The 121,896-nt window shown below is 43.1% G+C and overlaps 6 protein-coding genes across 6 annotated transcripts in view; 2 read left to right on the forward strand and 4 right to left on the reverse strand.

Annotated features, from left to right (window-relative positions):
- Positions 1–17,739, reverse strand: part of LOC106586343 (inactive phospholipase C-like protein 1) — a 142,833-nt gene extending 125,094 nt beyond the window's left edge. Inside the window, exon 1 of the mRNA XM_014173528.3 lies at positions 16,632–17,739. Within this exon, the coding sequence (XP_014029003.3) occupies positions 16,632–16,808 (177 nt within the window). The 5' untranslated portion in view covers positions 16,809–17,739. The remainder of the gene's footprint in view (positions 1–16,631) is intronic.
- Positions 17,740–46,511: 28,772 nt separating this feature from the next.
- On the forward strand, positions 46,512–76,860 carry LOC106586367 (raftlin-2). Its single transcript, XM_014173563.3, has 8 exons — positions 46,512–47,179; positions 64,363–64,543; positions 65,548–65,840; positions 66,431–66,649; positions 71,860–71,966; positions 72,308–72,411; positions 72,538–72,616; positions 75,081–76,860. Exons 1-8 carry the CDS (start codon positions 47,041–47,043, stop codon positions 75,288–75,290), a joined length of 1,332 nt encoding a protein of 443 aa, XP_014029038.1. The 5' UTR covers positions 46,512–47,040; the 3' UTR covers positions 75,291–76,860.
- A 934-nt stretch (positions 76,861–77,794) lies between these two features.
- On the reverse strand, positions 77,795–87,060 carry mob4 (MOB family member 4, phocein). Its single transcript, XM_014173567.3, has 7 exons — positions 86,940–87,060; positions 80,059–80,121; positions 79,682–79,782; positions 79,360–79,489; positions 79,172–79,251; positions 78,982–79,093; positions 77,795–78,346 (listed from the first exon to the last, which is right to left on the reverse strand). The coding sequence occupies exons 1-7, from the start codon at positions 86,997–86,999 to the stop codon at positions 78,215–78,217; spliced, it is 678 nt and encodes a 225-aa protein (XP_014029042.1). The 5' UTR covers positions 87,000–87,060; the 3' UTR covers positions 77,795–78,214.
- A 340-nt stretch (positions 87,061–87,400) lies between these two features.
- Positions 87,401–91,386, reverse strand: LOC145850161 (10 kDa heat shock protein, mitochondrial). Its single transcript, XM_014173568.3, has 4 exons — positions 91,106–91,386; positions 88,039–88,194; positions 87,735–87,824; positions 87,401–87,606 (listed from the first exon to the last, which is right to left on the reverse strand). The coding sequence occupies exons 1-4, from the start codon at positions 91,106–91,108 to the stop codon at positions 87,556–87,558; spliced, it is 300 nt and encodes a 99-aa protein (XP_014029043.1). The 5' UTR covers positions 91,109–91,386; the 3' UTR covers positions 87,401–87,555.
- Positions 91,387–91,637: 251 nt separating this feature from the next.
- LOC106586369 (60 kDa heat shock protein, mitochondrial) lies at positions 91,638–99,389 on the forward strand. Its single transcript, XM_014173566.3, has 10 exons — positions 91,638–91,781; positions 93,377–93,552; positions 93,830–94,165; positions 94,345–94,534; positions 94,724–94,892; positions 96,199–96,298; positions 96,775–97,020; positions 97,549–97,723; positions 97,868–98,046; positions 98,573–99,389. Exons 2-10 carry the CDS (start codon positions 93,379–93,381, stop codon positions 98,726–98,728), a joined length of 1,725 nt encoding a protein of 574 aa, XP_014029041.1. The 5' UTR covers positions 91,638–91,781; positions 93,377–93,378; the 3' UTR covers positions 98,729–99,389.
- Positions 99,390–107,457: 8,068 nt separating this feature from the next.
- LOC106586371 (coenzyme Q-binding protein COQ10 homolog B, mitochondrial) lies at positions 107,458–121,582 on the reverse strand. The gene is made up of 5 exons (XM_014173570.3): positions 121,437–121,582; positions 109,428–109,583; positions 108,532–108,724; positions 108,140–108,241; positions 107,458–107,891 (listed from the first exon to the last, which is right to left on the reverse strand). Exons 1-5 carry the CDS (start codon positions 121,532–121,534, stop codon positions 107,724–107,726), a joined length of 717 nt encoding a protein of 238 aa, XP_014029045.1. The 5' UTR covers positions 121,535–121,582; the 3' UTR covers positions 107,458–107,723.
- Between the last annotated feature and the right edge of the window lie 314 nt (positions 121,583–121,896).

Consider the following 121,896-nt stretch of genomic DNA (forward strand, 5'->3'; position numbering starts at 1 on the left):
ATTAGTTACGTTTTGAGCTAGTCTGTATTAAAATAGATACGTACATTTTATATATGATATAATAATTAATAACAGATTGCATTAACGCACCCCTCCTCCCGTCGCCTCAAGATGAATGGTTTGGATCACTCTAAAGCTTTGCTTCATTCCAGCGTCACTGTTTTGGTTCAGTACAGTTAGAAAGCACTAGTTGCTCCACTGGTGTTTAAAATGAAAAAGCACCTGCAAAATACAATTGTGTATCTATTTTGATGTGCTGTTGTTACATTTGTATCGTTGTTTCAATGCACTCGGGGTGTTGTTACATATCATTTGAGCGCAGCGCAGCGCAGCGCACCAAAAGCAAGTTCATTGTCATTTCACTTTGCCTGTAAGAACAATGATGAGCACGAGCATGTCTGATTAGGCTTTGCTGTAGCGCAGACTCTGAGTAGCCTTCCATTAGCCTACCAAAGGTTGCACCTTTGCATAAAACTGCATGTCCGGAAGCTCGCGGGCTGTCAATGAGCAGCTCACAAGTAGATACAAAACAATAATCAGTAGACCTATTATTACATAATTTTATCTGTTAAATATTTTTTCTCCCCAATTTGTTTACAGTCTTTTAACACAATTCTGCATTTTTGTCATCTATTTTCCACACATCAATCAGTTAAATCACATTGTTAAAATGTTTAATTCTGTTACAAAGGTAACGGTCCTGGTTGAGCTCCATATTCAAGTGCACTGTGGCCGCTTCGCTGTTACAATGTAGCCGAGCTGTGTCTGTATGTGCCTATGCACAAAATGAAAAAGCACAGGATATCTGTACCTCGATAAAAACAGATCTGCTTGGCTTGGTAAGTAAGTATATGCTGCTGAGGCAAGTTCATTAAAAAAAAATCATGATGACACTGTGACAGCGCACCCAAAAAAAAGGCACAAAAAAAAGGTCATGTCAGAGGAAAAGCGGAATGGTCAAGAAATGTGCTCAAATCAAATCAAATAACATTTTATTGGCCACATACACATATTTAGCAAAGTTATTGCGGGTGTAGCGAAATGATCCAATAGTGCAGTAATATCTAACAATTTACAACAAAACACACAAATCTAAAAGTAAAATAATGGAATTATGAAATATACACACTACAGTGCAACAGTTTGGGGTCACTTAGTAATGTCCTTGTTTTCCATGAAAACATACATGAAATGAGTTGCAAAATGAATAGGAAATATAGTCAAGACATTGACAAGGTTATAATAGAAATAATAATTGTGTCCTTCAAACTTTGCTTTCATCAAAGAATCCTCCATTTGCAGCAATTACAGCCTTGCAGACCTTTGGCATTCTAGTTGTCAATTTGTTGAGGTAATCTGAAGAGATTCCACCCCATGCTTCCTGAAGCACCTCCCACAAGTTTGATTGGCTTGATGGGCACTTCTTATGTACAATACGGTCAAGCTGCTCCCACAACAGCTCAATAGGGTTGAGATCCAGTGACTGTGCTGGCCACTCCATTATAGACAGAATTCCAGCTGACTGTTTCTTCCCTAAATAGTTCTTGCATAGTTTGGAGCTGTGCTTTGGGTCATTGTCCTGTTGTAGGAGGAAATTGGCTCCAATAAAGCGTCCGTCCACAGGGTATGGCATGGCGTTGCAAAATGGAGTGATAGCCTTCCTTCTTCAAGATCCCTTTTACCCTGTACAAATATCCCACTTTACCACCTCCAAAGCACCCCCAGACCATCACATTGCCTCCACTATGCTTGACAGATGGCGTCAAGCACTCCTCCAGCATCTTTTCATTTTTTCTGCATCTCACGAATGTTGTTCTTTGTGATCCGAACTCCTCAAACTTAGATTAGTCTGTTCATAACACTTTTTTCCAATCTTCCTCTGTCCAGTGTCTGTGTTCTTTTGCCCATCTTAATCTTTTATTTTTATTGGCCAGTCTGAGATATGGCTTTTTCTTTGCAACTCTGCCTAGAAGGCAGCATCCCGGAGTCGCCTCTTCACTGTTGACGTTGAGACTGGTGTTTTGCGAGTACTATTTAATGAAGCTGCCAGTTGAGGACTTGTGAGGCATCTGTTTCTCACTCTAGACACTCTAATGTACTTTTCCTCTTGCTCAGTTGTGCACCGGGGCCTCCCACTCCTCTTTCTATTCTGGTTAGAGCCAGTTTGCGCTGTTCTGTGAAGGGAGTAGTACACAGCGTTGTATGAGAGCTTCAGTTTCTTGGCAATTTCTCGCATGGAATAGCCTTCATTTCTCAGAACAAGAATAGACTGACGAGTTTCAGAAGAAAGTTCTTTGTTTCTGGCCATTTTGAGCCTGTAATCGAACCCACAAATGCTGACGCTCCAGATACTCAACTAGTCTAAAGAAAGTCCGTTTTATTGCTTCTTTAATCAATACAACAGTTTAAAGCTGTGCTACCATAATTGCAAAAGGGTTTTCTAATGATCAATTAGACTTTTAAAATGACAAACTTGGATTATAAGACTCCTGAACATCTAGTCAAATGGCTACCCAGACAATTTGCATTAGTAGTGTAAATATTAGGATGAGCAATGTCTGAGCGGCATTGACTAAAATACAGTAGAATAGAATACAGTATATACATATGAGATGAGTAAAGCAGATGTAAACAACATTATTAAAGTGACTAGTGTTTCATTATTAAAGTGGCCAGTGATTCCATGTCTATGTATATAGGGCAGCAGCCTCTAAGGTGCAGGTTTGAGTAACCGGGTGGTAGCCGGCTAGTGATGGCTATTTAACAGTCTGATGGCCTTGAGAAAGAAGCTGTTTTTCAGTTTCTCGGTCCCAACTTTGATGCACCTGCAAGGGAAACCTTGCCTTCTGGATGATAGCGGGGTGAGCAGGCCGTGGCTCCGGTGGTTGATGTCCATGATGACCTTTTTGGCCTTCCTGTGACATCCGGTGCTGTAGGTGTCCTGGAGGGCAGGCATTGTGCCCCCGGTGATGCGTTGGGCAGACCGTACCACCCTCTGGAGAGCCCTGTGGTTGCTGTACCAGACGGTGATGCAGCCCGACAGGATGCTCTCAATTGTCTATCTATAAAAGTTTGAGAGGGTCTTAGGTGACAAGCCACATTTCTTCAGCCTCCTGAGGTTGAAGAGGCGCTATTGCACCTTCTTCACTACACGGTCTGTGTGGGTGGATCATTTCAGATCGTCAGTGATGTGCACGCCGAGGAACTTGAAGCTTTCCACCTTCTCCACTGCGGTCCAGCCTATGTGTATAGGGGCGTGCTCCCTCTGCTGTTTCCTGAAGTCCACGAATAGCTCCTTCGTTTTGTTGACGTTAAGGGAAGAGTTATTTTCCTGGCACCACACTCCCAGAGCCCTCACCTTCTCCCTGTAGGCTGTCTCGTCATTGTTGGTAATCAGGCCTACTATGGTTGTGTCGTCTGCAAACTTGATGATTGAGTTGGAGGCGTGTGTGGCCACACAGTCATGGGTGAACAGGGAGTACAGGAGGGGGCTGAGTACACACCCTTGTGGGGCCTCTGTGTTGAGGATAAGTGAAGTGGAGGTGTTGTTTCCTACCTTCACCACCTGGGGGCGGCCCGTCAAGAAGTCCAGGACCCAGTTGCACAGGGCGCAGTTCAGACCCAGGGCCCCGAGCTTGATGATGAGCTTGGAGGGTAAAATGGTGTTGAAGGCTGAGCTATAGTGAATGAGCAGAATTCTTACATAGTTATTCCTCTTGTCCAGATGGGATAGGGCAGTGTGCAGTGTGAAGGCAATTGCATCATCTGTGGATCTATTGGGGCGGTAAGCAAATTGAAGTGGGTCTAGGGTGTAAGGTAAGGTAGTATCATGTCACAAGGCGAGACCCAGATGCAGACACAGGACGCAGATGGTTGGAGTCTTACAATATTTATTAATCCAATAGGGTAAGGCAAGAGAATGGTCATGGACAGGCAAAAGGGTCAAAACCAGTTCAGAGTCCAAAAGGTACCGAAGGGCAGGCAGAATCAAGGTCAGAGCAGGCAGGATGATCAGGCAGGCGGGAAAGTAGTCCAGAGTAAGGCAGGGGTCAAAACTGGGGAGACTATGAAAAAGAGAATAGCAAAAGGAGTAAGGGAAAAACACACTGATTGACTTGACTAACATACAAGACGAACTGGCACAGAGAGACAGGAAACACAGGGACAAATACACTGGGGAAATAAGCGACACCTGGAGGTGGTGGAGACAATCACAGGAACAGGTGAAACAGATCAGGGCGTGACAGGTAGAGGTGATATGATCCTTAACTTCTTATGGCTCAAATCCTGATTTGACAACATCCGGTGAAATGGCAGAGCGCCCAATTAAAAAAAAAAGGAAATATTTAACTTTCATACATTCACAAGTGCAATACACCAAATTAAAGCTGAACTTCTTGTTAATCTAGCCACCATGTCAGATTTCAAAAAGGCTTTATGGCGAAAGCAAACCATGCTATTATCTGAGGACAGCACCCCATCAAACAAACACAATCATATTTCATCCCGCCAGGCGCAACACAAAACTCAGAAATAACGATATAATTCATGCCCTACCTTTGACGAGCTTCTTCTGTTGGCACTCCAATATGTCCCATAAACATCACAAATGGTCCTTTTGTTCAATTCATTCCGTCGTTATATATCCAAAATGTCCATTTATTTGGCGCGTTTGATCCAGAAAAACACCGGTTCCAACTCGTGCAACATGACTACAAAATATCTCATAAGTTACCTGTAATCTTTGTCCAAACATTTCAAACAACTTTCCTAATACCACTTTAGGTATTTTTTTATGTAAATAATCGATACAATTTAAGACGGGATAAACTGCGTTCAATACCGGAGGAAAACAAAGTGGAGCATGCTTTTCAGGTCACGCGCCTCTATCAAACAGTACACTGGCCCCCAAGCCATAAGAAGTTAATTAACTAGTCTCTCAAAGCACTTCATGATGACAGAAGTTAGCGCTACGGGGCGATAGACATTCACTTCAGTTAACTTTGCTTTCTTGGGTACAGGAACAATGGTGGACAGGCAAGTGGGGACAGCAAGTGGGGACAGCAGACTGGGATAGGGAGAGATTGAATATGTCCGTAAACACTCCAGCCAGCTGGTCTGTGCATGCTCTGAGGATGTGGCTAGGGATGCCGTCTGGGCCGACAACCTTGGGAGGGTTAACATGCTTAAATGTCTTACTCACATTGCCCACGGAGAAGGAGAGCCCACAGTCCTTGGTAGTGGGCCGCATCGGTGGCACTGTGTTATCCTCAAAGCGGGCGAAGAAGGTGTTTAGCTTGTCTGAGAGCAAGACGTCGGTGTCCGTGACGTGGCTGGTTTTCCCTTTGTAGTCTGTGATTGTCTGTAGACACTGCCACATACGTCTCGTGTCTGAGCCGTTGAATTGCGACTCCACTTTGTCTCTATACTGACGTTTTGCTTGTTTGATTGCCTTACGGAGGGAATAACTACACTGTTTGTATTTGACCATATTCCCAGTCACCTTGACTTAGTTAAATGCGGTGGTTTGAGCGTTCAGTTTAGCGCGAATGGTGCCATCTATCCACGGTTTCTGGTTTGGGTAGGTTTTAATAGTCACAGTGGGAACAACATCCCTTATACACTTCCTGATGAACTCAGTCACTGTGTCCGTGTATACGTCAATGTTATTATCCGAGGCTACCCAGAGCAAATCCCAGTCTGCGTGATCAAAGCAATCTTGAAGCATGGTTTCCGATTGGTCAGACCAGCGTTGAATAAACATTAGCATGGGTACTTCCAGCTGAGACTACACTTTTGTTATTCCTCATACTTTTCATGATTATTCTGTTTCTTCACGATTTGCTGTAAAATATCTAGCCTACTCACTGTGGTGTGTTGTTTAAAAGGCCACTATTAAACATATTTTATAGCAGCCTAGTCCTGTATCTGCAGGCTACAGATTTGTTCAAATGTATTATCTCTCATCTTAAAATGGCAAGGTTCTAAAGGTAGGCTACAGTAGAAAGAGTTTCTTTCAAAATGTGTGGTTTTAAGAACCAAAATGCAATTACATTCTGTATGCAGACAGTGCTGTTCTTTGTTTCTATTCATCAAATTAGGCCTACACAATAACAAAATATGCAGGCTCTAGCCTACTAGCAGATTTCTTTGGTATAAAGTAGATCTTATGAAAGAAAATGTTAGGGACACCTGCTCTCGCCAAACCTTTCAAATATGACCCATATTACCGGGGCTACAGTTTATTATTTTTATTGCAAATTCTGCGCTGCAATTTATGGACATATATAGCCCATTTAAATGCAAAACTCCAGTTTGTATTTTCAAGTTGACAGTTCTTGTTCAATGCCCTCCAAGATAGCACTGCCATATTGAGAAAGAAAATTGTTACTACATTATTGTGATCGAATTATATGTGACAAAACAGCTTGGCTTTTTCTTAAGCTAGCAAGTACAAAATACAAATTATTATTGGGTAAAACAATATTATTCCTCCCATTTTCGATTTGATTTCCTCATTGTCATGCGTTATCCTGGACACATTCTAAACAGCTTGGCCTGTCAATCAATCACAGCGGTGGGATTGTCAGGGAAGAAGGCGGGATGTTTGTGAGTCTCAGGGTTGGTAGGATTTAAGACCTGTCAATTAATTATTGGGGGTGTCGATTTTTGGGGAAGGGAGTAGATAGTAATCTAGTCATTAAAACAGTTTTTTGAATAGAATTTATTTTGTCAAAATCTAAGAAAAATAGTTTAGTGCATGTGTGTGTGTGTGTGTGTGTGTGTGTGTGTGTGTGCCAAAGAACATTTTGGAGTGAGAAGAGAAGAATGGCACCCTTTCTTTCCAGAGTCAATTCTCCATGTTAAGAAACAGGGTAGAATTGCGGGAAAATGGTTTTAAAAATCATGGAAACACGTGCCTGGTAGAGATATGATTCAGAAAGTAACGCACACATTGTTTGACAAAGTGACCGAAATAAAATTATCCAATTTGAAAAAGTAACATGTTACTTTACTATGTTACTCATAAAAGTATTCTGATTACGTACACTGGTGTTCGTGCGTGTGTGTGTGCGTGCGTGAGTCCACCCTGTTCACCCCTAACGGGGCCAACCATCCCATGGCCCTCCAGTTTCCTGTAGGCTCTGCTGTATTGACCTAAAGGTGTTGAAGCAGGCCCAAATCAGCCTTATTTCTAACCCTTCTGCAGTCTGCTCCACCCTGAGGTAAAACACCATGCACTAGTGAGCAAACACACATGCACACACAAGCCCACAAGCACGCACACACATACAGACTGCACCATTCACAGCCCTTCCTTTACTGTGTAAATCTCTCTCTCAGTTTATCGCTTTCTTACACTGTTTATCTCTCTCTACGTCCTCTCTGCACATCCGTCTATACTTTTCCTCTTTCCTCCCCTTTCGACATTTCAGTCACATTCTCTACCGTTGCACTTCGTTTTGTACAACATGTCCAAACACACTTAGTCTCTCTCTCTCTCTACGTCTGTCTGTCTGTCTGTTCTGTCTGTCTGTTCTGTCTGTCTGTCTGTCTGTCTGTTCTGTCTGTTCTGTCTGTCTGTTCTGTCTGTCTGTCTGTCTGTCTGTCTGTCTGTCTGTTCTGTCTGTCTGTTCTGTCTGTCTGTTCTGTCTGTCTGTCTGTTCTGTCTGTCTGTTCTGTCTGTCTGTTCTGTCTGTCTGTCTGTTCTGTCTGTTCTGTCTGTTCGTCTGTCTGTCTGTCTGTCTGTCTGTCTGTCTGTCTGTCTGTCTGTCTGTCTGTCTGTCTGTCTGTCTGTCTGTCTGTCTGTCTGTCTGTCTGTCTGTCTGTCTGTTCTGTCTGTTCTGTCTGTCTGTCTGTCTGTCTGTCTGTCTGTCTGTCTGTCTGTCTGTCTGTCTGTTCTGTCTGTTCTATCTGTCTGTCTGTCTGTCTGTCTGTCTGTCTGTCTGTCTGTCTGTCTGTCTGTCTGTCTGTCTGTCTGGTTGGTTGAAGCTCCTTTTCTGTCATGACCCTGACAAAACACTCACAATAACAGCTATTCAGAAGAGTAAACTAGGTAACAGAGAGAACGAGAGAGAGAAAGGGAGAAACTCAACAACATCATCTGCAGAGACGGTATTACTAAACAGGAAGCAGCGTGCAGATAGGGCTCGCCCTCCTCCCCCTTATCTCTCTTCCCCTCCTCTCTTTCTCTCTCCCTCCTCTGTCTCTCCCCGTCTCCACCTCTCTCTCTCTCTCTCTCTCTGCTTATCCTGGCTACTCATGTCAACACAAACACCCAACAGCTCAACTGAAAGGGAGTCTAGGCAGATCAAGGTAAACTGGTGAAGGTATAAAGCCAATTAGTACGGAAATAGTTTGGTGGCAGTCCTGACTCGTACCGTGTGATACTGTATGCTAAAAGTGTCAGGGATAAAGCGTCTTTCATAGATGGCAAAAGCAGCTGTCACAGGGCAATATGTCTTAGTTTCTATTTGATTCAGGCCGATTCCTCAAGGCAACCACATATACATACACACACTGACACACAGCCTCATGATGAGCAGTTCCAGGGGTGCTGTGGTACCAGTAGGAGGATAACACTGAGGGACAGAGGCTCCAGTGTCTCCCCTACACACACACACGCAAACACACACACACACACACACACACACTAACATACGGCATGCCCCTCCTGCAGAGAATAGCTACACACATGCACTCCGATAAACACACACTCACACATACACACACACTCATTATGTTTGACAAGTGTACATTGTAAACAAATCATTGTCTAGTGCAGGGCTGCAGAGCAGGGGAGATAGGGGGATAGGGGGAAATAGAAGCCCCAGGACAGCAACACAATTAGACCCAACCAGTGGTGGAAAAAGTACCCAATTGTCATACTTGAGTAAAAGTATAGATATTTGTGTTTAGTGAGTCTGCAAGACCACAGGCAGTAGGGATGACCATGTGTTCTCTTGATAATTGCGTGAATTTCACAATTTTCCTGTCCTGCTAAGCATTCAAAATGTAACGAGTACTTTGGGTTGTCAGGAAAAATAAGTACAATATTTTCTTTAGGAATGTAGTGAAGTAAAAGTTGTCGAAAATATACATAGTAAAGTAAAGTACAGATACTCCAAAAAACTACTTAAGTAGTACTTTAAAGTATTTGTACTTAAGGACTGTACACCCTTGGAACCAACCAAATCATGAGAAAACAAAAAAATAATTAATAATAACAAAAAGACTGAGCAAACTAGAATGTTATTTGGTCCTAAACAGAGAGTACAGAGTGGCAGAACACCTGACCACTGTGACTGACCCAAAATTAAGGAAATCTTTGACTATGTACAGACTTAGTGAACATAGCCTTGCTATTGAGAATGGCAGTCGAAGGCAGACTTGGCTCTCAAGAAAAGACAGGCTATGTGGACACTGCCCACAAAATGAGTAAGAAACTGAGCTGCACCTCCTAACCTCCTGCCAAATATATGACCATATTAGAGACACATATTTCCCTCTACACAGAACCACAAAGAATTCGAAATCAAACCCAATTTTGATAAACTCCCATATCTACTGGGTGAAATACCAGTGTGCAATCACAGCAGCAAGATTTGTGACCTGTTGCCAAAAGAAAAGGGTAAGTGAAGAACAAACACCATTGTAAACCTATATTTATGTTTATTTATTTTCCCTTTTGTAATTTAACTATTTGCACAAGACTGTATATAGACATAATATGACATTTGAAATGTCTTTATTATTTTGGAACTTTTTTTAAGTGTAATGTTTACTGTTAATCTTTTAATGTTTATTGTTTTTGTTTATTATCTATTTGACTTTCTTTGGCAATGTAAACATATGTTTCCATGACAATAAAACCCCTTAAATTAAAATTGAGAGACTAAGAGAGATAGAGAGAGAGAGAGAAACAGTGGGACAGAGCGATACATAGAGAGAGAAACAGCGAGAGAGTTAAAGGTGAGATACTCCTGTGCCTGAATCGAAGCCCAGCCAGTTCAGCAGCCGATGTCAAACAAAAACAATGTTTGCCGGATCAATTAGTGGGTGCGGCCAACACACCTGAACACACTTAACAAGATAGAGGATCTAGAGAGTCTGTTGATGCTGAGAATGGAATGTATATGTTTTTAAATAACATTCTTAGAACGTTCTTTGAATGTTACTAATGTTTTCTTGTGGTTTTTACTAAGAAGAAAAAAAGTATGTTCTGAGAACATGACTTTAAATAGAACCATGAGGAAACGTTATGCTGAGGTACTGAAATTCCTACAGAAGAACGTTGTTTCTTAACGTTCTCGGAACTATTTGAGAACATTCCCAATGTCAAACCAGTTGGATGACGTTCCTAGAGCATTATCATTTTTTTTTTAAATGTAACCATGTTTGAACTTTTAGGAAACGTTCTGTTAAAGTAATGAAATACCAAGAAAATAATGTTCCTTAAATATGCTGAGAATGTTCCAAAGCCAAGCAACTTTCCTGCACCATTCCCAGAAAGTTGTGGGAAGGTATGAAAAATAATCCTTGGACAACCACGCTATCACCAAGCTCTAAGAAACATTTGGTTCTCAGAACATTATGTGCTAGCTGGGGTCTACACAGAGTTTGGGAGGGCAAGGCAGAAACAAGAGGCATTATAATAATCCAGATTACTTTGATCCAAGACTGACTCGCAGGCCAGGCAGCGGAAGACACAGAGAACACGAAAGAATCGATTATTCCTTAATATACTTTCGTTGTCCCAGTCCATCCACACACACACACACACACACACACACACACACACACACACACACACACACACACACACACACACACACACACACACACACACACACACACACACACACACACACACACACACACACACAGGGTGAGAGCATTTCTATATGCTTTTCCAGGGCAACAAGATGAAATCCTCCCTTAATAGATACATCTGTCTGTTTGCTGAAGCATTTTAGTGTGAGTGGCATTTCCCCAAGGGCAGAGTGTGTGTAGTGGATCATAGTGTATTTCAGACAGCCCAGTCAGTCCAATTGGTAAGGTCACAATATTGAACATGTTGCATATTTATCTTCTTCTGTTGTGGATGTTTCTAGGCACCTGGTACTATGGTCATTAGTGAAATAGCAGACAGAGACACAGTGTGACCAGTGTAGCCAGCTAGTGTAACTTTCTGGTCATCTAGTGCCTGATCATGTGACTGACTGACTTTTGTTGTTCTATTTTTCCTTCTACAGTGAGAGAGTGACAGGAAGTTTAAGGTGTAGTACCTCTGAACAGAACACTACCTTTGCACAGACCCCAGCTAGCACATTTGGTTCTTTGGAAGTTGTGGGAACGTCCATTTTTTGTTTCCCATTGGAACAAAGCCATAATTTCCTGACCGGTAAAACGTAAAAGTTTGTTAAACATTCTGAGACCGGAAGTGAACATTTCACCTGTTCTGGGCACGTTAATTTTTATGTTGCAGGGAGGTTCTGAGAACGTTTTACTAGGGTTCCCTGAACATTTTCCTGGGAGGTTTTATTAATGTTCTAAGAACGGAAATTATGGGTTATTTGAAGGTAATTAAATAATGTTTCGAGAGCATTCTCTAAATGTTGTGAATGTTTTGAACAAAATGTAAAGGTTATTTAGAGGTTTTTGAATAACTTAAAACTTTCACTGAATGTTTCAATAAGACTTTTAATAACAATGGTAGCTTATTTTGGGTTAACTATGTTGAACTCCAAGCACAGATAGGACACATGAAAATTAATTTCATTAATTTATGCAAACACATTTCTTTTTTTTTGTGGCATGGCATCAGTGAGATTTCAAACAGACCCCATTTCAAAAGGGTAGCCAATTAGTGGGCACGGCCAACACACCTGAACAAGATCGAAGATAGAGTTTTGTTGATGCTGAGAACAGAATGTACTGTAGGTTTTAATTAAGAGTCAATTGGCGCATCCCCATCAAAATCCGTCAATTTAAGCTAGAGATATCTGTTTTTTGCATGGGCTGCGTCTCAATCCACCGCATCTGCCTATGTCGGCCTTCTGCATCGACGGTAGAAGGTGGCTGAGCTACAGCGGTGTTTGTCAGACCATGTGACGTCCCGAAAATCAATGTTCTCAAGAAAACGTCTGTAGCATCCGAACGGTTTGGCCTACAAACTAATATGACCACTCAATTTCAACATTGCAAATAAAAACATTTTAACTTGGTGGAAAAGGAAAACCTACATACTGCTTTATGTATTCGTGTAGAGGGATTATAAAACTCTAGCATTAGATCAACTGGGTGGGCGGCTTTTATGAGCGCTGGAGTAAATGGTGAGTGAATGGTAACCACGTGGCTCTTCACTATACCAGACAGCACATTTGGTTCCTTGGAAGTTGTGGGAACGTACATTTTTGGTTTCCCATTGGTTCTAGGAATGAAACCAGAAGTTTCCTGACCAGTAAAACAGAAACATTTTTAAACGTTCTGAGGACGGAAGTGATCATTTCTCCTGTTCTGGGAACATTCATCTTTAGATTGCAGGGAGGTTCTGAGAACACCTTACTATGTTTCCCTGAAATGGTTCCCTATGGAAAGATGCGATTCTCATAAACACAGTGGTGTTCTCCGTTTTGCTCTACAACCTCCACAAGTGTCAAGGAACTTGTCTGAAGGTTAAAAAAAAAGTATGGATGTAGATTTGTGCCCCGCCAAAAAATGGGTTGAATACGTGTCCAAAAAACAAAAATATTTCCTGAGCTTTCTTATCTCCTACCACGAGGAACCATGAGGAACCCTGCAGAAAACATTATGCTGAAGTACTGAAATTCCTGCAGAAGAATGTCGTTTCTTAACGTTCTCGGGAACAATTTGGGAACATTACTTACTGCAAAATAGGGGAGGGTTGTCAAACTTTTTTGGGGGGGAGGGTTGTGTGATTTTTTTATTGTGAATAGGGGCATTTTTTCCCTGGTTTACATTTGTTCTTTTGCAGGTTTTACCACAGAATTTCTTCCATCCTAGCCAAATGTCCTCATCTGCTTGCATGCACCTCCCCTATATGTTTTGGTTCTTCCCTTATGCACTACGCTTTTCCGCCCGTTAACGTTTACTATATCACAGGTCAATATAGTCTACCAGTCTGTCTATCCTGCCCTCTATCCACCATTCATAGTGACAATAGGGCTAGGTGGTTTGTTTGTCCAGATCTGCAATAGGCTAACTAGCAATCATACCACATATGAAGTCATTCAAAGCTGCATACATTTTAAATGTGAATCCACAAGAACAAATAGGAATAGGTGATATAGGCAGCAGAGAGGCCAGGTGCAGCATTGCGCATGAAAGAACAGTGAAGACAAAAAGCTCCCATAATTATCTTGTTTAGGGGCAATACAATTAGCCTACCTAGACTAGTCTACAACACCACAATGCAATGAATAACTGTATTAATGTTCTCAAGTGAGTACTCTAGGCTGCAGTGAAAATGGCATTTGAATAACAGCGCCCAAGCCCTGTGAATTGAATGTTTCATTCCATTTGGATCAGTTGTGGGTCTACTCTCGACAGTTTATATGGTCTAGAATGGCACAGTAGCAGGCCAGTCTGGCTGTATTTTTACTTCTGATACTGAGATGCTCTGCCTGTTGCAGATCATCGTTATTCAGGAAAGCTTAACACGCTCTGCCTCCTCTCCAATCCAAGCGGCTATTCCTTACGCACCTAGAACCTAACGCTTCAATATAGCCTAACTTTTAAAATGTGTTACATTCTATATGTGGCATAATCACAACCAGTCAGAACGTTTTAATTTGATTAGGCTACTTCAAATGTATGCTGTAAGCATGCGCACGTTCGTCCAAAATATAATTCCAGCATCCTCAACATGGCCTGACAGTAACCTGGTTTCCATCCAACCTTAGTAAAGTACTTGGGATAAAAAATGTCACGACATCTTGGGAAAGCATGCAGTTTATTAAGCTACACATGAAATATATTATGATGAACTTCACAGGGTGGTGAAAGTGCACGGTGATGAGCTTGATGCTCCTTTCCATTAAATGTCGAGGGTCTTATTCTGGTGACATGATGATCGGTGCTTGGCTGCCGTTTGACAAATAAAATGATCTTGCACTTTTATCCATAATAATCTCATTATATAGTAGGCTATACCTGCACTGTATCTGCGAGCTGTTGGCTAGCGCGCACATGCCAATACCAGTGGTCACATTCGCTATACTAAGGCCTGGAGTTTAAAATGCGGTGGAAACCCATTTAACTTGAATTTTGTATTCGATAAATGGGAATTTAACTACAAAATAAATGTTTATGTGCAGTACGTATTTACTCACAGAGTTGTATCCGCAACAAGTCAATTTGATGGAAACACAAATGATGGGAAAATGCGCATATTGTTTTTATGCAGATTTTAGAATATTCGCATGGAAATCTGGCGCCAATTGTATGGAAACATATAGACACCCTAAAGACTCTGGAAAGTGCGCTAGTCCAGTTTCACTGTGATTATGTCTGTACATCATGGTTCACCAGCAGCCCTAAACATCTAAAGAATAAGCTACAGACCAGCCAAAACAAGCTTGTAAGAATTGTAAACTCCCCTCTCATACTCATCTGGAGGTCGTCTGTTTTTTTTACTAGCATTTTTTGGTCTGTAATGTATCTGTATCTCTGTCATTGTATATGTATTCATGTAAAAATAGGGACCACAATGGAAGTAAATCCCAGACTTTACTGTGCAATCCCGGGTCACTTTTAAAAATCTTTGTAGTGTGTGTATATACGTAAGTATTTTGTCTTTTTCACTGACAAATAAAATCAACTAATCAATCTAAACTGGCCATTTGATGAATGGAATGAGACATCTGAATGACATTCAGAGATTGTCAAGCCAGGCCTTCAATACTGGGTAGACCGACAAGGCAAGGAGGGATCTATTTTCTGTTTGTCCAGATTGACATAATCTATGTATATTGGTGCTGAAAATGCAAACCATGATATTGAAGTCCCGGAAGTCGGTATGCTTTGTTTTTTGGTTGTGTGGTGCATAGGCACAGAAACCTGTTGGTGGAAAATGTGTTGCTTATATTTTATATAATTATACATATGTCATCAAAATGTTTAAAACCACATGTCCCCCTAGCTGATCATTGTCTGCAGACGGCTCTGATCCTAGTGTAAACAAACATTTGAAACAAATTGTTATTTGTGGTCGTAAACATTATTTTGAGTTAATTCTATGTGCAATTTATTTTACAAGGAGAGGGTCATGTGAAAATATTTGAAATGTTGGGGAGGGGGGTGCATGTTTTGGGGGTGACACCTTGAGTTGAGTGTACTGGTTTCCCTAAACAACCAAGTCCAGTTGATTAGCCAGGTTCCTATCCTAATTCCCCATCCTTCCTTGTCTCCCTCCCACCCTCCCTCCCTCTGTTCCCTTCCCTCCATGCCTGTCACTGACATCCCTCTCATCCTCTCCGCTCCTCTCTCCATCTGTCCATCACTCGTGACACTTCCTGCCAATAGGACAGAGAGAGGTTTCTGTTGGCACAGTCAACACATCAGTGCCTCTCAGCTGGGAGGTACACACACACAGACAAACTGGAGTATGGAGCCTCCCTATAAAGAAGACACACTAACATAACAGAAATTCTACAATTTAGCAAGGTTCCTCCACTATAATTCCACTATGGATAAAGTGTGCGTAATGGCACGGATTAGGCACAGGTTTGCCATGTGAATACGAATGTGTGATGCACTGTGTGGACCTGAACTGAGATTACCAGGCGCATGGCATGGAATGCGCGATGTTGTTTGGAGTAGGTGTTGTTCAGAGTTGGTGCTGGCGGAGTCATAGATTGAATGAACAATGTGTAGCCCATATTCTTTGGCGCATAGTAGGCTATATTCCGTGCTTAAACACAGTTAAAATCACAACGATACCACATGGTAGTAGTAGTAGTTAATTTGAGTGCGTACTGAGTGAGTAAAATATACTGTGCATGACTGAAGTGAGTGACACCTGCTGTTGCCTACATTGTATATCCAAAGAGACCAATAGTCCTAGGCTACGTCATTTCAGTTTCAGAACACTATTATAGCCCATCGCACCCTGCACGTTTCTCTCCTTAAAAAAAATAGATAACGTTCTTAGAAGTCCTCAACAATTGTCATCCAGTGTGAGGTACTAAGTCTGAGAACCAAATTGAGACCATCTCTGAAAAGTAGCATACATGGCATTTGTCTGATGCTTGTTCGCACGCTAATGTAATCACAACCCTCTGTAGCTTATTCTACTTCTATTAAATATTGACAGTCCTTTATCCGGCGGCTCCATGTCGAGTGTCTGTTGCAGAGATATTAGAAGAAGATGAATACAAGTAATGAATATTGCAATGGGAGGCTCCAGTGCGTCTATTAGGCCTGGCCTATGGTTTTTCAATATACAGCCTGGGTATTTGGTTTTCTTTGGGTGAACTATGGTAAACAATTGGCTCAGGAAAAGGCATGCGCTTGTGTTAGACAGGTCTGTTAACCGAAATCGGTCAGATAGATTTGCCAGTGTCATCACATGTAGCCTCAACAATCACCTCAATAAACTAATCTCTTACCTTGATGATGCTGCTCCTGCGGGGGGCTGCCCTCACTGCCTCCAGGACGATGGTGTCGTTGTCCTGGCCGGGGAGGATAACTCCGCTCCGCCGCCCCGTCCTGGACACTCTCGGCGGGATGATCTCAGGAGCTCCATCATCGCACAGACCGTCCCCATAACGCTCTTGCTCCGACATCTTCTCAACAGAAGCCCAAGTTCAAGTTGCAGGTTAGGAAATCACAAAATATTACGTATTGCCTCGGGGTAAGTCTGCGTTGGTCGTTGGTTGTTTATGGGTGCCATTTATTTACAGAAGTTCCCGGGTATTGAGGGGTCTGCTGCGCCTTTCCAAAAACATTAAATCACGGAACTGGACTCCAGCTCATTTGGCCTCGGGCGTTTCCGTTAGTCCGTTAGAGCGTCCCCGGTCCGGCAGTCGGGTAGGTTAATTACTTAAATGTCCTTAATTACGCAGAAAGTCCATCACATCCAGTCTCATGTTCGCTTTCCCGTGTCCACAAAGTCGACCTGACTTGTATAGCCTACTATCTGGTATAGAATCAAAGGATTGGGTGGGGAACACCCACTATAGACCGTCGGAAATGTACCCTGTTGGGAAATCAAAACACCACTGACACGCGCAGACTTAAATGTAAATTGATTTTGATAACGGGTTTACCCAAAAAATACTATGCATTCCTGAGGGACGTGTTCTTCGTGCAACAAGTCCGATCAGTTTCACAGATTGGCAGCAGTAGCCCTACCTCTCCATGAAAGAAAGCGCTGTCCTGGATGCTTCCAACAAAGCTTTTTCACACACAATGATAGGTGAACATTGGGAAGAGGAAACTTCGCAATAAAAATGGTTAAAAACAACAAACCTATTTAGGTGTAGGTTACCCAAAGCAGCTTACTCAGTCTACCTTACCATCACCGACACAGTTACCAAAGTGCAAGGCAGTAAACTTTACGCTGTGATATATGGTGTTCTGTTAGGGAGAACAATACTTATTTATATTACATAGTTCCGTACATTGACTGAGATCTCAAAGTACTCTAAACTGCTAATCGCTTATAGTCAGTCTGCAACAGCCGATGTTGACGAGAATGAGGAACACAACTGACAGTTACACCGCCTCTACTCCTCCCCACCTCTCTGCCCCTGCCCTCCCTCCTATCCTAGAAATCATGATTGACGCGTCATGCGACCAATACGCACAGGTATTTGGCACTCGTAGCGCCAAAACACACGCAGTTAACTTACCAAAATTCGTGGATGGGTGGAGTCAGAACTCGCGGCCTCTGGAATGCCTCACATGTTGGAAACGTTCCAGATGTTCTTGTGGCGAGGAGAGGGCTAGGAACAGCAGAGTCCAGGAAAAGCAAGGAGGGACTCACTAGAGCAGGGTCCCTCAACTGGCGGCCCGCTGAATTTGGCTCACGGGTGTTTCTATTTATTTATTGTTGGACATAAAGGACTGTAAAAACACCAGCAAATCAGCTCCAAGTGATTTTCGTTTTGGAAATCTTTTCAAAGTATTCCCACATATAATAGAGAGATAGGCATATACACATTTAACCCATAAGAGACTAAGCCCTGTCTAAGCGGGGGTCTACTAAGCTACACTACATGACCAAAAGTATGTGGAAGCCTGCTCGTTGAACATCACACTCCAAAATCAGGGGCATTAATTTGGAGTTGGTCCCCCTTTTCTGCATTAACAGCCTCCACTCTTTTGGGAAGACTTTCCACTAGATGTTGGAACATTGCTGCAGGGACTTGCTTCCATTCAGCCACAAGAGCATTAGTGAGGTCGGGAAATTATTTTGGGCGATTATTAAGCCTGGCTCGCAGTCGGCGTTCCAATTCATCGCAAAGGTGTTTGATGGAGTTGAGGTCAGGGCTCTGTGTAGGCCAGTCAAGTTCTTCCACAACGATCTCAACAAACCATTTCTGAATGGACCTCGCTTTGTGCACGGGGGCATTGTCATGCTGAAACAGGAAAGAGCCTTCCCCAAACTGTTGCCACAAAGTTGGAAGCACAGAATTGTCTAGAATGTCATTGTATGCTGTAGAGTTAAGATTTCCCTTCACTGGAACTAAGGATTCTAGCCCGAACCATGAAAAACAGCACCAGACCATTATTCCTCCTCCCCCAAACCTTACAGTTGGCATTATGCATTGGGGCAGGTAGAGTTCTCCTGGCATCCGCCAAACCCAGATTCATCTGTCGGACTGCCAGGTGGTGAAGCGTGACTCATCACTCCAGAGAACGCGTTTCCACTGCTCCAGAGTCCAATGGTGGCAAACTTAACACCTCTCCAGCCGATGCTTGGCATTGCACATGGTGATCTTAGGCTTGTGTGGGGCTGCTTGGCCATGAAAACCCATTTCATGAAGCTCCCGACGAACAGTTATTGTGCTGACATTGCTTCCAGAGGCCGTTTGGAACTCGGAAGTGAATGTTACAACCGAGGACAGACGCTTTAGTAATTAGCGGTCCCGTTCTGTGTGGCCTACCACTTCGCGGCTGAGCTGTTGTTGCTCCTAGACGTTTGGTTTTATACAGTACCAGTCAAAAGTTTGGACACACCTACTCATTCATGAGTTTTTCTTTATTTTTACTATTTTCTATATTGTAGAATAATAGTGAAGACATCAAAAAACTATGAAATAACATATATGGAATCATGTAGTAACCAAAAAAGTGTTAAACAAATCAAAATATATTTGATATTTTAGATTCTTCAAATAGCCACCCTTTGCCTTGATGACAGATTTGCACACTCTTGGCATTCTCTCAAACAGCTTCACGGGGAATGCTTTTCCAACAGTCTTGAAGGAGTTCCTACATATGCTGAACACTTGTTGGCTGCTTTTCCTTCACTCTGCGGTCCAACTCATTCCAAACCATCTCAATTGGGTTGAGGTCGGGTGATGGTGTAGGCCAAGTCATCTGATGTAGCACTCCATCACTCTCCTTCTTGGTCAAATAACCATTACACACCCTGGAGGTGTGTTGGGTAATTGTCCTGTTGAAAAACAAATGATAGTCCCACTAAGCGCAAACCAGATGGGATGGTGTATCGCTGCAGAATGCTGTGGTAGCCATGCTGGTTAAGTGTGCCTTGAATTCTAAATAAATCACAGACAGTGTCACCAGCAAAGCACCCCCATACCATCACCCCTCCTTCTCCATGCTTCATGGTGGGAACCACACATGCGGAGATCATCCGTTCACCTACTCTGCATCTCACAAAGACACGGCGGTTGGAACCAAAAATCTCAACTTTGGACTAATCAGACCAAAGGAAAGATTTCCACTGGTCTAATGGCCTTTGCTCGTGTTTCTTGGCCCAAGCAAGTCTCTTCTTCTTAATGGTGCCCTTTAGTAGTGTTTTTTTTGCAGCAATTCGACCATGAAGGACTGATTCATGCAGTCTCCTCTGAACAGTTGATGTTGAGATGTGTCTGTTACTTGAACTCCGTGAAGCATTTATTCGGTCTGCAATCTGAGGTGTAGTTAACTCTAATTAACTTATCCTCTGCAGTAGAGGTAACTCTAGGTCTTCCATTCCTGTGGCGGTCCTCATGAGAGCAAGTTTCATCATAGCGCTTGGTGGTTTTTGTGACTGTACTTGAAGAAACTTTCAAAGTTCTTGACATTTTCTGGATTGACTGACCTTCATGTCTTAAAGTAATGATTAACTGTCATTTCTCTTTTCTTATTGGAGCTGTTCTTGCCATAATATGGACTTGGTCTTCTAACAAATAGGGCCATCTTCTGTATACCACCCCTACCTTGTCAAAACACAACTGATTGGCTCAAACACATTAAGAAGGAAAGAAATTCCACAAATTAACTTTTAACATGGCACACCTGTTAATTGAAATGCATTCCAGGTGACTATCTCATGAAGCTGGTTGAGAGAATGCCACGAGTGTTCTTTGAAAGACAGGGTCCTGAAAAAGGGACGTTTCTTTTTTTGCTGAGTTTATATATATCTATTTTTACGTGTATTTAACCCCTTATTTTTGGCACCAAACACAGTCTCCATATATACTTCCATACATTTTTTCAACTGGTACCAGGGACCTTCAGATGAGTCTTGTGAGGCCTGTGGGCATCCTAGAGCAAACCAACATTTCCGTGAGAGTCTCACCTTTGCACCAAGGGGTCATATTAGTTGGCAGATTGGCTGTACCAACTTCAGACTAGTCCCTAGACGCTTGCGGGGATCATAGAGCAAAATGGAGAACACCATCATATTTGTGAGAGTCTCATCGTTCCATAGAGGGGTCATAATAGTTCGGCCACTACAGACGATTTTGTGTGAAGACTGATTTTCAGGCTGTCTTAGTCTGAAAAACATCGCTTTAGCTCTGTCACCTTTCACCGCAGATGCGGAAGTTTTGAGATGCATCCAATGCAAAAAATAACTGATAACTCGATCTTAAACTGACAGCTTTTTGTAGGGATTTTTTTATTATGCTAATTAGATTTCCGCAGTGGCGTGGACATCAACCTTAAGGGGTGACCTAATGTTTTGAATTATTATGTTTTAGTCCATTGTTATTTCTGTTTGTGCTTCTTGCTGTCAATTTGCAGTCTACAAATTAGGCTACTTGTAATTATGTTCCAGCCCCCTGACCATCCATCTGCTCAAGAAAAAATCATCCCGCGGCTGAATCTAACTGACGATCCTTGCACTAGATGGACACATCAAACTTTCTAGCATCCTGGCAATCTTGGAACAGATTGCCTCAAGGTGCAGCAACAGAACAAAGTGACAGTTTGGCGCAGGGAAACCAGTTTAGTTCCCTTCGGTATGAAGTTCATTCCCAGGACCAGTGCATTTAGATGTTTAGCTATTTAGAAGTATTGTTATGATAGCGAATAACAATCATCCCCTGAAAATTGGCAGGCTGTGTAGACCTATTGTTGAAATGATGCCAGTTATAATTTTTTTTTTTACATTTTAGTCATTTTAGCAGACACTCTTATCCAGAGTGACTTACAGTAGTGAATGCATACATTTCATACATTTTGTTCCCGAACTGGTCCCCCGTGGGAATCGAACCCACAACCCTGGCGTTGCAAACACCATGCTCTACCAACTGAGCCACATGATAACAGCAAGTGTGTAAAAGCAATCCAAGAGTCCCGTGTCCTCAGTTGGTAGAGCATGGTGTTTGCAATGCCAGGGTTGTGGCTTCGATTCCCACGGGGGACCAGTATGAAAAGAAAAAAAAATGTATGAAATGTATGCATTCACTACTGTAAGTCGCTCTGGATAAGAGCGTCTGCTAAATGACTAAAATGTAAATGTAAGAGCTTTTTAAAGTTTGATTGGCAATCTCTAATTAAGTGGAGCCTTATCACTGTAATTAAAAATATGTATCCTATATCCTTCCTCTAAACCTCTCAAACTCAACTCTGTACCTCAAAGCCAGTTCCACTGTCTTTCTTTCATTGTTGCCCTCTAATCAAGGACTGATTTAGACCTGGGACACCAGATGGGTGCAATTAATTATCAGGTAGAACAGAAAACCAGCAGCCTCCGGACCTCGTAGGGTAAAAGTTAAATACCCCTGCTCTTAGCTATGCAATTACTAATGTAATTAAAACATAGTTAATTGTGTTTCATGTATTTAACTTTTAAATGATTAAGAGGGTTTGCTTATCATCCACCAGCCAGCCGCTCACTTATGGCCAAGGGGGATAGTATATTCCTATCTGACACAATTCTCAATTATGGGCCTCTTGCTTCCCTCTACAGTTTATACAATGCACTGCAAAAACAAATTCAATGAATTAATTGTATAGGCCTATAGGCTACAGTCATTTAGGCATATTTCTATTCTTTGTATTTTAAATGGAGAGCTAAAATTGAACTGAGCATCATAGATGAAAGAAATAGGCTACAGACCTACGCCTATTGGTCTCTCATTGACACCCATGTGCCAAATTAGTCTTGAGAAATAATGTCATAGCCGCAGGAAGTAGGAGTGCTGAGGGTGCTGCAGCACCCCCTGATAAATTATTTGTATTTGTTTCATTTTTTCACAAAAGTTGTGCACTGGACCTTTGCTACTCATATATGAGTGGAAGGGCTGTCCCCGTGAAAAAAGGTCCGTAGCGGTCTAAGGCACTGTCCCATCTCTCTCTAGCACGCATGCTGACCCTAACCCAGTTGTACAGTGTTTCCTCCGACAGATTGGTGCGGCTGGCTTCTGGGTTAAGCGAGCAGTGTGTCAAGAAGCAGTGCGGCTTGGCATGGTCGTGTTTCTTTTTTGTGAAGAAGAAGGATGGAAGTTTACGCCCGTGCATTGACTATAGAGGTCTCAATCAAATCACGGTGAAGTACAGTTACCCACTACCTCTTATCGCCACGGCGATTGAGTCAATGCATGGGGGCGCTTCTTCACGAAACTGGATCTCAGGAGTGCGTATAACCTGGTGCGTATCCGGGAGGGAGACGAGTGGAAGACACCGTTCAGTACCACCTCAGGGCATTATGAGTACCTCGTCATGCCGTACGGGTTGATGAATACTCCATCAGATTTCCAATCCTTTGTAGACAAAATTTTCAGGGACCTGCACGGGCAGGGTGTAGTGGTGTATATCGATGACATTCTGGTTTACTCTGCTACACGCGCCGAGCATGTGTCCTTGGTGCGCAAGATAATTGGACGACTGTTGGAGCATGACCTGTACGTCAAGGCTGAAAAATGTCTGTTCTTTCAGCAAGCCATCTCCTTCCTAGGGTATCGCATTTCCACATCAGGGGTGGAGATGGAGAGTGACCGCATTGCAGTCGTGCGTAATTGGCCAACTCCCACCACGGTAAAGGAGGTGCAGCGATTGTTAAGGTTTGTCAATTACTACCAGAGATTTATCCAGGGTTTTGGCCAGGTTGCTGCGCCCATTACCTCACTGCTGAAGGGGGGTCCTGTAAGGTTGCGGTGGTCGGCTGAGGCGGACAGGGCTTTTGGGAAACTAAGAGCTCTGTTTACTTCGGCTCCAGTGCTGGCCATCCAGATCCCTCTTTGGCATTCATAGTGGAGGTGGAGGCTGGGATAGGAACCGTGCTCTCACAGCACTCGGGCACGCCACCTAAACTCCGCCCCTGTGCTTTCTTCTCGAAGAAGCTCAGCCCAGCGGAGCTTAACTATGATGTGGGGGACCGAGAGTTGTTGGCTGTGGTTAAAGCGTTGAAAGCGTGGAGACATTGGCTTGAGGGGGCTAAACACCCTTTTTCTCATCTGGACTGACCACCGCAACCTGGAGTACATCCGGGAAGCGAGGAGACTGAATCCTCGTCAGGCAAGGTGGGCCATGTTCTTTACCCGTTTTGTGTTTACCCTATCCTACAGACCAGGTTCCCAGAATAAGAAGGCAGACGTACTGTCCCGGCTGTATTGCACAGAGGAGCGGCCCATGGATCAGACTCCCATACTTCCGGCCTCCTGCCTGGTAGCGCCGGTCATGTGGGATCTGGATGTGGACATTGAGCAGGCGTTGCATACAGAGCCCACTCCCCTCCAGTGTCCCGTTGGGCGTGTGTACATTCCGTCTGCCCACACGTCTCCCTCCTCTGGTCATCCGGGGATCGGTCGGACGGTGTGCTGTCTGACTGGGAAGTACTGGTGGCCGACTTTGGCTAAGGATGTGAGTGTTTATATCTCCTCTTGCTCGGTGTGTGCCCAGTGTAAGACTCCGAGACACCTGCCCAGAGGTAAGTTACATCCCTTACCCGTTCCACAACGACCTTGGTCACATCTGTCAGTGGATTTCCTAACGGATCTTCCTCCCTCACAGGGAAATACCACGATCCTGGTCGTTGTGGATCGTTTTTCTTGTCAACTCCTCCCTTGTCAAGTCCTGTCAACTCCTCCCTCTGCCTGGTCTCCCTACAGCCCTACAGAGGAGGCGGAGGCCCTGTTTACACACGTCTTCCGGCACTACGGAGTGCCTGAGGATATAGTGTTGGATCGGGGTCCCCAGTTCACGTCGAGAGTTTGGAAGGCGTTCATGGAACGTCTGGGGCTCTCAATTAGCCTTACCTCAGGTTTTCACCCTGAGAGTAACGGGCAGGTAGAGAGAGTCAACCAAGATGTGGGCAGGTTTCTGCTGTCCTATTGCCAGGACCGGCCGGGGGAGTTGGCAGCGTTTGTGCCCTGGGCCGAGATGGCACAGAACTCGCTTCGCCACTCCTCCACTAACCTCTCCCCCTGATGCCACTCCTCCACTAACCTCTCCCCCTGATGCCACGGTGCCAGCCGGTTCTGGCACCGTGGCATCAGGGTCGGACCGAGACTCCTGCGGTGGACGACTGGTTTAGGCACACGGAGGAGACATGGGAGGCTGCCCATGTCCATCTCTAGCAAGCCGCGCGTCGCCAGAAAGCCAGCGCGGACGATCACCGCAGTGAGACCCCGGTGTTCGCCCCGGGGGACCAGGTCTGGCTCTCGACCCGTAACCTGCCCCTCCGCCTGCCCTGCCGGAAGCTGGATCCGCGGTTTGTGGGGCCATTTAAAGTCCTGAGGAGGGTGAACGAGGTATGTTATAGATTACAGCTTCCCTCTGATTATCGTATTAACCCCTCATTCCATGTGTCTCTCCTCAGGCCGGTGGTGGCTGGTCTGCTCCAGGAATCTGAGGTGCGGGAGGTCCCTCCGCCCCCTTTGGACATCAAGGGGGCCCCGGTGTACATCGTTCGTTCCATCCTGGATTCGAGGCGTCGGGCAGGGGGCCTTCAGTACCTCATGGAGTGTATTAAATTGTTTTTTCCCTCATCAATTTACACACAATACCTGATAATGGCAAAGCAAAAACCGTTTTTTTTTACATTTTTGCAAATGTATAACACTCAAACACTCAGTCATCAGCACTATCTGCACTGCCTCTATTCAAATGACTCTCTCCTAACACACACGCCATATGTTGCTGCTACTATTTATTTATTTTTATCCTGCTGCTCAGCCACTTTACCCCTGATTGTATGCATATTATCAGGAATCAAGGTAAAACCCAAGTGCAGTAACAATGTTTATTGTAACCACAGGGGCAGGCAAACGACAGGTAAAGGCAGGCAGGGGTCAATAATCCAGAGCAGAGGCCAAGGTACAGGACGGCAGGCAGGCTCAGGGTCAGGTCAGGCAGTGGTTGGTAATGCAGAGGTGGAGCAAAGGTACAGGAAGGCAGGCAGGCTCAGGGTCAGAGACAGGCAAAGGTCAAAAACCAGGAGGACGAGAAAAAGAGAGACTAGGGAAAAACAGGAGCTGAGACAAAACGCTGGTAGGCTTGAACAAACAAGACAAGACAGACAGAAAACACAGGTATAAATACACAGGGGATAATGGGGAAGATGGGCGACACCTGGAGGGGGTGGAGACAAGCACAGGGACAGGTGAAACAGATCAGAGCGTGACACATAACTACCTCATCTATCACTGATATTGTTTTTGATATTATTCTTGTACATACTGTATATTATTTTATTTATATTGACACTATCTATTTCTGATATTGCTACTATGCAAGTAACCATATGGCTGTACCGTTTACACCTTCTGTAGAGACCCATCCACTTGGCAATATGTGGCTGGGGGTTATAACATTACTTTCACATGACCCATCAATTTAGACAAGTGTGTCTGGGTAAGCGTCATCTAATATTTATTAAATATTTGTATCTGGACACTGTTTACCTGGACATTTTCCTTATGGTAGGCTACTACTTTGACCAGTTTTAGTCTTAATCTTTACTACACTATTCACTGTTTAGCAAATGACCTGACATGTGAATCCTTAAAGAGATGGATGGGGCTGGCTTAAGAGAGTGTGAACAATGCTGAATGGATGTAGACACAGGAGAGCTCTCTAGTAGGTACCAAAACATTCAAAGGCCATTTTCTCAAAAGTGAGTTTACAAGTTTATTAACTTTCAAAGCAGAATTACTTTCCCATTGTTCCTCAAATGCAGTGTATGATATACCATTTTGTAGCTCTGAAACTCTCTACTTTTATCCAATGTAAAAAACACAATTGCTAATTTTGCAATATAAGACCGATTTGAGCCAGTCGGTTACATATATTAAAAACAGCTGAATCTGTGAAATTGATTTATCCCATATTTTGCCGTTGCATGAGGCTTGGTGCTCACGGAATCAGAAGGCCATTAAACAAACACTCAAACAGGCAACAGAAACATTTGCTGCATTGTTCTCAATCCCAATATGCTGGTTAATTTTGCTATTGTGCACACAGCAACATAGGGAAAGGCGCCAATTCTACGGCGCACTGAAGATTATGTTTGAGAACCACGGACAGTGACCGTATCCAACATGGGAGAAAGCGCATTTGTTATAAAATAATATTAGATCTATTAGTGTTGCACCATTATTTTTACCTAATATAATCATATAAGTTACAATTTCTTAGAGTGATGGACTATGCCATCCCCTTGGCCTACGCAATGGATTAATCCACTGAGACAGGCGGGATTCAGACAGGTGTGTCTTATGCACCATGAAAAAAATATAAATAAATTGCGACTGCTCGACTAAAGAAATCTCGGTCGACCAACAGCCTATCGACCAAACAATCAACCAGTCGACTAAATAGGGTCAGCCCTAATGAGCAGACAAAAATGTAGCGCAGGGAGAAAAATGATGCACTCCCCCATTCAGCACCCCACCCGTAAACATCTTCTCGCGGCCATGGTTAGTGCCCCTTTTGTTGAGGTGGAATAGTTTGCAGGTAAGTGTGATACCACGAAAACAAGCAACACTCAAACATGACAGAGAGTAAACAAGGAGAATTAATCTCCAAAAGAAAACGCGACTCCTCAACGGATACAGACAACTTATGCTTTTCACCACAGGGACTGGTAAGAGTGGAAAGCGATCTGTTAATGTCGATAAATGATAAACTGGGCATACTTGAATTAGTGAGTAAAGATATAAAGGAGTTGAAGACGAGCCTCGAAATGAGTGACGAAAAGCTGTGACAATGGAGAAGGAAACAAACAAGCTAAAAGGGACAGGCAATATGATAGAAACAGACATTAATGAACTTAAAAAGGAGAACATCTTTCTAAGAGAAGCGTTACTTGACATACAGACTCGGTCTATGAGAGAAAATCTAGTACTTACTGGTATTCAAGAAAGAGAAGTTCCTGAAAGATTAGTGAATGAATTATTTCTTACAGCGCTTCAAATCCCACTCGATGCTGTCGATAAAATCCAACTTGAACGTGTACACCGTTTCGGACAATGAGGACAGAGATATGAGAGTCCAATCGTTGCCAAATGTGTGTTCTTTAAGGATAAAGTAATGGTTAAAAGCCTGGGTAAAAGACTTGTTGGCACAAAAATGGACATGAATGATCAGTTACTGAGGGAGATTGCGTACAGAACTTTGCACAGTTCTGCAATCTTCAAGGAGAATAAATTAAAAGGGAAGTGTGTAGCTCTCGTAGTCGATAAACTGTAAATTGACAACCAAATGTTCCGAGACACAAAGACGACTCCAGCTCACATAGAGGAGTCAAATAATGGAACACCAAATACTAGCAGTGAAGAGGCGACTCCGGGATGCTGGCCTTCTAGGCAGAGTTCCTCTGTCCAGTGTCTGTGTTCTTTTGCCCATCTTAATCTTTTATTTTTATTGGCCAATCTGAGATATGTATTTTTCTTTGCAACTCTGCCTAGAAGGCCAGCATCCCGGAGTTGACTCTTCACAGTTGACGTTGAGACTGGTGTTTTGCGGGTACTATTTAATGAAGCTGCCAGTTGAGGACTTGTGAGGCATCTGTTTCTCAAACTAGACACTCAACTAGTCCTCTAGCTCAGTGGTGCACCGGGGCTCCCACTCCTCTTTCTATTCTGGTTAGGGCCAGTTTGCGCTGTTCTTTTCTAGACTGATGCGTTTCAGAATAAGGTTTGTTGTTTCTGGCCATTTTGAGCCTGTAATCGAACCCACAAATGCTGATGCTCCAGATACTCAACTAGTCTAAAGAAGGCGAGTTTTATTGCTTCTTTAATCAGGACAACTGTTTTCAGCTGTGCTAACATAATTGCAAAAAGGGTTTTCTAATGACCAATTAGCCTTTTAAAATGATAAACTTGGATTAGCTAACACAACGTGCCATTGGAACACAGGAGTGAGGGTTGCTGATAATGGGCCTCTGTATGTCTATTTAGATATTCCATACAAATCTGCCATTTCCAGCTACAATAGTAATTTAAAACATTAACAATGTCAACACTGTATTTCTGATCAATTTGATGTTATTTTAATGGACAAAAAATGTGCTTTTCTTTAAAAAACAAGGACATTTCAAAGTGACCCCAAACCTTTGAATGGTAGTGTAAATGTCTGGAACATTTCAATTTTGGAGAATCTCTTATAAAGTGGGTTAAAGTCATGTATAGTAATCCTAGGTGTAAAATAGTAAATAGTGGCTACTAGAAAGTTTTAAACTGTCAAGAGGAGTAAAACAAGGTTGTCCACTATCGGCATATCTATTTATTATGGCCATCGAAATGTTAGCTATTAAAATCAGATGCAACAATAATATCATGGGGTTAGAAATCCAGGGCTTAAAAACAAAGGTGTCATTGTACGCTGATGATTCATGTTTTCTTTTAAATCCACATCCTCTAACCTCTCTGGATTACAACCAAATTATTTACATTTACATTTAAGTCATTTAGCAGACGCTCTTATCCAGAGCGACTTACAAACTGGTGCATTCACCTTATGATATCCAGTGGAACAACCACTTTACAATAGTGCATCTAAAATGATAAGTGTACTAAATTACGTATTGGATCACTGAACGTATTGGATCACTAAAAATTATAACTTTTACATTACTGTGAAAGTTTACCAATAAAATGGTCTGATGGTGATGTGGACATATGCAGTATACTGTACATATCCAGATAAAAATGGAATGATCTCAAACCAATACATTTTAATGGAAAGTTAGCAAAAATAGATACGATCTTGCTACCATGGAAAGGAAAATACCTCTATTTGTGGAAAAATCACCCTGATTAGCTCTTTAGTCATATCCCAGTTTACCTATTTACTTATGGTCTTGCCTACACCTAGCAACCTGTTTTTTCAATTATATGAGAAAAAAATATTCAATTTTATTTGGAACAGCAAGCCAGACAAAATGAAACGGGCCTATTTATATAATTAATATAAATTCGGAGGGCAGACATTCTTAAATATGAAGGCATTAGACATTTCACTAAAGGCTTCAGTCATATAAAAGTTATGCTTAAATCCGAATTGGTTCTCTATCAAATTAGTAATAATGTCTCACCCAATGTTCAAGAAAGCCCTTTTGCCCTTTATTCAGATTACAACCTCGCACTTTCAGTTTTTTGAAAAGGAAATCATCTCCCAAATATCGCTATTTTTAAAACAAGCCATAGAAAGTTGGTTGGAATTTCAATTTAATCCACCAGAAAAAACAGAACAAATAATACAGCAAATATTGTGGTTAAACTCAAAAATACTGATAGATTAAAAAAACTTTTGATACCTTTTTAGAAAAAAAGGTATAATCTTTGTAAATGATATCATAAATAGGACTGGTGGAGTTACAGTATGTCACACATGCAGCTAACCAAAATATATGGAAATGTCTGCTCTACCCAAAATTACAACCAACTAATTGCAGCATTACCGCAAAAATGGAAGAGGAAAGTGGAATCAGGAAAGAGTAGGGAACTTGTCTGTCGGCCCTGCATTAATAACCATAATTGGTTAAAGAAAATTGTGATCAATAAAAAAGTATACCAGTTTCATTTAAGGACCAAAAAATTGACAGCTGTGCCATATAGATTGCAAAATAGTTGGGAAGAGATTTTCAACGTACCGATTCCATGGAACGTGGTTTATGAACTGATACGCAAAACGACACCGGATTCAAAACGTAGAATTTTTCGATTTAAATTATTATACAAAATTCTTGCAACCAATAGAATGTTATATATATATGGGAGATACAACCTTCCCAGCAATACAGATTTTCTACATTGTGGAATAATAGTGAAGACATCAAAACTATGAAATAACACATATGGAATCATGTAGTAACAAAAAAGTGTTAAACAAATCAAAATATATTTCATATTTGAGATTCATCAAAGTAGCCACCCTTTGCCTTGATGACAGCTTTGCACATTCTTGGTATTATCTCAACCAGCTTCATGAGGTAGTCACCTGGAATGCATTTCAATTAACAGGTGTGCATTGTTAAAAGTTAATTTGTGGAATTTCTTTCCTTCTTAATGTGTTTGAGCCAATCAGTTGTGTTTTGACAAGTTAGGGGTGGTATATAGAAGATAGCCCTATTTGGTAAAATACCAAGTCCATATTATGGCAAGAATAGCTCAAATAAGCAAAGAGAAACGACAGTCCATCATTACTTTAAGACATGAAGGTCAGTCAATCTGGAAAATGTCAAGCACTTTGAAAGTTTCTTCAAGTGCAGTCGCAAAAACCATCAAGCGCTATGATGAAACTGGCTCTCATGAGGACCGCCACAGGAAAGGAAGACGCAGGGTTACCTGCAGAGGATAAGTTCATTAGAGTTACCTGCACCTCAGATTGCATCCCAAATAAATACTTCACGGAGTTCAAGTAACAGACACATCTCAACATCAACTGTTCAGAGCAGACTTCGTGAATCAGGCCTTCATGGTCGAATTGCTGCGAAGAGACCACTACTAAAGGACACCAATAATAAGAAGAGACTTGCTTGGGCCAAGAAACACGAGCAATGGACATTAAACCAGTGGAAATCTGTCCTTTAGTCTGATGAGTCCAAAGTTGAGATTTTTGGTTCCAACCGCCGTGTCTTTGTGAGACACAGAGTAGGTGAATGGATGATCTCCGCATGTGTGGTTCCCACCGTGAAGCATGAAGGAGGAGGTGTGATGGTGTGGGGGTGCTTTGCTGGTGACACTGTCTATGATTTATTTAGAATTCAAGACATACTTAACCAGCATGGCTACCACAGCATTCTGCAGCGATACGCCATCCCATTTGGTTTGCGCTTAGTGGGACTCTCGTTTGTTTTTCAACAAGACAATGACCCAACACACCTCCAGGCTTTGTAATGGCTATTTGACCAAGAAGGAGAGAGATGGAGTGCTGCATCAGATGACCTGGCCTTCACAATCACCCGACCTCAACCCAATTGAGATGGTTTGGGATGAGTTGGACCGCAGAGTGAAGGAAAAGCAGCCAACAAGTGCTCAGCATATGTGGGAACTCCTTCAAGATTGTTGGAAAAGCATTCCAGGTGAAGCTGGTTGAGAGAATGCCAAGAGTGTGCAAAGCAGTCATCAATGCAAAGGGTGGTTACTTTGAAGAATCTCAAAAATAACATGTATTTTGATTTGTTTAACACTTTTTTGGTTTCTACATGATCCTATATGTGTTATTTCATAGTTTTGATGTCTTGACTATTATTCTACAATGTAGAAAATAGTAAAAATAAAGAAAAACCCTGGAATGAGTAGGTGTGTCCAAACTTTTGACTGGTACAGTATGTATATATGTATATTGCAAAATATATATATATATTTTTTTATTTCACCTTTATTTAACCAGGTAGGCCAGTTGAGAACAAGTTCTCATTTACAACTGCAACCTGGCCAAGATAAAGCAAAACAGTGCGACACAAACAACCACAAACATACAGTCAATAACACACTAGAAAAAGTCTATATACAGTGTGTGCAAATGGCGTGAGGAGGTAAGGCAATAAATAGGCCATAGTAGCCAAGTAATAGGCCAAGTAATTCCAATTTAGCAAATTGAACACTGGAGTGATAGATGTGCAGATGATGATGTGCAAGTAGAAATACTGGTGTGCAAAAGAGCAAAAAAGTAAATAAAAACAATATGGAGATGAGGTAAGTAGATTGGATGGGCTATTCACAGATGGGCTGTGTACAGGTGCAGCGATCGGTAAGCTGCTCAGATAGCTGATGTTTAAAGTTAGTGAGGGAGATATAAGTCTCCAACTTCAGCAATTTGTGCAATTCGTTCCAGTCATTGGCAGCAGAGAACTGGAAGGAAAGGCAGCCAAACGAGGTGTTGGCTTTAGAGATGACCAGTGAGATATACCTGCTGGAGCGCGTGCTACGCATGGGTGTTGTTATGGTGACCAGTGAGATGAGATAAGGCGGAGCTTTACCTAGCAAAGACATATAGATGACCTGGAGCCAGTGGGTCTGGCGATGAATATGTAGCGAGGGCCAGCCGACGAGAGCATACAGGTCGCAGTGGTGGGTAGTATATGGGGTTTTGGTGACAAAATGGATGGCACTGTGATAGACCGCATTCAGTTTGCTGAGTAGAGTTTTGGAGGCTATTTTGTAAATGACATCGCCGAAGTCAAGGATCGGTAGGATAGTCAGTTTTACGAGGGTATGTTTGGCAGCATGAGTGAAGTAGGCTTTGTTGCGAAATAGGAAGCCGATTCCATATTTAATTTTGGATTGGGCATGTTTAATATGAGTCTGGAAGGAGAGTTTACAGTCTAGCCAGACACTTAGTTATTTGTAGTTGTCCACATCTTCTAAGTCAGAACTGTCCAGAGTAATGATGCTAGTCGGGCGGGCAGGTTTGGACAGCGATCGGTTGAAAAGCATGCATTTAGTTTTACTAGTGTTTAAGAGCAGTTGGAGGCCACAGAAGGAGTCTTGTATGGCATTGAAGCTCGTTTGGAGGTTAGTTAACACAGTGTCCAAAGAAGGGCCAGAAGTATACAGAATGGTGTCGTCTGCGTAGAGGTGGTTCAGAGAATCACCCGCAGCAAGATCGACATCACTGATATATAAAGAGAAAAGAGTCGGCCCGAGAATTGAACCCTGTGGTAACCCCATAGAGACTGCCAGAGGTCCGGACAACAGGCCCTCCGATTTGACACACTGAACTCTATCAGAGAAGTAGTTGGTAAACCAGGCGAGGCAGTCATTTGTGAAACCAAGGCTGTTGAGTCTGCTGATAAGAATACGGTGATTAACAGTCGAAAGCCTTGGCCAGGTCGATGAAGACGGCTGCACAGTATTGTCTTTTATCAATGGCAGTTATATCATTTAGTACCTTGAGCGTGGCTGAGGTGCACCCGTGACCAGCTCGGAAACCAGATTGCATAGTGGTGAAGGTACGGTGGGATTCGAAATGGTCAGTGATCTGTTTGTTAACTTGGCTTTCGAAGACTTTAGAAAGCAGGGCAGGATGGATATAGGTCTGTAACAGTTTGGGTCTAGAGTGTCACCCCCTTTGAAGAGGGGGATGACCACAGCAGCTTTCCAATCTTTAGGGATCTCGGACGATACGAAAGAGAGGTTGAACAGACTGGTAATAGGGGTTGCAACAATGGCGGCGGATAATTTTAAAATGAGAGGGTCCAGATTGTCTTGCCCAGCTGAATTCTACAGGTCCAGGTTTTGCAGCTCTTTCAGAACATCTGCTATCTGGATTTGGGTGAAGGAGAAGCTGGGGAGGCTTGGGCAAGTTTTTGCGGGAGGTACGGAGCTGTTGGCCGGGGTTGGGGTAGCCAGGAGGAAAGCATGGCCAGCCGTAGAGAAATGCTTATTGAAATTCTCGATTATAGTGGGTTTATCGGTGGTGACAGTGTTTCCTAGCCTCAGTGCAGTGGGCAGCTGGGAGGAGGTGCTCTTATTCTCCATGGACTTTACAGTGTCCCAAAAATATATGGGGGATGGGAAGTGATGCAGACAATTACATTGATGGAAGCTACAATCTATCTCCAATATTAAAGCTGATCTACTCCCCAGCTTTTTAAAATAAAAATAAATAAATAAAAATAAATTGTAAAACAATGTGAGTTGGTTTAAAAGCTCACATTCTTTATTGAAGGTGTTTGCTGCAACCCTGCACTCGCGGAGCAGTACGCCAGGTGAGATGTGGCACGTAGGTGCACTATGAAACGTAAATAGGCCATGCGGGTAATTAGGGTGCAAGTCCTACAGTACCCCTCACAGCTTGCTAATGATATCCACATCTCATAGAGGGACTGTTACCGTCACAAAAATGATGTGTACGTTTCACTGGGGCAGAAGTCTGTGTGTTGTTGTGATTCTGGATGGTCAAATAGCTAGCAGCAATGACAAGAAGCTGGCATGTGGGGAATCATAGGTCGCTTGTTTCAGCTAGTTTTAGCATGTTCTTGATTCCATGTCTTGTTTTAGCTATGCTAATATGGCTAAAATTCGCTAGCTAGCCAACAACTGTGAAGATGTATTGATAGACAACAAGTGCTTATATGTATTTATCAACATGTATTAATGTTTTCAATAAACATTGGAGAAGAAATATAGTTTTCATGTTGTCAACAATCTAAGCCAACCCTGTCTGTTTTATATCATAGCTGGGCATGTGTTGATTTTGTTGCTAAACATCCAACCCATCTATAAACACGACAGGTGAACGAGAACATTCTTGGAAATAGACGCTCTTGTCATTTATTTGGTTTTGGATTCGAGTCCATCCATACATTGGAGGAAAAAGAAGTTCCAGCTTCCATCAAACAAATATAGGTCTACAAGGTATTGCACATGTTTTCCGGAGTGAAAAACAAAAAAAATCACTTAAAGGAATGTATATTCCTATATAATATGTTATCTTGATCCAGTTTGTTTTACACTGTCTAGAATAACAGATATTACAGGTCCAAAAGGCAACAATGACACCATGAAGGTAGAGATAGATTTAGTTGCTTCAGAGGACACCAAGAGAGATGGCCAACCAACTGTATAGCCTAGACATGGTGAAACTGGTGCCTTCATGTTATGTGGTGGTGCATTCTGGAGGCTCAGTGCTCTCTCTTTCTCTCTGTGTGTGTTTGTTTCTTTGTTTGTTTGTGTACCAGAAGTCCTCACAAGAATAGTAAACCAACTAAAATTCAGGGAAGTGAGGACAATTTGCCGGTCCTCATTTGTAAAAAGGCAATTTTAGGCTTATGGGTTAGGTCTGTAGGATTAGGGTTTGGGTTAGTGTTATGAGTTAGGGGTTTAGGTTAAGGTTAGGTTAAGCGTTAGGGTTAGGGAAAATAGGATTTTGAATGGGAATCAATTGTTGGTCCCCAAAAAGTCCTCACAAATATAGTAAGACATAGTTGTGTGTGTGTGTGTGTCAAATGTGTGTGTATGTGCACAGATTGGGCCTGTGAATTGGTCTACTGACTTCCTCCTTGAAAAATAGTTGTTTGTGCCAAGGAGCAGTTCATCCTGAACACCCTCTCCTCTGTGACTGATTGCACTTGCACACACACACACTAATATAGACACTGATCCTCTCACTTAAACAGAGACATGCAAACCCCGCAAACCCCACTACAGAGGCATAAACATATGTAGTGTACTACTATTGACCAGGGCCCAGTTCTAATCGATCATTCTGCTCTAGCCACATTTTAGGAGGGTTAACTTCACATGGTCTTGTTTGCCATTAGTCATTTTGCAGGACTGAGAAAGTTCAACTGAGAGTTTTGGTAAAGATAACCAACAGAAATCCTCACTTCTGGGTGGCCAGCCCTGGTGTTTTCCATCACTATCACTGCTCTGACACATTCCAGAGTTCAATATCCATGTGCCAATTCTAATGGCCTTGTACAAACATGTTAAACAAGCAAATATTCTAGTACAGTATATTTATAAATGTTGAACAAGACGTACACACAATTCTTGTAACATGATAAGTTCTGAGATGATTGGGGATGTTTTATTGGTTATTTTTACTATTACAACACAAAGCCATAAGGTATAGAAACCACATGAAAGGAAGACAAATATTATTGTAGTTTGTATCTTTGATAGTGTCACGTTTGTCGTAAGGATTTGACCAAAATGCAGCGGGAATGTGTATACTCATCTTTTTTTATTTGGCAGAAAGAAGGAAAACCAAAACAAAAGTATACAAAAACAACGACGATAAACAGTCCTGTAAGGCTTAACAGCTATACAAGGAACAACTACCCACAAAATCCCATAGAAAACACACCCCTCTTAAATAGGACCTTCAATTAGAGGCAACAAGGAGCAGCTGCTTCCAATTGAAGGTCAACCCCATTAACTAAACATAGAAATAGAAAGACTAGAATGAACATAGAAATATACTAACATAGAACATTAACCACAAACCCCGAAACACATAAAACAAACACCCCTCTTACATAAGAACATAGCCCAACAAACCCCGAAACACTCTAAACAAACACCCCCTGCCACGTCCTGACCAAACTACAATAACAAATAACCCCTTTACTGGTCAGGACGTGACAGATAGCTTCTCAGTGGCGCTTTGACAATGTTGTGAGTAATCTGAGCTCGTGGTCTCACAATGACTCCCTGCTGAAATAAATGTTAAATAAAAAAAATACATAATTAAAATGAAATTATGGACTGAGATGCCAAACCTATTGATAGACGAAGCCTACCGTTCAGATTATCCAGGTTATTAATCACAATGTTTCTATCTAGAATCCGAAAGAGCAGATGCTTGTTCAAAACGAGATACATCTTTCAAAGTCAGGAGGACAGTGCACTCTTAGAAAAAATTGTTCCAAAATGGTTCTTCCACTGTTCCCATAGCAGAACCCTTTTTGGTTCCTCTGTGGAAAGGGTTCTACATGGAACCAAAAGGGGTTCTTCAAAATGTTCTTATACGGGGACAGCCGAAGAACCCTTTTAGGTTCTAGATAGCACTTTCCTTCTAAGAGTGTACTCTGCAAAAACAATTATTTTCACTGCTCTAAAAATGGACCTCTCCTTCTCCCCTACTGCATTCCTGTGTTATGTGTGTGTGTGTGTGTGTGTGTGTGTATGAGAGACAGGGCCGGTGTTTGAGGGACTATGTGTATCTGTGTGTCTGGCTGTAGTGCAGGATCTTGGGGAGTTAGTTGTGTTCTGGCTTTACAGCAACACAGTACAGCAGGTGTTGAGATGTGTAAGGTCATTGGGTCTTCCTCCTACTCTGTTACTGTAATAGGCAGTAGAGGAAAGCAGCAGATGTGATCTCTCTCTCTCTCTCTCCTGGGGGATGACGACAACACAACCCTAGTAGACTCACAGCTGCTCTCCAAACCACTCACTATATTCTAATGTAGTCTGCACTGAGCACAGGTTTTCCATTCATTCTTAATACCAGATATACATTATTTCTTCCTTCTTATGTCACGGTAGGATCTGAAGCCCTAAACCTTAGACCTAATATGGTCTGTATTCTGAAAGGTTAAAATTTTGTTCCACAGGCTCTGCCATTTTTATTGATAGAACCACATGGAAGTATAATTTGGAACACGGACATGTGATCGACTGGCTCTACTGTTAAGTCCATTGCATTCATGACTACTTCTTCAAACTGTGAATAATAATATGTTAGACACTAGGTGGCAACATTACCCAACTAATCAAACACCATGATCTCTCTCTCTCTCACACACACACTCTCTCTCTCTGACACACTTGCTTGTCCATCTGTTCCTCTTGGATAAAGCCTCTCTGACTCCATGCAGTAGTAATTCAGTATTTATTATGACCAGGTCAACTGAACCACTCACACGCAGATGCAGACACAGATATAACCACTCAATGGGTCTGGACCCCTGGGCGTAACCAGCCAAACACCAGCTGTCAATCAAACACCATATTAACACATAGACCAGCCCAGCTGTCAATCAAACACCATATTAACACACAGACACAGCATTACATACAGTACGGTTAGGGCCCAGAGTTGTCTCTGACCACAAAAGCAACGTAGCCTATAACTCTGGCCCACAGATCTCCTGATTAGATCATGTGTTCATGAAAAATTCCTGGCCCTAACCAAAATATGATGTTAAGAAAGAGAACACAGATTTGGTGCAGAGGAGGTTCTTGTCACTAAACATAAACGCAACAAAGATTTTACTGAATTACAGTTCATATAAGGAAATCAGTCAAATAAAATAAATGTATTAGGCCCTAATCTATAGATTTCACATGACTATGAATATAGATATGCATCTGTTGGTCACAGATACCTTAAAAAAAGGTAGGGGTGTGGATCAGAAAAGCAGTCAGTATCTGGTGTGACCACCATTTGCCTCATGCATTTTGACACATCTCCTTCACAGAGTTGATCAGGATGTTGATTGTGGCCTGTGGAATGTTGTCCCACTCTTCTTCAATGGCTGTGCGAAGTTGCTGGATATTGGTGGGAACTGAAACATGTTGGATATTGGCGGGAACTGAAACACACATCTGGTGAGTATGCAGGCCATGGAAGAACTTGGACATTTTCAGCTTCCAGGAATTGTGTACAGTTCCTTGCAACATGGGGCCTTGCATTATCATGCTGAAACATGAAGTGATGGTAGCAGATGAATGACACCACAATAGGCCTCAGGATCTCATCACAGTATCTCTGTGCATTCAAATTGCCATCGATAAAATGCAATTGTGTTCATTGTCTGTAGCTTATTCCTGCCCATACCATAACCCCACAGCCAGCATAGGGCACTCTGTTCACAACGCTGACATCAGCAAACTGTTCGCCCACACGACGCCATACATTATTTTGGCAAAGAGAAATGCTCACTAACAGGGATGTAAAATAAATTGTGCACAACATTTGAGAGAAATAAGCTTTTTGTGCATATGGAACATTTCTGGATGTTTTACGTCAGCTCATGAAACATATTTTTGTTCATTATACATGTGATGCATGCCAGTGACCAACCCTTCAGCTTGGCAGAGGAAGACAAGACGTACAGTGGGGGGAAAAAGTATTTGATCCCCTGCTGATTTTGTACGTTTGCCCACTTACAAAGAAATGATCAGTCTATAATTTTAATGGTAGGTTTATTTGAACAGTGAGAGACAGAATAACAACAAAATAATCCAGAAAAACGCATGTCAAAAATGTTATAAAATGATTTGCATTTTAATGAGGGAAATAAGTATTTGACCCCTCTGCAAAACATGACTTAGTACTTGGTGGCAAAACCCTTGTTGGCAATCACAGAGGTCAGACGTTTCTTGTAGTTGGCCACCAGGTTTGCACACATCTCAGGAGGGATTTTGTCCCACTCCTCTTTGCAGATCTTCTCCAAGTCATTAAGGTTTCGAGGCTGACGTTTGGCAACTCGAACCTTCAGCTCCCTCCACAGATTTTCTATGGGATTAAGGTCTGGAGACTGGCTAGGCCACTCCAGGACCTTAATGTGCTTCTTCTTGAGCCACTCCTTTGTTGCCTTGGCCGTGCGTTTTGAGTCATTGTCATGCTAGAATACCCATCCACGACCCATTTTCAATGCCCTGGCTGAGGGAAGGATGTTCTCACCCAAGATTTGACGGTACATGGCCCCGTCCATCGTCCCTTTGATGCGGTGAAGTTGTCCTGTCCCCTTAGCAGAAAACATCCCCAAAGCATAATGTTTCCACCTCCATGTTTGACAGTGGAGATGATGTTCTTGGGGTCATAGGCAGCATTCCTCCTCCTCCAAACACGGCGAGTTGAGTTGATGCCAAAGAGCTCCATTTTGGTCTCATCTGACCACAACACTTTCACCAGTTGTCCTCTGAATCATTCAGATGTTCATTGGCAAACTTCAGACGGGCATGTATATGTATTCTTGAGCAGGGGGACATTGCGGGCGCTGCAGGATTTCAGTCCTTCACGGCGTAGTGTGTTACCAATTGTTTTCTTGGTGACAAGATCCTCCCGTGTAGTTCTGGGCTGATTCCTCACTGATCTCATGATCAATGCAACCCCATGAGGTGAGATCTTGCATGGAGCCCCAGGCCGAGGGATATTGACAGTTCTTTTGTGTTTCTTCCATTTGCGAATAATCGTACCAAATGTTGTCACCTTCTCACCAAGCTGCTTGGCGATGGTCTTGTAGCCCATTCCAGCCTTGTGTAGGTCTACAATCTTGTCCCTGACATCCTTGGAGAGCTCTTTGGTCTTGGCCATGGTGGAGAGTTTGGAATCTGATTGATTGATTGCTTCTGTGGACAGGTGTCTTTTTTACAGGTAACAAGCTGCGCTTAAGAGCACTCCCTTTAAGAGTGTGCTCCTAATCTCAGCTCGTTACCTGTATAAAAGACACCTGGGAGCCAGAAATCTTTCTGATTGAGAGGGGGTGAAATACTTATTTCCCTCATTAAAATGCAAATCAATTTAGAACATTTTTGACATGCGTTTTTCTGGATATTTTTTGTTGTTATTCTGTCTCTCACTCTTCAAATAAACCTACCATTAAAATTATAGACTGATCCTTTCTTTATCAGTGGGCAAACGTACAAAATCAGCAGGGGATCAAATACTTTTTTCCCCCACTGTATGGTTTAGGTCATATAGTGTCCTTCCTTCCCAGTGTTTAAAGAAGGGTTTCCTTCCCACTGTCCTCTGCTCTGGACTGGGTGGGGCTCTAGAATGACAGTGGTTTCCTGTCTGAGAGTCCCAGTCTTCATCCCAAATGGCACCCTATTCCCTATGTAGTGCACTACTTTTGACCAGGGCCACAGGGCACTGGTCAAAAGTAGGGCACTATACAGGGAATAGGGTGCTATTTTGGACACAGACAGTTGTCAGTCTTTTTACACAGAGGCTATTTTTGAACATTCCTCCAGACCACAAACACATATAGCATGTGGTGTGGAAATCCTTTGACTGAGACGTATTTGAACGACTACTGCCCAGGCTAGCCAGGGTGCTGGCTGAACTGTTTCGGCCCAAGTATTGATGATGTCACCGGCTTATACAAAATCATACTGGCTACTGTTTCCAGGACGAATAGCTAGCAATTCCATATAGTATTCTATACTTATCCATGAGTGGTTTCATTCTTTGTGACTGTGTATGGGGTGTAAACTATTATCTCTTCTTCTTCTTCTCTGTTCTGGTCAGTCAAGCTCAGCAGGTGTTTGGTTGACAGAAGCAGCCTTTATATCTGGCTGTTTCAGAAATTAATCATCCACATTCTCTCATATGTTCAAGGATTTTTGCAGTTTTTTCATAGCTTTCATTCTCTTATTCCGTCCATTTGGCGACTTCCTTCCTTTCTTTCCTTCTTTTCTTTCCTCCCTTCTGTTCATTGTGACAAAGTGACTGTACAAGGATAATAATCTTCAGCTGTGACACGCTTTCATGTTTTCAGTGTTGATAGTCAAGTCAAAGCAAAGTCTTATCAAGAGCTCTAAATATGCTACAAAACAATAACTACATGCACCATCTTAATCAATGTTTCCTTTTTTCTAGCCTGTGACTGCAATGAAATCAGAAGACTTACAGAATCACCAGGTCAAGACATTACAGGATAAAAGTCATTATTTTCCTGGAGGCGCATTCTAACGTGACAGATGCAGCAATCAGAAGTGTATAGATGTTGATCCAATTATGATCAGTGTGAACCAGTCAACACCTGGTGTTGGTGGTTTACCCAATAAGGACCTACAGCTGTCATACTGGCCCGGCCTCAGCTGCTTCAATGATCCCAGTGAGCATTCCTCAATCAACACACACACACACACACACACAGTGTCCACTCACGTGTGTGAGTGTGTGAGACATGGAGTCAACACGTGTCTGATTAATTCTTAGAATGTAGGGTAGGCTTAACTTCATCATGGATGTATGATGTATTCTTATTTGTGTCTCTGTGGGAGTTTGTAGGACTGGATGAGAATGAGTAAAATGTCAAATTTGAGAATGAGACAAACAGTATTTTATGTTCCTAATTTCCAGTGTCTGTGTGGGCGTGGAGTTGTGTGTCTATTTATCACTAATGAAAGGGTTAATGGGAGTGTTTGAGAGGCGGTCTGCTGTCTGGGTCTGTGTTGTTAATGGTCCACAGCGGAAACAGACTAGGAGGGCAGGCAGAGGATATGGGGGGTGTTGGGATAGGCAGGGGATACGGGGGGTGTTGAGGCAGGCCGGGGACATGGAGGGTGTTATTGTAGGCAGGGGACATGGGGGGTGTTGGGATAGGCAGGGGACATGGGGGGTGTTCGAATAGGCAGAGGATATGGGAGGTGTTGGGATAGGTAGAGGATATGGGTGGTGTTGGGATAGGCAGAGGATATGGGTGGTGTTGGGATAGGCAGGGGACATGGGGGGTGTTGGAATAGGCAGAGGATATGGGAGGTGTTGGGATAGGCAGGGGATATGGGTGGTGTTGGGATAGGCAGAGGATAAGGGTGGAGTTGGGATAGGCAGGGGATATGGGGGGTGTTGGGATAGGCAGAGGATATGGGTGGTGTTGGGATAGGCAGAGGATATGGGTGGTGTTGGGATAGGCAGAGGATATGGGTGGTGTTGGGATAGGCAGGGGATATGGGTGGTGTTGGGATAGGCAGAGGATATGGGTGGTGTTGGGATAGGCAGAGGATATGGGTGGTGTTGGGATAGGCAGGGGATATGGGGGGTGTTGAGGCAGGCCGGGGACATGGAGGGTGTTATTGTAGGCAGGGGACATGGGGGGTGTTGGGATAGGCAGGGGACATGGGGGGTGTTGGAATAGGCAGAGGATATGGGAGGTGTTGGGATAGGCAGAGGATATGGGAGGTGTTGGGATAGGCAGGGGATATGGGGGGTGTTGAGGCAGGCCGGGGACATGGAGGGTGTTATTGTAGGCAGGGGACATGGGGGGTGTTGGGATAGGCAGGGGACATGGGGGGTGTTGGAATAGGCAGAGGATATGGGAGGTGTTGGGATAGGCAGGGGATATGGGGGGTGTTGAGGCAGGCCGGGGACATGGAGGGTGTTATTGTAGGCAGGGGACATGGGGGGTGTTGGGATAGGCAGGGGACATGGGGGGTGTTGGAATAGGCAGAGGATATGGGAGGTGTTGGGATAGGCAGGGGATATGGGGGGTGTTGAGGCAGGCCGGGGACATGGAGGGTGTTATTGTAGGCAGGGGACATGGGGGGTGTTGGGATAGGCAGGGGACATGGGGGGTGTTGGAATAGGCAGAGGATATGGGAGGTGTTGGGATAGGCAGGGGATATGGGTGGTGTTGGGATAGGCAGAGGATAAGGGTGGAGTTGGGATAGGCAGAGGATATGGGTGGTGTTGGGATAGGCAGGGGATATGGGGGGTGTTGGGATAGGCAGAGGATATGGGTGGTGTTGGGATAGGCAGAGGATATGGGTGGTATTGGGATAGGCAGAGGATATGGGGGGTGTTGAGGCAGGCCGGGGACATGGAGGGTGTTATTGTAGGCAGGGGACATGGGGGGTGTTGGGATAGGCAGAGGATATGGGGGGGTGTTGAGGCAGGCCGGGGACATGGAGGGTGTTATTGTAGGCAGGGGACATGGGGGGTGTTGGGATAGGCAGGGGACATGGGGGGTGTTGGAATAGGCAGAGGATATGGGAGGTGTTGGGATAGGCAGGGGATATGGGTGGTGTTGGGATAGGCAGAGGATAAGGGTGGTGTTGGGATAGGCAGGGGATATGGGGGGTGTTGGGATAGGCAGAGGATATGGGTGGTGTTGGGATAGGCAGAGGATATGGGTGGTGTTGTGATAGGCAGAGGATATGGGTGGTGTTGGGATAGGCAGAGGATATGGGTGGTGTTTCGATAGGCAGAGGATATGGGTGGTGTTGGGATAGGCAGAGGATATGGGTGGTGTTGGGATAGGCAGGGGATATGGGTGGTGTTGGGATAGGCAGAGGATATGGGAGGTGTTGGGATAGGCAGGGGATATGGGTGGTGTTGGGATAGGCAGAGGATAAGGGTGGTGTTGGGATAGGCAGGGGATATGGGGGGTGTTGGGATAGGCAGAGGATATGGGTGGTGTTGGGATAGGCAGAGGATATGGGTGGTGTTGGGATAGGCAGAGGATATGGGTGGTGTTGGGATAGGCAGAGGATATGGGTGGTGTTGGGATAGGCAGAGGATATGGGTGGTGTTTCGATAGGCAGAGGATATGGGTGGTGTTGGGATAGGCAGAGGATATGGGTGGTGTTGGGATAGGCAGAGGATATGGGTGGTGTTGGGATAGGCAGGGGATATGGGTGGTGTTGGGATAGGCAGAGGATATGGGTGGTGTTGGGATAGGCAGAGGATATGGGTGGTGTTGGGATAGGCAGAGGATACGGGTGGCTGTTGGGATAGGCAGAGGATATGGGTGGTGTTGGGATAGGCAGAGGATATGGGTGGTGTTGGGATAGGCAGAGGATATGGGTGGTGTTGGGATAGGCAGAGGATATGGGTGGTGTTGGGATAGGCAGAGGATATGGGTGGTGTTGGGATAGGCAGAGGATATGGGTGGTGTTGGGATAGGCAGAGGATATGGGTGGTGTTTCGATAGGCAGAGGATATGGGTGGTGTTGGGATAGGCAGAGGATATGGGTGGTGTTGGGATAGGCAGGGGATATGGGTGGTGTTGGGATAGGCAGAGGATATGGGTGGTGTTGGGATAGGCAGAGGATATGGGTGGTGTTGGGATAGGCAGAGGATATGGGTGGTGTTGGGATAGGCAGAGGATACGGGTGGCTGTTGGGATAGGCAGAGGATATGGGTGGTGTTGGGATAGGCAGAGGATATGGGTGGTGTTGGGATAGGCAGAGGATATGGGTGGTGTTGGGATAGGCAGGCACTGAGTGATGGGGTCAGAGGTACAGGACAGCAAGGGGCAAAGGGGGGCTGCTGAAGTCACCCCTCGGAGTTGTCATCCAAAGAGTGGACAAACACAGTAGAGCGGGTCAGATGACACACACACACCCACCCACACACACACCCTGACGCTCTCCACCACCTGGGTTCCATTAGCCCTCACTGGTAGCCTGGGACAGGGGGTGGGCCGTTGGGCCGTGGTGACATATGCCATCCTGGCCAATCCATAACCCCCCCTCAGGGACAACCTGTGGAGAGATAGCGTTTTGAGTCTAATTCTGTTAGACATTATCTGGTGATCACATTAAGTTGGCAGTTTGTTGATTGCAAAATGGGTTCTTTGGCGGTGTGTGTGTAAGAGAGAAAGAGAGAGCTATAACACACACAGACACACAAAATAGACTTCATTTCAGTTCATTTGGTTCAAATGTATATTACTAATTGTCACCAGTTCCCTTGTCTGGGGATAGAGATATAGTAAAATTTAACAATCAAATAGAAATCTGTATCTATTGGCAAAACAGCTTCAATTGAGATGGACAATGGACAACATGCCCACCACTCTGAATAACCTCTCTGTCATAGATTGTTTCAATGAAGTCATAATGGACCTCCAATTCATTCAAGTAGTGAAAAGATGGGTCGATAGATTGACCGTGCACATGTCAACATGCCTGTGTCTTAGTTAGGCAGATATGAGTTATGGGCAGGCCATAACTATAGAGATGGACCTTGGACTTCGGTCACTGACTTAGAGAAAGTGTTGGTAATGGAAATGACAGGTGAATGAAACTATCTGCTCCATAAACCTTTGAACAGGTGGAGTGGTACACACCTTGGTCACACATCCTGTCATTCACTTTGTAACTCCAATTACTTACAGTAACTATTTCAACTTTACAGAGAATATAGCAGTCTCTGGTGGCTTTGAATTATACCAATGCCCTCAATATGATCTAATGTTACTGGGGTTGTAAATTCATACAAAAGTATGGTCTAATTATATAAGCAACTCCATATAACCTGAAAAGGTTACCCTGCCCTGCAGTAGTAGGGTAACAGTGTATTTTCTTTGCACTAAACAGCACAAACCTAAACTATAGAGGTTGAACAATGTTATATGATCTATGACCTAAACTACATGAAGTGTGACAGAATATCATAAAAATAGAGCTAGACTACAACTTCCTCAGTTAGACATTAGTGGATGTTGTTGCTGCCCAAATCACCTCCTCTCCTTCGGTCCTCCCATTTTTTCTGTCTCCTGCAAACTGCTTTGGCTTTTCTAAATCACTCACAGACGTATTATTCGGCTTTACTGAAACCACTCTCGTTTAGATGATAAGCTGCAAGTGATATCGTTTTATCGGTGAAAATAAAACCAAAAGTGGATTTGTTGACAATTCATCGACGTTTGCAACAAAGTAGCCGCTCGCGCAGAGGTGGAGGAGTTGTCAAATGTAACTTTTTCCGTGAGTTATTTTTCAAGAGGGAACGAGAGCTGCACGCTCCAGACGCACGTTTCGTTGCAAAATAAGTTATTACAGAAAATATTCTCACTGTACAATTGCACCCCTCCCCCCCCAAAAAAAATAACAGTGATTATCCGGCGGCACTCAAACGGAATAATAGCGTCTCCGTGGATGGAGTAATCCCGTTAACTTCATAGCAGTAGCAAAACGGTTTGTATAGCGGAGCGGGCTCTTCCCGTCACCGTGCCCGGGCAGTTTGAGCTGGATATCCCACCACAGCACTATGGGCTGCGGATTGAGGAAACTGGAAGACCCGGAGGACAGCAGCCCCGGGAAGATCTACTCCACTCTGAAGAGACCACAAGTAGAGATCAAAACCGACACCGTTTACGAGTATGTCCTACTGGATTTCAGTTTGGAAGGTATGCATTTGGGTTTCACCTTGATAGATTAAGCATAATACTTAGGATATATTCTAAACAATGTTTCTTTAGACATAGACTAGGCTATACTAACTGAATGAATGAAAGAAAAACATGAATTACTATTTTCCTCTGAAATAACCTGGGTAAGGTGCTTTTAAAGCTTGTCACTATTTTGACTATGTATGGATTTTGGTTTTTGAACATTGGTTTACAAATGGCAGGTTTTCTTTTCAAATAGGCTGCAATGGTCTTTCCTGTGGCTGATCTTAATTGGAACACTACACGTGTGTATCCTATGCAGTGGCTCAGGTCCTCTCTCCTAGCAACAGTGCTGTCATTTTATCATCCAGAGAAATAGGTCGGGACGGTTTTTCTTTACCCCCTCTCTTCCAGCGTGTGTGCGTTCGCGCATCCATGTGAAAGGAAAAATACCTTCTGTCCTAATCTCACAGAGACCTGCCACCACATTATAATATGATTTCTGATCATCTGAAAGTGCAACAGCATCCTTTGTCAGAATGCAGTGTTTTTAGTGTAATCTCTACAACATGAGGAGCTTGGGACTGGTTGATGTACCAATGACCTATTTGGAAGGGAAATAACGCTAATATTTGTTTAGCTAGAAGCCAGCCATGTAAACAGTGGTGTATGTCACTTTGGATGGAGTGTTAGTTTATTAAGTATCTGGTAGAACCCAAATAATGCCATTGAACCCATATAACCCGTGTTCAACCCCATTCCCTAATAAATAATTGTAATGTATTTGACTCTGTAGACTGAGGCTCCCTAGTGTGAGTCACCATTATCTCTCTCACTGTGGAGCCTCTGTCCTTATGGTTAGGCCTATGAGCTTTAGATATGACGATGTGGTTATGTCTACATGGGTTATTGGGTTTGGGCTTGCAGAATAATGGACACAGTCGAAAGTGGCTGGGCTCCCAGTTCAGGGGTTTGGAGTAAAGCCCACTAGTTGATACAGTCACTCTTATTCTACAGCACAACCCGGCCCTTATCTGGACATGGCCTAAATACATTTTCATATATATATTCTCAATGAGTCTGTACGTGAGTGTGTAAACTGCCTGAACAGTTTAGTGACCTTAGTTTCATTGGGAGATAACCAGAAAGTCATGGGTTTCCTCCACCAGCCAAATCCTGTTCAACTGGATTTAGGAGTCCCTGTCTGTGTAGGCTGGTTGTTGTGACTTCCATACCAACAGAAATCCTGGTCAAGAAAAAAACACGGCCTCATAGACATTATTGAAATAATGAAGTACTGCTTATTGTAGATATCAAATGATATGTACTACTGTGTACATATTAGGACTGTGGTGCATGTGGTCAAGTTCAACCCCAAATACTGTATATAGTGTAGATATATAGACAGCCTGAGGGTCTGTTTTGGAGCATACATAATCCTAAACGTGATTGAGCTCCATTCCTTAGTGAGGAGCGCCTGGCCTGCAGATGCCTCGAGGCAAAGCAAACATCTCCAGAATATCAATCAAATGTATTTATAAAGCCCTTCTTACATCAGCTGATGTCACAAAGTTCTGTACAGAAACCCAGCCTAAAACCCCAAACTGCAAGCAATGCAGGTGTAGAAGTACGCTGGCTAGGAAAAACTCCCTAGAAAGGCCAGAACCTAGGATGAAACCGAGAGAGGAACCAGGCTATGAGGCGTGGCCAGCCCTCTTCTGGCTGTGCCGGGTGGAGATTATAACAGAACATGGCCAAGATGTTAAAATGTTCATAGATGACCAGCAGGGTCAAATAAAAGTAATAGAATTCCTCTGATTGCACTGTCAGCTGCTGTATAGGCGTGTATAGAGACCCACACACTGACAGTTGAGTAGCAGGCACACTCCAAGAGGCTGGAAATGAAAACAATATTATGCTTATAATTCAACATGACTCTCAAGGGTTTAAAGGTGCAGCTAGACAGTACCTACTCCTTTGAATGCCTCTAGGTACTGCTGTATTGTGTGCCTGTCTGTGCTACACAGTATCAAAGCCTTACTTGTCTTAGTTCTTTATGAGAAGAGCTTAGCCACATTTGATTGACATTTGATGCTTGCTATAGGTACTGTACCTTCCCAAGTCAAGTGTGACTCCCATGACTTCCAGTACCAGGGTATTCCACTGGATAGGTGGCTAGGTTGACTGTTTACTACCATGTTCTCTCCTCCAGGGCCTCTGAGCCAGATGTTTCAGTGTGAGGCAGAGCCAAACGGACAGATTAATAAAGATTAGAACTAACGTCCTTAATCATCCATCTTGGATCCGTTTCATTGCTGTTCTCTGCTTTATGCCAAACTAGTGTGATTTAGCTTCAGTATTGACATCAGTGTTAGCATCAACACTGGACCTGCCTGAAGATTGGGGACTAGTTAGAACCCACTACATGTTCCCTCTTCTCTTCCTCAATTCTCCTTGAAACGAAGAAACATTTCTGGGACACACACACAACCTCTCTCCTAAGCCATTCGCTGGCTGCACCTTCCCTCACATGCACACCCCCACCCCTCTTCCCAGTAGCAGCCCAGCCCAGTAGCTTGGCCTCCTTTTAAAGCACCATTACTCCTCCCTGTGGCGGAAGCAGAGGCCAGGGGCATCACATCAAAGTGGCTAATGTCTAATGGCTAAAGCCTCACATGCTGATTAGTTTAGCCCCGCAGTACAGTCAGTGTGGATTGAGGGAGGAAGGGAGGGCTGGAGAGCTCAGCTGGGCCCAGGACAGAGGCTGGACGGCAGCCCGTGAAGAGGGGGGGCAGAGTGGGCCTCACACTGTTGATCCACAGGGCCTCTACTGGGCTGAGTGGGGGATGGAGAGATGTAAAGGGGATGGATGGATGCCTAGATGGATAAATTAACGGGCAGAGGGGTGACAGGTCGAGAGATTGGATTTGTGGTTGGACAGAGGTGGCTAGAGAGATTAATAATTCAAGCTGGATGGGAGGATATTCGGGCTGGGACGATATTTTTTCCATGGCAAAAATGAAAACACAAAGCAGATCTAACTCTTTGGTCCTTTAATAACCTGCTGTATTTAACATATTGTGAGCTATAGCTTGGAAAATAAATACATGTGACTCTGTATGACAACATGATGTTTGCAACATTACTGGTGTTTTCCTAAAGAAGTTAAATCCGCTTTGTGTTTTGTTTTCTTGCCATGATACTAACGAGTATCGAGATACTGGTGTCGTCCCGGCCCTAGAGGATATTAGTTGGATAGGAGGATAGATTGAAAGATTAAAGGATTTAGGGATGAGGGATAAGTGTATCCAACCACCCCGCTATGCTAAAATATTATGACTCTTCTCTTTCCAAGGTTGTTTACCTCGATTGACTGCTAGGCCTGGATTCTCATCAGCCTCCTGTTCTTAGTAGCCTGGACCCAGATCTATTTGTGCTGTCTTGCCAACTCATATGGTCATTCTTACGCCAATAACCATAGGAGTTGGCAAGACGGCAGAAACAGACCTGGAACCAGGCTAGGTTTTTGGTATTTGTCTGTATGCGGCAAATTAAATTCCGCCTCACCTGGACCATATGCGGATGTAATTCCAGAACAAATTCAACGCAACCACAATCTACTATAATCTCTCTTCTTCTCTTTCTCTCTCTCTGTGTTAATCTGACTGGAACCAGACCCTAGAAAATGCTGGATTAGCTCTGATTATAGAGTATATATTACATTTGGAGGAGACTACAAGGGCAATGGTACATTCCAAACCTGGCTGGTGTAGTGATATGGTTTAACACACTGTGAAGAATCAATTCTGCTCTGCTCAGCTAACTGGAGTTTCCAGTGAAGTCGCGGGGCCCTGATTGGCAGAACGGTATAGTATTTAGCTAATGTAATGTAATGATTTGTTAACAGAGATGGTGCCTTGGTAATCATATTAGGATAATCCTTTCCACTTTACACGAGAACTACACACTCTGTCCTCTCATGTTTATTCCTGTAGAGTACAGGTAATTTCACCAGTGGTGGCTCCTCAGCGGAGGAAGGGGAGGACGAACATTAAAAACATTTTTGGGGGGATAAAACTATACTAAATATATTCACGTCGCCAAATAATTTATTAAAACACACTGTTTTGCAATGAAGTTCGACAGTAGCCTCAATAGCACTCTCTAGGGAAGCACCATGGTGTAGCTGGAGGACAGAGAGTTTCTGTCCTCCTCCGGGGTACATTGACTTCAATATTAAACCTAGGAGGCTCATGGTTCTCACCCCCTTCCATAGACTTACACAGTAATTATTCCAACTTCCAGAGGACGTCCTCCAATCTATTGGAGCTCTTGCAGCATGAACTGTCATGTTGTCCACCCAATCAAAGGATCAGAGAATGAATCTAGTACTGAAAGCACAAGCTACAGCTAGCTAGCACGTCAGTGCATAAAATGTGGTGAGTAGCTAACTCAAAGAGAAAGACAATAGTTGAACAGTTTTTAACAAATTAATTTCTTGAAAAATGAAGGAGAAGTGAGAGAGAAAGCTAGCTATATTTTGTTGTATTTCTTTTCACTTACTTAGCTAACGAATGCAGCTAGCTAGTTTAGCCTACTCAAACACCAGCTCAAACAGAGAGGGATACTATGTTAGCTATGGCTATCCAACACTGCAAGTCAAGGTAAGCTTTTGGTTATATTAATTTATTGTCAACTTGGCCTTGCCGGTTTAACTGCTAAACTGCTTGCTGTACACTATACTGCATGATTGTTGCAGGCTTACTAACACATTCGTTTTAGTCGCTATGTTGACTGACGTTAGCTAATGTGGTGACAACGATGTAGGCTGTGTGTAGAGGTTATGGTATGAAGGTTTGGCTTGGAAAGGTTTTTTTGCCTGGTCACAGACAGCTGTTGTGTTGTGCACAACAGTGAAGGGAAAAGGTGAGAGAAGGATAGCACGTAGATTCGAGAAGGAATTATACAAGGAGCAAGGTGATCATGCTGTTTGTATGTGGCTGCTATGAAAGTGAACTGTGTTTGCGGATGATCAAGGGTGTATTCGTTCTGCCAATTGTGTTGACAAATGCTTCTTAAACAGAAGTAAACGAAACAAAATGGGGATAAACATACCTGAATGAGCAACGATTTGGACTAATGATTACACTCTAGAACAGCAAAATGCAGGCAAGAGTGTGTAAAACGGTATTGAATGTGTCACTGTCTGTCACCTTGATTAAAAAAAATGTATCTTGACCTGTGCACCTACGTTGTAAACTTTAATTCATAGGCTACGTTGTAGCAACCTCATGATGGGTATAGGAAAAATGTATTAGCCTAAATCTATTGACATTACATTGAGCTGGGTTAATGGAATATGAATAACAGTCATCCAATATGCTGTAATAGAAATAAAGCCATAATGCTAAAAAAATATATATTGTCCTCCCTAATCTTAAATGGCACCAACCTCCACTGAATTCCACAGTAACAGAATTACGCTTTGAAACTTTTTTTTGTTCACTTTAAAATGAATACCAGACAAAAAACATTGATTTTAAAGTTGAACAAGCGATACAACTATACTGAACAAACATATAAATGCAACAATTTCAAAGATTTTACTGAGTTACAGTTCATATGAGGAAATCAGTCAATTAAAATGAATTCATTAGGCCCTAATCTATGGATTTCACATGACAGGGAATACAGATATTCATCTGTTGGACACAGATACCTTAAAAAAATAAATGGGCTTCACAATGAGCCTCAGGATCTCGTTACAGGATTTCTGTGCATTCAAATTGCCATTGATAAAATGCAATTGTGTTTGTTGTCCATAGTTTATGCCTACCCATACCATAACTCCACCGCCACCATGGGACACTTTGTTCACAACGTTGACATCAGCAAGCCGCTCGCCCACACGGCGCCATACACGTGGTCTGCGGTTTTGAGGACGGTTGAGAGAAATAAGCTTTTTGTGCGAATGGAACATTTCTGGGATATTTTATTTCGGCTCATGTGGACCAACACTTCACATTTGCGTTTGTATTTTTGTCCGGTGTATATGCACAAGGACTACTTTTAACAATTTCCACTGTAAATTTTACAAAAATGAGTTTATTGGAAGAACTGTGCAGATGGAATCTTTAAAGGAATTATGGTGAAATCTCCCTCAGGTTTTTGTGACCCAGATTTTTCCAAAAACTGTTAAATATCCGCTCCGAATTAAGATTAAGATGTCTGCAGAAAGACTGGGGTGTCAGCTATGACATGGCATCTTGACTTTGAAAAATCTCTTTTGGTTATAAAACTACACTAAGTGAAGTGGATTTACACCTGGTAACGGAATTACTGTAACGGAATTACATCATGCGTACTACACAGAAATGCATAATTATGAGGAGAAATGCATTCTCCTCATGTTTCACTCACTATTATAATGTCCTCTACGGTGTTGTAGTCACTGTACAGTACTGTGCTCTACTCACTACTGTACTGTGCTATCCAAACTTGTGAAACATGATATGACAGGTTCAGATTTGGTCCAGTCCGGTCTGTCTGTGGATGTTAACATCAAGTCCCTGGTGGACTGACCAAACTACTTTTTAACATCCGGTGTTGGTCGGTGCTCAGTGGGTGAGGATGCTGGTTAAAGTAAATGGAAAGAGAGGGGGCTCATGGGTAGGTGGGAGCTGGGAGAGGTGACATTAACTGGAGATGGAGGGAGAGAGAGATGCAGGTGACCCAACTGTGGTTTGTGAGTATTACTACTTCCCATTATAGCTAGGGTTGCAATGGGATGGTTTATTACTGGAAACTTTCGAAGTTTACCAGTAAACTACCAGAATTTTGGCATCTTTCAAAGATTTTATGTAATCTATCACAATACATCTAGATTAGGTACATCAGATTATCACAGGTTTCTGTAATACTCTGGTCCTCAGCGTGGCCTGATTACATGTCAAATATGTGAAATAATTCAATAAGATACAAAAATATAGAATGACAAAGCTTAAAAACATCAACCTAAATATAAACAATAAACCATCAACTTAGTGAATACCATTGGTGTTTAATATAAGGGTTTCAGCATGAAATCCCCTTTCTTTTTCTACACCTATTTATTTTACTAGGCCAATAAGGCGCTGTACATGAGAACGTCTACACCCACTTTTTGTTGCATTTTAAAGTGGAATGGAAATGGATTTAGTTGTAAAAAAAAAATACTCCATGGTGTCACAGTGAAAATATTGTTTAGACTCTCTTTTTTTTGTACATTTTATTTTTTTACAAAAGTAATAAAAAAACGAAATAACTAAAATATACTCATTGCATAAGTATTCTCCCCCTTTAAGGCAATTTGGCGTGACAAATCACATAAGAAGATATGTGAACTCTATAGAGTAATGGGGGTTGACATGATTTTTGAATGACTACCCCTTCCTCTGTCCCCCATAGATACTGTACATCTGTAAGGTCCCTCAGTCAAGTATTGAATTTCAAGCACAGATTCAACTACAAAGACCAATGAGCTTCATAAAGCCTCATAAAGAAGGGCAATGATTGGTAGATGGGTAACAATAACAAAGCAGACATTGAGTATATCTTTAAAGTGGCAATCAGCAGTTGAAACAATAACAAAGCGTTAGGGATGAGGTTGGAAAAATGTAACCACTCTCAAATTCATAGCCAGAGCTATGGATCCAAGGACTGACCATCCATGATATCAAAATTATAGTTATAAGCATTTGTTGAGGCTATACTGTGTTTGCAAACAAACATTGGCGTTAAACAAGCATCTACTTTGGGTTCTGATGGGGTGTGACAGTTGAACTAAGCTCATGAGAAGTTTTAAAACAGCTACAGAGCTCAATGGTTGTGATGGGAGAAAACTGAGGATGGATCAACAACATTGTATTGACTCCACAATAATGACATAAATGACAGAGTGAAAAGAAGAATAACAAAATATACTGAATAACAATATTACAAAACATGCATATGTATGCAACAAGGCACTAAAATAATACTGCAAAAAACATGGCAAGAAAATACACTTTTTGGCCTAAATGTAAAGCCTTGTGTTAGGGGCAAATCCAACACATCACTGAGTAACTGCCTCATTATTTTCAAGCATGAAATCAAATGAAATGTTATTTGTCACATGCGCCGAATACAACAGGTGTAGACCTTACCATGAAATGCTTACTTACAAGCCCTTAACCAATAATGCAGTTTTAAGAAAATAGAGTTTGGAAAATATTTACTAAATAAAGTAAAGTAAAAAATAACGCAATAGAATAACAATAATGAGGCTATAAACAGGAGGTACCAGTACCAGTACCAGTACTGAGTCAATGTGGAGGCTATATACAGGGGGTACCAGTACCAGCTCAATGTGGAGGCTATATACAGGAGCTACCAGTACCGGGTCAATGTGGAGGCTATATACAAGGGGTACCTGTACTGGGTCAATGTGGAGGCTATATACAGGGGGTACCGGTACCAGTACCGGGTCAATGTGGAGGCTATATACAGGGTTACCAGTACATTTACATTTACATTTAAGTCATTTAGCAGACGCTCTTATCCAGAGCGACTTACAAATTGGTGCATACACCTTATGATATCCAGTGGAACAACCACTTTACAATAGTGCGTCTAAATCTTTTAAGGGGGGGGGGTTAGAAGGATTACTTTATCCTATCCTAGGTATTCCTTAAAGAGGTGGGGTTTCAGGTGTCTCCGGAAGGTGGTGATTGACTCCGCTGTCCTGGCGTCGTGAGGGAGCTTGTTCCACCATTGGGGTGCCAGAGCAGCGAACAGTTTTGACTGGGCTGAGCGGGAACTGTGCTTCCTCAGAGGTAGGGGGGCCAGCAGGCCAGAGGTGGATGAACGCAGTGCCCTTGTTTGGGTGTAGGGCCTGATCAGAGCCTGAAGGTATGGAGGTGCCGTTCCCTACACAGCTCCGTAGGCAATCACCATGGTCTTGTAGCGGATGCGAGCTTCAACTGGAAGCCAGTGGAGAGAGCGGAGGAGCGGGGGGACGTGAGAGAACTTGGGAAGGTTGAACACCAGACGGGCTGCGGCGTTCTGGATGAGTTGTAGGGGTTTAATGGCACAGGCAGGGAGCCCAGCCAACAGCGAGTTGCAGTAATCCAGACGGGAGATGACAAGTGCCTGGATTAGGACCTGCGCCGCTTCCTGTGTGAGGCAGGGTCGTACTCTGCGAATGTTGTAGAGCATGAACCTACAGGATCGGGTCACCGCCTTGATGTTAGTGGAGAACGACAGGGTGTTGTCCAGGATCACGCCAAGGTTCTTAGCACTCTGGGAGGAGGACACAAGGGAGTTGTCAACCGTGATGGCGAGATCATGGAACGGGCAGTCCTTCCCCAGGAGGAAGAGCAGCTCCGTCTTGCCGAGGTTCAGCTTGAGGTGGTGATCCGTCATCCACACTGATATGTCTGACAGACATGCAGAGATGCGATTCGCCGCCTGGTTATCAGAAGGGGGAAAGGAGAAGATTAATTGTGTGTCGTCTGCATAGCAATGATAGGAGAGACCATGTGAGGATATGACAGAGCCAAGTGACTTGGTGTATAGCGAGAATAGGAGAGGGCCTAGAACAGAGCCCTGGGGGACACCAGTGGTGAGAGCGAATGGTGCGGAGACAGATTCTCGCCACGCCACCTGGTAGGAGCGACCTGTCAGGTAGGATAGTACCGGGTCAATGTGGAGGCTATATACAGGGAGTACCGGTACCAGTACCGGGTCAATGTGGAGGCTATATACAGGAGGTACCGATACCAGTACCGGGTCAATGTGGAGGCTATATACAGGGTGTACCGGTACCAGTACTGGGTCAATGTGCGAGGCACAGGTTAGTCGAGGTCATCTGTACATGTACACTACCGTTCAAAAGTTTGGGGTCACTTAGGAATGTCCTTGTTTTTGAAAGAAAAGCAAAAAAAATGTTGTCCATTAAAATAACATCAAATTGATCAGAAATACAGTGTAGACATTGTTAATGACTATTGTAGCTGGAAATAGCAGATTTGTTTCATGGAATATCTACATAGGCGTACAGAGGCCCATTATCAGCAACCATCACTCCTGTGTTCCAATGGCACGTTGTGTTAGCTAATCCAAGTTTATAATTTTAAAAGGCTAATTGGTAATTAGAAAACCCTTTTTCAATTATGTTAGCAGAGCTGAAAACTGTTGTTCTGATTTAAATAAGTGTTAAAACTGACCTTCTTTAGGCTAGTTGAGTATCTGGAGCATCAGCATTTGTGGGTTCGATTACAGGCTCAAAATGGCCAGAAACAAAGAACTTTCTTCTGAAACTCGTCAGTCTATTCTTGTTCTGAGAAATTAAGGCTATTCTATGCGAGAAATTGCCAAGAAACGGAATATCTCGTACAATGCTGTGTACTACTTCCTTCACAGAACAGCTCAAACTGGCTCTAACCAGAATAGAAAGAGGAGTGGGAGGCCCCTGTCCACAACTGAGCAAGAGGACAAGTACATTAGAGTGTCTAGTTTGAGAAACAGACGCCGCACAAGTCGTCAACTGGCAGCTTGATTAAATTGCACCCGCAAAACACCAGTCTCAACGACAACAGTGAAGAGGCAACACCGGGATGCCGGCCTTCTAGGCAGAGTTGCAAAGAAAAACACATATCTCAGACTGGCCAATTAAAATTAAATATTAAGACGGTCAAAAGAACACACACTGGACAGAGAAACTTTGCCTAGAAGGCCAGCATCCCGGAGTCGCCTCTTCACTGTTGACGTTGAGACTGGTGTTTTGTGGGTACGATTTAATGAAGCTGCAGTTGAGGACTTGTGAGGCATCTTCATGGTGTGTTTGGACCATGACAGTTTGTTAATGTGGACACCAAGGAACTTGAAACTCTCGACCCACTACAAACCCATCAATGTGAATGGGGGCGTGTTCAGCCCTCCTTTTCCTGTAGTCCACGATCATCTCCTTTGTCTTGCTCACGTTGGGGAGAGATTGTTGTCCTGGCACCACACTGCCAGGTCTCTGACCTCCTCCCTATAGGCTGTCTCATCTTTGCTGATCAGGCCTATCACCGTTGTTGTCAACAAACTTTCTTACATTTTTTTTAACTCTTTTTATTGGTATTTTTTTCAAAGTTACAGTAAACAATGCTTGAAAAACAGTACATTGCACATGGTATTTTATATATTTGATATACCATGGGACATGCTTTTTGAATGAGGTAGGAATGTATATGCACATGCGAAAATATAAAATACTTAAGTAATACTTTCATAACAAAACATACATTAGAAACAACAAAGTGCACTAAAAAACCATGACTAGTCTTAAATGAATAGAAAAATTATAATAGTAAGACAGGCTAATATTAAACACTCACAAAGGTAGAACAATTAAATACAAAGCTTAGGTAGGGAGTTAACTGTGGAGTAGAGGGACATTTCACTGTCTCGAAATAGGTAAAGAAAGGTTTCCACATTCGGTAGAATTTGTTGTCAGGAAACTTGATGATGGTGTTGGAGTCTTACTTGGCCATGCAGTCAACAGGGAGTACAGGAGGGGACTAAGCACGCACCCCTGAGGGGCCCCCACGTTGAGGATCAGCGTGGCAAATGTGTTGTTGCCTACCCTTACCACCAGGGGGCGGCCTGTGGCTCAGTTGGTAGAGCATGGTGTTTGCAACGCCAGCATGGTGTGTGCAACGCCAGGGTTGTGGGTTCGATTCCCACGGGGGGCCAGTACAAAAAAAAAAAAAATGCATGATGTATGCACTCACTACTGGAAGTCGCTCTGGATAAGAGCGTCTGCTAAATGACTAAAATGTAAAATGTAAATGTAAGTCCAGGATCCAGTTGCAGAGGGAGGTATTTAGTCCCAGGGTCCTTAGCTTAGTGATGAGCTTTGTAGGCACTATGGTGTTGAACGCAACACACGCTATGGTGTTGAACAGCATTCTCACATAGGTGTTCCTTTTGTCCAGGTGGGAAAGAGCAGTGTGGAGTGCGATTGAGATTGCGTCATCTGTGGATCTGTTGGGGCGGTATGTGAATTGGAGTGGATCTAGGGTTTCCAGGATGATGGTTTTGATGTGAGCCATGACCAGCCTTTCAAAGCACTTCATGGCTACCGATGTGAGTGCTATGGGGCGGTAGTCATTTAGGCAGATTGCCTTCGCTTTCTTGGGCACAGGGATTATGGTGGTCTGCTTGAAACGTGTAGGTATTAGACTCGTTCAGGGAGAGGTTGAAAACACTTGCCAGTTGGTCCATGCATGCTCAGAGTACACGTCCTGGTAATCCGTCTGGACTCGCGGCTTTGTGAATGTTGACCTGATTAAAGGTTTTGCTCACATCGGCTATGGAGAGCGTGATCACACAGTCGTCCGAAACAGCTGGTGCTCTCCTGCATGCTTCAGTGTTGCTTGTCTCAAAGCGAGCATAGAAGGCATTTATCTCGTCTGGTTGGCTCCCGTCACTGGGCAGCTCAAGGCTGGGTTTCCCTTTTGTAGTCCGTAATAGTCTGCAAGCCCTACCACGTCGAACAAACGTCAGAGCCAGTGTAGTAGGATACAATCTTAGTCCTGTGTTTGATGGTTCGTCTGAGGGCATAGCGGGATTTCTTATAAGCGTCCGGATTAGTGTCCCGCTCCTTGAAAGCAGCAGCTCTAGCCTTTAGTTCGATGCAGATGTTGCCTGTAATCCATGGCTTCTGGTTGGGATATGTAGGTACGGTCACTGTGGGGATGACGTCGTCGATGCAATTATTGATAAAGCCGGTGACTGAATGGGTATGCTTGACATCGGCAAAGACTGGGGATTTTTTTTTTAGGATGAAAAGAAACGTGATGGAGCTAACCACAGGCAAAATACTTGAGGAAAACCTGCTTCAGTCTGCTTTACGCCAGACACTGGGAGAGTAATTCACCTTTCATCAGGACAATAACCTACAATACAAGGCCAAAACTACACTGGAGTTGCTTACCATGAAGGCAGTGAATATTACTGAGTGGCCAAGTTACATTTTTGACTTGAACCTGCTTCAAAATCTATGGCAATACTTGAAAATTGCTGTCTTGCCATGATCCCCAACAACTTGACAGAGTTTGAAGAATTTTAAAAAGAATATTGGGCAAATAGTGCACAATGCAGGTGTGCAAAGCTTTTATGAGACTTATCCAAGAAGACTCACCGCTGTAATTGGTGCCAAAGGTGTTTCTAACATGTATTGACTGGGGGGGAGGTGAATACTTATCGAATCAAGGTATATTAGTATTTTTTTTTTTGATTTATTATTCCACTTTGACATTACAGATTATTTTGTGCAGATTGTTGACAAAAATGACAATTAAATCCCACTTCGTAACACAATTAAATGTGAAGAAATTCTATAGGCATTGTATTTGTTTTAACGTGAAACTGGTGTCCGTTGTGAACACAGTTGGAAAAGTTAATAGAAAATAATGCCATCATTGATTAGATGCTGTTGAGTAGGCTATTTTCTCTTGAACCATATGGTCTATCTATTAGAAACTCATGAATGGACACAGATATAATACATTAATACAATATATATGAATACAGTTTTTTTTCTTCTGTTATTCAAGTATAAATTACCTATATTATGTTCGATTTTCTGTTAATTACCAACATTTCCTGAAGATTCAGGTAATTATAGGCAATTCAGTTGCAGTAATTATGTTACAGATTTTGTGGGGGGGGGGGTAATTCTAGTAGGGGTCCTTCACATCAACATTATTGTGTTTTTGATGTATTTCTGATACCTTTTTAGACTTTTTCTGGTAGATTTCTTTTCGTCTATTTATCCAGAAATCAATGCCTTAACTTATGCCACATTTTGGAAAATTGGTGAAAGAAAATTCTATGCCTTAAATTCCCCAAAATATGGACTCTTAGATTTCATTTGACACCCAATTTGATATGTTCCTATGAACTTCAGATATTGGTACTAATGGGTCCTTTTCAATGGAAATGCCTATATTTGGAATCCAGCATCACTTTCTCTCTTTCCTCTCAATTTCCTTAAGTCTCCTTCTACCCTCATTCTTTCTCTTCTTACTCACCTTTCTTCTTTTGCCAGCTTTCTTTCCCTCTTCCTCACTTTTATACAAGCTTTCCTTTTCACACACAAGCTTTCTGGCTCATAAAATCTTTATTGTAAACCCCTTTTTTGCACCACACTTGGTATCTCCTTCCCCCTCTAATTTCTCCCCATTTCCCTCCTTCTTTCCACAGTCGGCCCCTCTCTCTTCCCCCTCCTGTGCTCCCCCTCTCCTCTCTTTTTCTCACACACAGTAGAGAACAGAGGGCTCAGTGTGTGGGTTGACAAGGGTGAGCCGTAGTGATGGGAGGGGGTGTGAGGTGGCTGAAAGAAGGGAGACGGAGAGGGACAAAAGAGCCCAGGCGAGAGAGACGTGTGTGTGTGTGTGTGTGAGAGAGAGAGAGGGAGAGACTGGATTAATAGTCCGGCGTTGAGCTCCTCTAGGGAGCTTTTGGTCAAAATGTCATTTTTGTTGCTCTAGAGCTCAGGTGGGACCCAACAGACACATACACTCAGACACACATGTTGAGATGACAGAGACACCACCAGCTCAAAAGCTTCTCTTCCACTGCTTCCCTGGCCACCCACCCGTCTAGAGATTTCACTATGACCTGGACTTGCCAGGATGTTTTAAACCATAGCCAAATTCAGCCAGGCCCTGCCAAATTCACATGGCAGAAATTCCAGTAACAAGCTGTTATTATCTCAGTCTGAGGTGTTTGGGTGGGAGAGTGTGTGTGTGTGTGTATGAGATTTGAGTGGGAGTGTGTTTTGTGTGTGAATGTGTGATGAGTTCCATCAGTTGGAATGTGCGGAGCGTGTTTTTATGTCTAAAAATGGGATTTGGTGTTTGTTTTTGTGTGCTTGCATGCATGCTTGACTGTGATTGTGTTTACTTTCATGTGAGTGTATGTCTCCGGCGTGGAGCCAGTGAACAGACCCTCTTTGTGAACACAGGATGTATGGTGATGCTATAGGTCTCCAGACAGAGCCGTGAGAAAACTATGGAAAACAACCCCACCAGACACAGACTAGTCACATGTTATCAACAAACCTGAACACAATGCCCCCTCAACACAGACAACTATCAGCAGCACCAACATGTGTTTTACTGTCACATACACCGGATAGCTGCAGTGAAATGTTGTTTTACAGGGTCAGCTATAGTTAATTAGGGTTGCTCAATGGCACATTGACAGATTTTTCACCTTTTGGTCACAGGCCCAACGTTCTAACCCGCTAGGCTACCTGCCGCCCTGCAACAACACTGCAAACCAACCGAAACCAAAAAAATAACCCCAGCAACACATGTCTTCAGTCCTAACTTAATGCAACACCCCTAGAATATCTATGTTACCAATATAAGCGAGGCACTACAACATTAACACCAAAACAGCTGGAGAGGTAGCTGGTAAGCTACAGTGTATATATAGCAGAGTATGTGGTGGTGTCCTCTCATCAGGGCCTGCCCTGGGTTAGGGTTGTCAGGGTTACTGGTGGTTCTATGGTGGTGTCCTCTCATCAGGGCCTGCCCTGGGTTAGGGTTGTCAGGGTTACTGGTGGTTCTATGGCGGTGTCCTCTCATCAGGGCCTGCCCTGGGTTAGGGTTGTCAGGGTTACTGGTGGTTCTATGGCGGTGTCCTCTCATCAGGGCCTGCCCTGGGTTAGGGTTGTCAGGGTTACTGGTGGTTCTATGGCGGTGTCCTCTCATCAGGGCCTGCCCTGGGTTAGGGTTGTCAGGGTTACTGGTGGTTCTATGGCGGTGTCCTCTCATCAGGGCCTGCCCTGGGTTAGGGTTGTCAGGGTTACTGGTGGTTCTATGGCGGTGTCCTCTCATCAGGGCCTGCCCTGGGTTAGGGTTGTCAGGGTTACTGGTGGTTCTATGGCGGTGTCCTCTCATCAGTGCCTGCCCTGGGTTAGGGTTGTCAGGGTTACTGGTGGTTCTATGGCGGTGTCCTCTCATCAGGGCCTGCCCTGGGTTAGGGTTGTCAGGGTTACTGGTGGTTCTATGGCGGTGTCCTCTCATCAGGGCCTGCCCTGGGTTAGGGTTGTCAGGGTTACTGGTGGTTCTATGGCGGTGTCCTCTCATCAGGGCCTGCCCTGGGTTAGGGTTGTCAGGGTTACTGGTGGTTCTATGGCGGTGTCCTCTCATCAGGGCCTGCCCTGGGTTAGGGTTGTCAGGGTTACTGGTGGTTCTATGGCGGTGTCCTCTCATCAGGGCCTGCCCTGGGTTAGGGTTGTCAGGGTTACTGGTGGTTCTATGGTGGTGTCCTCTCATCAGGGCCTGCCCTGGGTTAGGGTTGTCAGGGTTACTGGTGGTTCTATGGTGGTGTCCTCTCATCAGGGCCTGCCCTGGGTTAGGGTTGTCAGGGTTACTGGTGGTTCTATGGTGGTGTCCTCTCATCAGGGCCTGCCCTGGGTTAGGGTTGTCAGGGTTACTGGTGGTGGAAGGGAAACCACCGGATGAACAGGCATCTGTCTGATCAGCATAGCAAGAGGAGATGTCTTATTTTGGAACTGTTAGCTGTACACCATGAGAAGAGTTTGTGAAGTGATGTGCTGCTAAAGTGTGAGACTGGCAGCATTATTTAATGACTAAGTCGCTCTGCATAAGAGTGTCTGTCTGCTATAGTAAACTGTCTGCTTATGGGACAGTCCAGAGTCTCCAGACTGGCCTTCTACTCTCCACTTTCTCTCTGTGTGAATACCTCAGCATTTCCCCTCTTATCTCCTCTGGGAATGACTAGGGAATAGCAAGGGCCTGCTAAAGAGATTGTACGACAGACAGACGAGAAGATCTGATTGGTGTTCAGTTCAGGACAGACTTAACCTCTGGGGTTAGACTACAGATGGAGGAAGACAGATGTCATACTGCTAGCCTCTACTCCTCCTTCCTCTATTCTTTATGCAGGAGTTTCTAGTGATTTTATTGACTCACTGTGTTCCTCTTTCTCCTTCTCTCTTTCATCTTCCTTATTTACTCCTCTCCTTGCCCCTTTTTTCCCTCTGTTCTTCTTACTCATCCTCCTCACGTCTCATCTCCCCTCCTCTCCTTGCCACTTCCTTTCTGTTTTTCTTTCTCATCTCCTCTCCTCTTGTCTCCTCTCCTCCCCTCCCCCTTCAGGTAGTCGCCCCACGGTGCAGTATGTGTCCTCTCTGTGTGAGCTGTCCCAGGCCCTGCAGCCCTACTACACCCAGGGCTATGTCCTCACCACTCTGCATCCCATCATTCTCTCTGTTGGACGCACGCGTTCCCTGCCCTTTAGCCTGCTCTACCGAGCCATCCTGGCACGTCCACGACCCAGGTACCAGACACACACGCATGCATGCCTGGAAGCACTTACACACACAGACAGCCGCTCCAGGTAGAATTGCCCCGTTCTAGAATCAGTTTGAACCATTTGGGAGGTAAAGCACAAAACTTACCTTAGATCTGTGCCTAGGCCAGGGGCCGCCACAACCCATAACCCTCCCGCCCATCCCTTAATCTGAGCTCAGCATTGGAACAAGCCACCCAGCCTTAACCCATACAACCTGGTAAATAGATGAATGATAGATGATGTAGCTGCATCTTTAATGCAACTTCAGTGGGAGGTCAGACTGCTGTTTAAGGGGGAGGGGTTAGGGGGAGACTCCTGGAGAGTATGTTTTGTGGGGCTCTCAGCTGCAGGGGTTGCCATTGGGTAGAAATGTACCCTGACAACAACAGCTCTCTCAAGGCCAATAGGGCCTCAGAATCTCACACATGGTACCTTCTGTGTTATTATCAAACCTGTAATATTACATATTATTAAAATGTGAGGGTCTTTTATTTGAATATACATATACTACAAGGGGGGGGGGGGGGGGGGTGTGTGTGTGTGTGTGTGTGTGTGTGTGTGTGTGTGTGTGTGTGTGTGTGTGTGTGTGTGTGTGTGTGTGTGTGTGTGTGTGTGTGTGTGTGTGTGGTGATATATATATATATATCACACTACCTATTTAGTATGGTTGTTTATGCTTTATGTTTAGAAAGTAGTAGCCATCTCATGCATGGCCAATTAATAAATGATGAATTCTGTCTGCAAACACTGACAAAAACAAATCAAGTATGAACTCTCCAGCTGGACAGGGCTCTGTAGCGTGAGACTATTTACCAATCTAATGCATACAGATTAGACATGGATTTACAGTCTCAGAGTAGCTAACAGTCAAAACACATGAATGATGAATGAATGCCCTGTATGGAGCTTGTGATTACCAGTTTGAACCTGCAGGACAATGACTGTGAACGTCAGTGTCTCTGTTCTGTTCTCTCCTCTCTCTCTCTTAGTAAGCAGGTGGTGTCCATGTGTCACAGTGTTCCTGTGCTGAGGGTGGAGGAGTGGCCTATCCCAGGGGAGTCCCTGACAGACGACACGGTTAGAGCACTGATCGACAGGGTGAACAGTAGTGCCCGGGGCGGAGTGAGGTTTGTGGGCTCAGTGCTCCAGCAGGCTGGAGGAGGGGGCAGTAACGGCAGGGTGCCTAGCCCCAGGAGAGGCTATCGATCCCCCCCACACACTCCTCCATGTACCCCTCCTGGAGAAGGAGAACTGGAGGATCACAGCCCTACCTACAGCCCTGGTGAGATACTAGTTTTCTCTTTTCGTCCCGTGTCTCGCTTTCTCTTCCCCTCTCTTCTGTTCAGCTCCCAGGCTTCCACTTTCTCATGACTTGGAAGGACGGCAACACGAGACTACTTCTCATCTGTCTCCTTCCCTTAACAATGTTGACATGTGGGATATATCTGCTATCTCCTCTTAACGCCACACAACCTCAAAATGCTCAACACATCACAGCCAGACTGTGGAGTCCTAGATTTGTTTCTCCCTTCAACACTACTCATCCCCCTCTCCCCCGGTCTGTCAGTGATGTTCAGTTGAACTCTGTGTTGTGTGGAAGACACTGACTGATGGCCCTGGGGTAAGAGAGGCCTCTGCATGTCAGTCAGCTAACCCTCACCCACAACTCCACAGAGACAACCATACAGACTGAGACGTCCTCGTCCTAAGTAGGGCGAGATGAGTTCACGTTGGAGTTCACATAGACCGCCAATGTCTGTTGTCTCTGCACCTTCTTTCTTGTTCTCCTCCATGATGGCTTGAACTGGCAGATTGATCTGACCCTCTACCTCTTACACCCCCCCCCCCCCCCCCCCCCCCCCCCCGTCTCAGACCTAAGGTTGCTGGTGTTCTTCCACTCTTGGGCACCAGGCTGTGCTCCGCTGGAAGCTCTGGCCTGTCAGTACCACCAGGGGGCACTGTCCATGCGTGTGTCCAGGAAGGGTCAGGTGATCAGCGCGCTGGAGGCCGATTGGCTGGAGCTGACCGCAGCCTACTACCGTAAAGGCTGGTCATTGGTGGACTCGTTTGTGTACTGGGACACACCCAAAGGTACTGTCAAATGCTAAGATATAGAGAGACTCTTAAGGTGGATGTAAGATTCATACTGTATAACAGCCACACCAAGCTTAAAAAGCAATAACAACATACATACGGTGACATCTTGCTTTGGAGTTGTAAGATCTCCAGCAAAGAGCATTAGTGCAATGATAGGCCAACATCTTGTGACACTTTACTTCTCTGGAAGAGAGGATGGGATTTAATAATAATAATAATAATATATTAATATATGCCATTTAGCAGACGCTTTTATCCAAAGTGACTTAGTCATGCATGCATATGTTTTGAACGTGTGGGTGGTCCAGGGAATCGAACCAACTATCCTGGCAATGCAAGCGCCATGCTCTACCAACTGAGCTCCAGAGGACCAGAGAGTATAGAGAGATTAAGAACACTTTGTCCTCATCCACCTCTCTCATTCTGCTACTTTATCCATTTTTGTGTCTTCTCAAAAATCAGTTCTTGTTATGTTTTGTCTCCCCTCCCCCTACGTCCCCCGGATGAGTCACTTCCTGTCTCTTAGTCCCACCTCTTCTCTCCCCCCTCCTCCTCTCCCTCCTGCTCCTCCTCCTTTCTACCCCTCTCTGCCTCCTCCTACCTTCCTCCTCCCTTATATCTCCCACTGTGGCTATATTTGGAGCTCTATTCCCAACCTTCCGACCTGGCTTCCTGTTACGCCACAGACTGGCAGCAGCCGCGAAAATCCACATCATTTGTAGACATCTGGGGCCTGGGAATATAGCACACGGGGGTCTCTCTCTGTCGCTCTCTCACACACACAGGCAAATTCTTGTGTGCATGCATGTGCACATATGCACACAGCCTACTTCTCCATGTCTGTAACTAGTTCATTGTCATTCTAATGACATACACTCCCAGTGAAAAGTTTTACAACACCAACCCATTCAAGGGTTTTTCTTTATTTTTACTATTTTCTACATTACATTTACGTCATTTAGCAGACGCTCTTATCCAGAGCGACTTACAAATTTTACATAGACATCACAACTATGAAATAGCATGGTAACCAAAAATCATGTAGTAACCAAAAAAGTGTTAAATAAATCAAAATATATTTGAGATTCTTCAAAGTAGCCATCCTTTTCCTTGATGACAGCTTTGCACACTCTTGGCATTCTCTCAACCAGCTTCACCTGAAATGCTTTTCAAACAGTCTCAAAGGAGTTCTCACATATGCTGAGCACTTGTTGGCTGCTTTTCCTTCACTCTGCGGTCCAACTCATCCCAAACCATCTCAATTTGGTTAAGGTCGGGGGATTGTGGAGGCCAGGTCATGTGATGCAGCACGCCATCACTCTCCTTTTTGGTAAAATAGCACTTACACAGCCTGGAGGTGTGTTGGGTCATTGTCCTGTTGAAAAACAAATGATAGTCCCACTAAGCCCAAACCAGATGGGATGGCATACCACTGCAGAATACTGTGGTAGCCATGCTGGTTAAGTATGCCTTGAATTCTAAATAAATCAGACAATGTCACCAGCAAAGCATCATCACACCTCCTCCATGCTTCATGGTGGGAAACACACATACAGAGATCATCTGTTCACCTACTCTGCGTCTCACAAAGACACAGCGGTTGGAACCAAAAATCTCAGATTTGGACTCATCAGACCAAAGGACAGATTTCCAACGGTCTAATGTCCATTGCTTATGTTACTTGGCACAAGCAAGTCTCTTCTTATTAATGGTGTCCTTTAGTAGTGTTTTTTTTTCAGCAATTCGACCATGAAGGCCTGATTCACGCAGTCTCCTCTGAACAGTTTTTTTTATTTTTTATTTCACCTTTATTTAACCAGGTAGGCCAGTTGAGAACATGTTCTCATTTACAACTGCGACCTGTCCAAGATAAAGCAAAGCAGTGCGACACAAACAACAGAGTTACACATGGGATAAACAAACGTACAGTCAATAACACAATAGAAAAATCTATATACAGTGTGTTCAAATGTAGTAAGATTAGGGAGGTAAGGCAATAAATAGGCCATAGTGGCGAAATAATTGATTTTTGCAATTCGTTCCAGTCATTGGCAGCAGAGAACTGGAAGGAAAGGCGGCCAAACGAGGAGTTGGCTTTGGGGATGACAAGTGAAATATACCTGCTGGAGCGCGTGCTACGGGTGGGTGCTGCTATGGTGACCAGTGAGCTGAGATAAGGTGGGGCTTTACCTAGCAAAGACTTATAGATGACTTGGAGCCAGTGGGTTTGGCGACGAGGGCCAGCCAATGAGAGCGTACAGGTCACAGTGGTGGGTAGTATATGGGGCTTTGTAACAAAACGGATGGCATTGTAATAGACTACATCCAATTTGCTGAGTAGGGTGTTGGAGGTTATTTTGTAAATGACATCGCCGAAGTCAAGGATCGGTAGGATAGTCAGTTTTACGAGGGTATGTTTGGCAGCATGAGTGAAGGATGCTTTTGTTGCGAAATAGGAAGCCGATTCTAGATTTAATTTTGGATTGGAGAGGTTTAATGTGAGTCTGGAAGGAAAGTTTACAGTCTAACCAGACACCAAGGTATTTGTAATTGTCCACATATTCTAAGTCAGAACAGTTCAGAGTAGTGATGTTAGATGGGCGGGCGGGTGCGGGCAGCGATCGGTTGAAGAGCATGCATTTTGTTTTACTTGCATTTAAGAGCAGTTGGAGGCCACAGAAGGAGTGTTGTATGGCATTGAAGCTCGGCTTGAGGTTTGTTAACACAGTGTCCAAAGAGGGGCCAGAAGTATACAGAATGGTGTTGTCTGCGTAGAGGTGGATCAGAGAATCGCCAGCAGCAAGAGCGACATCATTGATGTATACAGAGAAAAGAGTTGGCCCAAGAATAGATTCCTGTGGCACCCCCATAGAGACTGCCAGAGGTCCGGACAACAGGCCCTCCGATTTGACACATGGAACTCTATCTGAGAAGTAGTTGGTGAACCAGGCGAGCCAGACGTTTGAGAAACCAAGGCTGTTGAGTCTGCTGATAATAATACGGTGATTAACAGAGTCGAAAGCCTTGGCCAGGTCGATGAAGACGGCTGCACAGTATTGTCTTTTATCGATGGCGGTTATATCATTTAGTACCTTGAGCGTGGCTGAGGTGCACCCGTGACCAGCTCGGAAACCAGATTGCATAGTGGTGAAGGTACGGTGGGATTTGAAATGGTCGGTGATCTGTTTGTTAACTTGGCTTTCAAAGACTTTAGAAAGGCAGGGTAGGATGGATATAGGTCTGTAACAGTTTGGGTCTAGAGTGTCTCCCCCTTTGAAGAGGGGGATGACCACATTAGCTTTCCAATCTTTAGGGATCTCAGACGATACGAAAGAGAGGTTGAACAGGCTAGTAATAGGGGTTGCAACAATTGCGGCGGATAATTTTAGAAAGAGAGGGTCCAGATTGTCTAGCCCAGCTGATTTGTAGGGGTCCAGATTTTGCAGCTCTTTCAGAACATCAGCTATCTGGATTTGGGTGAAGGAGAAATGGGGGAGTCTTGGGCAAGTTTTTGTGGGGGGTGCAGAGCTATCGACCGGGGTAGGGGTAGCCAGGTGGAAAGCATGGCCAGCCGTAGAAAAATGCTTATTGATATTCTCGATTATCGTAGATTTATCCGTGGTGACAGTGTTTCCTAGCCTCAGTGCAGTGGGCAGCTGGGAGGAGGTGCTCTTATTCTCCATGGACTTTAGTGTCCCAGAACTTTCGGAGTTTGTGCTACAGGATGCAAATTTCGGTTTGAAAAGCTAGCCTTTGCTTTCTTAACTGCCTATGTTCCTAACTTCCCTGAAAAGTTACATATCGCGGGGGCTATTCGATGCTAATGCAGTACGCCACAGGATGATTTTGTGCTGGTCAAGGGCAGTCAAGTCTGGAGTAAACCAAGGGCTATATCTGTTCTTAGTTTAACTTTTTTTTTTAATGGGGCATGCTTATTTAAGATTGTGAGGAAAGCACTTTTAAAGAATAACTAGGCATCCTCTACTGATGGAATGAGGTCAATATCCGTCCAGGATACCCGGACCAGGTCGTTTTAGAAAGGCCTGCTCGCTGAAGCGTTTTAGGGAGCGTTTGACAGTGATGAGGGGTGGTCGTTTGACCGAGGACCCATTACGGACGCAGGCAATGATTGCTGAGATCCTGGTTGAAGACAGTAGAGGTGTATTTAGAGGGCAGGTTGGTCAGGATGATATCTAATGATGTTTACGGATTTAGGGTTGTAGCTAGTAGGTTCCTTGATAATTTGTGTGAGATTGAGGGCATCTAGCTTAGATTGTAGGACGGCCGGGGTGTTAAGCATATCCCAGTTTAGGTCACCTAACAGTACAAACTCTGAAGATAAATGGGGGCAATCAATTCACATATGGTGTCCAGGGCACAGCTGGGGGCTGAGGGGGTCTGTAACAAGCGGCAACAGTGAGAGACTTATTTCTGGAAAGGTGGATTTTTAAAAGTAGAAGCTCGAACTGTTTGGGCACAGACCTGGATAGCCTGCAGAGTTCTGTCATGTTATCTCTTTAGTAGATTGCAACTCCACCCCCTTTGGCCGTTCTATCTTGGCGGAAAATTTTGTAGTTAGGGATGGAAATTTCAGAATTTTTGGTGGCCTTCCTAAGCCAGGATTCAGACACAGCTAGGACATAAGGGATGGCGGAGTGTGCTAAAGCAGTGAATAAAACAAACTTAGGGAGGAGGCTTCTAATGTTAACATGCATGAAACCAAGGCTTTTACAGTTTCAGAAGTCAACAAATGATAGCACCTGGGGAGTAGGAGTGGAACTGGGGGCTACAGGACCTGGGTTAACCTCTACATCACCAGAGGAGAAGTCGGATAAGGATACGGCTAAAGGCTATAAGAACTTAAAAAATTTACAACATGATTCCATATGCGTTATTTCATAGTTTGTCTTCACTATTATTCTACATTGTAGAAAATAGTAAAAATAAAGAAAAACCCTTGAATGAGGAGGTGTTTTAAAATGTTTGACCGATAGTGTATTTTCTGTACTAACTGGAATTCACTGCCACATGTAGAGCATTGTTCACAATGCACTTCAGCCGCTACAGTAAAGGTATCTGCTGATGAATGTCTGTCCACTGATTTGCATTTGTGTAACTCATAGCGTTTGAGTGTGTTTTCTGGTAGATATGCATTGTATGTTGATACTGTAGTTTGCTGACTGATTGTCTGTGTGTTGTCTCAGGTGAGCCCGTACCCAGGTCTCTAGAGGGGCTGTTTGTCTATGAGGAGAGAAGCACTGCCCCTCCTGCCAACGACACCATCGTAGTGGAGCAGTGGACCGTCATCGAGGTCAGAGAGCCGTGTGTGTGTTACGTATTACCTGTGTGTGTGTGTTCAGCCAGTGAGGACAGGTGAATGTGTTGCAGTAGGTAAATATTCTCTGGGGAAGATCCTGTTGGGGGAGAGAGAGATTAGCATTACAGTTACATCTCCGTGTCTGTCCAAGTAAACACAGCTCAAATAACTAGTTGTGGTGAATGACATTCACTTGTGAGTAACATAATGTGTCTCAGGAGTGTGTTTGTGTGCCAACAACCCTGACCGTAATACTACAAGATGGATAAACCAGTGTAGACAACGTGCAACAATTACCTCTATCCAGTGTGTGACATCATTGCTGTGCTGTATAGGGTTCTGATGTGAAGACAGATTACGGGCCACTCCTTCACACACTGGCTGAGTTTGGCTGGCTGCTCACCTGTGTCCTGCCCACACCTATCATCCGCCATGACAGGTAACACACATAGTTGATGTTTTGCTTGATGGTCCTTCTCGGAACAAACTCGTCCATTTTGTAGACCGGGTTATCAGGCCTTCTATGAGGATTTTCCTTTATAATATATTGTGTGTGTTTCTCCAGTGATGGTAATCTGGCAACCAAGCAGGTGGTGTTCCTACAGAGACCAGTCAAGACGTCTTCAGTACCACAGAGGAACCAGGTGAGGGCTTGGCTTCAGTTAGCACAAAATACTACACCAGGAAAGTTGCTATTTTTGGGACAATACTGCCCCTTGTGGGTTTTTGATATAAGATGACGAAAATGAAATCAAAGCACATCTGTGCTGCATTCGAAATTATGTTAGTTGTTTTAATTAGATATTCAGGCAGGATTTTGATGACATCCCTGACTATCTGCAAAACATTTGGTGTTATTTGCATAGAACATTTTAAATCATCACAGGTACATGGTAGCAGTGTACATTTTCATCAACAATAAAAAATATCAAATTTTTCCTGACTACAAATGGGACTCCCAATCACGGCCGGTTGTGATACAGCCTGGAATCGAACCAGGGTCTGTAGTGACGATGCAGTGCCTTAGACCTCTGTGCCACTTGGGAGCCCAATGGACATTTAATTTGACGTGAAACTCCTTTTCATCTGTTTTGTATGAAAGCCCATTTCTGACCATTCAAATGTTGATACTATCTCAATTTCGAGATACTAACTCCAAATTTTGAGGTAGAACATACATATAGGATATGTTTCGTCATTTGTAGCTTTGTGTGGCGATTTCCATCTATCCGTGTTGCAAAGATCAGCGCAGCAGGGCTGCTGGCAAACATGTGACGAGCTGGCATATGCCCCATCACTTTTTAATTTGGTTTGATTAACAATATTGACACGAAAGTATTGAAAATGGGGGTAAGGTTCTGTTGTTTAGACTGATTTGCCTCATGATTTGTCAACTCGTGCACAATTAATCTGTGTTTCTGTCTGATCAACTGTAGCCTACTGATAACAACCACAGCCGCAGGTAGCCTAGAGAAGCTTATGCACGCTGATACCCTCTGGCCAGGGGAATCGAAGCAGTAACGTCACGTATTTATAGTCTTAGCTATGTACAGTATTTATAGTCTAAAATAGCCCTATTTATTTGTGTTAAGAGAAAATGTGAATGTGATCAAATTTGGTTTATATTCAAACTTTGGGTGGCTAGGCTACCTAGACCTTATCATTCCTGAATTATTGACTGGAATGAATCAATCAACACAATAGTGATGACATACTGTGTGAGTAATATTTATTTACAGATGCGAAGGCCTACTCGATGCAACACTGCATAAAGCAAACTCAGCCCTGTTAGTTCTATTGTCCATTCGCAGTTGTCTATTTATTTATTTTTTAACCATATGACCTGATTAGAAAATATCTGGTCCCATCATAGCCCATATAAACACGTTGTATAGCTGATTTATTACTATGTCATACCCGCCAACTAGTCTGAAATTTTACCTGGTTAGGTTAGTCCAGTGGTTCTCAAACCTCTCCTCGGGGTTCCCCAGACGTTTCATAATTTAGTTTTATCCCAGAACTAGTTCACCTGAATGACCTAATCAAGGGCTTGATGATTAGATGACAAGTTGAATCAGGTGTGCTGGTTCTGGGAAAGATCAAATACATGAACCGGCTGGGGGTCCACGAGGAATGGTTTGAGAACCACTGGGTTAGTCAACCAGATTAAGAAAAACTCTGGGCCCCAAGATATTTTGAGAGAGCATTGGCCTATTTATTTATTTTTAATTATCGGCGGGAATGGGCTTCCATAGTTTTGTCCAATCCTAAACATGCATGCATGCAGAATATTTCATGCAATCCTCTCATTGGCAGAATTAACGTCTTTCAGTTGCACGGTCTAATTGAGCTGATCTGCCTGGCTCTCCCACAAAGCTCCCAGGCGGTCACACTCTTCAATCTTTTGAACTTGCGAAGCCAGGACACTTGGCTTGTAACTGATCTCAACTAGAAACAATCATGTTTACTCTCTTTCTTACTTTCATGTAGGCTTTTTGTTGTTGCTTTGATCACATCAGAAGCTCTATATTTTCCCATGTGCACTGTTATTTATTTATCTGTGTTGCCGATCTCGCGGCGTGTTCTACAAATGCTAGTTGTGGTAGTTTTTTTCCTATGGGAAATAACAAATGGTATTTGTTGAATATTAGGTGTACAGTAATACTTCTGGCATTTTTGGAAAGGTACAATTTATTTACCCCCCTTGACTGTTATGATGTGGTGAAAATCTGAGCTGTAAATTGTCTAACCTGTATCCAAGTCTTTATAGGCTGTAAGGTTAATTATGGCTGTCATTGGTTACAATCTGCCACAATATCAATGTAGCCAGCTAAGGTATATGAGGGGGTACTAGGCCTAGTTGGATAAAGCTATCTGAATGTGCACATGATGGAAGTTAGAGGTAACCTAAATATTCATTATTTAATAGAAAAAGATGCACTGACTATTGTGACATTGTCCAGTCATTTGATAATAACTAAAGCTAACAAATGATAAAATGACAAAAATGTGACTAAGACTAAAAAGTATTTTAAAACTAAATCTAAAATAGCTGCCAAAGTCGACACTGCATGCTAGACTCTTCCTCACCTCTTTGTCCTCTCCCAGGCGGGGTCCGTGCAGAGGGACGTGGCCACTCATTCTGTGAGTCGTGGTGTGGGCAGCCCCCGAACACGCCCCACTGAGGAGCTGTCCCCCACCGCGGGGGGTATCGGGGGGTTCCCCGTCTTCGGAGGGGGGTACCCCAGCGCCCTGTCCCACCTGGAGGAGGGAGGCTTCGAGCAGGACGACGGGGCGGCAGAGGTCACGTGCATGTGAACCCTGAGATTAACACACAGATAATATACGCCCCCATCTATCCCTCTAATCTCTTCCCTAACCAAGAAGATCATAGATTAGAAAGCAAAACTTGGCACTTTTTAATGTATTTTATTATGAAGCCATACGCACCATTTTGAGATGGTGTTATTTCCTTTTTTAAACATTTTGTTGATAGAACCAAGCAGTCTGCGTTCAGTGACATTGAGACCCACATTCTTCCACACATACACTTATTAGTCCTGATTCAAAAAGATCACATTGTTCACACTGCACCTTTTCATGTGATGAGAACACACACACACATTCACACATAACTGTCACCAGCACAAAGCAGGAAGCACAGGACACACCAGGAAGAACCTCTCTGTGCACAGACAGACCTCTGGACTAAACTCCCTGTGACCCACAGCACACCTGTTGGACAGATGTGTCCCAATGTTTTTGTTCTTCAGTCACTCCTCACATGTTTCAGACATTGTTCCTGTTTTGGGAAACCGCCTCACCTGCTCATCCACCCTCCCCTTTAGAACTGCCAACACCTCTATTCAATTCAATACAACTCTCCTCATTCTGACGTGACATCACGTCTGCTCAGGCTCAAGGTCACACGGTTCAGAGAAACCGCATATCTGCATCCTGCCACCAGCTCCTCTCCCTCCTCTCCTTTCCCATAAACACACCCAGCAGGATGTAAACATTTATCAGGTAGACAAATAGACACGTTCGCTGTGTTGGCGGTACTGACAATATCCAGGTCAGACTTGTCTATGGGCCTGGCGGTGAGTACAGCCATATTACAAACAGCCCTCTCTCTTTCTGTGATGGTTGTGTTTAACTCGGGGTGTTTGAGTTCAGGCCTGGAGAAGCTTGTTTGTACATTCATTTCTTGGGTGAGTTCAGATGTGTTTTTATATACACACACACACAGAGAGAGGACTGCCAAGCCACTGGGTAAGTAGGAACGATTGGACAACATTTCAAACCTTTTTTGAGATGTACACATACAGTACATTAGAGCCATTGTATTCAGACAGTCTGATTGGTGCTAAACATCTATCGTTCACTAATCTGTTCATGATGTCATCATTAGTGTATATTTCTTAAGTATTTTATCAGTTGGCATTGGACCAGTAGCTATTCTGTTCCTGCACCTATTCTGTCATTGGAAATAGCTGGTAGTTGTTTCATAGCCACATGGTACTGGTTCAGGCCTCAATTGTTTCATTCTGCTCAGTGATGTAGATTCCTCTCCTCAGATCTTGAGACAAAAGCCCTTGTTTCTTCAGGACATAGTGACATTTGACTCTTTTAAATGTTTGATCATGTGAAGAGAAACAACCAAGGGCTTGTTGTATAAGAAAACAACACCATGCTGCTGTACATATCGTAACGTTAACAGGAAGTATTACTAGAGATGCACAGAATACAAGTTTTTAAATGAGCTCCCTTTTTTGGGGACGGAGAAACAAATCAGTATTATCTACCTGTTGCAGTGTTTTCATTTTGGAGAAATTGTAATTTGTTGTCATTGGTGTTTTATCTAATTAAAAAGTGAATTTCCCTTGTTCCTCTTTGCGTGCAGTTGTATTCTCTGCTTAAATACACTGCCCATGATTTCTCACATTTACTGACCAATTTACTTTTAAAGCGCTTGGCCCCACATTCACATCTGCTACCTTAACCTTCTTCATCAAGGTGTTGAGGTGTAAACCTTAGAAATTAAGTTGCAACGACAGATGGGGCCAATTTATACAAAGGGACATTTCAAAAAGTCAAGCACATTGGGTAACAGTCTTTTTTTATTAACAGACATGAAAATGTAACAAAATTCAGTTCATTAAAAAAGGAAAATTAAAAAGTGGGGCAGATAGACAAGACTCCTCTCACAAAATAACTTAATGATGAGGGGGAGGGTAAATGGTGAAGGAGGTATGTACTCAGAGCAACAAAAGCAGAGATTCTGAACCACAAATGGATCCATAGCCTCTAAACCCTACGCACACCTGTACATCTGAGCAGATTGGATACAGAAGCATTATGGTCATAGCTTCATCTTGCCTTCCAATGGGCTGCATGGAAATGTCTGCATATTTTTTTCCACCAATCCTTTCAGATTTACAGGAGTGGCTAGGGGTCCATTTACAATTCAGCGAGAGAGAACAAAGGCAACAGAGAGAATGCAAATGTAAAGCACCAGGAAAATAATTATAGTAGAGATGGAGGGACATGGGAGAGCAGGGGTTATATACAGGGAACCCATGAGTGTGTGCCTTTGTCATCACATTATGGTTTTATGTAGGTTTAGCAAATCCAGGTGCTCAACATGTTAAAGCAACATTAGTGAGAGCCTGTGTGTAGCTGTTTCAGACCTGGGTTCAAATCAATGATGTATATAAACTCTGGATTGCTGATGCTATCCATTGGCTAATGAGAGGCTTTGAAGCCACCGGTTGGCCATATTGGCAGTCCTCCATAGGAACTAAAGGAATTCCACTTGAAAGTTTCAAGGACAAAATTACATTTTATTTAAGTATTGTTTGTTGTTGTAGCGGGGCCAGTAACAGTACTTTTAAGGACATTTAAAATTACACTATGTTTAGCTCACATAATTACAAATGATGCATGTAGCTGTCTGTAATAGAGTAAATGGCAAAAACAATTGTAGACTTTTTGTTTTTACAATGGTGCCAAGATGGAGGCGCGGTGGCTTAAACAGCGCCCCCTGTCAGTCTAGTGTATATAAAAATCATTGGTTCAAATACTTTGAGCATTTGCCTTAGCTTGCCTAGAGTGCCAGATGGGTAGGGTTTGCACATGTGGGACTCTTCTCTTGGTTCCATTGCAACAGGCAAGCTCAATCAAGCAGTATTTGAATACTAGTATTTGAACACACGTCTGGTCTCCTGTGTGCAGCTCTCCTCTCAGGCCTCGCTCTCCCCGGCTGAAGCGTTCTGAACCTCCTCCTCCAGGATAGGAACGATCAGGTTGTCCTTGGACATCAGGTTGTACTTCATCACGAAGCGTGTGAACCGATGGCACAGGAACGTCTCATTCTGCAGGGAGGGACATAGAAGGGAAACAAACAAGAGAATTAGGCTGAGTTAGGCTCTGTCCAGAAACAACCCATAGCACGTACCCCCTAGACACAGAGGTGAATCAAGAGAAGCCGTGTATGATATGAGGTCCGATTCACTAGTTTATAGACTGTAGTGCCATTATAGCTTTGGTCTGCTTGAGGTCATTACATTGACGACTGAGCTGGGATCAGTGAACGTAATCATATGCCCAGTTCTAGTAATAACCACATATCAGTCTTTCCCTACAGACCTTGGTATGGTTTCCCTAAAGCATTTTAAGGCTAATTCTAACAAACTTAGCCTTAAGATGCTTTTGGGAAACCAGGCCCTGGTCTGTAGTGCCACCTGTTGACTGAATATGATTCAACCACAAAATGGAACATGATCATGACTCATTTGGCAGAAAAAAAGCACAATAACTGATTCTTCTCAATTTCCTCCTCAACCTGGTGTTCACTTGTGGATATGAGCTTTACATTTTCTAATTCAAACAAGCAGAAAAAAAGCAGTTTGTGTCCCTGTGACGCTATTCTATCAGTTTCAATAAGAATGAGGAGCCCAAATCCTGTTCCTTCGCCAGGTCTATTTGGGAAGTGGGAACTTCCACTTACCTCATACTTGTCGAATATCTGGCGATGGTGGAAATAGGCATGAGAGAATATCCTATAGATCCGGCGACACACAGAGCCCAGCTTGGCTACAGAGGACTCCTTGATACTCACACTGGGGAGAGACGATTGAAAGTGTATGAGTAGGAAACCAAAGTATTCCTTTACATAGTGTATGTGTGTGTGTGCTCACCGGCTGGGGAAATACTTGTTGCTGTTGAGAAGGCAGGCAGCTCCGTCCAACGTGTGCCTAGTGTAGTCAATGGCAGGACACTGTGGACACAAACACACAGGCAATTACATCTTAAGTATAGTGCATGGCAGGCTAAATTGAAAAATAAAATCCTGAGTGAATTGAATTCTGATTTTAGTAACACTCACCTCTTTGGGGGTCTTGTGTGCAGCACAGAGGAAGATCCACTGCTCTGTGGCGGTCATCTGCGTGCAGGTGTCTGGGTGGCACTCACTCTGCAGTTTCACAGCTAGTCCATTCAGCTCCAGACAGAATTGCCTATAACAGAGAGAAAGAAGGGGTGGGTGGGGTATGGGGATAAGGAAAAAGATGAGACTCAACACCAAAATCAGTTACTTGTAATTGATTTGGTAGACACACTCAGTGTAGAGAGTCTAATCAGTCAAGTGTGTAGTTAGTATACTATCAAAGTAATACGTCTAGTAAGTCAAGTGAAGGAACGCAGTGTACCTGAGGTGCTCGTACTTCCACACTCCCTCGTCCTGTCCCTCTGGCGGCTCCAGGATCTTATCGATGTTAGAGCAGTCTGACCGGATGTTCTGCTGAATGTACTGAACGTGGACAGGGGTACCACTGAGGTTAGTCAAACATCCGGATTCTGCTAACATCCTTGTTAACAGACTAAGGTTCTGACATGCATGACAATGATCACACTAGATAAGATGCTTTGTAGGTTTATAGGGCAGCAGCCATGTTAAAATAAGGGACAGCTCGTCAATGTCAGGCTTGACAGCTACGAAGAGCATTCTGCAATCATGACACTTGAAGCTAATTTGAAGCTCAAAATGGACTCCTCAGTCATTCCCCACTGACTAACTCAACCAAACCTGTTGTACAGCCAGAGTGCTGTCCATCTCCTCAAAGGATTCATCCGGCCAATTGTAGAAATCCTGCAGTGAGAGAGGGACAAAGGGATAATGTTCACATATTCACTGTATGTGCTCAATGGACAAAAGTGTCACCTCTCAGCCTTCACATCATCTAGCCATAGACAGCACTGTTTACGTTAGCTAGCAACAACTGTATTTGTTGACATGCTAGCTAACGTTAGCTAACTGTCAGCTATTTTGACATAGCTTGCTAGCAAGTTAACTGTTCATGAACTGTAGACTTCAGCACTGTAATTAACTAGCTAAAATATTTAGCATCAGCTAACTATCAAACAAAGTCATTATTTGTGTTGACCTTATACTTAGAAAGTGCCCCAAATTACCTAGCTATACTGAACAAAACTATAAAACGCAACATGCAACAATTTCAAAGATTTTACTGAGTTACTGTTCATATAAGGAAATCAGTCAATTGAAATAAATTCATTAGGCCCTGGACTTCACATGACCGGGCAGAGTGCAGCCATGGGTAGGCCTGGGACGGCATAGGCCCACCCACTGGGGAGCCAGGCCCAGCCAATCAGAATTCATATTTCCCTAAAAAAGGGCTTTATTACATACAGAAATACTCCTCAGTACCCTCCCCCACCCCCCTCAGATGATCCCACAGGTGAAGAAGCCAGATATGGAGGTCCTGGGCTGGTGTGGTTACAAGTGGTCTGTGGTTGTGAGGCCAGTTGGACACACTGCCAAATTCTCTAAAATGGCGCTTATGGTAGAGAAATGAACATTACATCTCTGGCAACAGCTCTGGTGGACATTCCTGCAGGTGCATGCCAATTGCACGCTCCCTCAAAACTTGAGGCATCTGTAGCATTGTGTTGTGTGACAAAACTGCATATTTTAAGTGACCTTTTATTTTCCCCAGCACAAGGGGGGGCCTGTGTAATTATCATGCTGCTAATTCAGCTTCTTGATATGCCACACCTGCCAGGTGGCTGGATTATCTTGGCAGAAGAGAATGCTTACTAACAGGGATGTAAACAAATATGTAAATACCATTTTTGAAAAATAAGCTTTTTGTGGGTATGGAACATTTCTGGGATTTTATATTTCAGCTCAAGAAACACTTTACTTGTTGCTTTTATAATTTTGTTCAGTGTAGATGAACGTTATCAATACCAAATGTAAACTAGGTTGGCTACTAAATTAGCTTGCCAAAAGATAATGACCCTACCGCTACGCTTGTTTACGTTGAGCTGTACTGGGATTGGAACTCAATCATTGTTACATTAAGACACCATGGAGCTGGCGTGAGATATGGGTCGGAAAACGTACCTCAATGCTAGAATGGGATGTGCCACTGTACTCCAAATTGTACATTTATCCACCCTGCTCCATCAAGAAGATTGAAATTCTACCACTTTTTATCCTTGATGCATACGCCATCTAATATGATGCTGAAACTGAATTCCACATTCCTCTCAATAACATAATTTCCCTGTAATCTTCTTAAAGCCTGTAGGTATTGCATAAAAGAACAATGGCATAGTCCTTCACCATCACTGGAATTACACATCTATTAAAAAACTCAACATAACTATACATGTCCATTTCCAATAAATAATTGTGTCACTAACAAAATACCGTTCTCAAACCATTTACAGAAAAATTAAGATGTATTATTATATTTTATGTCTTTGTTATTCCAAATCAAACATCTATTAGGGGAGAAGTTATGTTTATACACAATTAACGAGGATAGTAACACCTGCTTATGGAAATTGGATAATTTAAGGGGAATTTTAATTACCTCAAAGTTACATTTTTGGAAAAATTCAATGCCACCAACCTTTTCAAAAACAAGATTTGGAATAATATTCCAAATCCTATCCCCAAATTGGATGTAATTCTTGATTCACCTAGTCTTAAAGATAATATTTGATGTACCAAAATCAAGCACATTTAAACCACCCTGATCTAGAGTATTACACAATACACTCTTTTTTAAATAATGTGGTTTATTCCTCCAAACAAAATGTAAAAGTTTCAAGTCTACTTCTTGAATTGTTGCGTGGGGAACATCCAATGCCATTGCAGTATATAATAGTCTCGATTCTTCTTCAGTTTTTGACAGCAATATGCGACCATTTAACAACCAAGCATCAAACTTCAACGTTCTCAGTGATGGGAGTAAAATTTTAATTAGCCGTTTCTGTTTGGTTTTTACATATCTTGATTCCCAGGTATGTAATAACATTTTATGGGAATACCGGCAATATCAACCAAATCATTAGATTGATACTTTAATGAAACATGTTTTATTTAAATGTCAAACCAGATACAAGAAAATACATTCAAACACAGCTTTTTATAGACTGTTCTATCCTGTAAAAAATGTACAGTGTCATCTGAGAGCTGACTTTTTCCCCCCCCCCCAGTATTTGAATACCTCTAAATTCATATTTTTGAATGAGAAGCGCCATAGTCTGTGTGACCAATAAAAACAGGAATGGTGCTATTGGGCAACCTTGTTTTATACCTCTACCTATTTGAAATCGGCGAGTAGTTCCATTAGGTAATTTAATTGAGCTATTGCATCCATGTCTGAATGACTTGTTTAAAGTAATTGCCAAATCTCAAGAAATCCAGTGTTTCAAACATAAAACTATACTCTACCGTATCGAATGCTTTACAAAAAATTAAAATATATATTTTTGGGGGATTAACAAATAAAACGGTCTTAATTTATAAGGTCACTATAATCTATCAAATCTAAAACCAAAGAATATTATTACGAATGTGCCTCCCTCTCATAAATCCCGATTGACAATCATCAGTAATTGTTTCAAGACATCTTTAATCTTTCTGCAAAGATAATAGTTAACAATTTGACAATTATTTAAAGTTATAGGCCTCCAGTTTTCTAATATTAAAGCATCTTTATTAGGCTTTGGTATTAAAGAGATTAAACCTTGAGACATCGAAGAAGGTAACTTCCCCATTTCAATAGTTTCTATGAATACAAATAAAAAAAAAAGACAAATGTCATCTTGAAATACTTTATGAAATTCACTGGTTTGACCCTAATTACCAGATGATGCCTTTCTTAATCTCTTCCAAAGATATTTAGGTCACACATTCTTTTGAACTCCGCATCAATACACCTAGCATTCTCATTTATGGAGGACAGAAGAGGTTATATCGCCAATATTATCCCTTTTAGTATATAATTTCTCATAGAATTATGTAACAAAGCAAGACATTTCCTTTGGAATTCTGATGTATGTCCATTCTGATGTATGTCCATTAATGTTCAGTTTAACCAAGGAGAGTTCAGCATTTCTTTTTTCCAAGTTAAAAATATATTTAGTGTTTTTTCACCTTCTATCCACTTTGTTCTTGATCTCAAATCAAATTGTATTTGTCACATGCGCTGAATACAACAGGTGTAGACCTTACCGTGAAATTCTTACTTACAAGCCCTTAACAAAAAACGCAGTTCAAGAAACAGTTAATAAAATATTTACTAAATAAACGAAAGTTTAAAAAAATCTAATCTTTCAAAAGGTAACAAGAAATGTACATAACAATTATGAGGATACAGTGGGTACTGAGTCAATGTGCGACGGTACAGGTTAATCGAGGTCATTTGTAAAGTGACTATGCATAGATAATAAACAGCGAGTAGCAGTAGTGTAAAAACAATGTAAATAGTCCGGGTGGCCATTTGATCAGTTTAGTTGTTCAACAGTCTTATGGCTTGGGGGTAGAAGCTGTTAAGGAGCCTTTTGGTCCTAGACTTGGCGCTCCGGTACCGCTTGCCGTGCGTTAGCAGAGAACAGTCTATGACTTGGGTGACTGGAGTCTGACATTTTTTTGGGCCTTCCTCTGACACCACCGCCTAGTAAGTATATAGGTCCTGGATGTCAGGAAGCTTGGCCTCATTGATGTACTGGACCGTACACACTACCCTCTGTAGCGCCTTACGGTTGGATGCCAAGCAGATTTTTACATTTTACATTTTAGTCATTTAGCAGACGCTCTTATCCAGAGCGACTTACAGTAGTGAATGCATACATTTCATACAATTTCATACATTTTTTTTTTCTGTGCTGGCCCCCCGTGGGAATCGAACCCACAACCCTGGTGTTGCAAACACCAAACACCATGCTCTACCAACTGAGCTACTGAGCTACAGATGTCATACCAGGCGGTAATGCAAAGGGTCAGGATGCTCTCGATGGTGCAGCTGTAGAACTTGAGGATCTAGGGACCCATGCCAAATCTTTTCCATCTCCTGAGGGGGAAAAGGTGTTGTCATGGCCTCTTCACAACTGTCTTGGTTTGTTTGGACCATGATAGTTTGCTGGTGATGTGGACACCAAGGAACTTGAAACTCTCGACCCGCTCCACTTCAGTCCCGTAGATGTTAATGGGGGCCTGTTCGACCCTCTTTTTCCTGTAGTCCATGATCAGCTCCTTTGTCTTGCTCACATTGAGAGGTTGTTGTCCTGGCATCACACTGCCAGGTCTCTGATCTCCTCCCTATAGGCTGTCTCATGGTTGTCGGTTATCAGGCCTATCACTGTTTTGTCGTCAGCAAACTTAAGGACAGTGTTGGAGTCGTGCTTGGCCACTCAGTTATGGGTGAACAGGAAGTACAGGAGGGGACTAAGTACGCACCCCTGAGGGGCCCCAGGGTTGAGGATCAGCGTGGCAGATGTGTTGTTGCCTACCCTTACCACCTGGAGTCATCCCGTCAGGAAGTCCAGAATCCTTTAGCTTTGTCCTCATATATTCTGTTTTAATAATGTGCTCGTCTTGATGACTCAAGTCCTCTTGTCCATATATGGTAACAATGTCTTTGATTATAGACTTTTGGTCTTAGCAACCACCTTTCCTCTTTGAATGGCCAACCTTCTGAATTCACAGTATGCACCATATAACTTCAATAAGTTTGCCTTATTCTAGCATTGTTATAATAGATTTAGCTGCAGTCTTGAACTGTTCATCAGCCAGAAGTGCTTTGTTACATTTCTGGTAATTGTTATTTCTGTCCATCTGTAGATGCTGTGAGGTTGATTGAAAGAAAAATGGCTTTATGGTCCGTGAGAACAGAAGTTTCAATAGAGACATCTACTCAGGATATTAAAATATGATTCTTGATTGCTTGGACATATCTTTGCAACACAATATATATATCTAAAAACCATCAAATCCCAAACATAAATTAAACTTGGAGGGATTATTCATTCTTGTAGCTCAGGAGGTAAGCAATCCCATTGAGGATCCCCAATAGAATTCCAATCCCCTCCAAAATTCAGTCTGGCATCCACAAATATATCTAAAAGTAAATGGATTTCCTGCTAAAAATCTTGAAATAGGTTTTTGAACTGTTATTTGTAACATAAATGCTCCCCAAAATAAAAAGCCCACCATTCACATCTAACAAAAATAAACCATCTTCCAGAATGAGGAGCCTTACACGGAACCCAAACCGGCTACGCACGTGCGCTATTGTGCATACATTTATTTTGTCCCCTACACCAAACGCGATCACGACACGCAGGTTAAAATATCAAAACAAACTCTGAACCAATTACATTAATTTGGGGACAGGTCAAAAAGCATTAAACATGTATGGCAATTTAGCTAGTTAGCTTGCACTTGCTAGCTAATTTGTCCTATTTAGCTAGCTTGCTGTTGCTAGCTAATTTGTCCTGGGATATAAACATTGAGTTGTTATTTTACCTGAAATCCACAAGCTCCTTTACTCCGCCAATTAATCCACACATAAAACGGCCAACCAAATCGTTTCTAGTCATCTCTCCTCCTTCCAGGCTTTTTCATCTTTGAACTTATATGGTGATTGGCATATAAACCTTCATAGTATTACCACGACTACCGGCAAAACAGTTCTTCTTTCAATCACCCACGTGGGTATAACCAATGAGGAGATGGCACGTGGGTACCTGCTTCTATAAACCAATGAGGAGATGGGAGAGGCAGGACTTTCAGCGCAATATGCATCAGAAATAGTTCTATTTTAGCCCTTGGCAAAGCAGACACTCGTTGGCGCATGCGAGCAGTGTGCGTGCAATAATTGAATAACATGGATTTCTAAATTTATTTTGCGACGTGTCCGGTCTGGTCAGCATGTTACTCTTGATTACTTTACCTTTAAACTTCTTTCAAAACTGCCAAGCCAGCAGAATGGTTACTTCCATAACGGCACTTTGTGTTGAACAATGGAGATTAATTGTCTGGCACTGAAATTCCAAAATGTCTGCAGTGGTTATTGCTAGCTAGCACGAGGACGAAAAGGGTAGTTTTCCATGAAAAATAGCAGTATTCTTCTCGATGTATCAGTGTGGATACATGTACAATTTGGAGTACAATGGGATATCCCATCCCTGCACTGAGGTACGTTTCCCCACCCATATCTTGCACCAGCTCCATGGTGTGGTTAAAGAGGTTAATATACCCATGACTGCGTTCCTACCCCAGTGCAGCTCAGTCGTAAACAAGCGTAACAGTAGGGTCGGCATCTTCTGGCAACTACGTTAGCTAGCTAGTAACTAATTTATGCTAGCTATCAAAAGTATAGTATGGTATTCATATTGGGATTTTTGTAAGTCTAGTTTGCCAACTATCTAGCTAGACAAGTGTCGAAATGTCTGCTGTGCAACATTTTTAGCAAGCTACTAACGTTGCTGGCTTGCAGCCCCGATCCTTCCTGTGTTTCTCAGAAGACATCTCCGAGCAACGACTAAAAAGTCATCACAGAAATTAAATTTACGGTTGAGGCAAGGCCACTATGATCACCGATGGCCTCTTAACCAAATGTAATCGTATTCCGATTTATAGAAACATACCTTCGCCTTGGTTCCAGGCCTATTCCTCCTCAGAACTGCAGTACCCTCCGCCATGACCATCTCGACAGAATGCCCGGATGCAAATGATGCACAGGCTTGTGTGACGGATAACAAGAACGGGGATAGGGAGCTGTGAGCTACCAAATGGTTGTCATTCCTCCAGAGATATCACTGACACTGCATATTTGCTTGCTTACATACACAAGTGTGAATCATAGCATTTGAAGAATAGAAGTGAATGCAGGGGTGGAAGGACCTTTTACCAAAACCAGTTCCTTCAACAATGTTATGCAGATCTGATTTTCATGTTAATTAAGTTCATATGTATATTCAACTTGTCTTATTCAGAGTGTTGCAGATGGGGGCCTGTGAAACGCACTCCTCAGCCTGAGCAGTCCCCACTTGCACATACAATACATCCCAAATCCTCTTTTCATATATCTGCTCAGGAGATACACATCCAGATTCAATAGTCCACTTTATTATTGTAACAAAACATGATCAGAATTATTTACAATTGAATAACATTCAAAAAAAACTAAGACATGAATGAGGCAACATTCTTCTCTAACAGGGTGGATGGGGGTTACATGGATGTTTTACAGTGAAACATGTTTTACTCTACATATTTGCCAAGGATGTCAGCATCACGGAACAGGAAGTATTCCTGAAAGACAAATGGATATATTAAAATAGACAATCAATACACAAACTAATAAATATGATAGTTGGACAATATCAAATGATCACTTATCATACATCTAATAATAAAGTAGAAAACAGTTCTAAACATGCCTTGTCTTCCAGGTTGACTTTAGTTCCTCCATACTCTGGCAGTAGGACCTTCTCTCCAACTTTGACACTCATGGGTGTCAGCTTCCCTTTCTGAATGACATCAGTAGAAAAAAAGATGTATATATTGTATCCTATGTGGTCCTTGAAGTTAAACACTTCTAATCTCTAGGCATTGTGAAATCTGATAAACCAGTTAGACAACACAGACAGACTAAGCCACAATTGTAGACAGACTCCAGTTAGTTACACAAATCATACATAAGCTACTGTTTAGCCAGAGAGAGTGAGATTGAAGTAAAATTACCTGGTTTGTGGAGCCTGGTCCCACTGCCACCACTGTGGCCTGTAGAACCTTGCCTTGGGCCTTCTCTGGCAACATGATGCCCCCCTTCGACATAGTCTCTGCAGCCAGACGCTCCACCAGCACCCGGTCAAACATGGGAAGGAATTTCCTGAAAGCCTAAAAGATGTAGGCGAACGGTTTTATTTATGACGGAGACAATGTACAACAAAACGTTGCAACGGATTTCATCTACATAGCTGATCTGAGGTTGAGAAGTGTTGGACTCTTCTTCAGTGAGTGCTTGACATTCCAATTGTTATACCCTCAAATTGCCACTAGGTAGAGTTTGATCCACTGTGTGAACTGATAAAGGCTTGAGTAATACAAATTGCATGAGAGGGGCCCCTTCAATAGCCAAAAGGAGATGTGTTGTAACCATCTGCTGAAAATAAGGACAATTTGGTGGGGGACTGTTTATTTAACTAGGCAAGTCAGTTAAGAACAAATTCTTATTTACAATGACGGCCTACTCCGGCCAAACCCAGACGACGCTGGGCCAATTGTGCGCTGCCCTATGGGACTCCCAGTCACGCCCGGATGTTATACAGCCTGGATTCGAATCAGGTACTATAGTGACGCCTCTTGCACTGAGATGCAGTGCCTTAAACCGCTACGCCACTCTGGAGCCCCAGTGTACACCATTCAAAACCTTAAAGGTGGATTCCAAGAGTTCCTGGTTTGGTAATTGTAGTTGCTCTTTTTGAACGGCTATTTTTTTGTGAACGTCTGAAACCGAATCACATCTGTGAAAGAGACTTTCATTTGGCTCCCTGACTTGCATACGGTTAGGTCTACTACTGTTTTTTGAGCTGGTGGTATGTACATTTAAGTGCTACTGAAAAAAAGGGCACTTTGGGATCTAAATTAACATATCTTTTAGCTGAATGTAGCCAAATGAGCTTGCACACTGAACACAAGAAACTAGTCACTAAAGGTATACATAAACCTACTACAGATTAGTGGTACTCTACGCAAAAATAGTTGAAGGAGTGAGCGAAGCTGAAGATATGGTGGATGCCCCGCAGGCTGTGGAGATTGTCATTCAACAGTGTTTAGGGAAACTGATATGCTGATCATGAAGGTGGATTGTGGCTTTTCTTGCACATGTGATTAATTGTCCTGCCCAAATGAACAAGAAGTCCAAGGAACTGGCCATAATTGTATCTGCGGCTGAAAGGTTATTGGGTCTCCAGGACTTCACGGCCGAAACATTGCAAGGAATACTGTCCAAAGATGCTCTTCCTTCTCAAGCCCCAGAGTCTGAAGGGATCGGAGTTGACGTTTGAATGACTAAAGGAGTACATTGATTTGTTTCTTTGTCTTTTATTTATTTGGAAACAATAGGAGTATACTAACCCGTACAGTGGGTGGCGGCATACACCGCACATATTTTTGCGGACCACCAATATACCATAGAAATATAATTAGTGGAACCTTCCTCTACTTGTAACTGTACAGGAAATCATGTGAGGGTTTGTTACTGCCCTTGACTACTAGCAGTGTCCAGGCAATTTCAAGTAGAGCCTGCCAAAGGCAATGTTAGTATTCACCATTGAAAAGGTGTAAAGCACATTTCCCAAACCTGGTCCTTGGGACCCCAAGGGGTGCACATTTGGGGTTTTGCCCTAACACTGCACAGCTAATTAAAATGATCAAAGCTAGATGATTAGTTGAATCAGCTGTGTAGTGCTAGGGCAAAAACCAAAACATGCACCCTTTGGGGTTCCGAGGACCGAGTTTGGGAAACCCTGGCGTAAAGCAAGCAATTGTTAGATATGATGTAGAATGATCTTTAAGCTAAAACTACTCAGAGTATGGATTCTCTCTGTGGCCAGCATAATGCAAGGAGCTTAGGAGTCAACATTTTGAAGATTTGCAACACCAGCTGCCTGTCTGGTAACAGATGCATCTTTGACCTTGAATGAAGGTTGTCGGTGAGACAGGGGACACCGGAGGGTTTGTGGTTCCAGGCAGGGCTCTCCAACCCTGACCCACAGATAAACATATATACTAATCATGGCTTTGATGTTAGACTAAATTCCAGAACAGGTCAGGGAGTGTGCTCACACACCCCCACATGGGCCCAAAAATCTATCAAACTTAATTTATCACATGCTTCCTAAACAGGTGTAGACAAACAGTGAAACCTGGGCAAGGCTTTGTGGGGTTTAGTAGGCTCAAGGACCCAGACGTCAAGAGAACATTGAAAACATTGAACACATAAACAAATAGCATTCAAGGTCTGTTCTTCAGTGACTGGGGTTTCAGATCCCATTCTAACATCTTTAGAATACTGTGCAATATTCCCAAGCAGAATTGTGTAATCTATGACTAGTTTTAGGATATTACAAGTGCGGCAAAATTAATGGACAAATAAAATGCGGTGACGCTATTGCACATGGGGTCACCGCGTCTGCGTTACCCGGAACTGGTTGATAGCCGGTAATTATTTTTCGTTGTGCAAGGATAGACAGTGAAATAAACTAGAACATACAATAGGTCATATAAAATACCACACTTGTGCACATAGCATCAATTTAGATGGCAACAGCAAATGCTTCTACTCATCAATTTATTCGTTATTCATAGTTTACTACTACCCATCAATTACAGTGCCAATTGTGAAACTGGTGCTGGCAATTCTCTCCATATATTTATATATATATATATATATATATATATATATATATATATAATATCCAACGATTTTGAGATTGATGGTGCAAAATAGCAAGTAATCTCGAGCTAGCTAATTTAGCTAACGGACAATCAGAAGTGTGGGACAATGCATGGCAGATCGCATAGGTCATATATGACACACCTTTACACAGTAACAGTAGCTAGCTAATCTGATAAAGTCCTCCTGTATTCTTGGTCATGCCTGACCTTGCCTGCGAGAAATCAAAGCATAGGTTAGCTACTACAATACAATATGAAACTCGGAATGCTAACTCTGCTAGTGACAAACATGACATTTTCCATCCTAAATTATATTCTAGCTATGTGTTTTTGATAAAGAATGTCTTACCATTTGTATGTGAGAGACCTTGTAATGTTGAGCACCTACTTCTTTGAGCGTGGATTTGACACACTGAACGAGAATCTCCACGTGAGGAAATATCAAGAAATGGTTCGCGCATGCGTGTCGTCAAATGTCCTTACTTTACTGTTCCTGGACAGTTTCAGTTCCAAAATATTCCATTATATAAAAGTAACAAAAATTCGACATAAGGAACTCGCCAGAACAGTTGTGAAGAAATGATAATTTATGTTTCATGTGTTCTCATGTGATTGCAGTTTGCAGCAATGTTGCACAGTGTGTCAACTTTGAACCCCCTTTTTTCTCCAATGGCGCATGAGAAAGTTCTGGAACATGGGGCCCTGGAACGAGAATATCAGTTAAACGTGTAGTTTTATTGACAAGTTAAACACACAAAATAAATGATTTTCCTAAAACAAAGTGCATAAATAGCACAATTATTTGACATAATATGGTTTTGATGTAAAAAGTCCTTCAACTTCAGGAAATATTTATATATATTTTTTCCTATGCATGTTTAGGGGTGGACCGGTAAATTGCCCGGATGCTAAAGGCAACGTGCATTGTTGCCTGTCTCTGTTGCACAACTGCTGTACCATTCTTTTCCACGTTATACCATCTTGTCTCCTTCAGACGAGCAAATCGTGTCATCATTAAACAACAAGTAAGTACTATTATGTCTTCGTAACATTTTATAGACCTTAATGAGCATCAATCTAAACAACATATTGTCTGAAACGTCATGCTTTTGTTAGCTGAACATATTTTCAAGCCTGTCATGCCTCTCCAACAACGACATTCAAATAAGTAGCTATCTGTGCTAACGTTAGCTAACTAGCCTAAGTAGGATTAGGAATGTAACGTGCATCCAAGTTGCCATAATTACAAGACACTGGTAATTATGGCAACTTGACTTGGCTGTCTTTCTCCAATACTTTCCCATTAGTCTTGGTATTTACGTTTAATTGGTATTTCGATGGTAGTTAGTCGCGTAATTGTTTTCATATTGATTGTCATGTCCTCTCATCTTGATTTAAATAATGAGAGCCCAATTGGTCACATTGACTCACGTCATGACATGCTGTACCTACAAGAGATTTGATCGCCGTCACAATTTATTCCAAAAGATTGTTACATTTATCTAGATTTTTTTTCTCCCCCCACTCAATCTGCATTTGTCAGATATTGAATTCTGTAAATCCGAAGTTAAAGGGGTGAGCAGTCAACCCAGTCCGGTCTTGTCCAAGCTCGATCTGGGCTAGTGTCTACTCGGGTTGCTATAGGCTGCATATAAATAAACCTTTGCATTTTCAGTTCACAAATAATGCTTTCTTTTGTCTTAGGGCATCTTTACTACATTTTCAATTAATTCAGTAGCTAGTTCATTCATTTGGGGAAGGCATTAAACGTTACTGTGCACGTGCCATATGAGCAATTTGACCTTACGCTACATGTCCTGAACACACGTGGGCAGAATCAGGAAAAGAGCGGTTCGAGACATACGTCACAATTTAGCAAATCTCAACAAACTCCCCATCAGATACAACATTAATTTGTAATCAGAGATTAACAACCAAGTGCAATAGCCCTCATATGCTGAACATGGAATTAGGCTGCTACTTGATTATTATGCAGAATTCTAACGACACAGATTTCCTATTAAATGAAATCTAATTCCTAATTCTATGGCTATCTTGTCCTCTGCCCTCGGTTTGGGTTCTGTGGAATAAGAAATTCTGCCAAATCATTCACATGTTGACTAACTCTTATGATAGCCTACTGTGACAGTTTATTAAGATTCTCTCCTTTTGAGACCATGACCTGTTAAATAAGTTTGGCATTTAAATGTCTTGGTCTTTCTGCAAGACATCAAACACACATTTGCATGTGTTCGCTCTGTGTTATGGAAATGATGTCCTTGAGAGTTTCGGTGTATTGCATCATAGGTATCACTTCATTCGTTGATTCTTGTCTTACAACTCTTTCTGTACCAGGAGTGGTCACTAGGGTGTACTTGCCATTGTCACCTCCAGACATTGTCCATATGTGACATCTGGACTGGGGGAGAAGGTGTTTTGGGAATGATCCGGAAGGTTCATGTGTTACAGGCCAAACAAGTAGTTTGCTACTTTTAGCTATTACCAACACATTGAAGTGTATATTAAAAGGAAGGGCCTGATAGCCAACAGCTGTTGCCACAACGCAGGCTTTTTGAGTGGACTATGACATAGTAAATACAGTTCTCTTTCTCCCCTTCAGAGATGTTGCGTCTACCCACAGTGATGAGGCAGATGAGGCCAGTCAGCAGGGCCCTGGCCCCTCACCTCACCCGGGCTTACGCCAAGGACGTCAAGTTTGGAGCCGATGCTCGGACCATGATGCTGAAGGGAGTGGATCTGCTGGCTGATGCTGTCGCCGTCACCATGGGACCCAAGGTAGGAGAGGAGGGACTTGCTATGACCATGGGTTGCGGTATTGTGGTGCCAAATGAAATATACAATTCTGTACGATTTTTACATTTCACTCTGATTTCGTGGAATGTACGAAACTGCTATGTAAATCCAATCCATTAGTGTTCCACTTTTCATTTGACTCTCATTTCCACCCGAAGAACCCTGTGCACCACAGTGTCTTGTTCCAGGTGCTGTTTCTGGCAGGAACAACTGAACACAAGTGTTTTGAGCTGTATCCTTTCCCCCTCCCTTCCTCCAGGGTCGCACAGTCATCATCGAGCAGAGCTGGGGCAGCCCCAAGGTGACCAAGGACGGTGTCACTGTAGCCAAGGCCATCGACCTGAAGTGCAAGTACCAGAACATTGGTGCCAAGCTGGTCCAGGACGTGGCCAACAACACGAACGAGGAAGCGGGAGATGGCACCACCACTGCCACCGTGCTGGCCAGAGCCATCGCCAAGGAGGGCTTTGACAGCATCAGTAAAGGAGCTAACCCTGTGGAGATCCGCCGTGGCGTCATGCTGGCTGTGGAGACCGTCATCAACGAGCTGAAGAGGATGTCCAAGCCAGTCACCACCCCTGAGGAGATTGCCCAGGTAACCAATTGTGTTAAGAATATTGATTGCTCAAATAAGTCAATATTCTTATCATTTCATATCTATTCAATTGATGCAAATTATTGTTTTGCGAGATGCGATATCTATATTCTACTTTATATTAAGATAACCTTTTGATGGTGACTAATGTTTTCAATGCTTTCTGTTCTGTCTGCTAGGTGGCCACCATCTCTGCTAATGGAGACGTGGAGATCGGCGCCATCATCTCCAACGCCATGAAGAAAGTGGGCCGCAAGGGAGTCATCACTGTCAAGGATGGCAAAACCCTTTATGATGAGCTTGAGATCATTGAGGGGCTGAAGTTCGACCGCGGATACATCTCCCCTTACTTCATCAACACAGCCAAAGGTAAGGTCCCCATGACCCCACCACCAAGCCCATCTTCTGCTGTTTTGGGGCTTTAAGATGAAGAGAAATTCCAGCACACTGGTGATCTTGATGCTCTACAGATTTAATGGGTTTTTATGGTCTTGATGCTCCACATTTGGCCATTTTGGAGCTTTTACATCAACCGTCTCCCTCATCTCTGCTCCTCAGGCCAGAAGTGTGAGTTCCAGGATGCCTATGTGTTGCTGAGTGAGAAGAAGATCTCTTCTGTCCAGAGCATCGTCCCTGCCCTGGAATTGGCCAACCAGCACCGCAAACCTCTAGTCATCGTGGCCGAGGATGTTGACGGAGAGGCCCTCAGCACCCTGGTCCTCAACAGGTCAGTTCCCTGTCCGTTAAGCACCCTGTGTCTCAGAGAAGCAGTTCTGATCTGGGATCGGTTTTGGCTTTTAGATCATAATTATATGCACGGGGGACCTGATCTAGGGAAAGAGTCCAAATGAGATGCTTTGTGAATACAGGCCCTTGTACTCAGTCGGTGTCCTTTATTTAACCAGTAAACACCCTTAAGTACCTCTTTTTGCTCTCCCCTTCACATTAACACTGACTGACTGCCTGGGCCAAAGGGACACAACCAGCTCACAGGCCTGCAACAATAATATAAAGGGCTTATCTATATCACCAACATCATTCAGCTCTAGGTATTAATATATGACTGAAGAGTCAACCTCAATAAAGCTGTAGACCCTTTCACAATTCCTGCCCTCTCTTTATGGGTAGAGGAATGTGTGTAGATGTAGGGAGTCAGTCAGTTTGGTGGAGTGTTATTTTAACCTCTACAACGGCTGCATTTACACAGGCAGCTCAATTCTGATCTTTTGCCACTAATTGTTTTATTGACCAATCAGATCTTTGGCCAATAATTGGGCAAAATATCAGAGTTGGACTCTCTGTGTAGACTTAGATGCTGGAGGGTGTTGGGTGTGTTATCAGGGGTTCTCAAACTTTTTGGGGTTGGGGATCCCTTTTGTGATGGCATTCATTGCAGGTTAGTATTTTTTTGTAATGAATTTTGTTCTGGAGGCAGCTCTGTAGTGTGGTCACTAGCTGGCACACCCACAGTCATAAAATATGATTTTAAACCTAACCTTATCCACACTGCTATAGCCAATTTTCACTTTGCAGCTGGCCTATCTAAGGGGAACTCGCTCAGGTCTGTCTCCAGGACAAAACGTGTTATTAATCCGAACACAATTTGAGTGAGATAAAAATAGGATACAAGGAGTTTTACTATGACTTCAGCAGTGCATGGCCAGACAAACCAAATCTCGTGCACTGGGAAGGAACATTTTTTAAAGGCCCACCTCTTGGCATTGGATACATTTTTGCAGTTTAAACTAATTTCCTGCAATACTTCAAATTTTGCCATGAGGCAGAGAAATTTGCAGTTTTAAAGCTTAAATTACAGTGCATTTATGTATACACATTTTGGAGGGATACAAGACGTATTGAATTGAAAAATATATAATTGGTGGAGTACTCTGGATACCAATATCCCTGTAAGCCTCCCAGTCCCATGTTGCACAGGGTTAAGAAATTGTATAGATTCACAATATTTTATTACACACTCTAAAATATTCCCACTTTGAGAGCCTGTATTATATTAACCTCTACTCTTTCTTTAGGCTGAAGGTGGGACTGCAAGTGGTGGCAGTCAAGGCCCCAGGCTTTGGAGACAACAGGAAGGCCCAGCTGCATGACATGGCCGTTGCCACCGGGGGCACTGTAAGATTACTTTTACAATACAACCACCCCATGGTCACATTGATCTATAATTACTGTAAGAATACTTTGACACCAACCACCCCATACTTGCATCAGTCCATTTTGATTTGAGAAAACTAATTGTAAAGCAAGATAAGTTAGTGCGGCTTGTGCAGTGCTTTTCTGTCGTTCCCCCTTCTACACAGAAACATGTCTCCTACTATCCTTGTCTGACTGCATCCCATGCCAGGCAGGGACGCTTAGTCTGACACTTCTACACTGGCATGATTTGCCAATCAATGAAGAGAGTTTGCGTAATCATGCTTATCCCATGGTTGAGGCTTTAACTTGGACCTGTTGTAATAATGGAAACTGCACCCTCATGCCTCTCTTGAAAGATGGGTGCCATTTTGAAATGTTCAATTAGGGCCAATGTATACCTGTTCAAATCCTGCCCTTTACTGACATCCCTCCCTTTCCCTCTTCCTTCTCTTTAGGTATTTGGTGATGAAGCGGTGGGCATTGCCCTGGAGGACATCCAGGCCCATGACTTTGGTAAGGTTGGCGAGGTGTCTGTCACCAAGGATGACACCATGCTGCTGAAGGGGAAGGGAGACACTGCGGCCATCGAGAAGCGCCAGGCAGAGATCGTTGAGCAGCTGGAGAACACCACTAGCGACTACGAGAAGGAGAAGCTCAACGAGAGGCTGGCCAAGCTGTCTGACGGAGTGGCTGTGCTCAAGGTCAGTCACAGGGCAGGGGTTAAGGGGGAGTGGGGAAGGGGGTCAGCTGGGCTCCCGAATGACACAGTGGTCTTAGGCACCATCTCAGTGCTAGAGGCATCACTACAAACACCTTAGTATGAAACCAGGCTGTATCACAACCAACCGTGATTGGGAGTCCCATAGGACGGAGCACAATTGGCCCAGCATCATCCGGGTTTGGCCAATGTAGGCCGTCATTGTAAATTAGAATGTGTTCTTAACTGACTTGCCTAGTTAAATAAAACATGGAGGGGGACATACGATCGCAGAGTGAAAGTCTTAAGAGTGTAGCGAGATGGGTAGCAGTATGATTTGATTGCTTTTTGTCCTTTTAATGTCCCTGAATATTGTCCAGTTTTAGTCTAGGCCTATGAAATTAGGTAGGATGTTAAAATTAGGAGATGCCTACTCTGAGACAAGATTTACATTTGTTAATGAGTCGCTTCTGTATCTACCTTGCATGGCAGAGAAAGTGAAAGTGTCACTGACTGTTCTGTTTTGTTCCAGGTAGGAGGAACGAGTGATGTGGAGGTGAACGAGAAGAAGGATCGTGTGACAGACGCCCTGAATGCCACCAGGGCCGCTGTGGAGGAGGGCATCGTGCCCGGAGGTGGCTGTGCCCTGCTGCGCTCCATCCCTGCCCTGGATGCCCTCGTGCCCATTAACACTGACCAGAAGATTGGTAAGTAGAGTTCCTACTCTGGATCTTAACCTAACATGCCAATCGGTTTTAATTTTGGCTGTAAAGTTGTTAGATTTTTCTTTCCAACTTCTGGACAGATAAGTATTGTAGCTTAACTTGGTGTATCACTTCCTGTCTCCATAGGAATTGACATCATCAGACGAGCCCTGCGTGTGCCAGCCATGACCATTGCGAAGAACGCTGGTGTGGAGGGCTCTCTAGTGGTGGAGAAGATCCTTCAGGCCGCGGGGGAGATAGGATACGATGCCATGGAGGGAGAGTACGTCAACATGGTAGAGAAGGGCATCATCGACCCCACCAAGGTATGGATGCTTCAGCTCGGCACTACTGTCGTTCACCCAGCGTACAAAAGATATAAAGACAGGTTCAGTTTTCTAGTGATTGGAAATGTACAGCCATAATGTTTGCAAAAGTTATTTTTAATTCAAGTGCTCATTCTGCAAATGTATTTGTTTTCAATAAACAGTTGGAGAGTAAATATATAGTTTACATGTTGTCAAATCTAAGCCAACCCTTTCTGTTTTGCCCCATAGTTGCTAAATAACCAAATGAAATGTATTTATAAAGCCCTTCTTACATCAGCTGATATCTCAAAGTGCTGTACAGAAACCCAGCCTAAAACCCCAAACAGCAAGCAATGCAGGTGTAGAAGCACGTAGACAACCCGTCTACTTATTTTTTTTCTACTTCCGTTATGATGTAATCTTTGGTTAGACTGACATAGCATAGACAAAAGTTGGCTGATGGCGGTATCACACGTTGTCTGATGATTTTGCTCCCTTTGCCGGTGTCTGTCTGTATTACAGCAATGACTGTCTCCCCCTACAGGTGGTAAGAACGGCACTGATGGACGCTGCAGGTGTTGCTTCTCTGCTCTCCACCGCAGAGTGTGTGGTCACAGAACTGCCCAAGGATGAAAAGGAGGCTGGCATGCCAGGTGGCATGGGTGGTATGGGGGGTGGCATGGGAGGTGGCATGTTCTAAGGCTCACCTCAAAGTGCTGTTTAGACTTAATGGCAGCATGAGGCTAGGGGGCAAATTATCCCTCCAACCCCAGACCTGCCTAAACAGACTGGCCATAAGTTTGTTGGTGCTGCAAATGGATGAACCCTACTACTTCTGCTGATTGTCCACCCTCTGTAAGACCGGACCAGCCTCGCCCAGCCTTACTCCGTCCCTCTACCCACACCTGACTGAGGCTCTGACCGACTCCAATCTGCACCGATGATTCCCCCCCCCCACACAGTTTACCTCACAAACATGGCAGTCTCATCATCCATCCTCAACATGCAAAATAGTCATAAATATAATGCAGAATATTCACTGTCAATTATGAAAGATGCTCACCAGTGAGAATAATGCAATGCTGTTCTTGATAAGTTGTCATTTGATATCAAATGGAAGTAATGAAGCCTGTTTGTGTGCACTACAGAAGTTCAAAAGAGAAGACTGACCTAAAATGGTCAAACACAGTATAGATGTAACACAATATTGATTTACAGAAGGGGGGGGGGTTGGGTTGCAGGAACAACACTTATTTTTTTGTAACCTTTTTGTTAATTTCAGTTTTCCAGGTTCATCCACAATGTTGGGAGGAACCATAACTGAGAGGGGTTAAGTTAATTAAAAAACAATTATTGCTGAGCATGAGCGTTTTCTTGTCTTCTCTGACCTGATTTTAATACTCATATTCTGTTACTTTAGAACTGAAAGAATAAATCAATACATTTTACTAAGAAACATGACCTTATGATTGGATAAGAGTGCCTCGTTTACTAGTAATTTAGCGGAGGGGACGGCTAAATCAGCTAAATCAGCTAAATGCCTTTCTGGCAAAGGGAGGGCGCAGTTTGCAGAGGTTGAATGGGTAGGTAGATGTAGCAGTTTGGGCCAGTGAAGGTCTAAGCCACACGTTTTAATGTTAAACCCGTTGGTGTCCTTGTGACCTGATGTGTACTTACTGCTCATGATATTTAGCCTACATTTTATTTGCTGTGTGTTCAATAGGAGCCACAAACTATCATGCGCGCGTGTAAGCAAGCGTTAAACTGTGCTACTCTATTTCTCCCCCTCTACGTTATGTCTTTGCAAACAACTGATCATTCAACGTGTTTTGTACAATGTAGAGATTTTGTGATTTTTTTTATTTTTATGTATTTAATAAAATCAAATGTTCTGAAGGAACAAGTGTATTGTGCTTTTTTTTTAATGACCAAACATACAACTTCAGAATATCTGCAGCTTTCAAAGTATGATACCAAACAAACGCTGAACTAGAATTCTAACAAAAATACATTTGAGATTCATGAACTACAGTGTACATTAAGTCTATGTTAAATTAAACCGCGTAGTGAGTGCATTCCCGCAACCACTAAGAGCATTGAAGTCCAAGGCGCAACTTCTCCGCTGTTTTAAGTATTGTGGCTACCACGCTGTAACCGCGTGACACGAACTCGTGCATATATACTGTGACGGAGCGAAGTCTTGCATCGCGGTCATCTCAATTTCTGCGTTGCTGCTCGTGGCAGTATCATTTCGCTGAATCTACACTACATTGACAAAAGTATGTGGCACCCCTTCAAATTAGTGGGTTCAGCTATTTCAGCCACACCTATTGCTGACAGGTGTATACAATTGAGTTCACAACCATGCAATCTCCATAGACAAACACCGGCAGTAGAATGGCCGATTTATTTTATTTTTTATTTATTTCACCTTTATTTAACCAGGTAGGCAAGTTGAGAACAAGTTCTCATTTACAATTGCGACCTGGCCAAGATAAAGCAAAGCAGTTCGACAACATACAAAAACACAGAGTTACACATGGAGTAAAACAACATACAATATATGATACAGTAGAAAAATAAGACTATATACAATGTGAGCAAATGATGTGAGAAGGCAAAAAAGGCCATGCTGGCAGAGTAAATACAGTATAGCAAGTAAAACACTGGAATGGTAGATTTGTTATTTGAAGAACGTTCAAAGTTAAAATATAAATAATATAGTGCAAAGGAGCAAAATAAATAAAATAAATAAATACAGTAGGGGAAGAGGTAGTAGTTTGGGATAAATTATAGATGGGCTATGTACAGGTGCAGTAATCTGTGAGCTGCTCTGACAGCTGGTGCTTAAAGCTAGTGAGGGAGATGTGTTTCCAGTTTCAGAGATTTTTGTAGTTCGTTCCAGTCATTGGCAGCAGAGAACTGGAAGGAGAGACGACCAAAGGAGGAGTTGGCTTTAGGGGTGACCAGAGAGATATACCGGCTGGAGCACGTGCTACAGGTGGGTGCTGCTATGGTGACCAGTGAGCGGAGATAAGGGGGGACTTTACCTAGCAGGGTCTTGTAGATGACCTGGAGCCAATGTGTTTGGCGACGATTATGAAGCGAAGGCCAGCCAACGAGAGCGTGCAGGTCGCAGTGGTGGGTAGTATATGGGGCTTTTGTGACAAAACGGATGGCACTGTGATAGACTGCATCCAGCTTGTTGAGGAGGGTATTGGAGGCTATTTTGTAAATGACATCGCCGAAGTCGAGGATTGGTAGGATGGTGAGTTTTACGAGGGTATGTTTGGCAGCATGAGTGAAGGATGCTTTGTTGCGAAATAGGAAGCAAATTCTAGATTTAACTTTGGATTGGAGATGTTTGATGTGAGTCTGGAAGGAGAGTTTACAGTCTAACCAGACACCTAGGTATTTGTAGTTGTCCACAAATTCTAAGTCAGAACCGTCCAGAGAAGTGTTGCTGGACAGGCAGGCAGGTGCAGGCAGCGATCGGTTGAAGAGCATGCATTTAGTTTTACTTGTATTTAGGAGCAGTTGGAGACCACGGAAGGAGAGTTGTATGGCATTGAAGCTCGTCTGGAGGGTTGTTAACACAGTGTCCAAAGAAGGGTCAGAAGTATACAGAATGGTGTCGTCTGCGTAGAGGTGGATCAGAGATTCACCAGCAGCAAGAGCGACATCATTGATGTATACAGAGAAAAGAGTTGGCCCAAGAATTGAACCCTGTGGTACCCCCATAGAGACTGCCAGAGGTCCGGACAGCAGGCCCTCCGATTTGACACACTGAACTCTATCAGAGAAGTAGTTGGTGAACCAGGCGACGCAATCGTTTGAGAAACCAAGGCTACTGAGTCTGCCGATGAGGATGTGGTGATTAACAGAGTCAAAAGCTTTGGCCAGGTCAATGAATACAGCAGCACAGTATTGTTTCTTATCGATGGCGGTTACGATGTCGTTTAGGACCTTGAGCGTGGCTGAGGTGCACCCATGACCAGCTCTGAAACCAGATTGCATAGTGGAGAGGGTGCGGTGGGATTCGAAATGGTCGGTAATCTGTTTGTTGACTTGGCTTTCGAAGACCTTAGAAAGGCAGGGTAGGATGGATATAGGTTTGTAGCAATTTGGGTCAAGAGTGTCACCTCCTTTGAAGAGGGGGATGACAGCAGCTGCTTTCCAATCTATGGGAATCTCAGACGACACGAAAGAGAGGTTGAACAGGCTAGTAATAGGGGTTGCAATAATTTCAGCAGATCATTTTAGAAAGAAAGGGTCCAGATTGTCAAGCCCAGCTGATTTGTAGGGGTCCAGATTTTGCAGCTCTTTCAGAACATCAGCTGAATGGATTTGGGAGAAGGAGAAATGGGGGAGGCTTGGGCGAGTAGCTGTGGGGGGTGCAGTGCTGTTGAATGCAGTAGGGGTAGCCAGGTGGAAAGCATGGCCAGCCGTAGAAAAATGCTTATTGAAATTCTCAATTATAGTGGGCTTATCGGTGGTGACAGAGTTTCCTATCCTCAGTGCAGTGGGCAGTTGGGAGGAGGTGTTCTTATTCTCCATGGACTTTACAATGTCCCAGAACTTTTTAGAGTTTCAGTTGCAGGAAGCAAATTTCTGTTTGAAAAAGCTAGCCTTGGCGTTTCTAACTGCCTGTGTGTATTGGTTTCTAACTTCCCTGAAAAGTTGCATATCGCGGGGGCAGTTCGATGCTAATGCAGAACGCCACAGGGTATTTTTGTGTTGGTTAAGGGCAGTCAGGTCTGGGGAGAACCAAGGGCTATATCTGTTCCTGGTTCTACATTTCTTGAAAGGGGCATGCTTATTTAAGATGGTGAGGAAGGCATTTTTTTTTTAAATAACCAGGCATCCTCTACTGACGGGATGAGGTCAATATCCTTCCAGGATACCAGGGCCAGGTCGATTAGAAAGGCTTGCTCGTTGAAATGTTTCAGGGAGCGTTTGACAGTGATGAGTGGAGGTCGTTTGACCGCTGACCCATTACGGGTGCAGGCAATGAGGCAGTGATCGCTGAGATCTTGGTTGAAAACAGCAGAGGTGTATTTAGAGGGCACGTTGGTTAGGATGATATCTATGAGGGTGCCAGTGTTTGCGGCTTTGGGGTTGTACCTGGTGGGTTCATTAATAATTTGTGTGAGATTGAGGGCATCAAGCTTGGATTGTAGGATGGCTGGGGTGTTAAGCATGTCCCAGTTTAGGTCACCTAGTAGCACGAGCTCTGAAGATAGATGGGGGGCAATCAGTTCACATATAGTGTCCAGAGCACAGCTAGGGGCCGAGTGGGGTCTATAGCAGGCGGCAACGGTGAGAGACTTGTTTTTAGAGAGGTGGATTTTTAAAAGTAGAAGTTCAAATTGTTTGGGTACAGACCTGGATAGCAGGACAGAACTCTGCAGGCTATCTCTGCAGTAGATTGCAACACCGCCCCCTTTGGTCGTTCTATCTTGTCTGAAAACGTTGTAGTTAGGGATGAAGATTTCAGAGTTTTTGGTGGACTTCCTAAGCCAGGATTCAGACACAGCTAGAACATCCAGGTTGGCAGAGTGTGCTAAAGCAGTGAATAAAACAAACTTAGGGAGGAGGCTTCTAATGTTAACATGCATGAAACCAAGGCTATTACGGTTACAGAAGTCATCAAAAGAGAGCGCCTGGGGAGTAGGAGTGGAGCCAGGCACTGCAGGGCCTGGATTCACCTCTACATCCCCAGAGGAGCAGAGAAGGATGAGTATGAGGGTTGGCTAAAAGCTATAAGAATTGGTCGTCTGTGACGTCCAGAATAGATAGAAAAAGGAGCAGGTTTCTGGGGGCGATAAAATAGCTTCAAGGTATAATGTACAGACAAAGGTATGGTGGGATGTGAATACAGTGGAGGTAAACCTAGGCATTTAGTGATGATGAGAGAGATATTGTCTCTAGAAACATAATTGAAACCAGAAGATGTCATAGCATGTGTGGGTGGAGGAACTGAGAGGTTGGATAAGGTATAATGAGCAGGGCTAGAGGCTCTACAGTGAAATAAGCCAATAAACACTAACCAGAACAGCAATGGACAAGGCATATTGACATTAAGGAGAGGCATGCTTAGCCGAGTGATCAAAGGGTCCAGTGAGATTCAGACAGCTAGCCGGGCCATAGGTAGCAAGCTGGTGGAAGATGGAGGGAGGTCTGTATTTAGCCACCTCGTGCGTTTCCGTCTGTGGATTAGTGGGGTTCCGTGTGGAAGGGGGGAGGGAGGGAGCCATACTGAAGAGCTCAGTGACATGGCACCATCATAGGATGCCACCCAGTTTGTCAAAGCCCTGCTAGCGTGCCCTGGTCAACTGCAAGTGATATTGTAAAGTGGAAATGTCTAGGAGCAACAATGGCTGAGCCACAAAGTGGTATTCCACACAAGCTCACAGAACGGGACCACTGAGTGCTGCAGCACGTAGCAAGTAAAAATAGTCTATCCTCTGTTGCAACAATCACTCAGGTCCAAACTGCCTCTGGAAGCAACACCAGCACAATAACTGTTCGGCTGGAGCTTCTTAATGTGTTTCCATGGCAGAACGCTACCTGCCCGAATGCATAGTGCCAACTAAAGTTTGGTGGAGGAATAATTGTCATGGTTCGGGCTAGGCCCCTTCATTCCAGTGAAGGGAAATCTTAACACCACAGCATATAATGACATTCTAGATGATTCTGTGCTTCCAACTTTGTGGAAACAGTTTGGGCAAGGCCCTTTCCTGTTTCAGCATGACAATCCCCCGTACAGAAATGGTTTGTTGAGATCGGTGTGGAAGAACTTGACTGGCTTGCACAGAGCCCTGACCTCAACCTTATCTAACACTTTTGGGATGAATTGGAATGCAAGCCAGTCCTAATCGCCCAACCTCACTAATGCTCATGGCTGAATGGAAGCCCACACAGCAATTTTTTAACATCTAGTGGAAAGCCTTCCCAGAAGAGTGGAGGCTGTTATCGGCAAAGGGGGGACCAACTCCATGTAGTGTATGTTGCAAAGATTTTTAGAACTAACCCAAGGTATACCAGTCTATTGTTTCCAATGGGAGCAAACGAATCCTAGTGGGCAGGACAAGCAAGGTGGGCAGAGCTAAGCATGAGCTAGTGACAGCATATTGGTGCGTTCAAGCATGTATTTGCATATTTCCGTTAGGGAACGCCTACTCTGAAGTGCACGTGTGCATTAACTCCATTCGCCCTTGCAATCCTAAACGCATTTTTTTTTTAAATAACTTTGATAAAGGGTAATGTCTACAAAACATAGTCCACCCTGCTCGTAACAGATTGTAGTTTTGGAAAAAGAAAACTGTACCGAGATCAAATGTTTCATCCATGAGAAAATTAGAACGTCATCCAAAATCCATCTCGCGCTATTCTTCTCCCACTGCCGGCCACCATATTTAGTAGTGAGTGGAAACGCCAACCGGATGATTCGCATTTATACATCTGTTTAAATATCTGTCTCCTTGTTGGTATAATTAATGTTCTGTCTATCATTTTTTTTTAAAAGTCACACCAGATAGAGCATTGTAGAGGGTCAGCCCTCTGGCCCCCTCTAGGGCAGACCGATTTAGTCACCTTATTTAGTCAGCTAGAACCGGCAACCTTTCGTTCATTGGCCTAACGCTGTAACCGCAAGGCTAATTGACACCTGTACTAGGACTGTAATAGTATCTTAGCTCAAGGCAAGGGCCATTTGGCGTTAGTCCAGTAACTCAAAATACACCTGTCTATGGTATTTTGTTATAGGATTTCTGCCCTTGGCTTAGGACAATTGGTTCATATTGTGTATTTGTCCAGCATGAGTCATAACTCCAATAAAAATGTAAATTCTATTGTTACCTCACAAAACCAACAAGATGTTGACTAACATTGGGCTTGTTTGACATTGCAGGTGAATCAAGACTGACTGAACTACAAATCACCCTACATAATTAATAACTTCACAGTATTTGTCAATCACAATTGACCCACAATGCATCCGATTAAATACTGTGGAGCGAGACCATTAATAACTCAAACACACACACACAACCCCCCCCCCCCAAAAAAAACAGACTTGGCTAGAGTACATTTTTTAATATAAAAATAGTTAAACCATGCAGTCGCTACATCTTCACCCATTTGACACATTGAAACACCTCCATTTGCACTATAAATTCCAATCCCCAAAACAAATCAGTTCTGTTATGCCAGCAAGTTCAAGGTGCACTCTTTTCATCTGTGGTCTTAAAACAATATGTACATGTGTTCTCACATTAATCTTAATAAATATCTTTATACGAGTACAATGCATAATGATATACAATAAAGATGCCAATAGGACCAGGTCAAAAGGACACTGGGTAAAGAAATTCTAGGGTGTTAAGATGCCTCACTGTGATAGCAAGCATCCAAAACTGCACCCTATTCCCCATTATATTTTATAGTGCACTATTTTTGACCAGGACCCACAGGGTTCTGTTCAAAAGTAGTGCACAACGTAGGGAATAGGGTGCCAACTAGGGCACAGGGGATGACCCTGTCCCCAGCCTAACCCATCTGGTCCCATTTTTAAATATTGCTGGCGAAAAATTTGCTGCATTTAAAATCAAATGCATTACGATATTGCAGACTTTAAAAACTAGCTATAAACTAGCTATAAAACATTGCTCCCATGGGGGTTAGAGAGCAAGGTGCAATATGGGGGGGGGGGGGGCGCAGAAATGCCCCCAGCGATATTGTTGTAACACAGCACCTCTTGGAACAGGTGTATGTATGTATGTATGTATGTATGTATGTAGGTAGGCATGGCAGTGTGTATACATCTGGGGCATAATCATTAGCCCAAACAGTTGCAAAACAGAACGGTTTTGAAGCGGTTGAACAAATTCAGGTTGGTCCCTCCCAGTTTTGTTCAGTTCACAAAACATTTTGCAACAGAATCAGCATAATGAATACACCCCTGCTCTGCAGTGGTACATTCTTTTTGGAAACATCTTTAAGTGCTCACTGTCCCCACACTTCATTCACAAGGACAGTGACAAACAAGCTTTTTCCATTTAAAAAAAAATCTAAAACGTACACCCTGATCGTTTGATACACCATCTTATCCACATGACAACCTAGCATTAGGTTACTGCATGTTGTGTGATATGTTATTGTAACAAACCAAACCAGATCGCTTGGATGGGCCTTCACAACCTCTTGGACTGATCAGGACATGAGAACCCCACACCCTTTCCCATGATCTCCCTACCATAGTAAAAGGCTGTGTGTAAGGTACTATCAACCCATTTTTATTTGAGCCTCAGCAGAAGTGTTATCAAAAGAGGGGCATTATGAGCCCTGTCCTGACCTAGGCCCACCCCATGGGGACAGCACAAAGCTCTGGGGTGTGCCTACTCCTGGCCATAGGTGCTGATGGTTTCTTTGGGGAGAAGGGGCGCCAGGAGGGGACAATGGTGGCATAGGGGGAGGAGGAGTGATGTATGTTTGAGAGGGGGGAATTATTTGGGGTAGGGAGGGGATAATGTCCATGACAAAATCCAGCTGCAGGCTGTTGGGAATAAAATAATTGGTTGTGTTATGATAAGGCACTGCAGTGTTCAGGCACATAACTTCTTCTCTCATCCCCCTCCCTCTCTTCAAGCCATGGCTGTGCGCATGTGTGTAAAGAGAAGCCCCATTGGGGCGCGCTACGTGTGGTGGACCTCGTGAAACATGAGCTCTTGGGGGATCATGGTCTGCGCTCCGTACAGTTTCCCGGCCCGCCTCTCAAACGCAGACACGTTCTGCTTCACCACCTCGTCAAAGAACACCGTGGCCAGCTGGGAGTGCAGAAGAGAGCGGAACTCAAAGGAGATCTGGAGAGAGGAGAGAGAGAATTCAGGTGAAAAAGTAATGAGATAATACTGAAAATGTGACAGAGATATAGTTTAAAGTTATTCATGTCAATTGCACAAGTACAGTGAAATGCCTTTCTTGCATAGGTAGCTCATCACACAGACAAACTAGAAGATTTTCTGTCTTAGAGAGATACATGGCAAGCTAGCTACCTCATTCGCAGACAGACGCATCCACGGACACACTGACAGTGTGTTGCGGTACTTACAGAGAAGTCGACGGTGCAGGTGCGAGGGTAGCCAGGGAGGCCAGGGCTGAAGCGCCACACAGTCTCTAGGTGGTTGAAGAGCTTACCGTCTGAACAGGCAGCCTGGGGGTCAAAACAGCCAGTCAGACTGTGATGCTGATGATATAACCACAGTGGCTGCGTTCCAGGTCGTCTTTATTACAAGCGTACCAAGAATCTCATAAGACTGCTATATAATATTTATGTGATTCCGGAGATGTTGAAACACTTCTCCAGACGTTATGACATAAATAACAAGCTGGAACACACCCAGTATCCATCTATATCACAGCTGCTCATCTTGTATTAGCCAGGTACCTTCACTGCAGATACAGTAGTGGTGGGAGATAGCAGTGGCTACTACAATGCCTTACCTTGACCAAGTGGGGGCGCACTGTGGTGACCAGCGAGGTGTAGTTCTCCACTACGGGGGGGAAGCCAACGGTCAGCTTGGCCTTGCAGAACCCAGAGCGCCGGAACACCACGTCAGACTTCTTACACCAGGGAACGAAGTGAAGGTAGTTCTCCACCCCAGCTACCACTTCATACATCTCCAACATAGAGTACCTGAGAGAGGAGGCCCGGGTCAACATCTCATAAGTACTTCCTCTGTATCTCCTTCTCGAGGCACAGAGGAGAAGAGCGGAGGTTCCTCCTCAAGGACGTTTGAGATTCAGCTCTGATTAAAACTGGAATTTGAATACGCGTCTCAGTAAGTGACTGGAAATACTTAACACACAAGTCACCTGCTGATTATTCCTCAAGCTGTGACCAGTCAACAGACATATTGTCAAGGAGAAGGCGAGGTTGACGAGGGTGAAAGAGTCCCATATAACCCAACAGTCTCTGTCCCCATTTCTTAACTGGCCTGGTGACTAACTCAGCGAGTCAGACCATAGCAACCACTGCTGTCCCTGCATTACATAACAGCCTGGCAACAAGTCCGGCACACAGTGTCACTATTAATAAGTTACAATTTCCTAGTGATTATGACCTTCACTGGATACACAACAGCGTCATTGGCAGGAGCAGGTCAGACGTACATAGAGAAACCAGAGTATCTATACATTTCTAGGAGGATTCAAATACTAGTTGAAATACTTTGTGCTTCATTAAACTTGCCTGTTGCAATGGAACAAATAGAAAAGTGCAAACCATGACCACCTGGCACTCCAGTCAGGCTAGAGCTGATGCTCAAATTATTTGAAAGACTTCAAAATACTATTTGAACCCAGGCCGGTCGGATTTCAAATGAGGCATGGTGACTGACCCCATGATGCGTCTCTCAGAGTACTCCTTCCTCTTGTTGAAGGTGTCAGCCAGGTTGAAGAAGGAGCGGGTGGGGGCCACGATGACTCTGGGCCTGGGCATGGTCCCCAGAAGGGGCGGCATCCTCGTCATGAGGATCCCGCATGAGGAGAGATATCTGTTCCAAAACAAGGAGCGAGAAGTGTGTGAGTCAAAGCAAAACACAAGGGCCTATTATTTGCCACACACACAAATCGTCACATCTGTGTCACATTCATTTGTACATTGAAATTTGCCAGTTACAGAGTGGCCAAATTCTCTGGACGCCCTTCCCGATAGCTGAACGACCGGACCTTCTGCGCATGTATGGGATTCCCTACTTTACGCTGCTCCCTTTACTGATGCCGGGTGTCGGAGCCTGCAGGGTGCTCTTTCAAAAGTTAGATCAAAGCTGAATCAATGTACGACGCAAGTGGTCAATAATGTAAGTGGCCAATGGTTCATCAGAACCTCATAAGGTCTATGAGCTCATGTTGACACTGCTGACGTATACACCAAACCATAAATACCAGAGTAAATTAATGCTTCTCCAAAAACAAACTACCTTCCAGTGTTTCAGATATATATATATATATATATATACACACATATATATACATACACACACACACACACACACACACACACACACACACACACACACACACACTAATGCAAAGTCAACCAATACATTGCGTGGCAATACATGAGGAATTTGGCACTGTTAAACTAGAACACAATCTTCTGTCCTGGGAAGCTGCAGCCTACACATGCCATTCCAATGGGGTAGCTATGACAAGTGAAATTGGCAGCATGTCTTGCGCTTCATCACATTGTTTAATTAGAAAACTCTGTTCATTACAACATGAAGTACCTATCCTTTGCCCTTGGACTTTTCCAATACAACATTGCTGACATTAGAAAGCATGCCATGTGACTAGCCTAATGAAAGGCTACAGAGGCTTGAAACATAAAGACAGACCGGGTCCTCCAGGTCTGTCACATTCTCAGTGAGCACACCTGCAACTGCCCCAATGACACATAGCCTGCTTGCTCACTCCATACTAATGTGGTTGAAACATCTTTGCCCGAGGGAATCTCTGTCAGAGCTGGTGTGCAACAGGGAACCTATCAACGCACAATTAGGACTATTCAAAGTGGTTTAATTCCAACAAAAAAGGCAATATGCAGAGACACCAATACACATGGATCTTTCTATAAACTAGGGTACCAGTGAGCATTTTCTGTTTGGAGCAGTTACAAAGTCATTCATAATTTCCCTTTTTTTCCACATGAATACATTATACCTTAACTGGGGAACGTTGATACATTCAATAGAATTCACGAGTTGAATCAAAACCTAATGTTGTTTAAACCCTCTCATGCTTGAAGTCTTTATAGATTTGGCAAAAATCGTGTGACAGGCCTCCAGAGTGGCACAGTGGTCTAAGGCACTGCTAGAGATGTCACTACAGACCCGTGTTTGATCCCAGGCTGTGTCGCAGCTGGGAGACCCATGAGGCAGTGCACAATTGGCCCAGCGTCATCCGGGACGTCCTTCTCCCATCGCGCTCTAGCGACTCCTTGTGGCGGTCCGGGCGCATGCACGCTGACTTTGGTTGCCAGTTGTACAGTGTTTCCTCCGACACATTGGTGCGGCTGGCTTCCGGGTTAAGCGAGCAGTGTGTCAAGAAGCAGTGCAGCTTGGCGGGGTTGTTTCGGAGGACGCACGGCTCTCGACCTTCGCCTCACCCGAGCCCATACGGGAGTTACAGCAATGGGACAAGACTAACTACCAATTGGATATCACGAAATTGGGGAGAAAAAGGGGTATTAAAGTACAAAAAATGTAATCGTGACAAAACTACATTTCTGACACTGCTGTTTGGCATTATCACATACTAAAAAAATGTATTACATATTGAACTTGATCCTGTAAAATGCCTGGATATTGGACACTTTGTATGGAGAGCTCGGAGTGCACTGTAATATTTCGTATCTCTCTATTTTACGGTGTGAAAATAATTTATGGGTACATGCATCCAAAGTAATGCATGGATTGCTCATTCGAATGCTTCTAACAGTAACCTTATCAAGAGGAATCAACCCCCCGCCCCCACAAAAAAAAATTATTGATACTGTCATTACCAGGGTTCTTCAATAATTATGCATAATAATTGATGCGCATTTGTTGTTTAGCTGATTGGTTATGTTTGAAAATGATCACACAACAGCCAATTCAGGAAAGGATTTTCTGAATGACAGTCAAGTGATAAAGAGCTGGTGTGATACTGCACACCAGGAATTAATGTTGATCTGGAGAATTGACAGAACATTTGTGTTCACGTCACAGCAGTCAAGATAATTAGCCAGTCACAGACAACATAATGTCAAGATTTGTGGTAAGATTTCAGTCTGTGTACGTTTTGATCGTTTGTGTTCTGAGTTAAAATGGAGCTATCGGAAACATGAAAACGGCTTGTTTATTCATTTGTGAATTGATTTGTGTTTTTAAAAAAGAACATGGTTTATCATTTTTGGATATACATTTTCCCATGTGGGTGGGATTAAAATGTAGAATTCCCATCATAGGTTAAGTGCATAGCCAAGTAGGAGTTCACCCTAACTCAATTCTATGAACCTATTAAAAACAAAAAAACTGTTAAATGAGAATAGGCATTTGTCTGAAGCCAAAAAATAAAGGAAATTCATGAGCACCACAATGCCTATTCCACCCATGCTCTACCAAGGTTTTCCAACACACAGCTTTGACCTACTACTAGAGGTCGACCGATTAATCGGAATGGCCGATTAACTTGAAATCGGCCCTAATTTTCATAAATCGGTAATCGGCATTTTTGGACACCGATCATGGCCAATTACATTGCACTCCACGAAGAGACTGCATGGCAGGCTGACTACCTGTCATGCGAGTGCAGCAAGGAGCCAAGGTAAGGTGCTAGCTAGTATTACACTTATCTTATAAAAAAATAAAATAAACAAAAAAAATAAAACTCTTAACATAATCACTAGTTAAACTAGTAATATCAACCAGGTGTAGTTATCTAGCTTGTCCTGCGTTGCATATAAATTAACAGGCACCGCATCGATTATCATTGAATCATAGCCTACGTCGCCAAACGGTTGTTTAACAAGCGCATTCGTGAGAAAAAAAAGCACTGTCGTTGCACCAATGTGTACCTTACCATAAACATCAATGCCTTTCTTAAAATCAATACACAAGTATATATTTTTAAACCTGCATATTTAGTTAATATTGCCTGCTAACATGAATTTCTTTTAACTAGGGTAATCGTGTCACTTCTCTTGCGTTCTGTGCAACAGAGTCAGGGTATATGCAGCAGTTTGGGCCGCCTGGCTCGTTGCAAACTGTGTGAAGACCAACTTCGCCAAACGGGGGACGATTTAACAAAAGCGCATTTGCGAAGAAAGCACAATCGTTGTACGGCTGTACCTAACAATAAACATCAATGCCTTTATTAAAATCAATACATAGAGGTATACTTTTTTAAACCTGCATATTTAATTAAGAAATCCAGGTTAGCAGGCAATATTAAACTAGGGAAATTGTGTCACTTCTCTTGCGTTCATTGCACCCAGAGTCAGGGTATATGCAACAGTTTGGGCCGCCTGGCTCGTTGCGAACTAATTTGCCAGAATTTTACATAATTATGACATAACATTGAATGTTGTGCAATGTAACAGGAATATTTAGGCTTATGATGCCACCCGTTAAATAAAATACGGAACGGTTCCGTATTTCACTGAAAGAATAAACGTTTTGTTTTCAAAATTATAGTTTCCAGATTTGACCATATTAATGACCAAAGGCTCGTATTTCTGTGTGTTATGTTATAATTAAGCCTATGATTTGATAGAGCAGTCTTACCGAGTGGTGGTAGGCAGCAGCAGGCTGGTAAGCGTTCATTCAAACAGCACTTTCGTGCGTTTGCCAGCAGCTCTTCCCTGTGCTTCAAGCATTGAGCTGTTTATGACTTCCAAGCCTATCAACTCTCGAGATTAGGCTGGTGTAACCGATGTGAAATGGCTAGCTAGTTAGCAGGGTGCTCGCTAATAGAGTGTCAGTGACGTCACTCGCTCTGAAACCTTGAAGTAGTTGTTCCCCTTGCAGAGGGGAACAACTCTGCAAGGGGAACATCCAATAGTCAAAGGTATATGAAATACAAATCGTATAGAGATAAATATTCCTATAGTAACTACAACCTAATACTTCTTACCTGGGAATATTGAAGACTCGTGTTAAAAGGAACCACCAGCATGTTCTCATGTTCTGAGCAAGGAACTTAAATGTTAGCTTTTTTTACATGGCACATATTCCACTTTTACTTTCTTCTCCAACACTTTGTTTTTGCATTATTTAAACCAAATTGAACATGTTTCATTATTTACTTGAGGCTAAATTGATTTTATTGATGTATTATATTAAAGCTAAAATAAGTGTTCATTCAGTATTGTTGTAATTGTCATTATAACAAATAAAAAAAATATTTAAAAAATACTATTTATTTATTTTTTATCAAATCGTCCGATTAAATCGGTATCGGCTTTTTTGGTCCTCCAATAATCGGTACCGGCGTTGAAAAATCATAATCGGTCGACCTCTACCTACTACAGTAGCTACGTTGGTATTGTACTTCAAACTATGTGTAGGCAGGATGCTTAGGATTCAAACCTTAACAAAACAACCTAACTCATATACTTAGAGGTGCTTCCAAATTCCACTATTGTGGCTAGCTGGTGTGCATGACAGAGTAGGAAAATATCCAACACATGGCAAAGTTGTTAGTTGGCACTATTGGTCAGCACAAAAAGCCAAGAAGAAAGGAGAACGGTATCCACAGATTGATTTAAGTGAAAATGTTGGTCGGAACTGGTACCAGAACCACGCAGGTCCACTAAACAGGGGACTTTACATCGAAGAGGAGAACCAGCAATATTCTGATCCACAGGCGGGGAACTCTAACCATTACACTACGAAGCCTATTCTTAAAAAGATTGACTATTTAAAATGTCTCGCGTACTGAAAATATAAGTCTAAAACAGCTGAAAACAGACCCATTTAAATCAAGTAGTTAACAAGCATTTCCTTTTTTCACTGCACGCTGCTTGCTCAGGGCCTGCAACCTGATCATTGCATTTCGTATTATTCTGTACGTAAATCCATTACAACCATTTAGTATGGTATGTATTACATTTGTGGATGTGTGGATGTCCATAATCCATTTTGCAATTCGCAAGATATGTTGCAATTCATAGCAATAAGTTACACATTTCCAATATGTATGATATGTTAGGAATTCTATTTTTTTGTTGTTGCTAAAGTTAACTAGGCTAGGGGTTACAGTTAAGGTTAGTGTTAAGAGTTATGCAAAAGGGTAGAGGTTAGGGTTAGAGGTCGACCGATTATGATTTTTAAACGGCGATACCGATTATTGGAGGACCAAAAAAAGCCAATACCGATTAAATCGGACGATTTTTTATTATTTATTTGTAATAATGACAATTACAACAATACTGAATGAGCACTTATTTTAACTTAATACATCAATAAAATCAATTTAGCCTCAAATAAATAAACATGCTCAATTCGGTTTAAATCATGCAAAAACAAAGTGTTGGAGAAGAAAGTAAAAGTGCAATATGGGCCATGTAAAAAAGCTAACGTTTAAGTTCCTTGCTCAGAACATGAGAACATATGAAAGCTGGTGGATCCTTTTAACATGAGTCTTCAATATTCCCAGGTAAGAAGTTTTAGGTTGTAGTTATTATAGGACTATTTCTCTCTGTACGATTTGCATTTCATATACCTTTGACTATTGGATGTTCTTATAGGCACTTTAGTATTGCCAGTGTAACAGTATAGCTTCCGTCCCTCTCCTCGCTCCTACCTGGGCTTGAACCAGGAACACATCAACAACTGCCACCCTCAAAGCAGCGTTACCCATACAGAGCAAGGGGAACAGCTACTCCAAGTCTCAGAGCGAGTGTAGTTTGAAACGCTATTAGCGCGCACCCACTAAGCATGCCATTTCACATCGGTTGCACCAGCCTAATCTTGGGAGTTGATAGGCTTGAAGTCAAACAGCGCAATGCTTGAAGCACAGCGAAGAACTGCTGGCAAAACGCACGAAAGTGCTGTTTGAATGACTGCTTACAAGCCTGCTGCTGCCTACCACCGCTCAGTCAGATTGCTATATGAAATCATAAACTTAATTATAAGAATAACACACAGAAATACGAGCCTTAGGTCATTAATATGGTTGAATCCGGGAAACTATCATCTCGAAAACAAAACGTTTTTCCTTTCAGTGAAATACGGAACCGTTCCGTATTTTATCTAACGGGTGGCATCCCTAAGTCTAAATATTCCTGTTACATTGCACAACCTTCAATGTTATGTCATAATTACGTAGAATTCTGGCAAATTAGTTCGCAACGAGCCAGGCGGCCCAAACTGTTGCATGTACCCTGACTCTGCGTGCAATGAATGCAAAATGACACAATTTCACCTGGTTAATATTGCCTGCTAACCTGGATTTCATTTAGCTATTCATTTGAAAAATGAATAGACGGCAATATCTAAATAGTGTTCTCTGTTGCTCAAGAAACAGTCGCAGGTAAACATTTTAACTTCTTTGCTTTATAAAATTCAAACTTCTGTGTATTGATTTTAAGAAAGGCATTGATGTTTATGGTTAGGTACAGTCGTGCAACGATTGTGCTTTTTTCGCAAATGCGCTTTTGTTAAATCATCCCCCGTTTGGCGAAGTCGGCTGTCTTTGTTAGGAAGAAATAGTCTTCACAGTTCACAACGAGCCAGGCGGCCCAAACTGCTGCATATACCCTGACTCTGTTTGCAAGAGAAGTGACACATTTTCCCTAGTTAAAAGAAATTCATGTTAGCAGGCATTATTAACTAAATATGCAGGTTTAAAAATATATACTTGTGTATTGATTTTAAGAAAGGCATTGATGTTTATGGTTGGAGCAACGTGTACCTAAGCGATTATATGCAACGCAGGACAGGCTAGATAAACTAGTAATATCATCAACCATGTGTAGTTAACTAGTGATTATGATTGATTGATTGTTTTTTATAAGATAAGTTTAATGCTAGCTAGCAACTTACCTTGGCTTCTTACTGCATTCACGTAACAGGCAGGCTCCTCGTGGAGTGCAATGTAAAGCAGGTGGTTAGAGCGTTGGACTAGTTAACCGTAAGGTTGCAAGATTGAATCCCCAAGCTGACAAGTGTGTCGTTCTGCCCCTGAACAAGGCAGTTAACCCACCGTTCCTAGGCCGTCATTGAAAATAAGAATGTGTTCTTAACCGACTTGCCTAGTTAAATAAAGGCCCCAAAAAAATAAAAAAAAATAAAAAAGTTTTAAAAAATTACTTTCAAAATGAAATAAATTTGAAACAAAATTCGGCGTCCAAAAATACCGATTTCCTATTGTTATGAAAACTTGAAAATCGGCCCTAATTAAATCGGCCATTCCGATTAATCGGTCGACCTCTAGTTAGGGTTCGGGTTAGCTAACATGCTAAGTGTTGCAAAGTAGCACGTAGTTGCAAAGTTGGTAATTAGCTAAACATGTGAAAGTAGTCCATGATGAGATTAGAACACTCAACCTTCAGATTACTAGACATTTGTGTTATACACCCATCCTTCCACCCCAACCAACCACCCTCTTTTTTGCCTTAAGTAACCTTCGGTCTTATGTAATCATACCAAACACGTTTTAACATCACAGATTTAAATTGACTAGGTTAGACTAGACCTATGAGACCAGGCTGCAACACAGCATGTTGCGCATGCAGTGATTGATGTTTCACCCTCGACTACTTTTTACTTCTGCATAGCGATTTCAGATTTTCCGTGAAGACACCTACACGTTTGAAACAGCAATGCTGTCAGTCGAGTCTGGTAAGTTGATGCAAGCCAGCATGCACAACTGAGGTTCTGTATACATGTGCATTTGCGGTTCAACCATTTCCTGTGTGGTTCATAACTAGCTTACTCTTCTTAACAAAACTATTTTTTTCCCTCAGCTATGGTTTGTGAGGTTTTGGTTGTTCTTCGAGGAAAAGTAGCGTAACTAAGGACAGTTGTGTCCTGTCTCAAATCTGGCTACCTCATTTTACTGTAGCTTGGTCTGTGCAATGCAAATCAATGTGAGTAGCGTGGCAGTTACAAAGTTAATAACCATCAAACTTTGGGAAAGAAAGTATGAGTTATTGTGGTGCATGAACTGGCAATAGACGTTAGCTAACATTACAATCTTATGTTGGCTAAGGTTACTTAGCTAATTAACTTTTAGCTAGCTATCATAGCAGCCAAGGACATTCGCTAGTTTATTTGTACATGTTTGTGCTCAGACTACACGCAAGTATCTAGATCAGCAGTTTACACATGACTTCAGCCTTGTGAAATACCTTACTTGGCAAAATATACCTAGCTAGCTTTCCTTGCTTGTTGGTTTGCTGCCTAACCAACATTAGCTCTCATCTAACTGGTATAACGTTTTCTTAGCTAGCAAGCTACCTCGCTAATCAAAACAACCCCATTTTTTGGTCAAGCTACCTTGGTCTGTTAGCTGGCTAGGCTTTCAGCGGACTGGTGTTAACTAGCTACAGAGACTAGCTGCTGGACTTTGTACAAGCAAGCTAACGTTACCTACATAATGTTGGCTAGTTAGCTACCTAGCTAAAATATCCATTTATTGACAAACCTCAGATTGAATACCATCATATAGTTAGCTACAGCGCATTCGGAAAGTATTCAGACCCCCTTCACTTCTTCCAAATTGTTACATTACAGCCTTATTTTAAGTGATTAAGTTAAGTGTTTCCTCAATCTACACACAATATCCCATGACAAAGCAAAAACAGATTTACAAATTTTTGCAAATATATTACATATATTTTTTTAATAAATACCTTATTTACATACGTATTCAGACCCTTTGCTATGAGACTCGAAAATGAGCTCAGGTGCATCCTGTTCCCATTGATCATTCTTGACATGTTTCTACATCTTGATTGGACATAATTTACCTGTGGTAAATTCAATTGATTGGACATGATTTGGAATGGGACCCACTTGTCTATATAAGGTCCCACAGTTGACAGTGCATGTCAGAGCAAAACCAAGCCATGAGGTCGAAGGAATTGTCCGTAGAGCTACAAGACAGGATTGTGTCGAGGCACAGATCTGGGGGAAGAGTACAAAAAAAGTCTGCAGAATTGAAGGTCCCCAAGAACATAGTGGCCTACATCATTCTTAAATGGAAGAAGTTTGGAACCACCAAGACACTTCCTAGAGCTGACCGACCAGACAAAATGGAGCATATCGGGGGAGAAGGGCCTTGGTCGGAGAAGTGACCAAGAACCTGATGGTCACTGACAGCGCTCCAGAGTTCCTCTGTTGAGATGGGAGAACCTTCCAGACGGACAACAATCTTTGCAGAACTCCACCATTCAGGCCTTTATGGTAGAGTGGCCAGACGGAAGCCACTCCTCAGTAAAAAGGACATGACAGCCCGCTTGGAGTTTCCCTAAAGGCACCTAAAGTACTCTAACCCATGAGAAACAAGATTCTCTGGTCTGATGAAACCAAGATTGAACTATTTGGCCTGAATGCCAAGCGTCACATCTGGAGGAAACATGGCGCCATCCCTACGGTGAAGCATGGTGGTGGCAGCATCATGCGGTGGGGATGTTTTTCCAGCGGCAAGGACCGGGAGACTAGTCAGGATCGAGGGAAAGATGAATGGAGCAAAGTATAGAGAGATCCTTGATGAAAACCTGCTCCAGAGCACTCAGGACCTCAGACTGGGGCGAAGGTTCACCTTCCAACAGGACAACGACACTAAGCACACAGCCAAGACAATGCAGGAGTGGCTTTGGGACAAATCTCAATGTCCTTGGGTGGCCCAGCCAGAGCCCGGACTTGAACCCTATCCAACATCTCTGGAGAAACCTGAAAATAGCCGTGCAGCAACACTCTCCATCCAACCTGAGAGCTTGAGAGGATCTGCAGAGACGAATGAGAGAAACTCCCCAAATACAGGTGTGCCAAGTTTGTAGCATCATACCCAAGAAGATTTGAGGCTGTAATCGCTGCCAAAGATGCTTCAACAAAGTACTGAGTAAAGGCTCTGAATACTTAAGTAAATGTGATCATTTTAGTTAATACAACTGCAAAAATTTTGAAAAACCTTATTTTTGTTTTGTCATTATGGGGTAGTGTGTGTAGATTGATGAATAAACTTTTTTTTTTTTAAATACATTTTAGAATAACGCTGTAAATGTGGGAAAAGTCAAGGGGTCTGAATACTTTCCAAACACACCGTGATAGAGATCTATAGGCCAAGACAGTGGCAGAATTTATTTTACCACACATTTGTTTCAATAAAAAAGAGCAACATCTGTCCAGTGATGTTACAAACAGTCACATGATCTACAGCATTGTCAAGGAAGGTAATGTTTCCGACATTTCGGACTACTAAACAATTGATTTAGAACCAGAGTTACCACAAGTAGCAAAGAAAACAGGAGCTGCCTCCACTATTCCAGCACCATTTCAACATCATCAAATCACGTATGCTTAGTCTAATACAGTGACAACTAAAAGATAGCAAAAACGATTTAGTCCAATCAATGCAAGCCAAATAGTGTTTTTTCCTTGGTAAATTTCTCAGCTTTCCTTGGCTTCCATGAAAACACACCACTGACTTTCACCCTTGGTCATCATGCGCCAATCGAATGAATTTCTAAAAGCTTTCCAAAAAAACCTTCCCAATTAAAGCTTGACTGCAAAGTAGGCCTACCTGGCAGAATGATATCATGATGATTTGTATCAATCACAGGGGCATGTTTTACAAACTCTGCCATCACATGTAGCCTACATTGTAGAATGCCCCATGGTACAAAAACAGAGCAAGCCAAACAAGCATCTTGCTAGGTGCCCAATTAAATTATAGGGTAACTACACCCAAAACATTTAGGGGGTTGTATTTGATTGACATTATTTTTTGTTTGTTTAAATACAGATTTCTGCAAACTACAGAGGACAAACATAAGTACAAGATAAGTTTAATAATTTAAGTATTGACCTTGGACGAATCAATATAGTTGGAACTGAATTCCACAACGCCTGGTCTCTGCTCAACTCAGTAGATGGAGTTCATCAGAAACTTCCTTCACCATAGATCTGAGTTTGGTCAGCTAGTGAGAGCCAAGCAAACAAAGAAACCCTGTGGCCCTTTTAAGACACAGATGAATGTGCAAAGACTGATTGCGTAACACAGGTAGTTGGAGACATGGAAAAAGTTGTCCAGACTCCTCTAATAACTTCAGTCACTTAACAGTTTGCTAACTGGATGAATGCCTTGACAGATGTCTTTGGCATGTTAACTATTTCAGCCAGACAGCCATTGACTGCTACAACTGAGGTAGTAACACACTACAGTAGCCAACTACCCTTTCAAAAGCCAACATTCCATAACAGTCATTACAACTTGTACAAACTGTAGTAAACCTCCACTGCCTTCAAGAACGAACACCTGTCGGTCACATTCAGGTGGGGAAAAGACATTTGGGTCATTACCATTTTAGTTAGCTAGCCTAGCTAGCTGTCGTTAGCTTGTTAAGCAATCCAACAGGCCTACCTAGCTGCCAAAAGTTAGCTAACTAAACATGTACTTTTAGCGACAGTCTGATAACTTAGGTAGTTAACAGGTTAGCAGTCTGCTAAAGTTTACTAACTAGACAGAAAAAAAGTTTTACCGGCAGATTGACCGGATTGACAAAGCATCTGAAGAATAATCAAACAAGTTATAGTAGCTAGAAGGCATCGAGAAAAACTACTAGCTAAGTGTAGCTATGCTAATGCAAGCTTAAAACGTTCATTTTTTACAATTGTACATTAAACTTGAACAACAGTTACCTCAAGCCATTCCTTGTAGGTGTTTCTCGGCTGGCTGTAACCGGCAATTGTTTTATACATTCTACCGCTTTCCTCAGTCCCCGGCTCCCTCTCGCCATAATCACTGCGATGATCTCTTCTCTGCTACTCAGTTGCAAGGCGTGAAATCTACGTCACCAGAATTGCCAGCCTCTCTTGGGGACGCGCCTTCTGTAACTAGCACTATGATTGGACAATAGTTAATTAGTACGAGTTTTCATTGGTCAAATGAGCTCTCCGTCACACCTTAAAACTGTTGACGTAAGTTTTTGCGTAATGATGGGGTGCGTGCGCAGAAATGTCACGAGATGTGGGATTGAGTTGCATATACTTGGTCGACCTACAGTGCACAGTTATCTCTGAAAGGTTAAGAGCTAAATTTGTTTAAAGGACACAATGTAATCCGAGTTTGTGTGCGTGTCAAACCTGTCAATATACTGTA

The sequence above is a fragment of the Salmo salar genome, chromosome 25 (genome assembly GCF_965601325.2).
Source record: "Salmo salar chromosome 25, fSalSal1, whole genome shotgun sequence".
NCBI lineage: Eukaryota > Metazoa > Chordata > Actinopteri > Salmoniformes > Salmonidae > Salmo > Salmo salar.

What these genes read in the sequence shown, in the direction of transcription:
- LOC106586367 (XM_014173563.3), top strand. Translation starts at nt 47,041, where the DNA reads ATGGGCTGCGGATTGAGGAAACTGGAAGACCCGGAGGACAGCAGCCCC. An exon ending in ACTGGATTTCAGTTTGGAAG is followed by an intron (nt 47,180 to 64,362) that starts GTATGCATTTGG and finishes CTCCCCCTTCAG; the next exon opens with GTAGTCGCCCCACGGTGCAG. An exon ending in CCTATCATCCGCCATGACAG is followed by an intron (nt 72,412 to 72,537) that starts GTAACACACATA and finishes GTGTTTCTCCAG; the next exon opens with TGATGGTAATCTGGCAACCA.
- mob4 (XM_014173567.3), bottom strand. Translation starts at nt 86,999, where the DNA reads ATGGTCATGGCGGAGGGTACTGCAGTTCTGAGGAGGAATAGGCCTGGA. An exon ending in GGCCTGGAACCAAGGCGAAG is followed by an intron (nt 80,122 to 86,939) that starts GTATGTTTCTAT and finishes CTCTCACTGCAG; the next exon opens with GATTTCTACAATTGGCCGGA. An exon ending in TGGAAGTACGAGCACCTCAG is followed by an intron (nt 79,490 to 79,681) that starts GTACACTGCGTT and finishes TCTCTGTTATAG; the next exon opens with GCAATTCTGTCTGGAGCTGA.
- LOC145850161 (XM_014173568.3), bottom strand. An exon ending in GACCAGGCTCCACAAACCAG is followed by an intron (nt 87,825 to 88,038) that starts GTAATTTTACTT and finishes GATGTCATTCAG; the next exon opens with AAAGGGAAGCTGACACCCAT. An exon ending in AAGTCAACCTGGAAGACAAG is followed by an intron (nt 87,607 to 87,734) that starts GCATGTTTAGAA and finishes TTTGTCTTTCAG; the next exon opens with GAATACTTCCTGTTCCGTGA.
- LOC106586369 (XM_014173566.3), top strand. Translation starts at nt 93,379, where the DNA reads ATGTTGCGTCTACCCACAGTGATGAGGCAGATGAGGCCAGTCAGCAGG. An exon ending in CCGTCACCATGGGACCCAAG is followed by an intron (nt 93,553 to 93,829) that starts GTAGGAGAGGAG and finishes CCCTTCCTCCAG; the next exon opens with GGTCGCACAGTCATCATCGA. An exon ending in GCATCATCGACCCCACCAAG is followed by an intron (nt 98,047 to 98,572) that starts GTATGGATGCTT and finishes CTCCCCCTACAG; the next exon opens with GTGGTAAGAACGGCACTGAT.
- LOC106586371 (XM_014173570.3), bottom strand. Translation starts at nt 121,534, where the DNA reads ATGGCGAGAGGGAGCCGGGGACTGAGGAAAGCGGTAGAATGTATAAAA. An exon ending in CCTACAAGGAATGGCTTGAG is followed by an intron (nt 109,584 to 121,436) that starts GTAACTGTTGTT and finishes GTTTTGGAACAG; the next exon opens with ATATCTCTCCTCATGCGGGA. An exon ending in CCTGCACCGTCGACTTCTCT is followed by an intron (nt 107,892 to 108,139) that starts GTAAGTACCGCA and finishes TCCTCTCTCCAG; the next exon opens with ATCTCCTTTGAGTTCCGCTC.